The sequence below is a fragment of the Bombina bombina genome, chromosome 1 (genome assembly GCF_027579735.1).
Source record: "Bombina bombina isolate aBomBom1 chromosome 1, aBomBom1.pri, whole genome shotgun sequence".
Lineage (NCBI taxonomy): Eukaryota > Metazoa > Chordata > Amphibia > Anura > Bombinatoridae > Bombina > Bombina bombina.
This window is the reverse complement of record NC_069499.1, coordinates 76,234,175-76,378,353: the sequence shown is the minus strand read 5'-3', so window position 1 is coordinate 76,378,353 and position 144,179 is coordinate 76,234,175. Positions and strand designations below refer to the sequence as shown.

Genomic DNA, 144,179 nt, shown 5'->3' with positions numbered 1-144,179 from the left:
ACTTTACATCGCCATTGATCAATGAGATCGGTCTATAGCTGGTACACTGAGAAGGATCTTTGTTTGTCTTAGGGATGGGTAAGATTATTGCCTGTAGAAATTCCTTGTGAAATGAACCTGACTCTCGGGCTTCTGAAAAAACTCTGAGGAGGATCTTGTTTAGCTCTGTCCTGAAAAGTTTGTAGAAGACCACCGGATAACCATCCGGACCAGGAGCCTTATTATTTTGGGTATGTTTAATTCTAAGTTAAGTTCAGCCAAAGAAAATGGGGCCTTAAGCGCTTCCCTATCTCCTTCTGGCAGAGTTGGCAAGTTTAGGTTTCGTAGCCTTTACCAGCCATTGAGGGTTGAAGGTGATATAGTTCGGAATAGTAGGCCGCAAAAGTTTTGCCGATTTCCTTAGGCGAAGAGACAGATATAGTCCCCCTCTTGAGTGCCAGGATTCTAGCTGCCGCGGTTCTACCTCTCAATTTATGAGCTAGGAGTGTCGAGGCCTTGTTACTTTGACAGTACATTAGCTTCTTAAATCGTGTATAGGATTCCTTCACTCTCTCTAGCTCCCTGTCTTCCAATTGTGCTCTAAGTTTTTTAATTTTATCAGCTAGAGGTATGGTTGGAGAATTTTTATTTTCTTGTTCTATAGATCGTAGTTCAGCCATAAGAAGCCCTAAGGAAGTTCCTGCTTGACGTCTAAGCATTGCCTGTCTCCTAATGCATATCCCTCTCATGTATGCTTTCAGAGTAGCCCATACTGTTTGAGATGGCATATCTGGGGTTTCGTTTATTCTCAAGAACTCTGTTATGGAGTTCTGGAGGGAGGCCCTAAAAGCTTTATCTTGGAGCATTTGTTTCGGGAGTTTCCGGCTAGGTTTAGACATTGTGGTTAAATCAGTGGAGAGAGCGAACGTAAGGATATCGTGGTCTGACCATGGGCAAACCCTAATATGTGACGTTAAGACTCTGTCTAGTGACCACGAGTCTGTAAAAAAGTGATCAAGTCTCGAGTAAGAGTTATGGGGTCTGGAAAAGTAAGTATAGTCTCTGTCGTTATGATGGTGTGCCCTCCAGATATCATATAGATTGTGCTGAATTATGTACTGACGAAATTTATTGGCAGTATTTATGGTGTATGCATCAATTTTTTTCCCCCTTTGGACCCTCTTTTCAACTAGGGGATCCCACACCATATTGAAATTGCCACCCAGGACTATAGTTCCAATTTTGTGTTTCTCAGCTTTAGACAGTACCCCTTTCAGGAACTTGGATTGTAATTGGTTCGGGGTATATATGTTAACCAATGTAAATAAAATACCATTTAGTTTACAATTGAGCAGTAGAAACCTCCCTTGACTATCTTTCTCAACATGGATGTGTTCAAAGTGTATAGATTTATGTATGGCAATCGCTACTCCTCTAGACTTCTCAGAATGAGAGGCTAGAATCACTATGGGATAGTCTGGAGTTCTATATGGATTCTGAGTTGATGCTAGCCAATGAGTTTCTTGCAAAAAGATAACTTGTATTTTTAGAGTCTTCATAGTGTTAGTGAGCATACTTCTTTTTTCCTGTGAATTAAGTCCCTTAACATTTAATGTTGCAAAGGAGATATTATTGGGGATTGTCGCCATTATAGGCTTAGGGAGGGAAGGAAATAGAAAGAGGGCAAGAAAAGGAATAGGATTTAGGTATTCGACTCACCCCGCCTGGATCTGCGCACTTGACTGTGACTCACAGTGATCTTAGATCTATATGATCGTACCAATGGTCAAAAAGGCCACAGGGGACCAAGTCCCGAAAGATTTATGACTTTCACCTAAAAAAAGAATGAGCAAAATGAACATAAGAGTAAACTGTGCAATATAAAAGATATAATATATATCGTTAAATTTGAACCAAACGTATCAATTATTAACTAGGTAAGGCGTAAGTGCTTTAACAAATATGGTGAACTGCTGGATTACCAAAAGGAGAAGTCTATTTAGATATTAAACTGACTTCTCCAGTCCCCGTAAAAGGGGATAACACAAATAAAATTTGCGGAAGTGAGGGGGGGGGGGCGGTAGTATTTAAGAGGTAGAGGCAAGTGCTTCTGGGTAGGTTCACAGCCTCTTGCGAGAAGTCCCGAGTCCTTCCACTCCTTACATTAAACAGGCATCTGGACATATGAGAAATATATTAGCAAAACACATAAATACGCATATATTGTATGAAGAGATATTATCACATCATATTCAATCTAGTAAGAGGCAGGAGCTATTGATTTTCATGTAGTGGGCCTTTGTGACCTAGGAGTGAAATCTGGAGCTCCAGCTCGGATTTTTGCGGCTAGAGGGGTTTCCACTGCACTAGAGCGCTGTAGCAGTAGGGCCAAGCATGAGGCTTCAGAACAATTTTTAAGATGCATAGAGTCAGTTGTTGTTCGGGGCTTAGTCGAAGCTAGACCCCATTCTTTTAACAGGTCAAACCCTTCCTGGGGGGCCATAATTGTGTGAGTCTCTCCATTCTTTGAAACTATTAGCCTTGTCGGATACCCCCACCTATATCTAATATTTTCCGTTCTCAAAATTTGGGTGATGTTTCTGAAGGATCTTCTTCTTTGTAAGGTGTAGCTAGAAATATCCGGGAAGACAGTAATTTGTTGGAATTTATCTGGCAGTTGAGGTTTATTATCCAGCTCTCTCAGTATCTTCTCTTTATGGGTGAAGAAGTGAATCCTAGCTAGGACATCTCTAGGTTTGTCCTGTGAGACAGATCTAGGGCGAGCTACTCTATGGACTCTGTCGAGTAGAAGACCCGGTGGGTCTGTTGAAGGTAGCAAGGTATTGCAAAATTCCAAAACATAGGACTCAAGATCTTGGGAGCCAATCTCTTCAGATATTCCTTGAAACCTCAAATTATTCTGTCTGGAACGATCCTCCATGTCCACTAGTTTTAATTCCAGGTCAGATATCTGACTTGCCAGACTCTGGGAATAAGTTAACAGATGGGCTTGGTCCACAGCTAGATCTTCCTGCTTGCGTTCTAGTGTTTCGGTGCGTTCTCCTAATGTTGCAATCTCTCTATGAAGCTCTGCTGTGGAACCTTTAATTCCTTTACTTAGCGTGTCTTGATGGAGGTTCATATGTCTGGATAGAACATCAACAATATTCGTAGATAGAGCATCTGGTATAGGAGACTGGGAATCCATGCTGCTTTCAGATTCACTGCCTTCCAATGCAGAAGTAGATTCTCTGTACAGCTGAGATTTTCCAGGAGGTATGCCTTTAAAATGGTCTACCACTGTTTTTTTGGGTGGGTGAGACGGTTTTGATTTTCTCTTGGTAGTTTGGGACATGGTCTGTGCTATATCCTTGGTCAAACCAGTGAATATGATATGTGTTTAATGATAAATCACACTCGAATGCAGAGTAGCGATGGGAAAGGCAATGGTGGAGAGAGTTATAACATAGTCCCCCTGACGTCAATCCTGATTTAGGCAGCCATGCTCAACATCTTGCCTGCAGCCTGGGAAAAATATGTCAACATGACCTCCGGTAGTACCTGCTCCTGGTTAACCTTCCACAGAAACAAATAAAGTGAGAATCCTTGTATGCACCCTCTCCAGGGAAAGTGCCCTCACTGGGCCAAATCGGAAAAAGGAATGGGGGTATGACCTGCTGCACCTGTATGCAGCAGGAAAGGGGTGGAGAGAGTGCCAAAGAATGCAAAGTAATAGGCTTATAATTGCTGGCGCCTAATATATAGTGGAATGTCCAGGTCTATTTTCCTGTGGAGCAAAATACAGGTTAGGAAATAAACACTACATTCTGTTTGGCAGAATTACAGAGACACCTGAGCTGACGCAGCAGCTGGGGGAATATGTTAAATAATAGGTACACTCTGTCTCCTAAACCTTGTGGGGATAGACCCCAAATACTAGTATCTACTGATGCTGATCATAGATTTATGAGGAGCTGGTCAGAGGTTCCCAAGGAGCAATTATTATATAACATACAGGCAGATCATATAGATTGGGTAGCCCTACTCTATGACCTATTTATATACAGAAAAACATTTGCAATAATATCCCTGTAAAGAAAGGGTTAAAGTTAATTGGCAAAATTAACACTCCAATGTGGGCATATAGCCCAAATACATAAGCTGGCGCAGCAGCTGTTAGTGTAGAGGGTCCACAGATTGCAGTGAGAGTGAAAGCCTACAGTATGGACCGTTAATGTGAATAGCCCTCCAACAGCTTGAAATATATCAGGTTAAATGATACAGATTTAAAACAACACAAATAAACCCTTAAGGTAAAATTTGTTTGCAGAACTACTATAGCTGGTATTATGCTACTGGCCCTGCAGGGAAGAAGAAATGTTGTTAGGCAGACACTGTATATGCACAGAAAGAAAGGAAAAGAAAAGAAGAAGAAAGAGAAGGGAGAGAGAAAAGAAAAAAGGAAAAAGAAAAAAAAGAAAGATAAAAAAAAAGAATGACACTCCACTTTGGGCCCGAGGCTCAAAGACAATGACGCTGACGCAGCAGCTTTAGGCACAGTATCCTCTAAATAGTAGATTGGTCCTTTAAGTACACGTGCAGATTTATAGGCCTCAGTTAAAATTTACCACAGTTATGGGCTGAAAATCTCAGTGTTCACAGTCCTGTGTGTGAGGGTAGGCTGTTACACTGTGATAGACCTAGGAGATTACAAATCTGGTACTAAAACAATTGAGTTGGTAAGACTCCTGGTACTCTTTAGGTTGTGGCCTGAGCAAGTTCACTAAATCAAGCCGGACTGCCTCTGTCAGATTATTCAATAATGTAGCACTGGGAGTATATGTTTTAAAAGAGGCATAGTTAACCTATCCCAGCAAGTTGCACAATTTCAGTGCAGAATATGCCCTGTTATGTTGTGTGGGACCCTGTAACAGCCAACAGGCGTAGTAACTGTGTGGTTTATTTACCCAGGCCACGTGGATTAAGCAGAGCTAGAAGGGCCCTCTAGATATTAAACAGTACTCACTCCGGGTCGTCTGGTGTTCCAGATTTATCTTACTACACTCCGCTGGCCCCCTCAGAAAAACAGAGCCGAAACAAATTGGATCCCTTAACTCTAGTGCTGCTGCTGCAGTATGCAGGCCTCTAGGCACAGATGGGCACTGCGTGTAAAAGTGACAGGCGCGCAAGATGGCCGATGTTCGCGCCCTTTGTCGTCTTCACCTATATCCAGCAGGTAAACTGCTGCGTCTAGGCCCAAAACAGGTTATCCAGACCGGGTATTACCTCCAGGCTCCCGGGAAGTATAGCCGCCTCTGCCCCTTAGTGAGACCAGCTTTCGTATGGTCGCAAAGCTGCCCTGGTACTTCTCACCACCTCAGGCGCAGTTTCGTATCAGCTGTAAGCGCCGGTCACAGGATCTTCTTCTTGGGGCTGGAATTCTGTATGCCTTTCCCTCAACTGGCGGCTTGTAGCAGCTAGAGGCTCCGGAGCGGATCCCCGACCCTCCGGAGCTGATATAGTGAATAGCAGGCTGTAAAGTCGGAGCTGTTGCAGTAGGAAGGCTCAGGCAAAACCGGGGGTTTGTTGATACCGGATGAGTGGTGTCCTATTAGCGATCAGGCACAGGTCAACTAGGTAGTGGTCTTTTCTCTCAGCAACCGGCTACTAATAGAGAAAGTTTTTGTAGCCACCAGAGAGGAGCCCCGACCCTCTGGGAAACTGGCCTCCTTGAGTAGATCTGCAGCGTTGATCCGTATCAGTGTTAGTGGTGTAAGTTGCACCAGAAAATCTCTCCTGGACCGTTAGTCTGCTGTCTCTTATATCCAATTAAATATACAAGGTTTGGAGAGTATAAGCATTTACTTTTAAGAGTTTTTTATCTGCACTTTATATAGAATTAAGGCTATGGTTAGGAAGAGCAGCTAGCATGCACGTCCTGCTTCATCCGTGGCTGGCTCCGCCCCCCATGAAGATTTTTTTACATCTCTCTCTCATTCTGTCTGTCTCTCTCATTCTCTCTCTTATTCTCTCTCTCGTTCTCTCTCATTCTCTCTCTCTCATTCTCTTATTCTCTCTCTCTCTCATTCTCTCTCTCTCTCATTCTCTCTCTCTATCTCTCTCTCTCATTCTCTCTCTCTCTCATTCATTCTCATCCTCTCTCTCTCTCATTCATTCTCATCATCTCTCTCATATTTATATATATATATATATATATATATAAATAATCAAAATAACAAGAGTATTGCATTGAGCAATAATATTTTTTATTGGACTAACTATCGCCTAGATTTAGAGTTTTGCGGCCAAAGGGGTGCGTTAGCTACGCATGGTTTTTGTTATTTTTTTAGGGGGCTTAGAGTAGGTGTAATTAGTTTAAAATTCTTGTAATCTTTTTTTATTTTTTGTAATTTAGTGGGGGTTTTTTTGTAATTTAGTTTAGTTGATTTAATTGTAGAGAATTGTAGATGGTTTTTTAATTAATTTATTGATAGTGTAGTGTTAGGTTTAATTGTAACTTAGGTTAGGATTTATTTTACAGGTAATTTTTTAATTATTTTAACTAGGTAACTATTAAATAGTTATTAACTATTTAATAGCTATTGTACCTTGTTAAAATAAATACAAAGTTGCCTGTAAAATAAATATTAATCCTAAAATAGCTACAATATAATTATTATTTATATTGTAGCTATATTAGGGTTTATTTTACAGGGTAAGTATTTAGCTTTAAATAGGAATAATTTATTTAATAAGATTTATTTTATTTCGTTAGATTTAAATTATATTTAACTTAGGGGGGTGTTAGTGTTAGGGTTAGACTTAGCTTTAGGGGTTAATACATTTATTAGAGTAGCGGCGAGGTCCGGTCAGCAGATTAGGGGTTAATATTTGAAATTAGGTGTCGGCGATGTTAGGGAGGGCAGATTAGGGGTTAATACTATTTATTATAGGGTTTTTGAGGCGGGAGTGAGGTGGATTAGGGGTTAATACATTTATTATAGTAGCGGTGAGGTCCAGTCGGCAGATTAGGGGTTAATAATTGTAGGTAGGTAGCGGCGACATTGGGGGAGGGGCAGATTAGGGGGAAATAAATATTATGTAGGGGTCGGCGAAGTTAGGCGCAGCAGATTAGGGGTATATAGGGATAATGTAGGTTGCGGCGGTGTGCGGTCGGCAGATTAGGGGTTAAAAAAATGTAATAGAGTGGCGGCGATGTGGGGGGGCCTCGGTTTAGGGGTACATAGGTAGTTTATAAGTGTTAGTGTACTTTAGAGCACAGTAGTTAAGAGCTTTATGAACCGGCGTTAGCCCAGAAAGCTCTTAACTCCTGGCTTTTTTCTGCGGCTGGAGTCTTGTCGTTAGATTTCTAACGCTCACTTCAGCCAAGACTCTAAATACCGGTGTTAGAAAGATCCCAAGTAAGGGGATCTGCGGTATGGAAAAGTCGCGGCTGGAAAGTGAGCGTTAGACCCTTTCCTACAAGACTCTAAATACCAGCGGTAGGCCCAAACCAGCGTTAGGACCCCCTAACGCTGGTTTTGACGGCTAACGCAGAACTCTAAATCTAGGCGTATACATTTATATATATAGATTTCATTTATACTGCATAATGTTTAAATTTTAAGGGGAATACAAACAAACTGAGCTAATATTTAACACTGAGTGAACAGCAAGCAAAACACACTGCTAGCAGTCATAGTTAAGTTTGGAATGTGAAATATTTACAATAAATATATAGTTAAACATAGTTAAATATTGTATAAATATAATTTAAATTGTTTTTAACTACTTGAATGCAAAGGGCTCAAATGCACTTATATGTATAAGGATATAGAGAAGGCGCCACATAGCATAATTCCGTATATTATATCAGATTTAAGATTGTAGTTTAGAACCACTCACGTGTATAAAAGCACCAAGATGTGGTGCTGGCTAGGCAAACCGGAACCTCAGAGTTGTCCGGTAAACTCTCCTCTTAGGCAAAAGACTCCCAGAAGCCAAAAAATGGTGTTCACCAAACAGGCTAACAGTCAGGGAGGCAACGTCCCGCCTCCAGCAGAGATATAAAATGACTCCAAAAGAGTGTCCAAAGAGAAACAAAGTAGCAAGTTGTATTTATTAAAAGTGTTTATTGCAACACATTAAAAACACAGCAACGCGTTTCTCAGTATCATGTACTGTTTCATCAGTACATTCAGCCTGATGAAACAGTACATGATACTGAGAAACGCGTTGCTGTGTTTCTCTTTGGACACTCTTTTGGAGTGTTGACTTCAATGGGCAGGCAAATTTTTAAACCCACAGGGACTCTTTCTGGCCACAATAGTGATGGAAAAGTTGTTTCAAGGGGACTAACACCTGGACTGTGGCATGCCGGAGGGGGATCCATGGAAAAACTCCCATGGAAAATTACATAGTTGATGCAGAGTCTGGTTTTAAGCCACAAAGGGCATAAATCACCTAACATTCCTAAATTGTTTGGAATAACGTGCTTTAAAACATCAGATATGATGTTGTATCGATCAGGTAGTGTAAGGGTTACGCCCGCTTCACAATGACAGACCAAACTCCCCGTTTAAAGGGACAGCCTACACCTGAATTTTTATTGTTTTAAAAGATAGATAATCCCTTTATTACCCAGTTTTGCATAACTAACACATTTATAATAATATACTTTTAACCTCTGTGATTATCTTGTATGTAAGCCTCTGCAAACTGCCCCTTTTTTCAGTTCTTTTGACAGACTTGCAGTCTAGCCAATCAGTGCCTGCTCCCAGATAACTTCTCGTGCACGAGCACAGTGTTATCTATATGAAATATGTGAACTAACACCCTCTAGTGGTGAAAAACTGTTAAACTGCAATCTGAAAGAGGTGGGCTTCAAGGTCTAAGAAATTAGAATATGAAACTCCTAGGTTAAGCTTTCAACTAAGAATACCAAGAGAACAAAGCAAAATTGGTGATAAAAGTAAATTGGAAAATTGTTTAAAATTACATGCTCTATCTGAATCATGAACGTTTATTTTGGCCTAGACTGTCCCTTTAACGCACCGCAAACAACCGCAAACAGTCCATTTGAACAACCGCAAACTCCCCATTTGCACAAGGTTGGATACCAAGCTAGCCATGTCCCGTTCCTTGTCCTCACTGATGTCATTTTACGGTCTCTTCCTCCACCCAGCCACGTACAACACCAAGGGTCCCCGAAAGGTGACAACAAGCCCCCTGGGACGCCTGCTGTGTTTGGTCTTCCACCTCCTCAAAGCCACCTTCCTCCTCTGACTCCTCTTCTTCAGACTCCTCTCTCTGCGTTGCCTCTCTCTGCGTTATTATAAGGTGTGTTAATTAGTACTATTCCTATCAGTTTAATCCCTGTTACGTCCCCTGCTTGGTCGGTCCTCCTACTTCAAATTTGGGGCACTGCGCGTGCAATCTAATGTGCCACCAGATAGGAGTGGTGTGTTAAGTAGTACTATACCTATCAGTTTAATCCCTGTTATGTGCCTTTTTTATTGGTTTGGTTTTTGAAGCCACAGTGCTGCACCAGAGGCCAGAAAAATTAGGCATGTACACATGCCTGAAAAATTAGGTATTGATGTTTGTTTCCCAGGCAGAAAGTGCCCTAAAACATTGCGGCTTGAACCCTAGTTGGTGGCGGATAAGTCACGCAAGTCATCCGGCATTCGAAGATAAAATACAGCACCGTGTGGACCATTTTTAGCACAAGGCAGCTCATCTCATCAGGCCTTTTTTACTTGAATGTATCGCCCAATGTCAGTCCCTTCGGGATCCATCCCTCATTCAGCTTAATAAAGGTGAGGTAATCTAGACTTTTTTGACTTCTCTTCTCAGTGACAATACCTCCTGCTGCACTGAAGGTCCTTTCTGACAGGACACTTGAAGCGGGGCAGGCCAGAAGTTCTATTGCAAATTGGGATAGCTCAGGCCACATGTCAAGCCTGCACACCCAGTAGTCAAAGGGTTCATCGCTCCTCTGAGTGTCGAGATCTGCAGTTAAGGCGAGGTAGTCTGCTACCTGTCGGTCGAGTCGTTCTCTGAGGGTGGACCCCGAAGGGCTGTGGCGATGCATAGGAGTAAAAAAGCTCTGCATGTCCTCCATCAACAACACGTCTGTAAAGCGTCCTGTCCTTGCCGGCGTGGTCGTGGGAGTCGTAGGATTACTTTCACCTCTTCCCCTGTTAGATTCCCGTTGTGCTGTGACATCACCCTTATACGCTGTGTAAAGCATACTTTTTAATTTAGTTTGGAACTGCTGCATCCTTTCCGACTTGCAGTAATTCGGTAACATTTCAGGCACTTTATGCTTATACCGGGGGTCTAGTAGCGTGGACACCCAGTACAGGTCATTCTCCTTCAGCTTTTTTATACAAGGGTCACTCAACAGGCACCACAGCATGAAAGACCCCATTTGCACAAGGTTGGATGCTGAGCTACTCATGTCCCGTTCCTCGTCCTCAGTGCTCTCACTGAAGGTATCTTCTTCCCCCCAGCCACGTACAACACCACGGGTACCAGATAGGTGACAACGTGCACCCTGGGATGCCTGTTGTGGTTGGTCTTCCACCTCCTCCTCCTCCTCCTCAAAGCCACATTCCTCCTCTGACTCCTCTTCCTCACAATCCTCTTCCAGCGTTGGCGCTGGTCCAGCAAGCGATGCTGATAAGGCTGTTTCTGGTGGTGATGGTGACCACAACTCTTCCTCTTCCTCTTCACGCTCATCTATGGCCTGATCCAGCACTCTTCGCAGGGCACGCTCCAGGAAGTAAACAAATGGTATGATGTTGCTGATGGTGCCTTCGGTGCGACTGACTAGGTTTGTCATCTGGTGGCACTGGGCAAGTGGGCACAGTATACGCTGTGAGCCTGACACAAAAAAGCAGACTGATGTTTCACAGTCCAAAAAGTTTTTATTTTTTTAAATGTACACTTACACTACTATTAAACAAGATATGAGTGGTGGCACTGGGCAAGTGGGCACAGTATAAGCTGTGAGCCTGAAACAAAAAAGCAGACTGATGTTTCACAGTCCAAAAAGTTTTTTTTTTTTTTTAAATGTACACTTACACTACTATTAAACAAGATATGAGTGGTGGCACTGGGCAAGTGGGCACAGTATACGCTGTGAGCTTGGCACACACGCTGGCAGGCAGGCAACTGCAATTAGATTACACTAGCAGATTGATGTTTCACAGTCAAAAAAGTTTTATTTTTTTAAATTTACACTACTGTTACACCAGATATGAGTGGTGGCACTGGGAAGTGGGCCTGGCACACACGCTGGCAGGCAGGCAACTGCAATTAGATTACACTAGCAGACTGATGTTTCAAAGTCAAAAAAGTTGTTTTTTTTTAAATTTACACTACTGTTACACCAGATATGAGTGGGGGCACTGGGCAAGTGGGCACAGTATACGCTGTGAGCCTGGCACACACGCTGGCAGGCAGGCAACTGCAATTAGATTACACTAGAAGACTGAGTGGGGGCACTGGGCAAGTGGGCCTGGCACACACGCTGGCAGGCAGGCAACTACAATTAGATTACACTAGCAGACTGATGTTTCACAGTCAAAAAAGTTTTTTTTTTTTAAATTTACACTACTGTTACACCAGATATGAGTGGTGTGGCACTGGGCAAGTGGGTCTGGCACACACGCTGGCAGGCAGGCAACTGCAATTAGATTACACTAGCAGACTGATGTTTCACAGTCAAAAAAGTTTTAGTTTTTTTAAATTTACACTACTGTTACACCAGATATGAGTGGTGGCACTGGGCAAGTGGGCCTAGCACACACGATGCTAGGCAGGCAACTGCAATTAGATTACACTAGCAGACTGATGTTTCACAGTCAAAAAAGTTTTTTTTTTTAAATTTACACTACTGTTACACCAGATATGAGTGGTGGCACTGGGCAAGTGGCTTGGCAGGCAGGCAACTGCAATTAGATTACACAGGAAAAAAATAAAAATAAATAAAAAATGATGTTCTAGCCCTAAAAAGGGCTTTTTGGGGTGCTGTGCTTACAGCAGAGATCAGATGAGTCCTTCAGGACTGTAGTGGACACTGAATACACTAGCCTAGCTATCAATTTCCCTATTAAATCACCAGCAGCTACACTGTCCCTCCTCTCACTAACAATGCAGCTTCCGAATGAATCTAAAATGGCTCATGTTCAGGAGCTTGGAGGGTCTGGGAGGGAGTGTCTGCTGCTGATTGGCTGGAATGTGTCTGCAGACTGTGAGATACAGGGTCAAAGTTTACTCAATGATGACGAATAGGGGGCGGATTGAACATTGCATATGTTCGCCTGCAGCGGCGAACGCGAACATGCTATGTTCGCCGCGAACTATTCGCGACATCACTAGTGTATATATGTCTGTAAATACATATACAGTATACACATAAAAATACATATACAGTATACACATATAAATACATAAATACATCTGTAAACACATATAAATACATATACAGTATACACATATAAATACATATACAGTATACACATATAAATACATTTGTACACACATATAAATACATATACAGTATACACATATAAATACATCTGTACACACATATAAATACATATACAGTATACACATATAAATACATCTGTACACACAAATAAATACATATAAAGTATGCACATATAAATACATCTGTACACACATATAAAACTAAATTTATGCTTACCTGATAAATTACTTTCTTTTACGATATGACGAGTCCACGGATTTCATCCTTACTTGTGGGATATTAACCTCCTGCTAACAGTAAGTGGCAAAGAGCACCACAGCAGAGCTGTATATATAGCCCCTCCCCTTCCCCTCCACCCTCAGTCATTCGGCCGAAGGTATAGGGAAAAAGGAAAGGCTAAAAGGTGCAGAGGTGACTGAAGTTTACAAAAAATATAAAGAAAAACTGTCTTAAAAAGAACAGGTTGGGCCGTGGACTCGTCATATCGTAAAAGAAAGTAATTTATCAGGTAAGCATAAATTTAGTTTTCTTTTACAAAGATATGACGAGTCCACGGATTTCATCCTTACTTTTGGGAAACCAATACCAAAGCAATAGGACACGGATGAAAGGGAGGGACAAGACAAAAACCTTAACGGAAGGCACCACTGCTTGAAGAACCTTTCTCCCAAAGAAGAAGCAAAAGTATCAAATTTGTAAAATTTGGAAAAAGTGTGAAGGGACGACCAAGTCGCAGCCTTACAAATCTGTTCAACAGATGCATCGTTTTTAAAAGCCCATGTGGAAGCCACAGCCCTAGTAGAATGAGCCGTAATTCTTTCAGGAGCCTGCTGTCCAGCAGTCTCATATGCCAGGTGGATGATACTTCTCAGCCAAAAAGAAAGAGAGGTAGCCATAGCTTTTTGACCCCTACGCTTTCCGGAATAAACAATGAATAATGAAGATGATTGACCGAAATCCTTAGTTGCCTGTAAGTAAAACTTTAAGGCACGGACCACGTCCAAGTTATGTAACATATGCTCCTTCTTAGAAGAAGGATTAGGACACAAGGAAGGAACAACAATTTCCTGATTAATATTCTTATTCGAAACAAGCTTAGGAAGAAAACCAGGTTTGGTACGTAAAACCACCTTATCAGAATGAAATATGAGATAAGGCGAGTCACACTGTAACGCTGAAAGCTCAGAAACTCTTCGAGAAGAAGAAATAGCAACCAAAAACAAAACTTTCCAAGATAACAGTTTAATATCTGTGAAATGCATAGGTTCAAACGGAACCCCTTGAAGAACTCAAAGAACTAAATTCAAACTCCAGGGAGGAGTAATAGGTCTAAATACAGGCTTAATCCTAGATAGAGCCTGACAAAAAGACTGAACATCTGGTGCATTTGCCAAACGTTTGTGAAACAGAATTGACAAAGCTGAAATTTGTCCCTTTAAGGAACTCGCTGATAACCCTTTCTCCAATCCTTCTTGGAGAAAAGACAGAATCCTAGGAATCCTAACTTTACTCCATGAGTAACCCTTGGATTCACACCAATCAAGATATTTACGCCATATCTTATAATAGATTTTTCTAGTGACAGGCTTTCTAGCCTGTATCAAAGAATTGATAACTGAATCAGAGAATCAAGCGTTCAATCTCCACGCAGTCAGCTGCAGAGAAATTAGATTTGGATGTTGGAAAGGACCTTGAATAAAAAGGTCCTGTCTCAATGGAAGTTTCCACGGTGGCAGAGAGGACACGTCCACTAGATTCGCATACCAAGTCCTGCGTGGCCACGCAGGCGCTATCAGGATCACTGAAGCGCTCTCCTGTTTGATTTGAGCAATCACGCGTGGGAGGAGAGGAAACGGCGGAAACACATAAGCTAGGCTGAACAACCAAGGCACTGCCAAGGCATCTATCAGTTCGGCCTGAGGATCCCTTGACCGGGATCCGTATCTTGGAAGCTTGGCATTCTGTCGGGACGCCATCAAATCCAATTACGGTCTGCCCCATCTGAGAATCAATGAGGCAAATACCTCAGAGTGAAGTTCCCACTCCCCCCGGATGAAAAGTCTGTCGACTTAGAAAATCTGCTTCCCAGTTCTCTACTCCTGGGATGTAGATCGCTGACAGATGACAAGAATGGGCCTCTGCCCAACTGATTATCTTGGATACCTCTATCATCGCTAAGAAACTCCTTGTTCCCCCTTGATGATTGACATATGCCACAGTCGTGATGTTGTCCGACTGGAATCTGATGAATTTGGCCAAAGCCAACTGAGGCCATGCCTGAAGCGCATTGAATATTGCTCTCAATTCCAGAATATTGATTGGAAGAAGAGACTTCAATTTGAGTCCAAACACCCTGAGCCTTCAGGGAGTTCCAAACTGCACCCCAGCCCAGAAGGCTGGCATCTGTTGTCACTATTTCCCACGAGGGTCTGCGGAAACAAGTCCCTTGGGACAGATGATCCGGTGACAACCACCAAAGAAGAGAGTTTCTGGTCTCTTGATCCAGATTTATCTTAGGAGATAAATCCGCATAATCCCCATTCCACTGTCCGAGCATGCACAGTTGCAGTGGTCTGAGATGAAAGCGAGCAAACGGAACGATGTCCATTGCCGCTACCATTAATCCAATTACTTCCATACACTGAGCCACTGATGGCCGAGGAATGGACTGAAGTGCTCGGCAAGTATTTAGAATCTTTGATTTTCTGACCTCCGTCAGAAATATTTTCATGGCTACCGAGTCTATCAGATTTCCCAAGAAAGGAACCCTTGTCTGTGGGATAAGTGAACTCTTCTCTATGTTCACCTTCCAGCCGTGAGTTCTCAGAAAAGACAACACTGTGTCTGTGTGAGATTTTGTCAGATGATATGTTGACGCCTGAATCAGAATGTCATCCAGATAAGGTGCCACCGCTATTCCTCATGGTCTGAGAACCGCCAAAAGAGATCCTAGAACCTTTGTGAAGATTCTGGGTGCTGTGGCCAATCCGAATTGATAATGTTTGTCTAGAAAGGCAAACCTTAGAAACTGACGATGATCCTTGTGGATAGGAATATGTAGGTAAGCATCCTTCAAGTCCACGGTAGTCATATATTGACCCTCCTGGATCATTGGTAAAATTGTTCGTATTGTCTCCATCTTGAATGATGGAACTCTTAAAATTTTGTTTAGACACTTGAGATCTAAAATGGGTCTGAACGTTCCCTCCTTTTTGGGAACCACAAATAGCTTTGAGTAAAAACCCCTGTCCCTGTTCCAATTTTGGAACTGGACAAATTACTCCCATAATAGAAAGATCTTTTACACAGCGTAAGAACGCCTCTCTTTTTATCTGGTTTGCAGATAGCTTTGAAAGATGAAATCTCCCTCTTCGGAGAAAGTCCTTGAATTCCAATAGATAACCGTGGGTCACTAGTTCTAGTGCCCAGGGATCCTGAACATCTCTTGCCCAAGCCTGAGCAAAGAAAGAGAGCCTGCCCCCTACTAGATCCAGTCCCGGATCGGGGGCCGCCCCTTCATGCTGTCCTAGGAGCAGGAGCGGACTTTTGGGATTGTTTACCCTTATTCCAGTTCTGATTAGGTCTCCAGACCGACTTAGATTGGGTAAAATTCCCTTTCTGCTTTGAGGAAGAAGAAGCGGGGGGTCCTCCTTTAAAGTTCCGAAAGGAAAGAAAATTATTCTGTTTACCCCTCATTTTAACCGATTTATCCTGAGTTGGGTATGGCCTTTACCTCCTGTAATATCAGAAATGATTTCCTTCAATTCTGGCCCAAAAAGGGTCTTACCTTTAAAGGGAATAGCTAAAAGCTTATGTTTTGATGACACATCAGCAGACCAAGATTTGAGCCCCAATGCTCTACGTGCTAAAATAGTAAATCCTGCATTTTTTGCCACTAATTTAGCAATTTGAAAAGCGGCATCAGTAATAAAAGAATTAGCTAGCTTGAGAGCCTTAATTCTATCTAGGGTAGTTGACATAACTGCAGCCATCTCCTGCAGAGTAAAGGAATTAGACGCACTAGAAGTACTTGTCGTCGCTTGTGTAGGTGTTAAAGGTTGTGACACTTGGAGAGAATTGGATGGCATATCCTGATTCACTTCAGACTGAGAATCATCCTTAGGCACACTTACTTTATTTAAAATATGCTTTTTACATTGTAAAGCCCTTTCAGTACAAAAAGTTACACAATGTAAGAGGGGGTTGCACAATAGCTTCTAAATAGGGTTGCACCGATACCGATACTAGTATCGTATCGGTGCCGATACCAAGTATTTGCATGAGTACTTGTACTCGTGCAAATGCACCGATACTTAAACCGATACCTCCAATTCCTACCCATACACCATCTTGTGGCATTTTTCAAACTGCATGTTCCCATTTCATTTTAAGCTGGAGTGGAGACTTAACTAAAAATTGTTCTGCCAATACAAATTGCTGTTATTTTTATTATTGTACATCAGAGCAGCTTTCTAACCCATGCAGTAGTGTGAAAAGTGAAAGACTGTTCAGCTTAGCGTTAAATGTCCTTGCTGTTAGCAGAAACAGACTTATAGCTGAACATGCAGAGTGCTTCTGTTCCTTAATAAGAATTTTCCACTAACTTTTGAAAAAATATTCTAATTGCTAGATTGCCTGTTATACTGCTAGTTCTCCTCTTACACAATTATGCTCAAAACATACTGTACTCTGAGGAACATCCTTAGCCAGGGCTGGACTGGGAATAAAAAGCAGCCCTGGAAATTTATGAAGACCAGCCTATTTTCTGTTGAGTCAGTAGAATGCAAATGCCCCATTTTTCTCAAAGGGGATTACTGGGATACTCCTTCCCCAATATTATTTTCAGAATTAAATTATATTACTTTGTATTAAGTACAAATGTCAGATTGATGAGTTATATAGGCACCCTAAAACCCAATTGCATCCAGTAATCCACCCTTTAAAGTGTTGCTTTCCAGCCCTAGCTGCTGCAGCTGTTATTTATTGTTGTTATTATTGTTATTGTAATATTTTTATTTATAAACATGTTCTGTAAACTTTGTGACAACAAGCACATAAAACTGTTTTATTATTTCAAAATGTCTTTTGAGATACAGTTCATATTATAAAGAAGTGATCTTAAATCATTACTCTGTAATGTGCTAGGTAAACTGTCATGACATAAAAAAGAATCGGTAATTGGTATCGGTGAGTATTTGAAAAAAAGTATCGGTACTTGTACTCGGTCTTAAAAAAATGGTATCGGTGCAACCCTACTTCTAAACACATAGAACAATGAGAAACCTCAATGTCAGACATGTTGAACAGACTAGTAATACCACAAAAGTCATTTAAACACTTATTTATAGCATAAAATAAACATTAGAAAAAACGTGTACTGTGCCTTTAAGAAAAGAAAAAGTGAACAATTTTTCCAAAATGCACAAAAAACGTTAAATTATTCCCAAATTTAACTTAAATATTGTTGGTTAATCCAAAAATTACTGCACCCAGAAGCAAAGGCAGAAATAAGGCTTTAGAAGTACTTATATCAACATCTAGTCAAAAGATAGATAAAAATACCATCTACACCTACCTGCTCCCAGAGTACTTCGAATCAAGTTTCCAACCCTTCAGACCAGCTTCACAGTCCAGGAGCCACGAGTTACTGTTTGCTGCTGCTAAGCCTGAGGAAAATGCGCCAAAAATAGGCTCCGCCCCTTAAGGTCAAAAGTTGGAGTAGGCCCAAACAACACCGCATGGGAATGCAGTTTTGCACTAAAGTAGAAATACACACACAATACAACCCTCAAGCATAAAAACAATAAGTTTTAAGTGCCAAAAATAAAAAACATAAAACATCGTTTTTAACATTGTCTCCCATGTCACATATTGCCCAAATATCAACTAATGATAAATATAATATAGGGACTCCAGTAACACCCCTCTTATTAAAACAGGTTTTACTGCTTACCCCATCCCCATACAGGCAAATAATGCGAGCCAGTTCTGATACACCAAGTCTCCTCAGAAAAAAGGCTGCACATACCTTAATGCTACTTGTAGCATGAAACCGGTCTCCACACTGAAGATGTCTCATGATTACCTTCAGAAATCTTGTGGGAACCAGCGTGGATCTTAGTTACAAATGCTAAGATCATTAAACCTCAGGGCAGAAATCTTCTTCCATATCCCCTGAGGAAAATAGTACGCACCGGTACCATTTAAAATAAAAAACTTCTTGATTGAAGAAACTAAAACTAACACCTCACTTTACCATGTCTTCCTAGTATAACACAGGCAAAGAGAATGACTGGGGGTGGAGGGGAAGGGGAGGGGCTATATATACAGCTCTGCTGTGGTGCTCTTCGCCACTTCCTGTTAGCAGGAGGTTAATATCCCACAAGTAAGGATGAAATCCGTGGACTCGTCATATCTTTGTAAAAGAAATACATATACAATATACACATATAAACACATATACAGTATACACATAAATATATAAATACATCTGTACACACATATAAACACATATACAGTATACACATATAAACACATATACAGTATATACATATAAATACATAAATACATCTGTACACACATACAGATGTACAATGCACTTATATGTATGTCTATATTTGTTTACATATGCATTTATGTGTATATATGTCAGTAAATACATATACAGTATACACATATAAATACATATACAGTATACACATATAAATACAAACATACATCTGTACACACATATAAATACATATACAGTATACACATATAAATACATATACAGTATATAGATATACATACATCTGTACACACATATAAATACATATACAGTATACACATATAAATACATCTGTACACACAAATAAATACATATACAGTATACACATATAAACACATATACAGTATATACATATAAATACATAAATACATCTGTACACACATATAAACAAATTACATACTTAAGTACAGTATAGTTAAAACATAGCCAGCAGAGGACATTACACTCCTAGTAGGAGGTAGAATAGTACTGGGCTTTTGTTTACAGAGATGATATAAAGAAGCATCTGTATATAAAGTGATAGACTAAAGATATCCGATTACCAGCAAGCTCAAACCATTTTGATGGGTTGTGGTTTCAAAGAACAAAACCAGCTATTTCAAATATAAAAATAAACCAAAAAGATCAATTTCTCATAGATTTTGCATCTGGTATAACAAGTCATTGTAAGCCAATTAAAGTAAAGACAATTTTACAGTACACTGTTTCTTTAAACATGCAATAGACTTTCCTTAATGCTTTGTAAGAAATTAAATATTGTACGTGAAAGTTTAAAATGCATAAACGTTAAGTTTCAACAACAAATTTAGCTTAAAGAGATATTAAACAGTGCTTCTTTGGTAAAAAACAAATATGTTAAATCAAAGAACACCTTAAAAAAACACAGATTGTGTAAAAAAAACAAAAAAATAATACTGTATTATATACAATATTGAGGTAGCGCCACAACTAAGCCAATAATAAAGATCAATATGCAATGAAAACGGAGTTGCAGGTGAGCAGCACAAATGTACTCCAAAATCAGACAATAAAATAACGGTGATATTGTGCTGTTAAAAAGTTCAGTGAATCACATTGATATAGTCCCCTTTAAGCAAGGAAAAAAGTTATTTCAATATCAGAAAAGAGAAACATATATTCTTGACTTCCCTTTTAGAGAGTTCTTGTTTTGGTATGTGTGTTAGCCGTGCAGCTCCCTTCCAATCACTGGTGTGATCTCCGTGAGACGAGGATATGTAGGCAAAAATCTGTAGAAACAGAAAGGGGGATGGAGCGCAGCCAAGGGAAAACACACTGATCTAAGTGCAGATTAAAACAAATTTTCCACTTTTATTCACAACAATAAAACCATCAAGATGTACACTTACAGACTTCACCCTCAAACATATGAGGTATGTAATAGCACTTCGTTTAAGATGTTCAAATCAAGGCAAAACGATATGCTGTATTGTCCAAAAAACTGTTCGTATCCCACTGAGAGCAATACACTAAGCCCACTGTTAGTGTTAGACTGTCCAGGGTGTTTCTGTCCCTTTGTAGCTTATCAATTGCACATAAGGTTAAATCTCCAGTGTCACAAAATATATTAGTGCAAATACGGAATGGGCCATGATAAAACTCAGGGATATTGTTATCAAACGTAAGGAGGAGGTAAAATACCGTGGCAGCGGGGTTCTGTAATCAAAGCCGGCTATAAGAAACACCGCTGCACACAGCTCACCTAAACCTCGTCAATGAGATGGGCATGGCCTTACGCGTTTTGCTGGGCTCCTCCCAGCTTCGTCAGAGGCAATGTGTAAAAAAAACAGCAAACAACTTTTTTTCTTGCAAAATTAGCACTTAGAAAGTCTCAGTGTAGCACTGCCCCCCCCCATGTGATATGAGAGCTGACATCTTTGAAACTTCAAGTGAAAGTAAATCCTAGCGTTTTACAAACGCTAGGATTTACTTTTGAAACAAATAAAGGGGACTACATGAAGTATCTTATACTTCATGTCGAAAGCTCCTTTATTTGTTTCAAACGATTGCTGTTCTCAGCTGCTATAGCAGCCCACAGCTAAAAAAAATCCGGCTCCCATGGGCGCCAAGCCGGATTTACCGCACGGCTATTGGGTAAAAGGTGAAAACGTCACCTCTTAGGAAAACAAATTTTTTAGCCGTGGGCTGCTGTAGGAGCTAAGAACGGTGATTGATTGAAACAAATAAAGGAGCTTTCTACATGAAGTATCTTATACTTCATCATGAATGAAAGTCCCCTTTATTTGTTTCAATAGTCAATCCTAGCGTTTGTAAAATGCTAGGATTTACTTTCACTTTAAGTTACATTCTGACTGATCTAGGTATGAGCAAGTCTGACTCCCTGTTATCGAGTCTATTCACTTAAAGGGACAGTATACACCAATTTTCATATAACTGCACGTAATAGACACTACTATACAGAAGAATATGCACAGATACTGATCTAAACATCCAGTATAAAACCTTTTAAAAACTTACTTCGAAGCTCCCAGTTTAGCACTGTTGATGAGATAGTCTGGGACACCCACTGAAAGGGGCTGGGTAAACAAAAAGAGCAGACACTCCCCACCTCCCCCCTTCTCTACATATGAAAAGACAGACGGCTAGATTTGGAGTTTGGCGTTAGCCGTGAAAACCAGCGTTAGAGGCTCCTAACGCTGGTTTTAGGCTAACTCTGGTATTTGGAGTCACTCAAAAAAGGTTCTAACGCTCACTTTTCAGCCGCGACTTTTCCATACCGCAGATCCCCTTACGTCAATTGCGTATCCTATCTTTTCAATGGGATCTTTCTAACTCCGGTATTTAGAGTCGTGTCTGAAGTGAGCGTTAGAAATCTAACGACAAAACTCCAGCCGCAGAAAAAAGTCAGTAGTTAAGAGCTTTTTGGGCTAATGCCGGTTCATAAAGCTCTTAACTACTGTACTCTAAAGTACACTAACACCCATAAACTACCTATGTACCCCTAAACCGAGGCCCCTCCACATCGCCGCCACTCTATTAAATTTTTTTAACCCCTAATCTGCCGACCGCCACCTACGTTATACTTATGTACCCCTAATCTGCTGCCCCTAACACTGCCGACCCCTGTATTATATTTATTAACCCCTAATCTGCCCCCCACCACGTCGCCGCCAGCTACCTACAATAATTAACCCCTAATCTGCTGACCGCAAAGCGCCGCCACCTACATTATAGCTATGTACCCCTAATCTGCTGCCCCTAACACCGCCGACCCCTATATTATATTTATTAACCCCTAATCTGCACCCCTTAACATCGCCTCCACCTGCCTACACTTATTAACCCCTAATCTGCCGAGCGGACCGCACCGCTACTATAATAAAGTTATTAACCCCTAATCCGCCTCACTAACCCTATAATAAATAGTATTAACCCCTAATCTGCCCTCCCTAACATCGCCGACACCTAACTTCAATTATTAACCCCTAATCTGCCGACCGGAGCTCACCGCTATTCTAATAAATGTATTAACCCCTAAAGCTAAGTCTAACCCTAACACTAACACCTCCCTAAATTAAATATAATTTTAATCTAACAAAATAAATTAACTCTTATTAAATAAATTATTCCTATTTAAAGCTAAATACTTACCTGTAAAATAAATCCTAATATAGCTACAATATAAATTATAATTACATTGTACCTATTTTAGGATTAATATTTATTTTACAGGCAACTTTGTAATTATTTTAACCAGGTACAATAGCTATTAAATAGTTAAGAACTATTTAATAGCTACCTAGTTAAAATAATTACAAAATTACCTGTAAAATAAATCCTAACCTAAGTTACAATTAAACCTAACACTATACTATCATTAAATTAATTAAATAAAATACCTATAATTACCTGCAATTAAACCTAACACTACACTATCAATACATTAATTAAATACAATATCTACAAATAACTACAATGAAATAAACTAACTAAAGTACAAAAAATAAAAAAGAACTAAGTTACAAAAAATAAAAAAATATTTACAAACATAAGAAAAATATTACAACAATTTTAAACTAATTACACCTACTCTAAGCCCCCTAATAAAATAACAAAGACCCCCAAAATAAAAAATGCCCTACCCTATTCTAAATTACTAAAGTTCAAAGCTCTTTTACCTTACCAGCCCTGAACAGGGCCCTTTTCGGGGCATGCCCCAAGAAGTTCAGCTCTTTTGCCTGTAAAAAAAAAACATACAATACCCCCCCCAACATTACAAACCACCACCCACATACCCCTAATCTAACCCAAACCCCCCTTAAATAAACCTAACACTAAGCCCCTGAAGATCATCCTACCTTGTCTTCACTTCACCAGGTATCACCGATCCGTCCTGGCTCCAAAATCTTCATCCAACCCAAGCGGGGGCTTGCGATCCATCATCCGGTGGCTGAAAAGGTCCAGAAGAGGCTCCAAAGTCTTCATCCTATCCGGGAAGAAGAGGCGATCCGGACCGGCAACCATCTTGATCCAAGCGGCATCTTCTATCTTCATCCGATGACGACCGGCTCCATCCTGAAGACCTCCACCGCGGACCCATCTTCTTCCGGCGACGTCCAACTGAAGAATGACGGTTCCTTTAAGGGACCTCATCCAAGATGGCGTCCCTCGAATTCCGATTGGCTGATAGGATTCTATCAGCCAATCGGAATTAAGGTAGGAATATTCTGATATCAGCCAATCAGATTGAGCTTGCATTCTATTGGCTGATCGGAACAGCCAATAGAATGCCAGCTCAATCTGATTGGCTGATTGGATCAGCCAATCAGATTGAACTTGATTCTGATTGGCTGATTCCATCAGCCAATCAAAATATTCCTACCTTAATTCCAATTGGCTGATAGAATCCTATCAGCCAATCGGAATTCGAGGGACGCCATCTTGGATGACGTCCCTTAAAGGAACCGTCATTCTTCAGTTGGACATCGCCGGAAGAAGATGGGTCCGCGGTGGAGGTCTTCAGGATGGAGCCGGTCGTCATCGGATGAAGATAGAAGATGCCGCTTGGATCAAGATGGTTGCCGGTCCGGATCGCCTCTTCTTCCCGGATAGGATGAAGACTTTGCAGCCTCTTCTGGACCTCTTCAGCCACCGGATGATGGATCGCCAGCCCCCGCTTGGGTTGGATGAAGATTTTGGAGCCAGGACGGATCGGTGATACCTGGTGAGGTGAAGACAAGGTAGGATGATCTTCAGGGGCTTAGTGTTAGGTTTATTTAAGGGGGGTTTGGGTTAGATTAGGGGTATGTGGGTGGTGGTTTGTAATGTTGGGGGGGGTAGTGTATGTTTTTTTTACAGGCAAAAGAGCTGAACTTCTTGGGGCATGCCCTGCAAAGGGCCCTGTTCAGGGCTTGTAAGGTAAAAGAGCTTTGAACTTTAGTAATTTAGAATAGGGTAGGGAATTTTTTATTTTGGGGGTCTTTGTTATTTTATTAGGGGGCTTAGAGTAGGTGTAATTAGTTTAAAATTGTTGTAATATTTTTCTTATGTTTGTAAATATTTTTTTATTTTTTGTAACTTAGTTCTTTTTTATTTTTTGTACTTTAGTTAGTTTATTTCATTGTAGTTATTTGTAGGAATTGTATTTAATTTATTTATTGATAGTGTAGTGTTAGGTTTAATTGTAGGTAATTGTAGGTATTTTATTTAATTAATTTAATGATAGTATAGTGTTAGGTTTAATTCTAACTTAGGTTAGGATTTATTTTACAGGTAATTTTGTAATTATTTTAACTAGGTAACTATTAAATAGTTCTTAACTATTTAATAGCTATTGTACATGGTTAAAATAATTACAAAGTTGCCTGTAAAATAAATATTAATCCTAAAATAGCTACAATGTAATTATAATTTATATTGTAGCTATATTAGGATTTATTTTACAGGTAAGTATTTAGCTTTAAATAGGAATAATTTATTTAATAAGAGGTAATTAATTTCGTTAGATGTAAATTATATTTAACTTAGGGGGGTGTTAGTGTTAGGGTTAGACTTAGCTTTAGGGGTTAATACATTTATTAGAATAGCGGTGAGCTCCAGTCGGCAGATTAGGGGTTAATAATTGAAGTTAGGTGTCGGCGATGTTAGGGAGGGCAGATTAGGGGTTAATACTATTTATTATAGGGTTAGTGAGGCGGATTAGGGATTAATAACTTTATTATAGTAGCGCTCAGGTCCGCTCGGCAGATTAGGGGTTAATAAGTGTAGGCAGGTGGAGGCGACGTTGTGGGGGGCAGATTAGGGGTTAATAAATATAATATAGGGGTCGGCGATGTTAGGGCAGCAGATTAGGGGTACATAGGGATAATGTAAGTAGCGGCGGTTTACGGAGCGGCAGATTAGGGGTTAATAATAATATGCAGGGGTCAGCGATAGCCGGGGCGGCAGATTAGGGGTTAATAAGTGTAAGGTTAGGGGTGTTTAGACTCGGGGTACATGTTAGAGTGTTAGGTGCAGACGTAGGAAGTGTTTCCGCATTGCAAACAATGGGGCTGCGTTAGGAGCTGAATGCGGCTTTTTTGCAGGTGTTAGGGTTTTTTTCAGCTCAAACAGCCCCATTGTTTCCTATGGGGGAATCGTGCACAAGCACGTTTTTGAGGCTGGCCGCTTGCGTAAGCAACTCTGGTATAGAGAGTTGAAGCTGCGTTAAATATGCTCTACGCTCCTTTTTTGGAGCCTAACGCAGCCTTTATGTGGACTCTCAATACCAGAGTTATTTTTTTGGTGCGGCCAGAAAAAAGCCGGCGTTAGCTTTTCGGGTCGTTACCGACAAAACTCCAAATCTAGCCGAGATAACATAAACAGGAGCCTGCTGGAGTCTGTAAACACGTGTATGCATCTGACACTGTGGGGCTTGGTTAGGAGTCTAAAAATCAGCACAATGTTCTTAAAAAATAAGCAAAACTATACATTTTTATAAAAACACTACCAGATGGGCTATATAAATGAATAATCTACAAAACATTTATGCAAAAACAAAACTAGTGTACAATGTCCATTTAATAGTAACCAGCCTAGAAGTTTTATGACATCAAGCTAAGATAAACCTTCCTGCAGAGGCCCCTCCTCCTTGTAAGGCTGTGACTGGAAGTAAAGGACAAGCACAAATCTAGTTTAAAAAAAAAAAGTTAAAATCTATTTAAATAGAAGAACAAAAATATTGCAATTACTTCTATTAAGTATAAGACACAGCTTAGTGCTTTTTTTATTACAACAATGAAACAGACTCTTTAAAGGGACAGTCTAGTCAAAATTAAACTTTCATGCTTCAGATAGGGCATGGAATTTTAATCAATTATCCAATTTACTTTTATAATCAAATTTGCTTTGTTGTCTTATTATTCTTTGTTTAAAGCTAAACCTAGTTAGGCTCGTATGCCAATTTCTAAGTCCTTGAAGGCTGCCTCTTATCTCAGTGAATGTTTACACTTTTTCACAGCTAGATAGCTCTAGTTCATGTGTGCCATGTAAATAACTGTTCTCACGCCAGTGGAGTTACTTATGAGAGGGCACTGATTGACTATAATGCAAGTCTGTCAAAAGAACGGAGATAAGGGGGCAGTCTGCAGAGGCTAACATACTAATATAACAGTGTTGGTTATGCAGAACTGCGGTATGGGTAATAAATAGATGATCTATCTTTTTAAACAATAAAAATTCTATAGTAGACTATTCCTTTAACTCCCCCTTTAATAAAGCTACTATTTTGTCCATATTTACACAAAAAACAATGTATTTATGAGTTTAATCACAGCTATGTATCACTCTGCCCACAGTTTAACTCCTATGTAATGGGAAGAATGGAGCAGTTTTTTAAAGATCCCCTCACCTTTGATCCTGACAGATTCAGTCCAGATGCTCCCAAGTAAGTACCTGAATTTTCTGCAGTATTCCCATAATCGCTGATGGCTTCTAGTTTGTATTTTACTGGTGGCTTATTTACTTTTTATATTTTCTTTTCGCTGCACAGGCCATATTTTACTTATTTCCCATTTTCTTTGGGACCACGTTCCTGTATCGGTCAGGTGTTTGCTCAGGTAAGAAAGGATTTGGTTACAAACACATGTAAATGTTGTCAGGTTTGGCATAAATATTTATTTGGGAATTCACCAAGGAATTTAAACATTTAAACCTTTATGCCAAGGTTGTCCGATATTTTTTTACATAGAGAAGACCAGCTACTCATGGCCGAATTTACTACTGGCCGCATTACTTATTGCACATATTTATGCTAAAGATAAAGCCTCAAAACAAAATGACATTATAATCACATTTAATTCAAAATCATGTATACAATTTGTATAAATGTATTACAGTTAACATTCCAACTATTTATAGAATTATGTACAAATACACAAGCTCCTTGGATGGCCAGATCAGACCCACTAAAAGTAAACAGCAATGTTTCAGCAGTTTTCCAATAGATTAACATATCAACACTGTCTGAACATTAGTAGAAAAGATTAACACCTTATTTGCTGCAATTGTTTTTCAATAGTTAAACTCCACCCCCTGCTTTCCTTAGCTGGAGGAGCCAATCCGGACTTGCTTCTGGAGAAGACAGGGCTTGTCACTGTCATTGTGTTGTGACCATTGTTTGGCTTCAGAAGAAGTGATCAATAATGAACTGCAAATTAGGGACAGATATGTGGCAGGTTTAGCCTTGTGAAGCCTGCCATGTATATACATATGTATGTACAGAGGTATTTATACGTGTATATATGGCTGTAAATATATAAATACAATACATCTGTACACACATATATACTTATATAGACACTGGAGCCCTTTTCATTTAAAGGGACAGGAAACCCCAAAATGTTCTTACATTATTTGGATAGAACATACAATGTTAAACATCTTTCCAATTTATTTCTATTATCAAATTAACTTAATTCACTTATTATCCTTTGCTGAAGGAACAGCGTTGCACTACTGGCTAGTAGCTGAACACATCTAATTAGCCAGTCACAAGAGACAAATGTGTGCACCAATCAGCAGCTAGCTCCCACTAGTGTAGGATATGTGCGTATTCTTTTTCATAAGGAATACCAAGAGAACGAAGCACATTTGAAAATAGATGTGAATTTAAAAGTGTCTTAAAATGACATGCTCTATCTAAATCATGCAAGTTTAATTTTGACTTTTCTATTTTTTAAAAGGGACAGTCAAGTCCAAAATAAACTTTCATGATTCAAATAGGGCATGTCATTTTAAACTTTCCAATTTATTTTTATCACCAATTTTGCTTTGCTCTCTTGGTATTCTTAGTTGAAAGCTAAACCTAGGTAGGCTCATATGCTAATTTCTTAGACCTTGAAGGCTGCCTCTAATATGAATGCATTATACCAGTTTTTCACCACTAGAGGACATTAGTTCATGTGTGTCATATAGATAACATTGAGCTCATGCACATGAAGTTACCTAGGAGTCAGCACTGATTGACTAAAATGCAAGTCTGTCAAAAAAACTGAAATAAGGGGGCAGTTTGCAGAGGCTAAAATGCAAAGTAATTACAGAGGTAAAACGTGTATTATTATAACTGTGTTGGTTATGCAAAACTGGGGAATCGGTAATAAAGGGATTATCTATCTTTTTAAACAACAAGAATTCTGTTGTTGACTGTTCCTTTAAGCAGATGAAAACGTGTAAAAGCATATTAATGCAATATTCATATTTAATAAAGTGATATACTGTGTATTTACTGAAACATTTTCACATTCCCCTTTTTTTACATGAATTAAAGTTACCATTTCCTATTCTGTAGATGGAAGCCAAAGTGGTGATGACAAAACTTCTGCAGCGATTTGAGTTCCAGCTGGAGGAAGGACAGAACTTTAAGATATTAGATACAGGGTCCCTTAGACCCATGGACGGGGTAATGTGCCGACTGACACCACGGAGAAGCAATAGATGAAACACTGACCTTAAAACTGCTACATTGGTTCCCAGCCATTTTATTTTTACATTGGGACACCCTTGATGTTCATTAGACATTTGTATCAAACATTGACTTAATTTTAGATGCACAATAAACACAAGACAAATAAACAGAAATGAAAATACTGTGAACAAGCATATATAGGAAATGGTATACAGTGTATCTCAAAATTATAATTTGTTTTTGCTTAAAGAGACATTGGCCTCTAGTTATCAATGTCTGTCGGACCTGATCCAATAGTGCGGATCAGGTCTGACACACATCGCTGAATACGGTGAGCAATACGCTTGCCGTATTCAGCATTGCACCAGCAGCTGACAAGAGCTTCTGGTGCAACGCCGCTCCCTGCAGACTCGCGGCGATGTCTGTCTGCCTGCTCAGAGCAGGCGGACAGGTTATGGAGCAGCGGTCTTTGTGACCGCTGCTTCATAACTGCTGTTCCTGGCGAGTCTGAAGACTCGCCAGAAACACGGGGCATCAAGCTCCATTCGGAGCTTGATACATATTCCCCATTGTATTCAGTTTTATTTTTAGCTTTATATAAAAGGACATTTCTTTCATGTAATTAGCAAGAGTCCATGAGCTAGTGACGTATGGGATATACATTCCTACCAGGAGGGGCAAAGTTTCCCAAACCTCAAAATGCCTATAAATACACCCCTCACCACACCCACAAATCAGTTTAAATTACTTTCTTGGAAAGTTTTGTTCCTTTTGGCCATCTCTTCTGCTAGAAGAGTTTCTGAGTTATCTGCTCTTTCTTGTGAATCTCCTTTTCTGATTTTTCATCAGGATAAGGCGGTGTTGCGGACTTCATTTCAATTTTTACCTAAGGTTGTGAATTCTAACAACATTAGTAGAGAGATTGTTGTCCCTTCATTGTGTCCTAATCCTAAGAATTCAAAGGAGAGATCTTTACATTCTTTGGATGTAGTAAGAGCTTTGAAATATTATGTTGAAGCTACTAAAGATTTTAGAAAGACTTCTAGTCTATTTGTTATCTTTTCTGGTTCCAGGAAAGGTCAGAAAGCTTCTACCATTTCTTTGGCGTCTTGGTTAAAGTCTTTGATTCATCATGCTTATGTGGAGTCGGGTAAGTCCCCGCCTCAAAGGATTACGGCTCATTCTACTAGGTCAGTTTCTACTTCCTGGGCTTTTAGGAATGAAGCTTCTGTTGATCAGATTTGCAAAGCAGCAACTTGGTCTTCTTTGCATACTTTTACTAAATTCTACCATTTTGATGTTTTCTCTTCTTCTGAAGCAGTTTTTGGTAGAAAAGTACTTCAGGCAGCTGTTTCAGTTTGATTCTTCTGCTTATGATTTCAGTTTTTTTCATTATTAAGATTAAAACTTTTGATTTGGGTTGTGGATTATTTTTTCAGCGGAATTGGCTTTCTTTATTTTATCCCTCCCTCTCTAGTGACTCTTGCGTGGAAGTTCCACATCTTGGGTATCTGCTATCCCATACGTCACTAGCTCATGGACTCTTGCTAATTACATGAAAGAAAACATAATTTATGTAAGAACTTACCTGATGAATTAATTTCTTTCATATTAGCAAGAGTCCATGAGACCCACCCTTTTTGTGGTGGTTATGATTTTTTTGTATAAAGCACAATTATTCCAATTCCTTATTTTTGATGCTTTCGCTCCTTTCTTATCACCCCACTTCTTGGCTATTCGTTAAACTGAATTGTGGGTGTGGTGAGGGGTGTATTTATAGGCATTTTGAGGTTTGGGAAACTTTGCCCCTCCTGGTAGGAATGTATATCCCATACATCACTAGCTCATGGACTCTTGCTAATTTGAAAGAAATTAATTTATCAGGTAAGTTCTTACATAAATTATGTTTTTAAATTTGTTAGTGTTTTGCTTTTAGAAAAATATATTTCCCTGTCCAGAATTAATAAATGTCTCTCTACATCAATAGAGTTTTGGGGGTTGCCCATATCAACCAATGAGTATCTGCAGAAATTAAACCAATACTTCTGTATTTCTTTCTTTTTAAATATGTTTAAATGCTGCTCTTTTATATGCGCGATAGGTTATTTTTAATATAAAATCCATGTGAAGATCATAGGTTAAAAAAAAAACTGAACTACTATACAAACTGTTATATTTATTTCATAGTTGTTCTTTTTAATAAGGGATTAATCACAATTTATCATGTTAATGACTAGCGATGAGCCACTTTTGGTGTTGACACGCTCTCAAATCGCTTTTTTACTGTTAGCCAACATTTCTATCATTTCAGTAAAAAATGTCCCATTACTTAGTACGTTGTGTCCTGTTTTTAGATCACAGTCTAAATTCTTGATACTTAAAGGGACATGAAACCCAAAAATGTTCTTTCATGATTCAGATAGAGAATATAATTTTAAACAACTTTCTAATTTACTCCTATTGTCTAATTTGTTTCATTCTCTTGGTATCATTTGTTGAAGGAGCAGCAATGCACTAATGGTTTCTAATGGAACACATGGGTGAGCCAATGACAATAAGTATCTATATGCAGCCACCAATCAACAGCTAGAACCTAGGTTATCTGCTGCTCCTGAGCTTGCCTATATAAACCTTTTCAGCAAAGGATAACAAGAGAAGGAAGCAAATTAAATAATAGAAGTAAATTGGAAAGTTGTTTAAAATTGTATTCTCTATCTGAATCATGAAATAAACATTTTGGGTTTCAAGTCCCTTTAATTTCATATTAAAGTACCTTGTTAAAGTGATTAAATTCAACAGTTAAAATTACTTGATAAACCCCAGAGAGACAACACTTTTTAACTTACTACTGTCAACCCGAAAACCTTTTTGTATGTGATATTGGTTTTGCGCATGTTCAAAATACACTGATATGATCCCAGCCATAATGGATGACATATGGAACCTCACCAAACTGACACATAAGCCACCAGTTCAGCTGACAAATCGTATAATGAACACTTTTACATTAATAAAAATGTGTAAAATCAATAACACAACACACACACACACTGTACTGATAATGCTCCAATCAAATCCTTAGAAATACAAACACACATATCTCTATGGTTTTGAAACACAACAGGTTAATTGCACACATCCCCTGTTAGCAACACTACACACTATTGAATGAAATCAATCAACATATGCAGACAAAAGCCCTGAATGGTTCATCCAAATAGGGCAAATAGGTGAGTGGAGTTTGGCTATTGAAAAACAATTGCAGTAAAAAGGAAGTTAATTTGTTTTAAAAACTTGGCTGATTTGTTATTATAGAGCGCTGGTTTTTAAACCTGTCCTCAGACCTCCCTAACAGGCCAGATCTGAACTGGAGCACAGGTGAAATAATTAGCTGATTAGTAAACATGATTATTTTACCTGTTCTCTAGGGATGGGCGAATTTGTTTATATTTGAATTTGAATGCTAGAACGAATGTTATTGAAGAAATTCGATTTACATAATCGAATGTTGATAAGGATGAATATTCTTAAAAATTCTATAATCAAATGTTATTTACAGTTTTCGAATATCACTTTTGAATTTGAATGTTTATAATTAGATTGAATGTAACATTTAATTTCACAAATACTATTCAGAAGTTCAATAATTCATTTGGTAGGGAATTTAGTAAATTGATACATAATAGATACAAATATATCAATTTGAATGTTTCTGTTTTGAATATTGCAGAATTCGAATATTACATTTAAAGGGACAGTCTTCAATAGAATTTTTATTGTTTTAAAAGATAGATAATCCCTTTATTACCCATTCCCCAGTTTTGCATAAAAAACACAGTTATATTAATATATTTTTTTACCTCTGTGATTACCTTGTATCTAAGCCTCTTCTGACAGCCCCCTGATCACATGACTTTTTATTTATTATCTATTGACTTGCATTTAGTACTGTGTTGTGCTAAATCTTAAATAACTCCTCGGGTGAAATCGTAAATAACTCCTCGGGCGTGAACACAATGTTATCTATATGGCCTACATGAACTAGCAGTCTCCTGCTGTGAAAAGCAAATAAAAGAGCATGTGATAAGAGGCTGTCTATACTGGCTTAGAAACAGGCAGAAATTAAGAGTTTTAAATGTTATAAAGTATATTAATATAACAATATTGGTTATGCAAAGCTGGGGAATGGGTAGTAAAGGCGTTGTCTATCTTTTTAAACAATATAAATTTTAGTGTAGACTGTCCCTTTAAAGAATATAATGTATATATTTTCCCCTCAGGACCCTCTAATACTAATTATACACACTCCAATTGGAGAATAAACTCTGATCATATGACACAACTGAATTCTAGATCATTTTATCAACCTTACCAACGAAATTACCATAATCATCCAAATTATAAAATGCACTATCAAAACTTAGAGAGACATCACAATGGCAATAGGAACTATCATAATAGTAATAGATATTATAATAGTAATAGAAACTATAATTCACATCCAAATCCTTTTTTTAAGAGTTCATATACTAACTCATATTCAAATGAAAGACCCTATATAAATCAGCCATACAGACCAAGAGCAGATAGTTGGAAAATAGAGACTAATAATAGATTTTCACAATTTGATGAAATACATGATAATGGAAACAACTTCCCTAATCAAACAGAAAAAGATTTTTTAGAGATCAGCCCTCTGAGAGAGGGCAGTTCAAAAAATCTCTTAGCCTTAGACAGGAGAGAAAAATTCTACACTCCGCTAAATCAAAAGACAAGACAGCTAGAGGACAAAGAGGAGGACAAAATAGAAGGAGAGGCCAAAAGAGTGAGGTAGTGTTAGAACATACTGGTATCTTCAATCTAAGTAATACAGAATTTGAAGATGATGAGAAACGGCTTCTTTCTTTAGGTATGTCCTTTGCTCCAACAAAAATCCTCAACAAATTTGACACACATATACATATTAAACAATTTGTAAGAAAGCTTACACTTTATTTTACTCTATTTTATTAAGAATCCCATCGAGAAACAGTTAAATTTTTCTAAATTTGCAAAAGTAGAGACTGAATTGGATAAAAAAAATTGCACATACAAATTTAAGACCAAAATCAAAAAATGGTGCTTCGAGATCTGAGAGACTATGATCCTAAAAAACTCAAACCAAAATTTAATCTGACAAAAAAAGATAGAGATATCATCGAAAAATTACAGAAGAACAAACAAGTAGTCATAAAGCCAGCGGACAAAGGGGGAGAGGTTGTGAATATGAATAAGGTCGATTAAATTACTGAAGCAAACAGGATCCTTAGTGATTCAAAGACTTATAAAATATTGGAACTAAATACAACAAACAAAATTAGAAAGAATCTTTTGAATATTCTTGAGAAAGGAAAAGATAAGGGAATGTTGAATGAGAATGAATTTAAATTCTTATACCCAGATTTTCCCAGAATCCCTATCTTCTACTTTCTCCCCAAAGTTCATAAGAGACTTACAAATCCCCCGGGGAGACCTATAATTTCTGGAATTGGATCCATTACTTGTAATTTATCGAGATATGTAGATATTTTTCTTCAAAAATATGTAAGGAATCTGGGTACATATCTGTGGGATTCCACACAAGTACTATAACTAGTAGAAAATATTCAATGGGAAGAAAAACATAATTTATGTAAGAACTTTCCTGATAAATTCATTTCTTTCATATTGGCAAGAGTCCATGAGCTAGTGACGTATGGGATATACATTCCTACCAGGAGGGGCAAAGTTTCCCAAACCTCAAAATGCCTATAAATACACCCCCACCACAACCACAATTCAGTTTAACGAATAGCCAAGAAGTGGGGTGATAAGAAAGGAGCGAAAGCATCAACAAGGAATTGGAATAATTGTGCTTTATACAAAAAAATCATAACCACCACAAAAAGGGTGGGCCTCATGGACTCTTGCCAATATAAAAGAAATTAATTTATCAGGTAAGTTCTTACATAAATTATGTTTTCTTTCATGTAATTGGCAAGAGTCCATGAGCTAGTGAAGTATGGGATAGCAAATACCCAAGATGTGGAACTCCACGCAAGAGTCACTAGAGAGGGAGGGATAAAAATTTAGACAGCCAATTCCGCTGAAAAAAGAATCCACAACCCAAATCAAAAAGTTTTAATCTTATAATGAAAAAAACTGAAATTATAAGCAGAAGAATCAAACTGAAACAGCTGCCTGAAGAACTTTTCTACCAAAAACTGCTTCTGAAAAAGAAAAAACATAAAAATGGTAGAATTTAGTAAAAGTATGCAAAGAAGACCAAGTTGTTGCTTTGCAAATCTGATCAACAGAAGCTTCATTCTTAAAAGCCCAGGAAGTAGAAACTGACCTAGTAGAATGAGCCGTAATCCTCTGAGGCAGGGATTTACCCGACTCTACATAAGCATGATGAATCAAAAGTTTTAACCAAGAAGCCAAAGAAATAGCAGAAGCTTTCTGACCTTTCTTAGGACCAGAAAAGATAACAAATAGACTAGAAGTCTTTCTGAAATCTTTAGTAGCTTCAACATAATATTTCAAAGCTCTTACCACATCCAAAGAATGCAAAGATTTTTCCAAAGAATTCTTAGGATTAGGACACAACGAAGGGACAACAATTTCTCTACTAATGTTGTTGGAATTCACAACCCTATGTAAAAATTTAAATGAAGTCCGCAAAACCGCCTTATCCTGATGAAAAATTAGAAAAGGAGACTCACAAGAAAGAGCAGATAATTCAGAAACTCTTCTTGCAGAAGAGATAGCCAAAAGAAACAATACTTTCCAAGAAAGTAACTTAATATCCAGAGAATGCATAGGCTCAAACGGAGGAGCCTGTAAAGCTCTCAAAACCAAATTAAGACTCCAAGGATGAGAGATTGACTTAATGACAGGCTTGATACGAACCAAAGCCTGTACAAAACAACGAATGTCAGGAAAATTAGCAATTTTTCTGTGAAACAGAACAGAAAGAGCAGAGATTTGTCCTTTCAAGGAACTTGCAGACAAACCCTTATCCAAACCATCCTGAAGAAACTGTAAAATTCTAGGAATTCTAAAAGAATGCCAAGAGAACTTATGAGAAGAACACCACCAGCAGTACAAACGAACGTTCCATTATGATTTTGGAAATCACTCTTGGAAGAAGAACTACAGGGAGTGCAGAATTATTAGGCAAGTTGTATTTTTGAGGATTAATTTTATTATTGAACAACAACCATGTTCTCAATGAACCCAAAAAACTCATTAATATCAAAGCTGAATAGTTTTGGAAGTAGGTTTTAGTTTGTTTTTAGTTATAGCTATTTTAGGGGGATATCTGTGTGTGCAGGTGACTATTACTGTGCATAATTATTAGGCAACTTAACAAAAAACAAATATATACCCATTTCAATTATTTATTTTTACCAGTGAAACCAATATAACATCTCAACATTCACAAATATACATTTCTGACATTCAAAAACAAAACAAAAACAAATCAGTGACCAATATAGCCACCTTTCTTTGCAAGGACACTCAAAAGCCTGCCATCCATGGATTCTGTCAGTGTTTTGATCTGTTCACCATCAACATTGCGTGCAGCAGCAACCACAGCCTGTTCAGAGAGGTGTACTGTTTTCCCTCCTTGTAAATCTCACATTTGATGATGGACCACAGGTTCTCAATGGGGTTCAGATCAGGTGAACAAGGAGGCCATGTCATTAGATTTTCTTCTTTTATACCCTTTCTTGCCAGCCACGCTGTGGAGTACTTGGACGCGTGTGATGGAGCATTGTCCTGCATGAAAATCATGTTTTTCTTGAAGGATGCAGACGTCTTCCTGTTCCACTGCTTGAAGAAGGTGTCTTCCAGAAACTGGCAGTAGGACTGGGAGTTGAGCTTGACTCCATCCTCAACCTGAAAAAGCCCCACAAGCTCATCTTTGATGATACCAGCCCAAACCAGTACTCCACCTCCACCTTGCTGGCGTCTGAGTCGGACTGGAGCTCTCTGCCCTTTACCAATCCAGCCACGGGCCCATCCATCTGGCCCATCAAGACTCACTCTCATTTCATCAGTCCATAAAACCTTAGAAAAATCAGTCTTGAGATATTTCTTGGCCCAGTCTTGACGTTTCAGCTTGTGTGTCTTGTTCAGTGGTGGTCGTCTTTCAGCCTTTCTTACCTTGGCCATGTCTCTGAGTATTGCACACCTTGTGCTTTTGGGCACTCCAGTGATGTTGCAGCTCTGAAATATGGCCAAACTGGTGGCAAGTGGCATCTTGGCAGCTGCACGCTTGACTTTTCTCAGTTCATGGGCAGTTATTTTGCGCTTTGGTTTTTCCACACGCTTCTTGCGACCCTGTTGACTATTTTGAATGAAACTCTTGATTGTTCGATGATCACGCTTCAGAAGCTTTTTTAAGAGTGCTGCATCCCTCTGCAAGATATCTCACTATTTTTTACTTTTCTGAGCCTGTCAAGTCCTTCTTTTGACCCATTTTGCCAAAGGAAAGGAAGTTGCCTAATAATTATGCACACCTGATATAGGGTGTTGATGTCATTAGACCACACCCCTTCTCATTACAGAGATGCACATCACCTAATATGCTTAATTGGTAGTAGGCTTTCGAGACTATACAGCTTGGAGTAAGACAACATGCATAAAGAGGATGATGTGGTCAAAATACTCATTTGCCTAATAATTCTGCACACAGTGTAGAGGCAGAAAGATATAAGCAGGTTGATAATTCCAAGGAAGTGACAACGCATCCACTGCTTCCGCCTGAGAATCCCTGGATCTGGATAGATACCTGGGAAGTTTCCTGTTTAGATGAGAAGCCATCAGATCTATTTCTGGAAGCCCCCACATCTGAACAATCTGAAGAAACACATCTGGGTGAAGAGACCATTCTCCCGGATGTAAAGTCTGGCGACTGAGATAATCCGCTTCCCAATTGTCTATACCTGGGATATGAACCGCAGAGATTAGACAGGAGCTGGATTCCGCCCATGCAAGTATCCAAGATACTTCTTTCATAGCCTGAGGACTGTGAGTCCCACCTTGATGATTGACATACGCAATGGTTGTGACATTGTCTGTCTGAAAACAAATAAACGATTCTCTTTTCAGAAGAGGCCAGAACTGAAGAGCTCTAAAAAGTTCCAAAATATTGATTGGTAATCTCGCCTCTTGAGATTTCCAAACCCCCTGCGCTGTCAGAGATCCCCAGACAGCTCCCCAACCTGAAAGACTCGCATCTGTTGAAATCACAGTCCAGGTTGGATGAAGAAAAGAGGCCCCTTGAACTAAACGGTGGTGATTTAACCACCAAGTCAGAGATAGTTGAGTATTGGGATTTTTAAGGATATCAATTGTGATATCTTTGTATAATCCCTGCACCAAAGGTTCAGCATACAAAGCTGAAGAGGTCTCATGTGAAAACGAGCAAAGGGGATCGCGTCCGATGCTGCAGTCATGAGACCTAAAACTTGCATGCACATAGCTACTGAAGGGAATGATTGAGACTGAAGGTTCCGACAAGCTGAAACCAATTTCAGTCGTCTTTTGTCTGTTAGAGACAAAGTCATGGATACTGAATCTATTTGGAATCCCAAAAAGGTTACCCTTGTCTGAGGAATCAAGGAGCTTTTTGGTAAATTGATCCTCCAACCATGTTTTTGAAGAAACAACACAAGTTGATTCGTGTGAGAATGTTAAGACTGAGCAAGTACCAAGATATCATCCAAATAAGGAAACACCGCAATACCCCGCTCTCTGATTACAGAGAGAAGGGCACCGAGAACCTTTGAGAAGATACTTGGAGCTGTTGCAAGGCAAAAAGGAAGAGCAACAAATTGGTAATGCTTGTCTAGAAAAGAGAATCTCAGGAACTGATAGTGATCTGGATGAATTGGAATATAAAGATATGCATCCTGTAAGTCTATTGTGGACATATAATGCCCTTGCAGAACAAAAGGCAAAATAGTCCTTATAGTCACCATTTTAAATGTTGGAATTCTTACATAACGATTCAAAATTTTAAACTATCAAAAATGGCATCACAAATTAAATTATTAGCATGTTGAAGAAGCTTAACAATGCTATACACATTATGATCTGGTACTTGTTGCGCTAAAGCCTCCAGCCAAAAAGTTGCAGCTGCAGCAACATCAGCCAAAGAAATAGCAGGCCTAAGAAGATTACCTGAACATAAATAAGCCTTCCTTAGAAAAGATTAAAGCTTCCTATCTAAAGGATCTTTAAAAGAAGTACTATTTTTCCCGTAGGAATAGTAGTACGTTTAGCAAGAGTAGAGATAGCCCCATCAACTTTGGGGATTTTTTCCCAAAACTCCAATCTATCAGCCGGCAAAGGGTACAGTCTCTTAAACCTTAAAGAAGGAGTAAATGAAGTACCCAAACTATTCCATTCCCTAGAAATTACATCTGAAATAGCATCAGGAGCTGGAAAAACCTCTGGAATAACTACATGAGGTTTAAAAAACAAATGTAAACGTTTACTGATTTTAATATCAAGAGGACTAGACTCCTCCATATCTAATGCAATCAACACCTCTTTTACTAAAGAACGAATAAACTCCATCTTAAATAAATATGAAAACATTTTCAGTGTCAATATCTGAGGCAGAATCTTCTGAACCAGATAGATCCTCATCAGAGATAGATAAATCAGAATGTTGGCGGTCATTTAAAAATTCACCTAATTTATGAGAAGTTTTAAAGACCTTTTACGTTTATTAGAAGTAGGTATAACAGACAGGGCCTTCTGAATAGAATTAGAAACAAATTCTCTTACATTAACAGGAATATCCTGAACATTAGATGTTGAAGGAACAACAACAGGTAATGGACTACTACTAATGGAAATATTGTCTGCTTTTGAAAGTTTATCATGACAACTAACACAAACTACAGCCGGAGGAACAGTTACCACAAGTTTACAACAAATGCACTTAGCTTTGGTAGAACCGACATCAGGCAGCAGCATTCCAGAAGTAGATTCTGATACAGGGTCATATTGTGACATCTTGCAATATGTAATAGAAAAAACAACATATAAAGCAAAATTATCAAATTCCTTAAATGACAGTTTCAGGAATGGGAAAAAATGCAAACAGAATAAGCCTCTGGAAACCAGAAGCAAAAAGAAACAAAGACTTAAATAATGTCAAAAAAACTGGCGGCAAGTATGACGCCCACAATTGACAAATTTTTTGGCGCCAAAAACGTCTGCAACAAACACGAGCGTCATAGATGACGCAACTACGTGAAAACTCTCTGCGTCAACTACGATGCCGGAAATGACGTCATTAACGTCAACAAACGTAATTCTCACGCCAAAAAAGTCTTGCGCCAAAAATGACGCAATAAATTCTAGCATTTTTTGCATCCGCGAGCCTAACAGCCCGCAATTTAGAAAGAAAAGTCAAATTTGAAATGAAACTGACAGCCTGTAAGAAGGAGATATACTGATTAACCTGAATCATGGCAAATATAAGTATAAAACATATATTTAGAACTTTACATATAAAGTGCCAAACCATAGCTGAGCGTGTCATAAATAAAATAAGACATATTTACCAAAAGACACTCATCTACATATAGTAGATAGCCAAACCAGTACTGAAACAAGAATCAGCAGAGGAAATGGTATATAAGAGTATATCGTCGATCTGAAAAGGGAGGTAGGAGAAGAATCTCTACGACCTATAACAGAAAACCTATGAAATAGATCCCCTATAGGATGACCATAGCATTCAATAGGCAATACTCCCTTCACATCCCTCTGTCATTCACTGCACTCTGAGAGGAAAGCCGGGCTTCAGCATGTTGCGAAGCGCATATCAACGTAGAAATCTAGCACAAACTTACTTCACCACCTCCATAGGAGGCAAAGTTTGTAAAACTGAATTGTGGGTGTGGTGGGGGGGGTGTATTTATAGGCATTTTGAGGTTTGGGAAACTTTGCCCCTCCTGGTAGGAATGTTTATCCCATACGTCACTAGCTCATGGACTCTTGCCAATTACATGAAAGAAATCTTATCATAGAAACTAGTGATGTTACTTCATTGTATACGGTTATAGACCATACCAAGGGGCTACAGGCAGTAGAAAACATTTTATGTAAAGATGAGGAAGTGAACCCAGAAAAGGGCCAATTTATTTTGGAAAGTATTAAGTTCATTTTAGAGAACAACTATTTTGAGTTTAACAATAAATACTTTTTACAGTTAGAAGGTACATCGATGGGCACGAGGTTTGCGCCAAGCTAAGCAAATATTTTTATGGGGGACTGGGAAGACCAGTTCCTCAGTGTGCATGAGTTTGGTGCGGACCTTGTGCTCTTCAAAAGGTACATTGATGACATTTTGATAATCTGGAGAGGATCGGAAGACATAAAACATTTTTTTCAGGATATGAATGCTAATGATAGGGGCCTACACTTCACTTATGAGTATAGCAAAGAATCAATTTCGTTTCTAGATTTAGAAATATTTGTAGATAAAGGTAATCTTGCCACCAGGACCTTTTTTAAAAAGGTAGATTGCAATAATTATGTCCATAAAAAAAGTTGCCACCTTAAGAGATGGAAGGAAAATATACCTACCGGACAGTTCTTGAGAATTAGAAAGAACTGCTCAAGACAAACTGATTTTGAAACACAGATGCATATCCTACAAAAAAGGTTTAATGATAGGGGCTACACAGACCAGGAATTAGGAAGAGCTATTAATAGAGCATATGGGACAGAGAGAAGTTCTTTACTCCAATATAAGGACAACACCATATCCCCGACTCCAGAAAGTAGCAATGAATTTAATGTAGCCTTTATAACAGACTATAGTGAAAATCATATGGCCATTAAGAAAATAATTAATAGACATTGGCATATTTTAAAAGAAGACCCTCTGATAGGAGAGTCTCTAACATATAAACCAAAAATGATATTTAGAAAAGCAAAAAATCTGAAGCAAATATTGGCTCCCAGTGAACTTAAGAAAGAGGGTAAAACTAAGGTTGATAAAGACCTAAAGGGGCTGAATTTGAGTGTTTTTTTTTTCCCGTGCCACACATGTAGAGCTTGTAGATATAGTACAAAAAGCACATTGATACACTCACCAAGAACTGGGGGATAGTTTCAACATTAAAGACACTATTAGATGTTCACAAAAAGGAGTTGTATACTTAATAAAATGTTCATGCAATTTATTCTACATTGGCGAGACCACCAGGATGTTGAGAGATAGGATTAGAGAACATCTCTGTAATATAGAAAAAGGAAATCTCGATACCCATTTATACAAACATTTCAGAGAAATTCATAGCAACAATTTAAAACATTTTATATTCTGGGGTATATGTATAGTTAAGGGAAACTGGAGAGGGGGCAACTTTGAAAATAAGCTTTTGAGGAAAGAATCAGAGATAATATACAAACTAGATACCCTTTTTCCTAAAGGGTTAAACTCAGAAATTGATTTATCCCCCTTTTTGGGAGTGTAAAGCAACCTCTAAATAATTTATCTACATCTGTTTGTTTTAAATTGAAGGCCTCATTCCTGTTGTGTAATAAAACAACCTCTTTCCATACTCCTCCCCTTTATTTTAAAAGTGATGTAATAACTACATCTATACTAGAATTAGAAAAAAATCTGATTGCAATAGGGAATATAATCGTATCACAGGCTGGTGTAAATATAAGATATTTGTCTAATCCATTTGGATTTTTCATATTCGTATGGTTTACAAATTTTTTTTTCATATACAATATCAGGAAAAATGTGTTGAACACTGTCAGAGGTATGACATAATCCTTAAATGTTTCGACATGTTATTGATGTCCAAATATTTGCTACTTTATGTACAACACAGTTAGAAATTTGTTATGATAACATAAATAATTTTTATTTTTTTTGCCATATACCACCTTTTTATTAATATATTCCTACCTTAAAACTGTTTAGGAAAATTCAGGCTACATTTCTGCTGGTTCAAATTAACATTAATATAAACAATGTCGTCTTGGTCCAGAATATCACCTTAAAGAAATTTCCACCTTAAGAAATAATTAAGATGGAACTTAACCAATGGAATCTAAGCGGCAGGTTTTTAAACATGGTTCCAGGAACAGCTGCTATCTTGAAAAAGCCCTACATAACGGGAGAAATGCGTTGAAGGAAGCTGAGCTGTTTGTCCTGTTAAGAACAACACTTTCACACTAGGTACCTAGTTTAACCCGAGCGTGACACACGCTAAGTGCGGGCCGCCTACTTTTGGAACACGAACTATGTCACTGCAGGGATCCTGTCGGCATCTTCCACGCATAGGAACTGTGAGTAGTGATATAAATCACACGAGACGCCGACTTGACAAGACTGTGGCCCGGCAGTTTTGTGAATTTGAAATACAGATACACTAGCTGCTTTTTGAAAAGTGGGGTAAGTGCCATCATTCTGACTTCCCCTGAAGGTGAGCAGTGGTGTGATAAAATTACCGACCTGAAAGTAAAGGGATCCGGCGGGCTGTGTGTATTTCTGCACCAAGGCTGTTACATATTATTGATGCAACACAGTTAACACTAACAAGATTTGCCATTCGCTTCTACCTGCTTCTTAAGTTACCATCTGTTACATTGTTACATGTGGCCACAGTAACATTCAATTTTGTTGCCTCTAACCGTAGACACGGACTTGGTAATTTTCTTCTCTTCAGTTATGGAGAAGTATATTTTGCTCTTTGTTATATGCAATAGCATCACTTATGATTATTTGTAGGTGTTTTTTTGCGATATAAGGTGGTGTATTGGCGAATTATCTTTTATATTCTTTGCCATTGTATTTTTATTGTCTTTTATATTGTTTTTATGAATATGCAATATTGTATTACCTATTAACCCAGTATAAGGGGGATTTTTTATCCTTGATAATCTTTGATATTTAACTAGATGTTAATGGAATAAATGTGTTGGTTACTTCGAGCTTTTTAGCGCCCTCTCCTTATTTCATTTTTGTACTGCCTTTTGTGTCCATTTTAAGGGAAGTGGTCTGGTAGTGGTAAGTTGTAACCTTTAGGCTTAGCGCTGTATTTTTATCTTGTTGTGCTAAGTTACACTAACACCTAACACTACACTACAATTAAATAAATTAACTAAATTAAATACAATTAAATAAACTAAATTAAATTAGCTAAATTACAAAAAACCCCACTAAATTACAGAAAATAAAAAACAAATTGAGATCTTTAAACTAATTACACCTAATCTAATAGCCCTATAAAATAAAAAAAGCCCCCCCAAATAAAAAAAACCCTAGCCTAAACTAAATTATCAATAACCCATAAAAAGGCCTTTTGCGGGGCATTGCCCCAAAGTAATCAGCTCTTTTACCTGCAAAAAAAATACAAACAACCCCCCCAACAGTAAAACCCACCACCCACACAACCAACCCCCCAAATGAAATACTAACTAAAAAACCTAAGCTCCCCATTGCCCTGAAAAAGGCATTTGGATGGGCATTGCCCTTAAAAGGGAATTTAGCTCTTTTGCTGCCCAAAGCCCTAACCTAAAAAATAAACCCACCCAATACACCCTTAAAAAAATCCTAACACTAACCCCCGAAGATTCACTTACCGGGAGAAGTCTTCATCCAAGCAGCAATATGTCCTCAACGAAGCTGGCAGAAGTGGTCCTCCAGACGGGCAGAAGTCTTCATCCAGATGGCATCTTCTATCTTCATCCTTCCGACACGGAGCGGCTCCATCTTCAAGATATCCGACGCGGAGCACCCTCTTCAAACGACTGCTTCTTCGTAATAAATATCTCTTTAAGTGACGTCATCCAAGATGGCGTCCCTTAGATTCCAATTGGCTGATAGAATTCTATCAGCCAATCGGAATTAAGGTAGAAATAGGATTGAGCTGAAATTCTATTGGCTGTTCCAATCAGCCAATAGAATGCAAGCTCAATCCTATTGGCTGATTGGATCAGTCAATAGGATTGAAGTTCAATCCTATTGGCTGATTGCATCAGCCAATAGGATTTTTTCTAATTTAATTCCGATTGGCTGATCATCTTCTTGGTTTGACCTTGACCCTGACTGTGGACAGTAACTGGGCTTTCCAGACTTCACAAGCCACTCTCTATACAGGACCTGTCTCATTCCATCCCCCTCTTGCAGGAATGTAACATAGTAGATAAGGTTGAAAAAAAGACTGAAGTCCATCGAGTTCAACCTATACAAATCTAAAATACTTACAAAAAGCTCCAGTTAAGCTTAAATAACCCCATTAAAATGTGACCCATTTAATACTAGCAATCATATCCATGAATTTTGTTTGTATACAGAAACTTATCCAGACTATTTTTAAATGTATCTATGGTATTGGCATTCACTACCTCCTTTGGTAATGAGTTCCACAATTTTATTGCTCTCACAGTGAAAAAACGTTTCCGTTGCAGGAGATTAAATCTCCTTTCCTCCAACCTTAAATTATGACCTCTTGTCAGAAACAATTTTCTTGGAATAAACAGAGCTTCTGCCATCTCTGTATATGGGCCTTGAATATATTTATATAAAGTAATCATGTCACCTCTCAAGCGCCTTTTTTCTAAAGAAAACAGACCCAGTTTGGCTAGCCTCTCCTCATAGGTTAATTTCTCCAATCCCCTTATTAGCTTTGTGGCCCTTCTCTGAACTTTTTCTAGTTCTGCAATATCTTTTATAGCAATTGGTCCCCAGAACTGCACTCCAAACTCAAGGTGAGGTCTTACCAGGGCTTTATATAATGACAGAATTATGCTTTCCTCCCTTGAATCAATGCCTCTTTTAATACATGCTAGTATCTTATTAGCCTTTGAAGCCGCTGCCCTGCATTGTGCACCCATTTTTAGCTTGTTATCTATTACTACTCCCAAATCCCTTTCCTCCTGTGTTTGGCTAAGTCTTGTCCCATTTAAAAAATACGCAGCCTGCTTATTTTTACTTCCAAAATGTAGAACCTTGCATTTTTCCGTATTAAATCTCATTTTCCATTCACTTGCCCATAGTTCTAATTTTAGCAAATCCCTTTGTAAAGACAGTTCGTCCTGCTCTGACCTTATGACCTTACTTAACTTAGTATCATCTGCAAAAATAGAGATGTCGCTATTTAATCCTTGCTCCAAGTCATTTATAAAAATATTAAAAAGAACAGGGCCCAGTACTGATCCCTGGGGGACGCCACTGATTACCTTTGTCCAATCTGAGTATGATCCATTTACTACTACTCGTTGCTCCCTATCTTTTATCCAGTTATTTATCCATGCTCATGTACATAAGGATGAGCAGTTACCTGCATCTGGATTCCAGCCTCTCACAAATTTTTGAGATAAAACTTATTTTACTGCAGTAGCTTACAAATAATTATAATAAATACCCCCTTTAACATCAGAAGTGCAAGAGACCTCTAATCTCTAGTTTCTAAAAAAATAAATTATCTAAGTTAACTCCCCATGTGGCTCTAGATCTTCTAAGAACATTTTGTTTACAAAGGATCATAAAATGCAACTTATATTTACATTGTGCAACGTGCAATTTACTGCTCCAAGTACTATCTATGGTGACTCAGATCGGATAGGGGAGCCTATAAAAATCCATATCTACATAGATTTTAGCTTCTTTGAAGAAGTGGAAAAGTATAACACAATTATGACAAGATAACACTATATGTAATAAGAAAAATGTATCAATCTCCAAATGAAATCCTCTTCAGAGATACATATTCCATTCCCTCAAAAAATACAGCAAATTAATGTAGAACTATATTTTTTAACCAGTAGGACTTTTTTATTTATTAAAAGCACGGTAACTGTGCTAAATATAACAACGTGTTTCTTGGCATTTACAAACAAAATTTCTGCTAAATGTATAAAGGAACATGAATACCAGATTTCTTTCTTTTGTGATTAAGTGTAATTTACTTTGGTCTCTTAATATTTAATTTGTAAATTTACTTTGGTCTCTTAATACATTACTTTGGGGCAATGCCCCGCAAAAGGCCCTTTTAAGGGCTATTGGTAGTTTAGTTTAGGCAAGGGTTTTTTTTTTATTTTGGGGGGGCTTTTTTTTTTTATTTTGATAGGGCTATTATATTAGGTGTAATTAGTTTAAAGATCTGTAATTTGTTTTTTATTTTCTGTAATTTAGTGTTTGTTTTTTTTTGTACTTTAGCTAATTTAATTTATTTAATTGTATTTAATTTAGTTAATTTATTTAATTGTAGTGTAATGTTAGGTGTTAGTGTAACTTAGGTTAGGTTTTATTTTACAGGTAAATTTGTATTTATTTTATCTAGGTAGTTATTAAAAAGTTAATAACTATTTAATAACTATTCTACCTAGTTAAAATAAATACAAACTTGCCTGTAAAATAAAAATAAACCCTAAGGTGGCTACAATGTAACTATTAGTTATATTGTAGCTAGCTTTGGGTTTATTTTACAGGTAAGTATTTCGTTTTAAATAGGAATAATTTAGTTAATGATAGAAATTTTATTTAGATTTATTTTAATTATATTTCAATTAGGGGGTGTTAGGGTTAGACTTAGGTTTAGGGGTTAATACATTTAATATAGTGGCGGCGACATTGGGGATGGCAGATTAGGAGTTAATAAGTGTAGGTAGGTTGCGGCGACATTGGGGGCGGCAGGTTAGGGGTTAATAAATATAATGTAGGGTGCAGGAGACTTCCGTTGGGGGAGGAGCTGTGCAGATTACCTGCTGCACACAGGTGTTGTGAGAGAACACTAGTCTATCGTCTCCCCGCTCCTAGCCACTTGCCCGGGAGAGTTACCCGGGATTGCTGTGTGGCGCTCTGCGTGGCTACGGCCCGCCCGAGTTTGGAGTCTCCAATAGCTGATTCAGCTAAGCGATCTGTTCGCTGGAAATTTTAATGCTGAAAAAAGGACAATTACCCTTAAGTTGATTGGGAGGAAAAGGGAAAAGAAATGCTCACCTCCTTGAAAATGTCCATGCCCCGCTGGGGCTGAAGGCAGAGGATAAGCAGGGGATATCCTACCGGTCGCTCCCCGGGGATTGCAGACTGTGGTCGGAGAGTGAGGCAGTTGTGGTGTGGAAGCTTATTGGAACCAGGCGCAGACAAACGCGTGGCAGGGCATCTGGTCAGCTGTACGGCTGCACTGTGAAAGAGAAGCGGAGTAGCCTAGAATTGAGGCATCGGATCTACTGGAGGCGACGCTGTGACTTGTAGCAGCCGGAACCGGTCAAAAGCCTGCAAAGTGGCCGCTCAGGTGGGTGGCGGTGTCTGGCGGCAAGACTCAGTCAGTGGAGATTCAACCAATGCAGGTGTTTCCCGGGGCGTGATACAGGAGCTGCCCTAAAATCAGCAGTGCCCGGCTAAGGTGTAACAAGCAAGGAGGCCGGTTCATATCAAGGCACAAAGAAGATCTTTAAGGTAAAGGCTGGTCCCTACATTCCGAGACTTACCTTTTCCAAACAGCCCCGAATCTTCAGCAGCTTCAGATTTCTCGCTGTTTGCAGGGCTGGCCGTATGTAGCTGGAGATCTTCGGTGAGAGGAGAATATTCTGACATACAGCCAGGATAAGGGGGAACTGCAATTGGGACATTTGCACATTTTTTCCTGATAAATCCTGAGGCGGCAGTGGTAAGACTCAGGCTTAAAACCTGACATTGATAAGTACTCCCTTTAAGCTGATTTATTCTGCCCTCGCTGTGTGTGTTACTGCAGTGTTTTACATGTTGTCAGCCTCTCCCTGAGCTGCTGATTTTACAGATACTAGGATTCCCATTGATAGGAATTAAAGGTGTCCTTGTCTCTTCTCCAGGACAGCAAGGAAAGGAAGACAACAGAAAAAAAAAAAAAAAAAAAAAAAAACTGCTTGCTTGACACGTCATACTATTATAACGGGGGACTAACAGATAAAGAAAGCTCGTTATAGAGCCTCTTAAGAATACTTGCAGTCTAATCCCCTAAAAGGACAAAACAATAAATCCATGTATTATAATTCAAGCTATATATGTACCTAATTAATGAAAGAGAGAGTGTATTATGCTTTGTATTAGGTCAGGAGAAATGGTTTATTGTTACCTTCTGCAATAATTCTATCTGCTCTGGATAAGAGCTACAATCTAGGAATCTGTTTTGTGGTGTGAACTAGCATGTTGAATGTGTTGTCTCATTTAAACATACATACTCCTGGATCCTGGTGAGGTAGACGGGACTGCTATTCAGAACAAAACGTTATTTGGCACGTAACCCTACAGTTGTAAATAATTATCCCTGGGTGTTTTGATAAGTAGCTTTACGTGGCTAAAGGAACGGGGGGGGAGAGTAAAGAATTGAAAAAAAAAAGGAAAAAAAAATAAATGATTATCTAGGCAAAGTAAAGCGGGGAGCGTGAAAAGTTTGAAAATTAGCATTGAAATTAGCTGTTTTTTCTCCTACTGTTTGATCTTGGTCATATACTAGATATTAGTATCCTACACAGGAACTGGTCATTATAGTGGTCACAAAGCATTTTGATAACTGTGGTTTTTCTACTCTGTTTAGGGATATTAGAATTCCATGGAATATTTTTTTTCTCACTAAAGCAGAGATGTTATTTTTTGCCTGCCAGGTGTTATAGAGCTTATCTTGTTTATTCTAATCAGATATACCTTATTAAATAGGACACTAAAGCACCAACTCACCCTTTTTTTTTTTTTTTTTTTTTTTTCTCTTTTTCTTGTGTGTAGACACATATTTTCACATTTCACTCAAGGGAGCAGTATAATAGCCACTTTTACATCTCACACGCCTCTCTGTACACAGGAGAGCAGCGCATTTAAGCACTCTAATTTTTCACTAGACCAATCTAGGTCCCTTTTTTTTTTTTTTTTTTTTTTTTTTTTCTTTTTCTTTCTCTTCTTGTGTGTAGACACATATTTTCACATTTCACTCAAGGGAGTAGTATAATAGCCACTTTTACATCTCACACGCCTCTCTGTACACAGGAGAGCAGCGCATTTAAGCACTCTTATTTTTTCACTAGACCAATCTAGGTCCCTTTTTTTTTTTTTTTTTTTTTTTTTTTTTCTCTGTGTATTGTCACATATTTGCACATTTCACTACAGGAAGTAGTACAACTTCCACTTTCATATTTACATTGCTCTCCATAGCAAGGAGAGAAGCACATTCGAGCACGCCTATCTTTCACTAGATCCAAATCCAGGTCTTTTTCACTCTTTTTCTGTCGGGGTTTTCTTTTTTTTTTTTTTTTTTTTTTTCTTTCTTCCTCTCTTCTTTCACTTCACTCAATTTTGTTTGTTTATTAGACACGCCTAGGAGAATCAGGAGTGTAGGAAGTTAGATCGAAGATAGTAACTAGAAGACTTGGTGTGCCCCCTTATAGCTCCCCTCTCTTCACTATACATTTTCTATTACTTTCTTTTTTTTTATGGAAAGATTTGTCACTCAAGCTAAATCCTCTTCGCCCAGAATGCCTGTTAAAGGCAAAGACAAAAAAGCTAAGCTGGGTGATCCCAGTTTGAACAGCTCTAGTGAGACATTACCTAATATAAATGACACCCAGATGCTAATCACTCATCTAACTGATTTATTTACCCCACAGTTTGAGATAATAAAGGCTGAATTGGGCACGATTTCATCGGTAATTTCTAACCTTTCTGTAGAGGTCAAACAATTCTCCAATAGAATGCTAGAAATGGAGAATAGAGTTTCTGAGTTAGAAGATCAAGCCAATGTCCAAGATGACATTATAACTAAACAGAACTCCAAAATTGCCAATCTGCAACTGCGTCTGGACGACCTGGAAGATCGTTCCAGACGCAATAATATTCGAATTATCGGCCTCCCCGAGACCCAGGAATTCCAGGATTTATATCATTTTACATCTTACACATTGCCCCAGGCCCTAGGCTTCCCCCAGCAGAGGCTTCCCATTGTTATAGAGAGAGCCCACAGAACGGGCCCTAAAAATATTCAGTCAGAGGGATCTCGCCTAAATAGAATGTGCATTTTTAGAATTCTGAATTACCAAGACAAGGTAGAATATTTGAGATTATTCAAAAAAAGAAGTGAACCACTCCTGTTTGGAAATAATAGAATTTTATTATTCCAAGATTATTCGGTAGAAACCTCCTCAAAAAGAAAGATAATGGCACCGCTCTGCTCGCAACTTATTAATAAAGGCTTCAATGCATGGATGGTATATCCTGCTAGCATAATTGTTGAGCAGGACGGTGCCAGAAAAATCTATCGAGAAGCCGGGGAGGTAAAAAAATTTATAAATGATAAATAGTTGACTGCTCAGCTATTTAAGATTTACTTTTGTCCCCTATAAAATGAAGGGTGAGTTAGATCCTAAAGTCCTTTATCTCTTTTTTGAGGGATGTATGTTTAGAAGTGTTAGGGATTGCTGTTTTGATATTTTTCAAAGGTTTTTTTTTTTTTTTTTTTTTTTTTTTTTGTTGCTTTTTTCCCTGCTTATCCTCCTCCTCTTATTTCTCTGCTCTTTATCGATTTCCCCCCTCCGGGTCCGTAAGAGGAAACTTTTTTCTGATTGGTCCGCTAAGAGTCGGTAGTGGATATTAAATTCTTATCTTGGAATGTAGGAGGGATTGTCTCTCCTATGAAACGTAAGTTGATTATCAAGCTACTGGCGAAACAAAAACCAGATATTGTTTTTATTCAAGAGACTCATCTTACAGAACAGGAAGTCGCAAAACTTAAGATAAAATGGGTGGGAGAGGTAATTGCCTCTTCTTCAAGCAGGAGAAAATGTGGTGTGGCAATATTGATCAGCAAATCGCTGGATTATAAGATCATACAAGTGGAGACGGATACGACTGAAAGGTTTATTTTATTACAAATTATTATTAATAATACTAAATATGTTCTTTGTAATGTGTACGGCCCAAACAAATTCTGTAGGGATTTCTGGGAGAATGTTAAAGTTAAACTTTTTCCCTATATAAAAGAGAATCTCATATTAGGTGGAGATTTTAATATGGCCATGTGCCCAGAAGTAGATAGATTCTCACAGAAGAACCTTCCAGAGACTAGGAGAAGCTCCAAATATCTTACTAGATTTTGTCGTAAATTACATCTCACTGATATATGGCGATGCCTTAATCCGGATCTATTGAGCTTCACGTGTGAATCCAAAGCACACAGGACATTTGCCAGGATAGATCTATTTTTAATTGCCGAGTCACTCTCGATTACTAAAATAGAGGCTGGAATTGGGGAGATTGTGACCTCGGACCACTCAATCATATCTTTAACTTTGAGATGCCACGACAGCAGTAAATTTAAAAGACCTAGGACCTTTTATTACCCATCTTATCTTTATAATAATCCTAGATTTTGTCAATGGTTAAAACAGTCTTGGAAGGATTACAGTACACGCAACATTTCTTATTTTCATAAGATTGAAACTTTTTGGGAGGCTTCAAAAGCGGTTTTACGTGGTGAAATCATGGCATTTCTAGATATTAAAAATAAGAAACAACATGCCCGAGACCTGCAACTTACTAACCAGGTTAAAAAAGCCTATAAAAAATACTACGGAGATCGCTCCAATAGTAACTGGAATAAGTATGTAGCCCATAGAAAAGAGAGGGACATATTCCTGACTCAAAAACATCTAGAAGAAGAGGCTAAAACCAATCTATATTTCAGGAGCTTTCACGGTAGCTCAGCTAAAAATTTAGCTAGAGTGGTTAAAGCTAGGAAAAGGAAGAACCTTATCTCTAGTGTTAAAGAAGGAAATTTGCGATATACCAATACAGAAGAGATACGCGGAGTCTTCTTTAATTATTACAAGCAATTATATTCTAAACAGGAATGCAATTTTATTAACCAAGAAAATTTTTGGGAGAAAGTCACTCTACCTAAGATACAGAAGGAAGAATTAGATGCTCTGAATGCTCCGATCACTGCGGAAGAAATATTAAGAGCCATTAATGTTTCCAAATTGAACAAAACCGCGGGCCCTGATGGGTTTCCTGCGGAGTTTTATAAAAGTCTAGCAGTAGAAATAACTCCAATCTTAGAGAAATTGTTTAACAGTTACTATACTACCGACAAACCAATTTCAAGTCTTTTCGCTGCAGCAAACATATCACTAATACTGAAAAAAGGAAAGAACCCTGAAGATCCAGCCTCATACAGACCAATTTCAGTCCTTAACGCGGATTACAAGATCCTAACTTCTATCATTTCTTGTAGACTCGCAGGGTGCTTGGACAAACTTATACATCCCGATCAGGTCGGATTTATGACCACGCGAAATTCCGCCAAGAACATTAGGAGATTAACTACCTTGGTAGACTATATTTGGAATAGTGATCAGTTCAAAGATAGAACTAATTTTAATGACCATGCAGTTCTCACTTTGGATGCAGCCAAGGCTTTTGACAGCATTGCTTGGATTCATTTATTTAAAACCTTAGACAAATTTGGCTTTGCAGAAAATTTTTTACACTTTGTTCAGAAAATTCATTGGAAGCCAGAATCCTTTCTGCTGGTTAATCGGACGTTTTCTCCTAAGATAACTTTAGAGAGAGGAACAAGACAGGGTTGCCCCCTCTCACCTCTCTTGTTTAACATCGCTCTTGAACCGCTAGCAACCAGATTGAGAGAAATTCTGCCGGGGATACCAGATTTAGACCCAAACTTAAAAATCTTACTTTACGCGGATGATATTCTAATTTGTTTACAAAATACTAGAGATACAATCCCCAAGGTCATAAATACATTGGAGGAATTTAGCTCCTTTGCGGGATACAAGTCTAACTTAGATAAAAGTGAATTTATGTGGCTAGGCAAATATACTCACCGACAAACTAATTTAATGTTTCGCACGGTTTCAGCCATAAAATATCTGGGGCTGGAGATTCATAAAAATCCTAAACACTGGTATTCAGCTAATATTGATGCGCTCTTCCAGAAGATCAAAGAAGATCTTGACTTATGGAAGGCTTTTCCTTTATCCATATCTGCGTCTGTCAATTTGATCAAAACTATAATCTTTCCACGGATTCTATATCCTATACAAAATCTGCCATTAATTTTAACAAACAAAGATGTACGCAGACTGAATTCCTGGTTTTCCAAGTTCATTTGGAAAGCTAAAAAACCACGTATATCATTGGAAAAATTGTCACAAAAATTTTCTAATGCTGGTCTAGCTCTTCCTAATATCAGACTTTACAATATCGCAACACTACTTAAAATAGCTATAGATTGGTTAGCTCAATCGAATAGGGTTACCTCTTTTGATTTTGAATCTCGATTGACTAATCCATGGTCACTGAAGGCTCTTTTACACTGCCCGATACAAGAACTTCCACAAAAAGTTTCTATATTACAATCTTTCAAAAACCCGATTTACGCTTGGCAGAAGTTCTGTCCTATATTAGAATTGAATCCTTTTTTTTCAGACTTTCTACCCATTAGGGGTAACCCGCTTTTTATGCCTGGAATAGATCAAAAAGTATTCTTAGAGTGGCAGGACAGAGGCCTTAAGGATATTTATCAGTTATTGAATGATCAATCTCAGATTCTTTCTTGGGAAACTATTGTCTCAAAATATTCGCTAGGCACGGGGAATCAATTCGCCTATTTCCAGGTCCGTCATTATGTTAGCTCCCAAAGTTGGTATTCTTCAAGTAGGTCTGAGTGGTCCGAGGTCAAGATCTGTATCGAAAAGTTCATAGCTGGAGACATATCGATTTCTCTAATTTACGATATAATGCTCACCAAACAGGGCATATTATTGAGCGAAAATTTGGTTAATTCTTGGATAAATTGTATCTCTACAATGGATCAAGAGAAGATTTCTCGTAGCCTTGAGTTAATAGCTAACTACCCTATTTCGGTAAGCTGGAAAGAATCTCATCTTAAATTAATGAATAAATTTTATTTATCTCCATCCAGGTTAGCGAAATTTTATCCGCTTAAAAAGGCCGATTGCCCGCGGTGTTCATATGTCAAAGCAGACCTCATGCACATGTTATGGTACTGTCCTAAAATAAAACAACTTTGGCAGAAAGTCCAGTTCTGGTTTAATAGGCAATATAATGGGGCTTACTCGCTCTCTCTGGAAGATATAATATCCTTGATACTTAATCCCATGTCAGATTTAAAAATCCGGATTTTGAATACCATTATATTAATTGTTAGATACAATATTTTCAAATCCTGGATTGCTAAGACGCCTCCCAGCCTGGGGGTAATTCTTAAAGGGATACAATCCCAAATTATATACGAATCTTTTCATCTATTACAGGCTTCAGAGAAAAAAATCAAGACTTTTTTGTTAGAATGGGCACCCATTATTAAGACTTATTCATTACAACTCCAGCGACGGATCCTGTCTCCATTTGTCTCTTCTATCAGCTTTGCTGAGCTAGTCTTGCTACAAGTATTTCCCGACTCCTGGATAAGAAATTATAGAGATATTCCATAAAGTTATGAACTACCGCTCCTAAGGTCGAGCTTTACGGATCCGGAGGGCCCCCAAACTTTCTTTCTTTTTTTTTTTTTTTTTTCTCCTTCTCTCTCGCTGGCCCTTTTTTTTTTTTTTTTTTTTTCTTTTTCCCGCCCTCCCTTCTTTGGTTTTCTCCCCTCTTTTTTCTCTTTTTTAGGGTTAGAATGTCTGACTTTGTGATCTAGAAATGGCAATCCAAATTGGTTTGAAAATAATTTAGAGAGGTCTTTTTTCGCAACTAGACCATATGATTAGATAGGAGAGACACCTGCTAGTTGGGAACAAGAATCAATAGGTATCTGTGATGAAACATGGTATCAGAAATTATGTTGATTAAATACCGATATCCATATATGAAGTAATATATAAGTTGTTGGAGATGCTTTTTTTTTTTGGATGTCTTTTCTTTGATGGGTGTTAGTCCATATTATTTGATGATTTCTATAGATGATTTTAAGCATATTGACTAACGAAAAGTATAATTTTTGTGACATTTCGGCATGATTATGCTTTATTGAAAATTGAGTATGATTTTATGTTATTCTGCTAATTATGTTATATTACAGTATGAATATCTTGTACTGATATGAGTCACAATGTTTATGTGGATTGTCATTTATTTTTATGCTGAATAATAAAAAACTATTTAAAAAAAAAAAAAAAAAAAAAAAAATAAATATAATGTAAGTGTCGGCGATGTTGTGGGCAGCAGATTAGGGGTTAATAAGTATAATGTAGGTGGCGGCGATGTCGGGAGCGGCCGATAAGGGGTTAATAAGTATAATGTAGGTGTCGGCGATGTCGGGAGCAGAAGATTAGGGGTTAATAATTGTAAGATTTAGGGGTGTTTAGACTCGGGGTTCATGTTAGGGTGTAATGTGTGTAAACATGACTTTAGTTACCCCATAGGAATCAATGGGGCTGCGTTACTGAGTTTTACGCTGCTTTTTTGCAGGTGTTAGACTTTTTCTTAGCCGGCTCTCCCCATTGATGTCTATGGGGAAGTCTTGCACAAGCACGTACGACCAGCTCACCACTCACTTAAGCAGCGCTGGTATTGAAGTGGGGTAAGGAGCACAATTTTGCTCTACGCTCAATTCTTGCCTTTTAATGCCAGGTTTGTAAAAACCTGTAATACCAGCGCTGTAGGTGAGCGGTGAGAAAAAACTGCTCGCTAGCACCGCATAGCTCCTAACGCAAAACTCGTAATCTGGCCGATAGTTAGCAAAGGACATTTGTGCATAAATAACCTGCTCTAACGAATTAAAACATTTTATTTTTGCATTAATCCCATCTTTTGTCTCTAGCTACCACTTAGATTGTAAACTCTCTAGAGAGCTGGGTTTTCTAATTCTTCTGTTCCAGTCTGGCTGCCAGTCAGCACCACCATCTCTAACATGGGATTCCCTGACTGTTAGGTGTTGTTTTCAGGGGGGGGGAGTGTCAGTCAGGACTGGGCCTCGGGCACACCATACCAACTGGAAATTAGTATATTATTTGATAAGGATGAGAACAGCACTTCAGACCATGCAGCATTAAGTCTAAAACCATTCTCCTTTATTGAAAGACACACAACATGTCTTATAGGGAACAATTACAGCATACAGGGTTAACATGATGACACGTTATGACCGTGTCATTTTACACAGTGTTTGTCAGGAAAAATACTAGCTAGAAACAATATTTCTATAGTCGTAATAAGGAGGGCATCTAGTAGCAAAGCAAGGTTATGTGGGCATCTTATAGAGATAGCACTTTCCAGGCGTTGTGCCAGGAACATCTGCAAGGCCGCCTAGCTCTGCAAACTAATAACAAATATGTATTTCTACAGAATTATTGCTATAATAAATATTATTCAGACAAGATGGATGCCAAAGACAAAATGGCAGTTAAGAACAAGATGGCGCTAGTCATGCTAACAATTCCTAACACTGACATTCCTCTACTCACTGCTGTGCTAACTCTGCCCCACAGGTTATGCAGCACACATAGGCAATATGAAACTAATAAGGTATACCAAAGCGCCAACTATACGAAGGCTGGGTCTGGACCTAATGCAATATTATCAAACGATTACAATAAACAATTTATTTAGTACACAAATAAGTTAAAAACATGGATCCATGTATAAACAATCAAATTTATACAACAATAATAGCTAAATGAATAAACAAATAGTTATGTAACAGATATAGCATTTAAAATTGTGCAAACATTGCTCTTAAAAATATTCCTAAAAAATTCCAAATTTAGTATAAACTTACAAAGGATCATAAAATGCAACTTATATTTACATTGTGCAACATGCAATTTACTGCTCCAAGTACTATCTATGGTGACTCAGATCGGATAGGGGAGCCTATAAAAATCCATATCTACATAGATTTTAGCTTCTTTGAAGAAGTGGAAAAGTATAACACAATTATGACACTATATGTAAGAAGAAAAATGTATCAATCTCCAAATGAAATCCTCTTCAGAGATACATATTCCATTCCCTCAAAAAATACAGCAAATTAATGTAGAACCAGTAGGACTTTTTTATTTATTAAAAGCATGGTAACTGTGCTAAATATAACAATGCGTTTCTTGGCATTTACAAACAAAATTTCTGCTAAATGTATAAAGGAACATGAATACCAGATTTCTTTCTTTTGTGATTAAGTGTAAATTTACTTTGGTCTCTTAATATCCTTTGTTGAGGCAGGTAGGCTCAGGAGTGTACATGTGTGTGGACCACTACATAGTAGCAATTTTGCATGAATGTTATACATTTCATGTCCCTTTAACAACATCTCCATATTCCATAAATTGTTGCACACTGCAGATTTTGAGTAGAAAAACAGATAAACTCTCATTTGATGCAGATATCTAGTTTCTAGAAATATATTAAATAGCTAAGATATCTTAAAGGGATATGAAACCCAAAAATGTTCTTTCATAATTCAGACAGAGCATGCAATTTTAAACAACTTTCTAATCTATTACTATTATCAAATTTTCTTTGTTCTCTAGGTTAAAAGGGAGGGTTGTAAGCTCAGGAGCAGCAATTTTGTAAGAATGTTATACATTTGCAAGAGCACTAGATCGCAGCACTATTTCCTACCATGTATTGCTCCAGATGCCTACCTAGGTACCTCTTCAACAAAGAATTCCCTGGGAATGAAGCGAATATGATAGTAGAAGTAAATTGGATACTTTTTTTAAATGTTATGCTCTGTCTGAATCACAAAACACATTTTTTTGTGTTTCACATCCCATTAATTCCTTATGTTTTAATGATAAGACCAAAAGGTATGGACAAAATCTAGATGTAAGCAAGTGAAATATAATGCTTTACTCATAATTACCTTCTTAGATAACCGCTATAAAAAAGAAATGAATTGCAGGGGTAGTTTTGGAATTGTGTCTTCTTTTGAAAAATAAATACTAATTCAAAGTTTCCTATTTTTATAATAGATTTTATTGAGTTTATATAAACAACTTGTTTCAACAGAGATATGTAGAAAAAAATATAACATCAAGAGAGAATCAAACAACATTATTTGATCAGCTCAGTATCTGCAGGCTGATACACCACATTACATAGTATTATTATCATCATCAGGTATTGTAGAGCGCCAACAGATTCCGCAGTGCTACGAACAAACCAGTAGTTACAAAATAAACAGAACTGTGCAGTACCTATAAATATGAAGGATCACTTCATTTAAAGGGACAGTCAAGTCCAAAATAAACTTTCATGATTCAAATAGGGCATGTCATTTTAAACAACTTTCCAATTTACTTTTATCACCAATTTTGCTTTGTTCTCTTGTTATTCTTAGTTGAATGCTAAACCTAAGTAGGCTCATATGCTACTTTCTTAGACCTTGAAGGCCACCTCTAATCTAAATGCATTTTGACAGTTTTTCACCACTAGAAGGCGTTAGTTCATGTGTGTCATATAGATAACATTGAGCTCACGCACGTGAAGTTACCTTGGAGCCAGCACTGATAGGCTAAACTGTGTATTATTATAAGTGTGTTGGTTATGCAAAACTGGGGAATGGGTAATAAAGGGATTATCTATCTTTTTTAAACAACAAAAATTCTGGTGTTGACTGTCCCTTTAAGACCATCTAAAATATATATTATACCAGAATCAATGGACTGGATTCAATAAAAAATGGTTATGAAACAAAATTACGAGACCAAACTCGTAATGCCCATGGCTGGCCCTTGGAGACACCTTTTTTTCTATCCAACAAGATTACTTTACCGTGACAAAACAGACATGAAAATATTTGACAATCACAAACATTCACCTGAATCGTTTTGCCAGCTTGCCGTCTAAGAGCCAGATTACGAGTGGAGCGCAAACGTGGAGCGATAAGGGGTATATTGCGTGTGTTTGTGCTCTTTGGGTTTACCTTTTGTATTATGAGTTGAAAGTAAACATGATCGCTATGCTAAAATGATTACCGCGACTTCAGAGCTCTGTTTAACCATTTTGCAAAACTAAAAAACACATCAAAAATATATTACAAACAGGGGCGTATTTTGGCCTAGGCAAACAAGGTACTCAGCTAGGAAAGCAGATTGGGAGTGGGCAACACTTTTTTGTGGCTATATTTGTAAGAAGCTTAGATTTATTTTTTACATTTATTTTAGAACTATTATGCAGGGAGATATAGTGGGAGATTTTGCCCAAAGAGCTTACATTCTAGGGCAGTTACGGCAAACCTTGGTACTCCAGGTGTTTCAGAACTACATTTCCCATGGTGCTTAGGCCCTCTGCAGTGCAGTCGAGCATCATGGGGAATGTAGTTCTGAAACATCTGGAGTACAAAGGTTCACTTTCACTGTGCTAGGGAATATAATAAGAGACTGCCCATGGAGCTTACAGTTTAGAGGTAGCTCTGTACCTTTCTTTTATTCAGCTAGCTATTGCCTTTAGTTCTGTTGGCTTTCAGCAGTTAGTCATGTGTTTTGGGATGTATTTTATATATATATATATATATATATATATATATATATATCTGTGTGTGTGTGTGCATGTGTATGTGTATAACTCTGTGTGTGTATGCACAAAACCTAAATATGCCACTGATTACAAGGTATTGTTACACTCATAATAACACTATCTAATAAAAATTAATTAAAAAAAAATATTGCACACAAAAGTTATAAGGGCTCAAAGATATGAGATCTCAGGAAGGTAAAGGGCTTTAAAGGGACAGTACACTGTAAAATTGTTTTTATATTAATGTATTTTCAATGACTTGTTATACCAGCTGCAGGGTATAAAAACAGAATTTATGTTTACCTGATAAATTTCTTTCTCCTACGGTGTGTCCGGTCCACGGCTTCATCCTTACTTGTGGGATATTCTCATTCCCTACAGGAAATGGCAAAGAGAGCACACAGCAAAGCTTTCCATATAGCCCTCCCTCTGGCTCCGCCCCCCAGTCATTCGACCGACGGTTAGGAGAAAAAGGAGAAACCATAAGGTCCCGTGGTGACTGTAGTGTACAGAAAAATAAAAATTTTAAACCTGACTAAAAGCCAGGGCGGGCCGTGGACCGGACACACCGTAGGAGAAAGAAATTTATCAGGTAAACATAAATTCTGTTTTCTCCTACATTGGTGTGTCCGGTCCACGGCTTCATCCTTACTTGTGGGAACCAATACCAAAGCTTTAGGACACGGATGAAGGGAGGGAACAAGTCAGGTAACCTAAACGGAAGGCACCACAGCTTGCAAAACCTTTCTCCCAAAAACAGCCTCCGAAGAAGCATAAGTATCGAATTTGTAAAATTTGGCAAAAGTATGCAGAGAAGACCAAGTCACTGCCTTACAGATCTGTTCAACAGAAGCCTCATTCTTGAAAGCCCATGTGGAAGCCACAGCTCTAGTAGAGTGAGCTGTAATTCGTTCAGGAGGCTGCCGTCCGGCAGTCTCATAAGCCAATCGGATGATGCTTTTTAGCCAAAAGGAAAGAGAGGTAGCAGTAGCTTTCTGACCTCTCCTCTTACCAGAATGGACGACAAACAAAGAAGCTGTCTGTCTGAAATCCTTTGTTGCTTCTAAATAGAATTTTAAAGCACGAACTACATCTAAGTTATGTAACAAACGTTCCTTCTTCGAAACTGGATTCGGACACAGAGAAGGAACAACTATTTCTTGGTTAATATTCCTGTTGGAAACCACCTTTGGAAGAAAACCAGGCTTAGTACGTAAACTACCTTATCTGTATGGAATACCAGATAGGGTGAAGTACACTGCAAAGCAGACAATTCGGAAACTCTTCTAGCAGAAGAAATAGCAACCAAAAACAGAACTTTCCAAGATAGTAATTTAATATCTATGGAATGCAAAGGTTCAAACAGAATCCCTTGAAGAACTGAAAGAACTAAATTTAGACTCCATGGAGGAGTCATAGGTCTGTAGACAGGCTTGATTCTAACTAATGCCTGTACAAACGCCTGTACATCTGGCACGGCTGCCAAACGTTTATGCAACAAGACAGACAGAGCAGATATCTGTCCTTTTAGAGAACTAGCTGACAAATCTTTATCCAAACCCTCTTGGAGAAAGGAAAGTATCCTAGGAATTCTAATTTTACTCCAAGAGTAACCCTTGGATTCGCACCAACAGATATATTTTTGCCATATCTTATGGTAAATTTTCCTAGTTACCGGTTTTCTGGCCTGAACCAGAGTATCTATAACTGAATCTGAAAACCCACGCTTAGATAGAATCAAGTGTTCAATTTCCAAGCAGTCAGTTGCAGAGAAACTAGATTTGGATGTTCGAATGGACCTTGTACTAGAAGGTCCTGCCTCAAAGGTAGCTTCCATGGTGGAGCCGATGACATATTCACCAGGTCTGCATACCAAGTCCTGCGTGGCCATGCAGGAGCTATTAGAATCACCGAGGCCTTCTCCTGCTTGATCCTGGCTACAAGCCTGGGAAGGAGAGGGAACGGTGGAGACACATAAGCTAGATTGAACGACCAAAGCGCTACCAATGCATCTACTAGTGTCGCCTTGGGATCCCTGGATCTGGACCCGTAGCGAGGAACCTTGGAGTTCTGACGAGACGCCATCAGATCCATATCTGGAATGCCCCATAGTTGAGTTAACTGGGCAAAGACCTCTGGGTGAAGTTCCCACTCCCAATCCGCCTCCCAGTTGTCTACTCCTGGGATGTGAATTGCAGATAGATGGCAGGAGTGATCCTCCGCCCATTTGATGATCTTGGATACCTCTCTCATCGCCAGGGAACTCTTTGTTCCTCCCTGATGATTGATGTATGCTACAGTCATTATGTTGTCCGACTGAAATCTTATGAACCTGGCCTTCGCTAGTTGAGGCCAAGCCAGGAGCGCATTGAATATCGCTCTCAGTTCCAAAATGTTTATCAGGAGAAGAGACTCTTCCCGAGACCATAGACCCTGAGCTTTCAGGGAGCCCCAGACCGCGCCCCAGCCTAAGAGACTGGCGTCGGTTGTGACAATGATCCACTCTGGTCTGCGGAAACTCATTCCCTGAGACAGGTGATCCTGAGCCAACCACCAGAGGAGTGAGTCTCTGGTTATCTGGTCCACTTGAATCTGAGGAGACAAGTCTGCATAATCCCCATTCCACTGTTTGAGCATGCACAGTTGCAATGGTCTTAAATGAATTCGAGCAAAAGGAACCACGTCCATTGCCGCAACCATTAGTCCTATTACCTCCATGCACTGAGCTATGGAGGGCTGAGGAATAGATTGAAGAACTCGACAAGCGTTTAGAAGCTTTAACTTTCTGACCTCTGTCAGAAAAATCTTCATTTCTACAGAGTCTATTCTTGTTCCCAGAAAGGGAACCCTTGTGGACGGAAACAGGAAATTCTTTTCTATGTTCACCTTCCACCCGTGAGATCTGAGAAAGGCTAAAACAATGTCTGTATGAGCCCTTGCTTTGGGAAGGGACGACGCTTGAATTAGAATGTCGTCTAGGTAAGGTGCTACTGCAATGCCCCTCGGCCTTAGGACCGCTAGAAGGGACCCTAGCACCTTTGTGAAAATTCTGGGAGCAGTGGCTAAACCAAACGGAAGAGCCACGAACTGGTAATGTTTGTCCAGAAAGGCGAACCTCAGGAACTGATGATGATCTTTGTGGATAGGAATATGCAGGTATGCATCCTTTAGGTCCACGGTAGTCATGTATTAACCCTCCTGGATCGTTGGTAAAATCGTCCGAATGGTTTCCATTTTGAATGATGGAACTCTGAGGAATTTGTTAAGAATTTTTAAATCCAGAATTGGTCTGAAAGTTCCTTCTTTTTTGGGAACTACAAACATGTTTGAGTAAAAACCCAGACCTTGTTCCGCTGTTGGAACTGAGTGTATCACTCCCATCTTTAATAGGTCTCCTACGCAATGTAAGAATGGCTGTCTCTTTATCTGGTCTAAAGATAAGCGAGACATGTGGAACCTTCCCCTTGGAGGAAGTTCTTTGAACTCTAGAAGATACCCCTGAGAGACAATTTCTAGTGCCCAGGGGTCCGGAACATCTCTTGCCCAAGCCTGAGCAAAGAGAGAAAGTCTGCCCCCTACTAGATCCGGTCCTGGATCGGGGGCTACCCCTTCATGCTGTCTTGGTAGCAGCAGCAGGCTTCTTGGCCTGTTTTCCCTTGTTCCAGCCTTGCAATGGTTTCCATGCTGGTTTAGGCTGGGAAGTGTTACCCTCTTGTCTAGAGGCTGTAGAGTTAGAAGCCGGTCCGTTCCTGAAATTGCGAAAGGAACGAAAATTAGACTTATTCTTAGCTTTGAAAGGCCTATCCTGTGGGAGGGCATGGCCCTTTCCCCCAGTGATGTCTGAAATAATCTCCTTCAATTCTGGCCCGAAAAGGGTCTTACCTTTGAAAGGAATATTAAGCAATTTTGTTTTGGACGACACATCTGCCAACCAAGATTTTAGCCAAAGCGCCCTGCGCGCCACTATTGCAAAACCTGAATTTTTCGCCGCTAATTTAGCCAATTGAAAAGCGGCATCCAAAATAAAGGAATTAGCCAACTTAAGTGCGTGAATTCTGTCCAAGAACTCATCATATGGAGTCTCCTTTTGGAGCGAATTTTCTAGTTCATCGAACCAAAAAGACGCCGCCGTGGTGATAGGAATAATGCACGAAATTGGTTGAAGAAGGAAACCTTGCTGAACAAAAATCTTTTTAAGCAATCCTTCCAATTTTTTATCCATAGGATCTTTGAAAGCGCAACTGTCTTCTATAAGAATAGTTGTGCGCTTAGCTAATGTTGAAACTGCCCCCCTCTACCTTAGGGACCGTTTGCCATGCATCCCTTCTGGGGTCGACAATGGGGAACATTTTCTTAAAGATAGGAGAGGGAACAAAAGGTACGCCTGGCTTCTCCCACTCCTTAGTCACTATGTCCGCCACCCTCTTGGGTATCGGAAAAAGCGTCAGCATGCACTGGGACCTCTAGGAATTTGTCCATTTTGCACAACTTCTCTGGAATCACCAAAGTATCACAATCATCAAGGGTAGCTAGCACCTTCTTAAGTAGAGCGCGGAGATGTTCTAGCTTAAATTTAAATGCCACGATATCAGGTTCTGCCTACTGAGAAACTTTTCCTGAATCAGAAATTTCTCCCTCAGACAGACCCTCCCTCACTGCCAACTCAGATTGATGCGAGGGTATAGATAAATTATCGTCAGCGCCTACTTGCTCATCCTCTGTATGTAAAACTGAGCAATCACGCTTTCTAGGAAATGTTGGCAGTTTGGATAAAAGAGCTGCTAGAGAATTATCCATTACTGCTGTTAATTGCTGCATAGTAACAAGCATTGGCGTGCTAGATGTACTAGGTATCGCCTGCGCGGGCAAAGCTGGTGTTGACACAGAAGGAGAGGATGATGAACTATCCCCACTACCTTTATTTAAAGAATCATCTTGGGCAACATTATTAAATGTGACAGTACTGTCCTTACTCTGTTTGGACACCATGGCACAATTCGCACATACATTTAATGGGGGAACCACCTTGGCCTCTATACACACAGAACATAGGCTATCTGAAGGTACAGACATGTTAAACAGGTTTTTAATGCAATAAAAACAATTTTAAACAAAACCGTTACTGTCTCTTTAAATAATAAAAAGAGCACACTTTATTTCTGCATGATCGAAAAAACATGAAGGAAATATCCGATCTTTATGAAATTTATACCCCAGTGTCTTAATGCTTTAAAAGGATTGCACACCAAATTTCAAGTCTCTTAACCCTTAAATGACCAAACCGGAGCTAATAATCCCAATTTACTGGTTAAAATACACTACAGTCCCTGCCACAGACTTTGCTGCGGCTTTTACCTTCCTTAGGGGTTATTAACAACAGAAATAAGCCTCTCTGAGTCCTTTTCTAAGCCACTGGACCTCCTCACGTGAAGCTGCATGCACTGCCTGGAGAAAGTAACTGCACAACTGAGGCGCGAAAATGAGGCCTCCTCCCTCTGCATTCCAGAGTGAAGGGGCCTTTCTGACAAGAGTAGGCGTCTAAACAACTGCCAGGCGAAAATAAACGTCCCCAAAAGTGTTTCAAAGTTTGTCAAACACTCCAAATGTCAAATAAACATGATAAAAAACAATCGATTTAGCCCACAAAAGTGTCAACCAGCATAGAGCCCAAGATATAAGCCTTAATTCTGTAACTAAGTCTAAGAAAATGGCTTACCTATCCCATAAGGGAAAACTGACAGTCTTCTAGCAGTACTAGGTCTTGTTAGAAAAGTGACTGATCATACCTGAAGCAGATAAGCCTGCAAACTGTTCCCCCCAACTGAAGTTCTCTGGTTTCAACAGTCCTGCGTGGGAACAGCAATGGATTTTAGTTACTGGTGCTAAAATCATACTCCTCTTTTAACAGAAATCTTCATCACTTTCTGTTGTAGAGTAAATAGTACAAACCGGCACTATTTTAAAATAACAAACTCTTGATAGAAGAATAAAAACTACAACTAACACCACATACTCTTTACCATCCCCGTGGAGATGCTACTTGTTCAGAGCGGCAAAGAGAATGACTGGGGGGCGGAGCCAGAGGGGGGGCTATATGGACAGCTTTGCTGTGTGCTCTCTTTGCCATTTCCTGTAGGGAATGAGAATATCCCACAAGTAAGGATGAAGCCGTGGACCGGACACACCAATGTAGGAGAAATGAATAAGAAATTGCAATTTCAGGTTTATTTGTGTATATGAAGTTGGTTTTGTGCTTTTAAACCACAGCCTACTACAATGGGTTGAGCTTCAGGTAATATCAGATCTCATTGTGTTATCACTTTGTGTACACACACTAGTTCCCTTATCTTATATTTTTCTGGAAAACTAAAGCTCAATACATAGAGAGAACAATGGAAAATTATCATTTTATTACTTAACTATCCTGCACCCCACTGAGAGTGTGATTTCTTCTGCTGGCTGTGTTTACTTAGGCTATTCAATAGCTGAGACTCCAGTATCAAAACGTTTAGTATAGGTTGGGAAACCACAGGCTAAATCAGCTATTTCAAAGGGCAAAATATGGGTAAAGGAGCTACTTGTAAACAATTTAATACATTCCAGCAAGTAAAATGGAACATTGTGAACAATTGAAATGGGAGAACATTTTTGGGTGAACTGTCTCTAACATTGAGATACATACATATACTTGTCTAAATATGTATATTTATGTATATATAAATGTCTATATATGTGTAACTATGTATTTATATGTGTATATATGTATTACAGGCATATATACACATATAAACACATAAATACACATGTATACATATATAGACATATAGTTAAAGTGAATTTGAGCTCTTTGCAGTTAAGTAGATGAAAACATGAAAAAACATATTTCTTTCATGTAATTGGCAAGAGTCCATGAGCTAGTGACGTATGGGATATACAATCCTACCAGGAGGGGCAAAGTTTCCCAAACCTCAAAATGCCTATAAATACACCCCTCACCACACCCACAATTCAGTTTTACAAACTTTGCCTCCTATGGAGGTGGTGAAGTAAGTTTGTGCTAAGATTTCTACGTTGAAATGCGCTTCTCAGCATTGTTGAAGCCCGATTCCTCTCAGAGTACAGCGAATGTCAGAGGGACATGAAGGGAGTATCACTTATTGAATACGATGATTTCCCTAATGGGGGTCTATTTCATAGGTTCTCTGTTATCGGTCGAGATTCATCTCCTACCTCCCTTTTCAGATCGACGATATACTCTCAATTTACCATTACCTCTACTGATAACTGTTTCAGTACTGGTTTGGCTATCTGCTATATGTGGATGGGTGTCTTTTGGTAAGTATGTTTTTTATTACTTAAGACACCTCAGCTATGGTTTGGCACTTTATGCATTTATATAAAGTTCTAAATATATGTATTGTACTTATATTTGCCATGAGTCAGGTTCATGTATTTCCTTCTGCAGACTGTCAGTTTCATATTTGGAGAAAATAAACATTTTTTAAGAATTTTTTTTTTTCCTTACCTGGGGTTTAGTCTTTTTTTCAATTGACCACTTTCTTGCAAATTGCGGGCAGTATTAGGCCCACGGGTGCGCCAAATGCTAGACTTTATTGCGTCATTCTTGGCGCGAGAATTTTTTTGGAGCGAAAAATACGTCTATGACGCAACTTTGTCATTTCCGGCTTCATAGTTGACGCCGAAGCCTTACACACGGTTGCGTCATTAGTGAAGCGAGTGTGTCATTTCCGGTTATTATTGGCACCAAACTTTTTCATTATTTTAATACCCCATTGATGTTTGCCTCTTGCCCTTTTCTCTATCAGAGGGCTATGCTATTTGCATTTTTTTCCCATTCCTGAAACTGTCATATAAGGAAATTGATAATTTTGCTTTATATGTTGTTTTTTCTTTTACATTTTGCAAGATGTCTCAATCTGATCCTGCATCAGAAGTTTTTGCTGGAACATTGCGGCCTGACATCGGTTCTACCAAAGCTAAGTGCATTTGTTGTAAGATTGTGGAAATTATTTTGCCGAATGTCATTTGTAATAGTTGTCATGATAAATTTTTACATGCAGATAGTGTGTCCATCAGTAATAGTACATTGCCCGTTGCAGTTCCTTCAACTTCTAATGTACATGATATACCTATGAATTTTAAAGAATTTGTTTCTGATTCTATCCAGAAGGCTTTGTCTGCATTTCCACCTTCTAATAAACGTAAAAGGTCTTTTAAAACTTCTCATTCAGTTGATGAAATTTCAAATGACCAACAACATAATAATTTATCCTCCTCTGATGAGGATCTATCTGATACAGAAGATCCTTCCTCAGACATTGACACTGACAAATATACTTATTTATTTAAAATAGAGTATATGCGTTCTTTATTAAAAGAAGTGTTAATTACTTTGGATATTGAGGTAACCAGTCCTCTTGACGTTAAGTCTAATAAAGGTTTAAATGCTGTTTTTAAACCTCCTGTGGTTTCTCCAGGGGTTTTTCCTATTCCTGAGGCTATTTCTGATATGATTTCTAAGGAATGGAATAAGCCAGGTACTTCTTTTATTCCTTCTTCAAGGTTTAAAAAATTGTATCCTTTACCAGCAAATTCTATAGATTTTTGGGACAAAATCCCCAAAGTTGATGGGGCTATTTCTACTCTTGCTAAACGTACCACTATTCCTATGGAAGATAGTACTTCCTTTAAGGATCCTTTAGATAGGAAGCTTGAATCTTATCTAAGGAAAGCCTATTTATATTCAATTCATCTTCTCAGACCTGCAATTTCTTTGGCTGATGTTGCGGCTGCATCAACTTTCTGGTTGGAGAATTTAGCGCAACAAGAATTGGATTCTGACATATCTAGCATTATTCGTTTACTGCAATATGCAAATCATTTTATTTGTGATGCCATTTTTGATATTATCAAAATTGATGTTAGATCCATGTCTTTAGCTATATTAGCTAGAAGAGTTTTGTGGCTTAAATCTTGGAATGCTGATATGACATCCAAATCTAGATTACTATCTCTTTCTTTCCAAGGTAATAATTTATTTGGTTCTCAGTTGGATTCTATTATTTCAACTGTTACTGGGGGAAAGGGAGTTTTTCTGCCTCAGGATAAAAAACCTAAGGGTAAATCTAAGGCTTCTAACCGTTTTCGTTCCTTTCGTCAAAATAAGGAACAAAAACTCAATCCTTCCTCCAAGGAATCTGTTTCCAATTGGAAGCCTTCCTCAAATTGGAATAAATCCAAGCCATTTAAGAAACCAATGTCAGCCCCTAATTCCGCATGAAGGTGCGGCCCTCATTCCAGCTCAGCTGGTAGGGGGCAGATTAAGGTTTTTCAAGGATATTTGGATAAATTCTGTCCAAAATCAATGGATTCAGAGCATTGTCTCTCAAGGGTATTGAATAGGATTCAGAGTAAGACCTCCTGTGAGAAGATTTTTTCTCTCGCGTATCCCAGCAAATCCAGTAAAAGCTCAGGCTTTCCTGAAGTGTGTTTCAGACCTGGAGTCTTCAGGGGTAATCATGCCAGTTCCTTTTCAGTAACAAGGTTTGAGGTTTTATTCAAATCTATTCATTGTCCCAAAGAAGGAAAATTTATTCAGACCAGTTTCACATGAGACCTCTACAGCTTTGTATGCTGAACTAATGGTGCAGGGATTATTCAAAGATATCACAATTAATATCCTTAAATCCCAATGTTCGACACTCTCTGACGTGGTGGATAGATCACCATTGTTTAGTTCAAGGTGCTTCTTTTGTTCAGCCAACCTGGACTGTGATCACAACAGATGCAGGTCTTTCAGGTTGGGGAGCTGTTTGGGGATCTCTGACAGCACAAGGGGTTTGGAAATCTCAAGAGGCGAGATTACCAATAAATATTTTAGAACTCCGGGCAATTCTCAGAGCTCTTCAGTTTTGGCCTCTGTTAAAGAGAGAACCGTTCATTTGTTTTCAGACAGACAATATCACAACAGTAGCATATGTCAATCATCAGGGTGGGACTCACAGTCCCCAAGCTATGAAAGAAGTATCTCGGATACTTGCTTGGGCGGAATCCAGCTCCTGTCTAATCTCTGCAGTGCATATCCCAGGTGTAGACAATTGGGAGGCAGATTATCTCAGCCGTCAGACTTTACATCCAGGGGAGTGGTCTCTCCATCCATATGTGTTTTCTCAGATTGTTCAGATGTGGGGTCTTCCAGAGATAGATCTCATAGCCTCTCATCTAAACAAGAAACTTCACAGAAACCTGTCCAGGTCCAGGGATGTTCAGGTGGAAGCAGTGGATGCGCTGACACTTCCTTGTTGTTATCATCCTGCTTACATTTTCCCGCCTCTAGTTCTTCTTCCAAGAGTGATCTCCAAAATCATCATGGAACAATCATTTGTGTTGCTGGTGGCTCCAGCATGGCCACACAAGTTTTGGTATGCGGATCTGGTTCGGAATGTTCAGTTGCCAACCTTGGCCACTTCCGTTAAGGCCGGACCTACTGTCTCAAGGTCCGTTTTTCCATACTGATCTCAAATCATTCAATTTGAAGGTATGGAAATTGAACGCTTAGTGCTAAGTCATAGAGGTTTCTCTGACTCAGTGATTAATACTATGTTACAAGCTCGTAAATCTGTCTCTAGAAAGATTTATTATAGAGTTTGGAAGACTTACATTTCATGGTGTTCTTCTCATAAATTCTCTTGGCATTCTTTTAGAATTCCTAGAATTTTACAGTTTCTTCAGGATGGTTTGGATAAGGGTTTGTCTGCAAGTTCCTTGAAGGGACAAATCTCTGCTCTTTCTGTTTTATTTCACAGAAAGATTGCTATACTTCCTGATATTCACTGTTTTAAGGGCTTTACAGGCTCCTCCATTTGAGTCTATGCACTCTTTGGACCTTAAACTGCTTTCTTGGAAAGTGTTGTTCCTTTTGGCCATCTCTTCTGCTAGAAGAGTTTCTGAGCTATCTGCTCTTTCTTGTGAGTCTCCTTTTCTGATTTTTCCTCAGGATAAGGCAGTTTTGCAGACTTCTTTTCGATTTTTACCTAAGGTTGTGAATTCTAACAACATTAGTAGAGAAATTGTTGTCCCTTCCTTGTGTCCTAATCCTAAGAATTCTTTGGAAAGATCCTTACATTCTTTGGATGTGGTAAGAGCTTTGAAATATTATGTGGAAGCTACTAAAGATTTCAGGAAGACTTCCAGTCTATTTGTTTTATTTTCTGGTCCTAGCAAAGGTCAGAAGGCTTCTGCTAGTTCCTTGGCTTCTTGGTTAAAACTTTTGATTCATCAAGCTTATTTGGAGTCGGGTCAGCTCATTCTACTAGATCAGTCTCCACTTCGTGGGCCTTTAAGAATGAAGCTTCAGTTGATCAGATTTGCAAAGCGGCAACTTGGTCCTCATTGCATACATTTACTAAATTCTACCGTTTTGATGTATTTGCTTCTTCAGAAGCAGTTTTTGGTAGAAAAGTTCTTCAGGCAGCTTTTTCAGTTTTTGATTTAAGTTTTTTTCTTTCATTTATGAGAATAAACTTATTTTTATGGGTTGTGGATTAATTTTTTCAGCGGAAAATGGCTGTTTTAATTTTTATACCTCCCTCTCTAGTGACTCTTGCGTGGAGTTCCACATCTTGGGTATTGCTATTCCATATGTCACTAGCTCATGGACTCTTGCCAATTACCTGAAAGAAAACATAATTTATGTAAGAACTTACCTGATAAATTAATTTCTTTCATATTTGCAAGAGTCCATGAGGCCCACCCTTTATGGTGGTTATGATTTTTTGTATAAAGCACAATTATTTCCAAATTTCTTTTGTTGATGCTTTCTACTCCTTTCTTTATCACCCCACTGCTTGGCTATTCGTTTAACTGAATTGTGGGTGTGGTGAGGAGTGTATTTATAGGCATTTTGAGGTTTGGGAAACTTTGCCCCTCCTGGTAGGATTGTATATCCCATACGTCACTAGCTCACGGACTCTTGCCAATATGAAAGAAATGAATTTATCAGGTATGTTCTTACATAAATTATGTTTTATGCAATATTCATATTTAATAAAGATTTTAACTATGTATTTACTGAAAATATTTCACATGATCATGTTCTGTACAAAGCAAAATATACCTATATATCATCATGTGTGTGTGTATATATATATATATATATATATATATATATATATATATCTCAAAATATCATTTTATATATATATATATATATATATATATATATATATATATATATATATATATATATATATGAATAAATAAAATATTCTGTTATGTGAAGAACATTGGAATGTGAGCTATTCATATTTTCATGTCAGGTTAGCGCACTTGAGACTATGAGATTGGGTTTGCGCAAGAGTGGGGTGTTTTCTTTCCCACTTTTTTCTCTCCATTGACTTCTATGGGAGAAGACATGAATGCGCGCATGATATTCTAAGTTCGGTTTCTTGCGCTCGTCGGGTTAGCCCGTGAGTGAAAATAGCTAAGCTTACTTCTAGCGCAATTAACGCTCGAGCGGGAGCATTAATTAGCGCTCCACTTGTAATCTGGCCCTAAGTGCTGCGGTTGTAACTATTGCTATTCCTTGTTGCTAGCAAATTGCTTAGATGTGTGGGAGATCATGTATTGTGCACATCAAACAACTACAGGAAAAACCCACTAACAAAACTGTGAAAATGTAGTTAAAGGCTGCTCAACGAATTTCAGACATCTCTGGGTCAAGAAATCTGTTTTATTCTTCTCATTTTATGCAAAATGCTATATTCTGAAATTTCACAAAATATTTTTTTTTATTTAAAATGACTTATTACTATAGAAAAATAGCATATTATTCTCAGTTTCTCCTTAAAGGGACATAAAACAAGTTGGGATAGAGACAAAATAATATAATATGTAATATAAATACTGCAGTGCCTCGTCATTAACCCTTTCTTTTTAGTTTCTGAATGGTAGAGCTCTAACTCCCCACACACATTTCCTTTTATGGCTGTAGCTATAACCACCTTTGTTTTGGTAAAATGCAGAAGTGAATATGGATAATCTGCTGGAGCATGCCTAGAAGCTGTGAACTCAGTTGAAATACAATGCCTGTGTCTAAACACTGAAAAGGGGGGTGGAGTTAGCTGCTCCAGACAGCACAGCTTTGTAACTAATTTTAATTTTTTTAAATTATTTTAAAATACTTGCCAGCAATTTTTAAACAATTTTTTTATGCAAACTATTTTTACTTAATTAGCCCTATTAAGATATGCACAGATCGCAACCTGTTTTATGGCACTTTAATTTAGAAGTTTACTTAATACAGTTATAGAACCAAAAATAATAAAACCCACACACTATTATTTACTTACTAAAATCTTAATAAACGTACATACTTTTGTTTTAGCCCTTATATATAAATAATATTTTAAATCTGTTGATTCTGCACTTTTCAAAAGGATACGATTATATGTCATTGGGGCCTTCTCAGTTTTAATTGAAAATGTATTGCTCCTCGCTAAAAGCCCTATTTATACTATCGGCTAAGATCTCGGCAAATCACAATCCATTCTTGAGAGACTTTAACACTTTTTTTTACTTTTCAAATTCGATACCTCAAGGCACCTGATAAAGCCCCTGGATGGATTTTAGGACAACTTTGCAACTATTCTAACACTAGCTGGAAACATTCTATTACCTTACACATGTGCACAACACTTGGCCATAGGAGACATTTTACAGGTTTATTAACATACATTGTATTGATTCATTAAAGCTATATTCTGCATATCTTATAGGCTGTATGCAGTGGTCAGGGCACACAATTACATATATATATAGGTTCATATACATACATAAATGTGTTGAGTATGTGATATCCTGTACAGCTAAGGGGATCTGTAGGACAAGTCACATTGGAACACCAACATCTACAAATGGGGTGTAGCTATTTATTTTGGTTAATATTTGTTTCTAAGTGACACTTGCACTGTTGTGATAGTCACTAACAGTACTGGCCTCTTCATAACTGGGCTTTCAAACGGGTTTACACAATTGTAATTGAGTTCCAAAGGAAATCCTTCCTCACCACTGCTTAACCATCTGAATGCCAATTGTATGTTGGCATTATAGGCATACTGGCACATCTACTCAATTTCTGTATTGTCACTTTGAATATTTGACACGTTTTGCTCTTTTTTTTTAAACAATATTCATATTTATTGTTTGAAAATGCACCGTTTCTGTTGTCAAATATTTAAAGTGATAACCAGCAAACAATATGGTTAAGTAGTGGTGATAGGCTTCACTGTAACCTTAGGAGGTGAGAAAGGGCTATTGTATCTGTCAGTTTTAGATCATCTCTCTATTTCTATCCTGAAAATAAGTACTTAACACACAAAAAGGCCTTTTGGGGAACTTTTCTATTGAAAAGGTGTTCACGACTGCAGGCTTTTAATGCATCAATTAATTTTGCATTGTGATCACTTGAGAAACTCAACATCCAATTTTTGTGGAAAGCAGCAAAAACCATTTCATAAGGAAGTTGCCAACATACTGTGTTCAATTCCATTGTGTGTTCAGGTTGAGGGGCTAATGCCACTGATATACATGAAACTGAGACAAATGAATGTTTGTATATTTCTATATAGTTCCTTTATTGCTTGTACGAGGCCTCAGTCTGCAGATCACACCATCCATGGGTCTAATTGTTCCTGTATCCAAAAGATTAAAGCTCTGTCCTTCGGCCAGCTGGAAGTCATACCTCTGAAGAAGTTTTGCCATAACAACTTTGGCTTCCATCTGATAAAAGAGAGAGAGAGAGCGGGGAGAAAGAGAAAATTATGAGAGAAAGAGGGCCAGAGAAATAGAAAAAAAGAGTGAGAAACACAAAGAGAAACAGAGAGAGAGAGGGTGAGAGAAACAAAAAGAAAAAAAGAAAGAGGGTGAGAGAAACAAAAAGAAAGAGGGTGAGAGAAACAAAAAGAAAAAAAAAGAAAGAGGGTGAGAGAAACAAAAAGAACAAAAGAAAGAGGGTGAGAGAAACAAAAAGAAAAAAAAGAAAGAGGGTGAGAGAAACAAAAAGAAAAAAAGAAAGAGGGTGAGAGAAACAAAAAGAACAAAAGAAAGAGGGTGAGAGAAACAAAAAGAAAAAAAGAAAGAGGGTGAGAGAAACAAAAAGAAAAAAAGAAAGAGGGTGAGAGAAACAAAAAGAAAAAAAGAAAGAGGGTGAGAGAAACAAAAAGAAAGAGGGTGAGAGAAACGAAAAGAAAAAAAGAAAGAGGGTGAGAGAAACAAAAAGAACAAAAGAAAGAGGGTGAGAGAAACAAAAAGAACAAAAGAAAGAGGGTGGGAGAAACAAAAAGAAAAAAAGAAAGAGGGTGAGAGAAACAAAAAGAAAAAAAGAAAGAGGGTGAGAGAAACAAAAAGAAAAAAAGAAAGAGGGTGAGAGAAACAAAAAGAAAAAAAGAAAGAGGGTGAGAGAAACAAAAAGAAAAAAAGAAAGAGGGTGAGAGAAAGAAAGAGGGTGAGAGAAAGAAAAAGAAAAAAAGAAAGAGGGTGAGAGAAACAGAAAAAAAAGCAAGTGAGAGTGAGTGAGTGAGAGAGAGAGAGAGAGAGAGAGTGAGAGAGAGAGTGAGAGTGAGAGTGAGAGAACAAGAAGGAGAGAAGGAGAGAGAGAGAGAGAGAGAGAGAGAGAGAGAGAGAGAGAGAGAGAACAAGAAGTAGAGAGAAGGAAAGAAATCTACTTCAGTGGAAAATAAATCTACTTCAGTGGAAATATTTGTGAACCCAAGTTTTTATTTGATTTAATAAAGCACATTCACACAAGCACTTTGCAGCATTACAAGAATCCTTAAAGGGACACTAAACCCAACATTTTTCTTTCATGGTTCAGGTAGAGAATACAATTTTAAACATTCCAATTTAGTTCTATTATCTAATTTGCTTCATTCTTTAGATATCCTTTGCTGAAGAAATACCAATCACACGAGGCATCTATGTGCAGCCACCAATCAGCAGCTACTAAGCCTATCTAGATATGCTTTCCAGCAAAGGATATCAAAAGAATGAAGCAAAATAGATAATAGAAGTAAATTAGAAAGTTAATTAAAATTGCATGCTCTTTACAAATCACGAAAGAAAAAAATTGTGTTTCATGTCCCTTTAACAGCTCACTAGACAGTAGGATAACTTGTTTGCTTGTGGTATGATATGCAGCTCTGTAATTGCATCTGTATATGGAGTGTGATTAATAACAACTTATGTCCTTTTTATGTGCACAAAATATTTACATTATTTTGTACTTATGCTTCATACTTGTAGCTTAACAGATATTTCACAACATTAAATTAAATTAAATTGTCTTCAACTAACTATTGGTAATTATTCCTTCTGTAAAGAGCTTTGGGGACCTGTACTAAAACCAAGGTCGCTATTTATTACTTTATTTAAGGTTGTTATTGTGTCACCTTCATCAGCTAACAGTTTCCCAAACTAATATCTTCTCACCTGTGCAAACACTTGTCCAATGCAGGAGCGGGGACCCAGAGAAAATGGGAAATAGGTGTAAAAAGGTCTGTTGTGGGAAAGAAACATACACTTTAGTAAATATAGCTCTCATGCAGCAGCCTCCAGCAAGGGCATTTAGAGTAGGGAATATAAACACTCACTTGGGGGCATCTGGACTGAATCTTTCTGGGTCAAAGGTGAATGGGTCCTTGTAAAACTTCTCCATTCTTCCCATTGTGTATGAGTTAAACTGCAGACCGAGTGATAAGAAGAGGAGAATAACAGTGACATACATTGTATCTTAGCTGCTATATCAATGTTTATCCCCACGTTCTGAAGGGGTTCACTTTCAAAATACTGAACAAATCCATTAAAACAGATCATAAAAATACTACTGATTGTTAAAGAACGAGACTGACCAACTTATTACAAATACTGAATGTTAAAGGACCTTTATATACAGTATAATTGCATAATTAACAAGTGCATAATAAAAAAATAATGCAATAGAACTTACTCTGAATTTTAAATGAGCAGAAGTTTTTGTTCTAACAAATTTCATTTTTGTTGCCAGCCCCTTGCATCATGACAGCCGTCAGCCAATCACAGACTCATACCGTATATGTTTTATCTGTGAACTCTGCTCAGTGTAGCTTGTGCCTCAGAAAGTGTGCATATAAAGAGACTGTGCACACTTGCATGTAAATTGGAAAGTCTTTTAACTGTATGCTCTACCTGAATGAAAGTTTAATTTTGACTTTAGTGTTCCTATAAGCCACTTTCAGCATTTGTTTTTGTAAAAACATTTAAACATTAAAGGGACATGAAACCCAACATTTTTCTTTCATGATACAGATAGAGAATACAATTTTAAACAACATTTCGATTTACTTCTACTATCTAATTTACTTCACTCCTCAGATATCCTTTGTTGAAGAAATAGCAATGAACATAGGTGAGCCAATCACATGAGGAATCTATGTGCAGCCACCAATCAGCAGCTACTGAGCATATTTAGATGTGGTTTTCAACAAAGGATATCAAGATAAGGAATCAAATTAGATAAAAGAAGTCAATTTAAAGTGGTTAAAAATGACATCATGAAAGAAAAAAAGAATTGGGTTTCATGTCCCTTTAAGGGCTAGATTACGAGTGGAGCACTATTTATTGCGCCCGCTCGCACTAACTGCGCTAGAAGTAAGCTTTTTGCGAGCATCAAGTAGCACTCTTGTTACAAGTTGAAAATATAAATGTTTTGCTCGCTTGCTAAGCAGAAGCACGCAAAAAGACAAACTTACAATATCGCACACGTATTTCTCCATAGAATTCAAAGGAGCAAAAAAGGGGGGGAAAACTAGCACTCTTCTCGCACGCAAACCCTATCACATATTCTCAAGTGTGATAACCCGACATGAAAATATGAATATTTCACGTTCCAATGTTCTTCACATAGCAGAATATGTTCTATTTATTCATAAATACATATTTCTATATATATCTGATCATATTTTAGTACAATATCTATCTATATGATTATATATAGGTGTAGATATCGCCGATCCCACGCCTGCAGCTCCTCTGTACTTCGTCGTCAGCAATGGCGAAGTCAGCTCTCTCCAATCACGGCGTCCCCCCAGGAGCGTTCATCTGGTGAGGTCATGCCGCGATTGGAGGAAGCCGGTTTCGTCATTGCTGTGTTAGTACAGCAGGAAGATGCAGGCAGGGCCATTGGAGATCCGGTGTTTCAAGAGAAGAAGGTAAATATTTGTAAAATCCGGTGCAATGTAAACTTTCATGAATGAAAGTGCCCCTGTTTTTAATAGTTTTTTTTTTAAAAACAGGCACTGATTCATGAAAGTTGACATTCACTTTAATCGTTTCCATTTAACTCTAAAAATTGCAGTGTTTCCATGTCTTCAAGAGAGGCTAAAGTGTATTATGTGGAATACAGAACTCTGACACTCCGTCATGCTTAATATGCTTAATAGTGATTAGTAGCTTGTTGATATTTATCATTTACTGGACACAGTAAAAGAGTACGATACACAACAATTAAGAGATTTTTCAAGAGGTGTGTCACAGGAGTGCAAAACAATGCATATTTTTCTAAGAAATCATTTATTTTCTATGCAGTTCTGTTTAAATGCGCTAAAAATGTCTAAATCAATAAAAACATTACTTTAATATACCTTTAATCAAAGACTCCAGTAACCTAAGACAATAAATTATATTTTGTCTTGGTTTTCACATAATCACATTTCATTTACTGTCTTAGAGTTAAAGGGATGTGAAACCCTCAAAAAGATTTTGTGATTCAGAGATATCATACAATTAAAAAAAGCTTCCAGTTTTACTTCTATTATCAAACTTTGCTTTGTTCCCATGGTATTCTTTGTTGAAGAGATACCTAGGGAGATGTCTGCAGAACTATATGGCAGGAAATAGTGGCGCCCTCTAGCGTTCTTGTAAATGGATAACATTCTTGAAAAACGGCTGTCATGTAGGGCTTCACGTCTAGTGGGCAGCATTTATCATTGCACACTACAGCTAGTGTGCAACGCCACTCCCTGATTGCGCGCATGAGCTGTCATTCTCCCCGGTCAGAAAAGTTAATTGAAATATGCCACATAACCCTTGGCGAAGTGAGTTAAGAAACAGCGGTCTGATAACTGCTGCTTCTTAAATCTCAGCTACAGATTTGCTTATGTCTGGCCCCTTGATAAACCTGGCCCATGGTGCTCTAAACACGTGCACTCTTATGAGCTTAGGTCCCTGTTTTTAAACAAAAGATAATAAGAGAATGAAGAAAATTTGATAATAGAAGTAAATTAGAAAGTTGTTTTTCCTGTCTACTTCAGAACCCTGACACTGCTACATGCTACACGGTACAGAAGCTTATTTTTATCTGTCCCTAAATTAAAAAAGGCCCTGAACTGTTAAACAATCCGATGTTTGTTAGAAAAGGAAATTTGTTAGTGCTTGCAGATCGTCTTGATATTATTTACATATTTGTACAACTGATTTTATTAATTGATAAATATTATGAATTGATTTAAGTATTTAAAGAGACAGTACACTTTTTTACATTATTGTGCAGTATGTGCACAATTTAAAGTGTATTCATAAACTCACCTTTTATAGAGCTAATTTCCAATAGATTTTGTCCCCCCGAAAATGTTCCCGATTCCCCTCTTATAGCCTGCCTGTTAGCCACAGCTCTTTATTACTATTATTATTTTTTTATTTGCAAATCAAAACCTGATTGAATGCATAATGCACTTTACTGTAGCGTTTTCCCACACTGGATGAATCAGCCAATAGTTTTATTCAGCACAAGAGTGCACTAAAGTAAAGTAAATGGTGCTATTAATCAGATTGTGAATTGCAAATAGCCCTAATAATAATAATAATAAAAATAAATAAAAAATGCAGCAGGTGACAGACAGGCTATGAAGGGGACAAAATTTATTGAAAATTGAAAGGTTCGGAATACCCTTTTTTGTGCACATATTGCACAATAATGAAAACACAAATATTGTCCCTTTAAGAAAAATATAATTGACAATTAAAATCTCATATTGGTCACAATATTTGCCAACTTACCACTAAGGTAACATCAGGTGGAATCCTTACACCTTCAACGACAATTTCCTTTTTCAGTGCTCGAGATGTGCCAGGTGCTGTGGGGTATAACCGTAAGGTTTCTTTCAGGACCTGTAGAGAGAGTCACACTTCACTGATTAAAATTTGTTATATAAGTTTTGCCTTATTATTAAGTTTTAAAGGGATATTATAGCCAAACATTTTTTTCTATGCCTGCTGCAATCACAGTGAAATCTGTGATTATTCAGAAGCATCATGTGAGTTCAGCACTAAATGACCGTGTGCTCATTAATCTGCATATATACCGGACTTGACCGGTGCATTTTCTGTGTGACCAGCACAATACACCAGATTTAAATATCTATGCTCATTCGTTGGTCTGTTTTTACTTAAGGGGACAGTAAACCCCTTGGGATTTTATTAAAAAAAAGACATTGTTATGTGTAATGAAACAACTTTGCAATATATTTTCATTATTTATTTTGCCCCATATTTATGAAATTAAGCTCTGAAAATTGAACAATTTCTAATTCTCAGAAATTAAAAATACACCCTGATGACGTATCAAGGCTAACACTGCTACATATATTTTGCTAATTGGCTTTAACTGATTACAGCTGCAAGTTAATGTACTTTACACTAACAATATGAGCGCGGCTACCGTTGTTGTCTGCAGTCTCAAGCCCTGATAGGCAGATGCTGGATGGCGCTTTGTTTTGCTATTAAACACATTGCCATAAAAGGGAGGTTAATTTGTTTGAGTCTTGGCAGATATATTATCCTACTGCAACACAACAGAAATTTCTTATAATTACAAGCTGTTTACTGTCCCTTTAATGAAAAAAGACACAATAGGATCTGAACTGCAGACCGAGCAAATACTCAGACGAGCGGATTCTGGTTTTAAAGAAAATTACATTCATTATTAATTTGTTTTTCACAGCTGTATCAGAGATACAGGAGCAGTTAGGCTGAGTAGCATGACCCTTTATATTAAAGGGACAATGAACCTAATTTTTTTCTTTCATGATTCAGATAGAGCATGCAACTTTCTAATTTACTCCAGTTATCAATTTTTTCCATTCTCTTGCTATCTTTATTTGAAAAGCAAGAATGTAAGTTTAGAAGCCGTCCCATGTTTGATTCACAACCTGGATTGTGCTTGCTGATTGGTGGCTAAATGCAATAAACCAATAAACAAGTGCTGTCCAGTGTTCTAAACCAAAAAGTGGCTGGCTCCTTGGCTTAGATGCCTTCTTTTTCAAATAAAGATAGCAAGAGAATTATGAAGAATTGATAATAGGAGTAAATTAGAAAGTTGCTTAATATTGCATGCTCTGTCCGAATCAGGAAAGAAAAAAAAATTGGGTTTAGGATCCCTTTAAGCTAGGTTTCATGCAAGTATGAGATTCCCCTAAAAAACATTTTTATAGGATTACCTGAGACAAATACTGCAGCTTCCCAAGATCCTCATACTCAATGTCTCTCTTAGAACCAATAACTTCATCCACTTCAGCCTGGACCCTGCAATAGATGTGTTTGATTCTGATTTTATGAAAGACATTTCTATGTGTTAATCTACTCATCAACAGTAAGATCGCACCCCTCCCAGGATCCAAAATTCCCTTGTTCAATGCAAAACTCTTTGGCTGTGTAGAGTAAAAGGTTAAAAAAACGTCAGCTAATAAGCTCTCTCATATAATATATATACATTCTAGGTAATGACGTATGGGAACGCTGGTCTGCTAACCGAAATAGGGCATAAAGATGAGACTAGAAAGTAAAGAATGTAGAAAAGTTCTTCCAGTTCACTAGATTTGTGTATTTTTGTTATACCTCATAATATGTGGAGCAAATATTGGAGACTTTGTACAATCAGCCACCCAGAAGAGCTCAGTTACTTTAAAGGGACAGGAAACACAAAACTATATTTTATTATTTAGACAGAGCATACATTTTTAAACAACTTTCCAATGTACGTCAATTAGCAATTTTGCTTTATTATCTTGGTATCCTCACTACTGGGAGCTAGCTGAACACATTGGTAAGCTAATGACAAGAGGCATATATGTGCAGCCACCAATAAGCAGCTAGTTCCCAGCTCCTGAGCCTACCCAAGTATGCTTTCCAACAAATTATATCAAAAGAACAAAGCAAATATCTCTCTAAATCATGAAAGAAAAATGTTGTGTTTCATGTCGCTTAAACCATGGTACTATCATATAATGCAACCTTTGCCACAAGTCAGTTTGTGAAATTTCTGCCCCCGTAAGTGATATTATTGTAAATTAGAAGAATCTAGGAGCAGCAAAGTGGTAAATCATGCAAACACACGTGCAACGCTGTTGAGTGCTGAAGCACATAAAATATCACCTTTTGCACCGCTCACTACAGAGTGCCAAACTGCCTCCGGAAGCAACATCAGCACAAGAACTGTGCATCGCGAGCTTCATGAAATGGGTTTCTATGGCCGAACACCTTAACATGTGCAATGCCAAGCTAGGGCTGGATTAGTATAAAGTTCACCACCACTGGACTCTGGAGCAGTGGAAACGTGTTCTCTGGAGTGATGAATTATGCTTCATTATCTGGCAGTCTGATGGAAGAATCTAATTGTGGCGGATGTCAAGAGAACACTACCTACCGGAATGCATAGTGCCTACTGTAAAGTTTAGTGGGATAATGGTCAGGGGATGTCTTTCAGGGGTAGGTAAGGGTCATCTTTAAGGGACATGAAACTTAAAGGGATACTAAAGCCATTTTTTTTTCTTTCATGATTCAGCTAGAGCATGAGATTTTAAGCACCTTTCTAATTTACTCCTATTATAAATTTTTCTTTGTTCTCATGCTATCTTGATTTGAAAAAGCAGTACTGTAAGCTTTAGAGCCGGACCATTTTTTGTTCAGCACCTGGGTAGCACTTGCTGATTTGTGGCTAAATGTAGCAAACCAATCAGCAAGCTCTACCAAGGTACTGAACTAAAAATGGGCCGGCTCCTGACCTTTTATTACTGCCTTTTCAAATCAAGATAACACGAGAACAAAGAAAAATTGATAATAGGAGTAAATTAGAAAGTTGCTTAAAATTGCATGCTCTATCTGAATCATGAAATAAAAATGTAGGGTTAGTATCCCTTTAAAAGTTTTCTCTTTTATGATTCAGATAGAGCATGCAATTTTAAACAACTTTCCAATGTACTTATATTATTAAATTTGCTTCATTCTCTTGGTGTCATTTGCTCAAGGAGCAGCAATACACTACTGAGAGCTAGATGAACACATCTAGTGAGCCAATTACAAGAGATAGATGCGTGCATGCACCAATCACCAGCTAGCACCCATTAGTGTAGGATATGTACATATTATTTCTTAACAACAGATACCAAGAGAACAGAGTACATTTGAAAAAAAGAAGTGAATTTAAAAGTGCCTTAAAATGACACGCTCTATCAGATGTATGCAAGTTTATTATTGTCTCTCCTATCCCTTTAATGCTACAGGATACAAAGACATTTTAGACAATTGGGTGCTTCTAACTTTGTGGCAAAAGTTTGGGGAAGATCGTTTCTTGTTCCTGCATGACTGCGCCCCTTTGCATGACTGCGCCCCTTTGCACAAAGCGAGGTCCATAAAAACATAATTTATGCTTACCTGATAAATTCCTTTCTTCTGTAGTGTGATCAGTCCACGGGTCATCATTACTTCTGGGATATTACTCCTCCCCAACAGGAAGTGCAAGAGGATTCACCCAGCAGAGCTGCATATAGCTCCTCCCCTCTACGTCACTCCCAGTCATTCGACCAAGGACCAACGAGAAAGGAAAAGCCAAGGGTGAAGTGGTGACTGGAGTATAAATTAAAAAATATTTACCTGCCTTAAAAACAGGGCGGGCCGTGGACTGATCACACTACAGAAGAAAGGAAATTATCAGGTAAGCATAAATTATGTTTTATTCTGTTAAGTGTGATCAGTCCACGGGTCATCATTACTTCTGGGATACCAATACCAAAGCAAAAGTACACGGATGACGGGAGGGATAGGCAGGCTCTTTATACAGAAGGAACCACTGCCTGAAGAACCTTTCTCCCAAAAATAGCCTCCGATGAAGCAAAAGTGTCAAATTTGGAAAATTTGGAAAAAGTATGAAGCGAAGACCAAGTTGCAGCCTTGCAAATCTGTTCAACAGAGGCCTCATTCTTGAAGGCCCAAGTGGAAGCCACAGCTCTAGTAGAATGAGCTGTAATTCTTTCAGGAGGCTGCTGTCCAGCAGTCTCATAAGCTAAACGAATTATGCTACGAAGCCAAAAAGAAAGAGAGGTAGCGGAAGCTTTTTGACCTCTCCTCTGCCCAGAGTAAATGACAAACAGAGAAGACGTTTGTCGAAATTCCTTAGTTGCCTGTAAGTAAAATTTTAGAGCACGGACTACATCCAGGTTGTGCAGTAGACGTTCCTTCTTTGAAGAAGGATTTGGGCATAAAGAAGGAACAACAATCTCTTGATTGATATTCCTGTTAGTAACTACCTTAGGTAAGAACCCAGGTTTAGTACGCAGGACTACCTTATCCGAATGAAAAATCAAATAAGGAGAATCACAATGTAAGGCTGATAATTCAGAGACTCTTCGAGCCGAGGAAATAGCCATTAAAAATAGAACTTTCCAAGATAACAACTTTATATCAATGGAATGAAGGGGTTCAAACGGAACGCCCTGTAAAACATTAAGAACAAGGTTTAAACTCCATGGTGGAGCAACAGTTTTAAACACAGGCTTAATCCTGGCCAAAGCCTGACAAAAAGCCTGGACGTCAGGAACTTCTGACAGACGTTTGTGTAACAGAATGGACAGAGCTGAGATCTGTCCCTTTAATGAACTAGCAGATAAACCCTTTTCTAAACCTTCTTGTAGAAAAGACAATATCCTAGGAATCCTAACCTTACTCCAAGAGTAACCTTTGGATTCACACCAATATAGGTATTTACGCCATATCTTATGGTAAATCTTTCTGGTAACAGGTTTCCTAGCCTGTATTAAGGTATCAATAACTGACTCAGAAAACCCACGTCTTGATAAAATCAAGCGTTCAATTTCCAAGCAGTCAGCTTCAGAGAAGTTAGATTTTGATGTTTGAAGGGACCCTGTATCAGAAGGTCCTGTTTCAGAGGTAGAGACCAAGGTGGACAGGATGACATGTCCACCAGGTCTGCATACCAAGTCCTGCGTGGCCACGCAGGTGCTATTAGAATCACTGATGCTCTCTCTTGTTTGATTCTGGCAATCAATCGAGGAAGCAACGGGAAGGGTGGAAACACGTAAGCCATCCTGAAGTCCCAAGGTGCTGTCAGAGCATCTATCAGGACTGCTCCTGGATCCCTGGATCTGGACCCGTAACGAGGAAGCTTGGCGTTCTGTCGAGACGCCATGAGATCTATCTCTGGTTTGCCCCAACGTCGAAGTATTTGGGCAAAGACCTCCGGATGAAGTTCCCACTCCCCCGGATGAAAAGTCTGACGACTTAAGAAATCCGCCTCCCAGTTCTCCACTCCCGGGATGTGGATTGCTGACAGGTGGCAAGAGTGAGACTCTGCCCAGCGAATTATCTTTGATACTTCCATCATAGCTAGGGAGCTTCTTGTCCCTCCCTGATGGTTGATGTAAGCTACAGTCGTGATGTTGTCCGACTGAAACCTGATGAACCCCCGAGTTGTCAACTGGGGCCAAGCCAGGAGGGCATTGAGAACTGCTCTCAATTCCAGAATGTTTATTGGCAGGAGACTCTCCTCCTGACTCCATTGTCCCTGAGCCTTCAGAGAATTCCAGACGGCACCCCAACCTAGAAGGCTGGCGTCTGTTGTTACAATTGTCCAGTCTGGTCTGCTGAATGGCATCCCCCTGGACAGATGTGGCCGAGAAAGCCACCATAGAAGAGAATTTCTGGTCTCTTGATCCAGATTCAGAGAAGGGGATAAGTCTGAGTAATCCCCATTCCACTGACTTAGCATGCACAGTTGCAGTGGTCTGAGGTGTAAGCGTGCAAAGGGTACTATGTCCATTGCCGCTACCATTAAGCCGATTACCTCCATGCATTGAGCCACTGACAGGTGTTGAATGGAATGAAGGGTGCGGCAAGCACTTTGAAGTCTTGTTAGCCTGTCCTCTGTCAGGTAAATCTTCATTTCTACAGAATCTATAAGAGTCCCCAGGAAGGGAACTCTTGTGAGTGGAACGAGTGAACTTTTCTTTTCGTTCACCTTCCATCCATGTGACCTTAGAAATGCCAGCACTAACTCTGTATGAGACTTGGCAGTTTGAAAGCTTGAAGCTTGTATCAGAATGTCGTCTAGGTATGGAGCTACCGAGATTCCCCGCGGTCTTAGTACCGCCAGAAGAGCACCCAGAACCTTTGTGAAGATTCTTGGAGCTGTAGCCAATCCGAATGGAAGAGCCACAAACTGGTAATGCCTGTCTAGGAAGGCAAACCTTAGGTACCGATAATGATCTTTGTGAATCGGTATGTGAAGGTAAGCATCTTTTAAATCTACAGTGGTCATGTACTGACCTTCTTGGATCATAGGTAAAATTGTCCGAATAGTCTCCATCTTGAACGATGGAACTCTTAGGAATTTGTTTAGGATCTTTAAGTCCAGGATTGGTCTGAAAGTTCCCTCTTTTTTGGGAACCACAAACAGATTTGAGTAAAACCCCTGTCCCTGTTCCGATCGTGGAACTGGATGGATTACTCCCATTAACAAGAGCTTTTGTACGCAGCGTAGAAACGCCTCTTTCTTTGTCTGGATTGTTGACAATCTTGACAGATGAAATCTCTCTCTTGGAGGAGAGTATTTGAAGTCCAGAAGGTATCCCTGAGATATTATCTCTAGCGCCCAGGGATCCTGAACATCTCTTGCCCAAGCCTGGGCGAAGAGAGAAAGTCTGCCCCCCACTAGATCCGATCCCGGATCGGGGGCCCTCAATTCATGCTGTTTTAGGGGCAGCAGCAGGTTTCCTAGTCTGCTTGCCCTTGTTCCAGGACTGGTTAGGTTTCCAGCCTTGTCTGTAGCGAGCAACAGCTCCTTCCTGTTTTGGTGCAGAGGAAGTTGATGCTGCTCCTGCTTTGAAATTACGAAAGGAACGAAAATTAGACTGTCTAGTCTTGGCTTTGGCTTTGTCCTGAGGCAGGGCATGGCCTTTACCTCCTGTAATGTCAGCGATAATCTCTTTCAACCCGGGCCCGAATAAGGTCTGCCCTTTGAAAGGTATATTAAGCAATTTAGACTTAGAAGTAACATCAGCTGACCAGGATTTTAGCCACAGCGCCCTGCGTGCCTGAATGGCGAATCCTGAATTCTTCGCCGTAAGTTTAGTAAGATGTACTACGGCCTCCGAAATGAATTAGCTAGTTTAAGGACTCTAAGCCTGTCCGTAATGTCGTCCAGAGTAGCTGAACCAATGTTCTCTTCCAGAGACTCAATCCAGAATGCCGCTGCAGCCGTGATCGGCGCAATGCATGCAAGGGGTTGCAATATAAAACCTTGTTGAACAAACATTTTCTTAAGGTAACCCTCTAATTTTTTATCCATTGGATCTGAAAAAGCACAGCTATCCTCCACCTTAGGGACCGTTTGCCATAAGTCCCTTGTGGTGGCGTCTATTGGAAACATTTTTCTAAATATCGGAGGGGGTGAGAACGGCACACCGGGTCTATCCCGCTCCTTAGTAACAATTTCAGTAAGTCTCTTAGGTATAGGAAAAACCTCAGTACTCGTCGGTACCGCAAAATATTTATCCAACCTACACATTTTCTCTGGTATTGCAACTGTGTTACAATCATTCAGAGCCGCTAACACCTCCCCTAGTAATACACGGAGGTTTTCCAGTTTAAATTTGGATCAGAACCGTCACCCACAGAATGAAGTTCTCCGTCCTCATGTTCTGCCACCTGTGACGCAGTGTCTGACATGGCCCTAATATTATCAGCGCACTCTGTTCTCACCCCAGAGTGATCACGCTTACCTCTTAGTTCTGGTAATTTAGCCAAAACCTCAGTCATAACAGTAGCCATATCCTGTAATGTGATTTGTAATGGCCGCCCAGATGTACTCGGCGCTACAATATCACGCACCTCCCTCTGAGCGGGAGATGTAGGTACTGACACGTGAGGCGAGTTAGTCGGCATAACTCTCCCCTCGTTGTTTGGTGAAATTTGTTCAATTTGTACAGATTGACTTTTATTTAAAGTAGCATCAATACAGTTAGTACATAAATTTCTATTGGGCTCCACTTTGGCATTGCAACAAATGACACAGGTATCATCCTCTGAATCAGACATGTTTAACACACTAGCAAATAAACTTGTAACTTGGAAATACAATTCAATTAGAATAATATTAAAACGTACTGTGCCTTTAAGAAGCACAGAAGATCTATGACAGTTGAAAATTAATAAATTGAAACAGTTATAGCCTCAATCCTTGTAAATAACACAACTTTAGCAAAGATTTAATCCCATTAGCAAAGATAACAAATTCTGAAAGCAGGAAACAAATTACAGAATAAACGTTTTTTATCTCAGTCAAACTATAATTCTCACAGCTCTGCTGAGAGAAATTACCTCCCTCAAAATAAGTTTTGAAGACCCCTGAGCTCTGTAGAGATGAACCGGATCATGCAGGGAATACAATGAGTTGCTGACTGAAATATTTGATGCGTAGTAAAAGCGCCAAAAAACGTCCCCTCCCCCTCACACACAGCAGTGAGGGAGAACAGAAACTGTCAGAAAACAGATTAAGCAACTGCCAAGTGGAAAAATAGTGCCCAAACATTTATTCACTCAGTACCTCAGTAAATGAAAACGATTTTACATTCCAGCAAAAACGTTAAACATAATCTCTAGTTATTAAACAGCTTTATGTATTTCTTACAGTGTAATTCTAGTGAAGTACCATTCCCCAGAATACTGAAGTGTAAAGTATACATACATGACATTATATCGGTATGGCAGGATTTTCTCATCAATTCCATTGTCAGAAAATAAAAACTGCTACATACCTCTATGCAGATTCATCTGCCCGCTGTCCCCTGATCTGAAGTTTACCTCTCCTCAGATGGCCGAGAAACAGCAATATGATCTTAACTACTCCGGCTAAAATCATAACAAAAACTCTGGTAGATTCTTCTTCAAACTCTGCCAGAGAGATAATAACACACTCCGGTGCTATTTTAAAATAACAAACTTTTGATTGAAGATATAAAACTAAGTATAATCACCATAGTCCTCTCACACATCCTATCTAGTCGTTGGGTGCAAGAGAATGACTGGGAGTGACGTAGAGGGGAGGAGCTATATGCAGCTCTGCTGGGTGAATCCTCTTGCACTTCCTGTTGGGGAGGAGTAATATCCCAGAAGTAATGATGACCCGTGGACTGATCACACTTAACAGAAGAAAAGATGGTTTGGTGTAGAGGAACTTTCCCTCAACCCCACGTTAATAGAACGCTGATTGCAAACCAGATCTTCTTGTCCAACATCAATGCCTGACCTCACAAATGCTCTTCTGGCTGAATGGGCACAAATGACCACAGGCACACTCCAAAATCTTGTGGAAAGTCTTCTCAGAACAGCTGTTATAGTTGCAAAGAGGGGTAGACTCCTCATTAAAGCCCATCATTTTAGATAGGATATCACACAAGTTCATATGGGTGTAATGGTCAGGTATCCACATACTTTTAGCCATATACAAATAACCAATAATAATAATAATAAATAATAATAATAATAATAATAATATAGTGTATCTTTCCCTAATTGGTTCCAGCAGAGATTATCGGAAAACAAATTGTAATTGTTGATTGCAGTAAACAAGGTTTGCTATACATACACTCACATAGTATGTTATCTTATCACAAGACTGCAGAAAAGTATTGTAATTGCAAGGTGTTTACGGTTCCTTTATCTGCAAGCAAAACTACTGGAAAAGCATAAGAGTTTTCTGAGTTAAAGGGACAGTCTACTCCTTAGTCATCTTAAAGTCTTATTTTAGTTTAAGCTGCAAATAGCCTCCTGCACCACTTTCTTTATTAGGCAGCAGTAACAGTAAAAAAGTTATTTTAAAATGACTATTGTTTTTGAACACTTTAAAATGGCTGCCAAGCTCCGCCCACTGATGACATCATGATCTGGGCTGCATTAAAGGCTTCACCAGTTACAAAAGACTCACTAATTGGATTCAACAGACAGCCAAGATCATGATGTCATCAGTGGGCAGAGACTGGCAGCCAGAAGTGACCAGAAACAATATTCAATTTAAAATAACCTTTTTATAGTTACTGATGCATGATATAGAAAGGGACGCTGAAGGATAGTTTCAGTTTAATCTAAAGTAAGACTTTAAGATGACTAAGGTGTAGACTGTCCATTTAAATGAGTGTAGAGTGTCCCTTTAAATTAGTTCTCTAATGTTTTTGAATTTGAAAACCCAACAAAAAGTTGTCAAACAAACTCCATGGTTCTTTAAACAGAACTTTCAATCTCATTAAAGGGACATGAAACCCAAAAAATGTATTTTATGATTCAGATAGAGAACACAATTTTAAGCAACTTTCTAAATTTACTCCTATTATCTAATTTGTTTTATTCTCTTGTTATAATTTGTTGAAAGAGCTGCAATGTACTAATGGTTTCTAACTGAACACATGAGTGAGCCAATCACAATCAATATATATTTGCAGCCAGCAATCAACAGCTAGAACCTAGATTCTCTGCTGCTCCTGAGCTTGCCTTGATAAACCTTTCAGCAAAGGATAACAAGAGAAGAAAGCAAATTAAATAAATAGAAGTAAATTGGAAAGTTGTTTAAAATTGTATTCTATATCTGAATCATGAAAGAAATGTTTTGGGTATCATGTCTCTTTAATTATAACAGGATTCATTTCAGTCTGTTTACTGCATATAACAGTGTTGATCACAAACTCTAGAAACAGCAATTTATAAATGCAGATTTCAGAATCATTTTCTGTTTTGCTGAAACCTAAAAGATTTGAGGTCATTTTACATAACTATTTCCTAGCACTTTTTCTAAGGTGAGATCTCATATTCACAGTATCTTTTGCACAAATCTTAATAAAAAGCAGGGAGCGGCTGAGAGTTAACAATAAGTGCATACACTATGGAATGTTCTGATCTCACGCATGTATTGCTCTCACAGACATATGGCTTATGTATGACATTATTCAGTTTTTGCTGACTCACTTTTCTAGTATCTCTGGATGCCGTGAGAGTTCCATCACTGCAAATGATAACTGGTTGGCTGTGGTTTCTTGGCCTGAAACATAAATCATTTGCAAACAAAACTGAAATGTTTTTTTTTTCCTTTCCTTAAATTAGCAATTCTTTGTGAGCCCTTTATAAGCCCCAGACACAAAAAAATGGAAGAATACAGAAATGTTCACTAACCAGCAATGAAGAACGTGACAAAGTTATCTAATAAACTCTCAAAGTCACAATTATCTTCCGAAGCTGCAAAAAATAAACAAAAATATAAGAAATTAGCAAAACAAAAAAAACAAAAACTATAGAACAGAGGCTATCGCCAAATAAATACTGAAAGAATAAATTGAGGTCCAGTTTTTAAAAGTGCACCTTTATAATTGAAACTTTTTATAAAGCAGGAAAATATACATCTGTGGCTGGCACTGCACAGTATATTCAATAGTCAAACACAAAAACACTAGTACACAATATATACTGCTCCATATAATTCTCCGTTCTGTATTTAGCATTAGTAAACATCTGCAAGTATCTTGAAAATCATTGGAGCCCTTTTTTTAAAAAAATGCTATTCAATATATGCTAAAAATGCCTATTTTACCAGTTCCTTTAAAGGGACACTCAATCAAAATTAAACTTTCATTATTCAGATAGAGCATGCCATTTTAAACAACTTTCCAATGTACTTCCATTAAAAAAATTTGCACAATATTTTTATATTTAAACTTTTTGAGTCACCAGGTCCTACTGAGCATGTGCAAGAATAAGTGTGTATGCATTTGTGAATGGCTGATGGCTGTCACATGGTATGTGTATGCATTTGTGATTGGCTGATGGCTGTCACATGGTACAGGGGGAGTGGAAAAAGACATAACTTTTAAAATTGTCAGAATAAAATCTACTACTCATTTGAAATGTAGACTAAGTGCTATTGCATTGTGTTGTTATCTTGCATTTGTTGATTATGCAAATCTACTTTGTTGACTGGTCCTTTAAGGGGTTATAAAACCAACATATCTGATGTTTGTGGTTTAAAGGAACATTAAATGCAGTAGAATTGCATAATAAAAAACAATGTTTTTGTAGATGTTTCCTATGACAAATTTCAAAATTTACTTCAATTTGCTGGCCCCTTGTATCATCTGACAGCCATCAGCCAATCACAGACTCATTTACATATACGCTGAAAACTCTTGCACATGCTAAGCAGGAGCTGGTGCCTCAAAAAGTGTGCACATAAAAAGACTGTGTACAATTTGATAATGGAAGTAAACTGAAAAGTTATTTGCTCTCTCTGAATCATGAAAGTTTAATTTTGACTTAAAGGGACACAACACCTGTCTTCTAAATATCCCTAAAACCTACTTTTTCTTATTAATACAAATAAAATAATCACTGCTGTCTACTTTATCTGTTCATCTTACCCCAAACTGTTGAAGGAGATTGTTTTGAAGTACAGTAATAGGTAAGTATTGTGCATATGGCTGGTGCACGGCATAGCAGGAAAGGGTGCTGCCATCTAGTGCACTTGCACATGTATGACGTTCTTGCAAAACTGCTGCTATATAGTTCTGCAGACACGTGCACGATCTTAAGCCTACTTACCTGCTTTTCAACAAAGGATACCAAGAGAACAAAGAAAATTTGATTATAGCAATAAATTAGAAATTTGTGTAAAATTGCATGTTCTATCTGAATCATGAAAGAAACAAACATTCTGGGTTTCATGTTGCTTGAAATAATGATTTGCAGTATATTTTTGTAACTGCCTAAGGAAAGGGTTAAATAGTGCCAGGGGTAATTCGTAAGAGCATGTCATTTTAAGACTAGTAGTGACCCTGCACTACTGTGTGTTTAACCCCCCCCCCCCCGCTAAGGGGTTAAAACAAACAGTAGAAGTACCCACACTAATCCAATCAGCAGTGGTTTCCGCTCTGGATAAGCAGTTCTCTCCGTGGTTACCTTTGCTGGGGTTAAACACACAGTAGTGCAGGGTCGCTAGTATTAAATTTCCATGTACTTACGAATAAGAGCATGTCATTTTTCAACTATTATGGCCCTTTAAAATGACATGAAATCAGACAGAGGCTTGTTGAGTGCTGATCTGAAAGAAAATTCCTTGAAAACAATTTTCAGATGGTACTTGACACCATTAAGAACTTCACACCTATCAACAGGGCAGCAGACTGTGATATAGAGGACGGGGAGAAGTTGCCACATACACATGTGGTGGGATTGTAATGAGGTACAGAATATCTGGAGAAACCGGTCTTCTCTAATTAGTCAATTGCTAAATGACGATTTCCAACTCGCTATACAACAAGCTTTACTTCATGAGCATTTGGAATGATATAATAAACACATAAACACTTTTGTTAAAATTCTATGCACGGTCACTAGAACCTGTATAGCGAAATATTGGAAAACAAGCACACCCTCATGAACAGAGATCCGAAACGAAATACAACCCACTTACAAGATGTACGAATCAGCTTCTGAGATATTAAATAATAGGGATTCAGTTAATAAAATTTGGTATTACTGGATTGTTGGAGAAGGTTCTCTAACTTGAGAAATAAACCCCTCTTTACTTATGGGTGAATCTGATTATATGGTAGGACAAAGAATTCTCTATATGATATCTCTAGGATATCAGACATAATGGCAATTAGTTATCGATAAGATTGGAATTGTGTATTTAATTCTTTTTTTCCTTTAATTTTTATTTATTTAGTTATTTATTTTCATTTAATGATATTGTTTTTATGGAATTATTTTCACTTAGAACTTTTGATGAATCTTAAGTTTTATACAACTCCCACCCCAAGCTACCATAATCTTATAATTAGAAGGGATGAGGTCTATGGGAAACTTGAGTTTAATTATGCACAATATCCTGACACCTCATTCCCTAGAATCCATTACCTGGATAAATATCGGGGAGAAAAAAGTGAAAAGAGATAATGTACACCCAATGCAAAAATATTTTAATATTGTTTCTTGCATTGTTGTTTTTATATATGCATGGTAAGAAAAAAATTATTAATATTCTAATAAAAATAATTTAAACATAAAATGACCTGAAATTTAAAATTAAACTTTCATGGTTCAAATAGGGTATGATGCAATATTAAGGTGCATTTTAATTTACTTTATTATTATAAATGTGTCTTCATTCTTTTAGTATCCTTTGTTGAAAACCATACCTAGGTAGGCTCAGGAGCAGCAATGCTAGCTAGTGATATGTGGCTAATCACATGTGCCTCTTGTCATTTGGTCACAAGATGTGTTCAGCTAGCTCCCAGTAGTGCTGTTCTGGAGAAGCTGACTTTAATAATGCGCTTAACCCCTTTAACACATAGTTATCTGCAAACAAAATAGTGCAAAAATAAAACACCCATTTACCTATTGCATTTTCTGTCTATATCTGCAGATTACCTGCTCCCTTGAGGATCTGTGTCAGGATATCCACTGGAATTTCTTCTCCCTCTTTCATTGCTCTTTGCCTTTTCTCAATACATTGTCGGCCTGTCTGCCGGAGAAGCCTTGCACTTTCCTGAATCTCTCTGATCAGAGCTCGCTTCCCTGGAATAAACTAATACAGAAAAGATCCTCAGTAGACAGAGTGCACTGTGCATAGCCTTTCCTTAGGATTATTATGCAATATAGAAGTGTATAGAACTACTGAGACTGAGGGAATTCATGGAAAATATATGGAACCCATTTAAAATATGGCCCTGTTCCAATCCATCAGTATAACAAGACATTGGTACTCAAACCAATCAGAAATCTCAAGAAGCTTTTCACTGAAGAGGAACCCAGAACTTCTCTTTCATGATTTAGATAGAGCATATGATTTTAAACAACTTTTCCATTTACTTCGATATCGAATTTGTTTCATCCTCTTGGTATTAATTTTGTTGAAGTAGCAGCAGTGCACTACTGGGAGATAGCTGAACACATCTGGTGAGCCAATGATAAGAAGCATATATGTGCAGCCACCAATCAGTAGCTAGCTCCAAGTAGTACATTGCTGCTCCTGAGCCAATGTAAGTATGCTTTTCTACAAAGGATACTAAGAAACTGAAGCAAATTAGTTAAGAGAAGAAATTTGGAAAAAAAATTAAAATTGCATTTTATTTCTAAATAATGAAAGTTTAATTTTGACTTCACTGTCCCTTTAAGCACTTTTAATCAGCTTAAAGCAGAATATCTACCATTTTATTGCAATGATAAAGTTTTTGTCCATGCTTATTTTACGTTAATAACGCAGTCTTTTTTCATTTAATAAGATAAAGACATTGTAGGAAAGGGGCTATTTACTGTTCTCTTTAATACATATCCATTATCAGAAACACAACAGACATCTATAAAGCAGACAATGGAGAGGTAGAATCCTTTGTGCCTATTGTAGATCAAAACCTAAGTATGCCAATGATCTACATTGTATATGGTGTTAGTAGTACTATCAATACGTTCAGTCAAGCAAATTCTCCTAGGGTTTTTTTATATCTTTATACAAACCCGAGCTAAAGGGTTTCGTGCTTCAGATAAGCCTTTCATAACCATGGAGATGGCTCGTGGGAAGGGCGTCTGGTCATCATGCAGTGAGTTCAGTTCCATCCCGAAAGCAACCTGTAAGTCAAATAAGTAAATATGTTCTGCTTATGAACCTAGGTCCTGTGAAAGGGTTAATCATTTGTATAGTAATGTTATAGTAATGTTTACTCTGCTAGAACACTTTGCAGAAATTTAACAGATAAAAAAAGACTTAAAAAGGGACATTGAACACTAGATTTTTCTTTGCATAAATATTTTCTAGATGATCTATTTATATAGCCCATCTGGGAGTGTTTTTGTAACAATGTATAGTTTTGCTTATTTTTTTAAATAACATTGTGCCGATTTTCAGACACCTAACCAAGCCTCAAAGTGACAGATGTATACATGTGTTTACAGACTCCAGCAGGCTCCTGTTTATGTTGTCTGTCTTTTCATATGCAGGCGGGGGGGGGGGTCTGCTTTTCCTGCTTTTCCAGCCCTTTCCAGTGGGTGTCCCAGACTAACCTCATTAACAGTGCTAAACTGTGAGCTTCTAAGTAAGTTTTTAAAAGGTTTTATGTTAAAAAAATAAATAAATATATATATATATATTTATTTATTTACTATCAGTATCTGTGCATATTCTTCTTTATAGTAGTGTCTATTACATGCAGTTATATGAAAATTGTAGTATACTGTCCCTTTAATGTATATAAATGTATTCCCCCGCTCCTAAAAGCACTTTATATCTTTGGTAATATGGATGGTTTCTAGATTTCATGATTCAGACAGAGCGTGCAATTTAAAACAACTTTTCTTCTTTTATCAAATCTGCTTTGTGTCTTGGTATCTTTTGTCGAAGAGCATGACTAGTTAGGCACGGAGTAGAAATGTAATGCTGGGAGCAAGAACACAGCATGCTCTATCTGAATCATGAAAGTTTAATTATGACATTACTGTCTCTTTAAAGGCTAGTAATAGTTAATCGTATCATTTTTCCACATCTCATTTATATAAACATTTAGCGAGAAAGCAAGAAAACAGATATTTCTATTTGCAATGTGCAACACAAAACACCAAACCTTTAACTTAAAAAAAATCATAACATGACAATTTATCAAACACTGAATTGGCTACTTCCTCAAATTTGTTCATGTGGCTTCAATATGTAGAAAACATCTTACATCATCTGCATATAAGGATCAGGTGGCCGGTGAGGTCAGGCTTGAGAAATTTTCAAGACCTAAACACAGTTTAGGCCTTGAAAAAGCTGATAGAGAGAGACATGTAACTGAAAAAACTAAGCATCCTCAAGCCAGTCTGGTAAGTTGAGGGACATAAAAGAGAACTTGGGATAGCAGATACTGACTTAGGGGAAGAGGATGTGCCCCGAATTTGGGCAGAGTTTTCTAGCTGTGAATCTTGTCCAGCTGCTACATGAAAAATGAAACCTAATGTGTGCAATTAAAATGAGATGTAAGATGTAAGTTTCTCTTCATGCCTATACAAAGGTCTAGTTCTTAATCATACAGAGAAATCTTGACGTGTTAGAAGATCTACTGGAGTGCACCAGTTAGTAGCAAGGATATAAAATAAAAAATATGGATGGATAAAATATCTTGAGGGCCACAATAAAATGCCATTCTTAAACAGGACATGGCCAGTAACTGAAGGCTATATAGATATGCCACTCTTTATCAGTCCACCAAATATGGCCTTGTTTCCATTGAGGTGGTAAAGTTTAGAAACTGGTGGTAACATTAAAATTATTCATAGACCTTAATGGAGATAAAATGTTTTTACGAACAGTTTCCAAACTTTACCACCTCAATGGAAACTAGGCCTATAAAAGCAGAAATGCATAGCAGCTCCTAATTGTCCTGACAAACAAGGGGTTGAATTTAAAGTTAAGCACTCATGGAAATCATCAAAACATGCTTTCCCTATTACCTTTTAAGAAATAAACATTCCTTGAACAAAAACGGCAAAGTATTTTTGTTCCCTAGGTTTTTAGGATTGAAGACCTGGTGATCTAAAGCTCGCCGATCAGGTGAGATGATCTAAGAGTCGTCACGGTGAAGCCATTAAAAAATTTAGAAACACAGATTTTATCTTGAGAAATGCTTATGTTGCTATATAAATGTTCCTTATGTGAAACAGAGACTTCTACATTACAATTCAAGGTCTAAAAAAAATTCCAAAGATTTTGTTTGATTTTATGTGCAAGGTAATGATCATCAGGTCCTCAGTGAGAACTTCCCCGTTGGCAATAATGAAAGTTGTGCTTTTCTTTATTTTACCCATAAATGTAGTTAAATTATGCGTGTTAATATGGGCTCAAAGAACCTACACCTAGATTACGAGTTTTGCGTTAACAGGGGTGCGGTGCTAACGAGCAGTTTAAGCTCACCGCTCACTTGCAGACAACGCTGGTATTACGGGTTTTTAGAAACCCAGCGTTAACCGCAAAAAAGTGAGCGAAGAGCAAAATTTAGCTCCACATCTCACCTCAATAGCAGCGCTGCTTACGGTAGCAGTAAGCAGGTAAAACGTGCTCGTGCACAATTTCCCCATAGGATTCAATGGGGGAGAGCCGGCTGAAAAAACAACAACCTAACACCTGCAAAAAAGCAGCGTTCAGCTTCTAACGCAGCCCCATTGATTCCTATGGGGAAACACTTTTTATGTCTACACCTAACACCCTAACATGAACCCCAAGTCTAAACACCCCTAATCTTACACTTATTAACCTGCCTCCGACATTAAATAAATTAACATCTGCCACCCCAACATTAAATTAATTACCTAAACTAAATACAATTAATTACAATTTAAAAAAAATATCTAAAGTACGAAAAAAACCCCCACTAAATTACAGAAAATAATAAAATAATTACAAGATTTTTAAACTAATTACACCTACTCTAATCCCCCTAACAAAATAAAAAAGCCCCCCAAAATAAAAAAAAGCCCTACCCTACACTAAATTACAAATAGCCCTTAAAAGTGCCTTTTGCGGGGCATTGCCCCAAAGTAATCAGCTCTTTTACCTGTAAAAAAAAAAAAAAGTACAATCCCCCCAACATTAAAACCCACCACCCACACAACCAACCCTACTCTAAAACCCACCCAATCCCCCCTTAAAGAAACCTAACACTAACCCCTTGAAGATCACCCTACGTGAGACGTCTTCACCCAACCGGGCAGAAGTGGTCCTCCAGACGGGCAGAAGAGGTCCTCCAGACGGTCAGAAGTCTTCATCCAGACGGCATCTTCTATCTTCATCCATCCGGCGCGGAGCGGGTCCATCTTCAAGACATCCGACGCGGAGCATCCTCTTCTTTCTTCGTCCGACGACTGAATGAAAGTTCCTTTAAATGACGTCATCCAAGATGGCGTCCCTTCAATTCCGATTGGCTGATAGAATTCTATCAGCCAATCGGAATTAAGATAGAAAAAATCCTATTGGCTGATGCAATCAGCCAATAGGATTGAACTTCAATCCTATTGGCTGATCCAATCAGCCAATAGGATTGAGCTTGCATTCTATTGGATGATTGGAACAGCCGATAGAATGCCAGCTCAATCCTATTGGCTGATTGCATCAGCCAATAGGATTGAGCTGGCATTCTATCGGCTGTTCCAATCAGCCAATAGAATGCAAGCTCAATCCTATTGGCTGATTGCATCAGCCAATAGGATTTTTTCTACCTTAATACCGATTGGCTGATAGAATTCTATCAGCCAATTGAAATTGAAGGGACGTCATCTTGGATGACGTCATTTAAAGGAACCTTCATTCAGTCGTCGGACGAAGAAAGAAGAGGATGCTCCGCGTCGGATGTCTTGAAGATGGACCCGCTCCGCGCCGGATGGATGAAGATAGAAGATGCCGTCTGGATGAAGACTTCTGCCCGTCTGGAGGACCTCTTCTGCCCGTCTGGAGGACCACTTCTGCCCGATTGGGTGAAGATGTCTCACGGTAGGGTGTTCTTCAAGGGGTTAGTGTTAGGTTTTTTTAAGGGGGGATTGGGTGGGTTTTAGAGTAGGGTTGGTCGTTTGGGTGGTGGGTTATTGTACATTTTTTTTTACAGGTAAAAGAGCTGATTACTTTGGGGCAATGCCCCGCAAAAAGCCCTTTTAAGGGCTATTTGTAATTTAGTGTAGGGTAGGGCTTTATTTAATTTTGGGGGGCTTTTTTATTTTGTTAGGGGGATTAGAGTAGGAGTAATTAGTTTAAAAATCTTGTAATTATTTTATTATCTTCTGTAATTTAGTGGGGGGGGTTTCGTGCTTTAGATATTTTTTTTAAATTGTAATTAATTGTATTTAGTTTAGGTAATTAATTTAATTATAGTGTAGTGTTAGGTGTAATTGTAACTTAGGTTAGGTTTTATTTTAACTATGTAGTTAGTAAATAGTTAATAACTATTAAGTAACTATTCTACCTAGCTAAAATAAATACAACGTTGCCTGTAAAATAAAAATAAACCCTAAGATAGCTACAATGTAACTATTAGTTATATTGTAGCTACTTTAGGGTTTATTTTATCGGTAAGTATTTAGTTTTAAATAGGAATTATTTAGTTAATTGTAGTAATTTTATTTAGATTTATTGTAATTATATTTAAGTTAGTGGGGGTTAGGGTTAGATTAGGGGTTAATAAATGTAGGTAGGTGTCGGCGATGCTAGGGCCGGCAGATTAGAGGTTAATAATATTTAACTAGTGTTTGCGATGCGGGAGTGCGGCGGTTTAGGGGTTAATATATTTATTATAGTGGCGGCGATGTCCGGTTCGGCAGATTAGGGGTTAAAAATTTTATTTTAGTGTTTGCGATGTGGGAGGGCCTCAGTTTAGGGGTTAATAGGTAGTTTATGGGTGTTAATGTACTTTTTAGCACTTTAGTTAAGAGTTTTATGCTACGGCGTTGTAGTGTAAAACTCTTAACTACTGACTTTAAAATGCGGTACCAGGCTTGACAGGAGAGGGTCTACCGCTCACTTTTGGTTAGACTCGTAATACCGGCGATATGCAAGTCCCATTGAAAATATAGGATACGCAATTGATGTAAGTGGATTTGCGGTATTTCCGAGTCTGGCCAAAAAAGTGAGCAGTGAGCCTGTCATTTCAAGACTCGTAATACAAGCGGGCGTTAAAAAGCAGCGTTGGGACCTCTCAACGCTGCTTTTTAACCTAACGAACAACTCGTAATCTAGCCACTAGTTTCTGTTTTATTAAACAAATATTTTATAGAAATAAATATATTTATTTAAAACCACACTGTTATAAATTGTATTTGTATTTATTTTGAAGCTAAACTACTTGTTTTCATTACAAAGTCACATTAAAGGGACACTAAACCCAAAATGTTTCTGTCATGATTCCGGTAGAGAATACAATTTTAAACATCATTCCAATTTACTTCTATTAGCTAATTTGCTTCATTCTCTAGATATCCTTTGCTGAAGATATAGTAATGCACATGGGTGAACCAATAACACGAAGCATCTATGTGCAGCAACCAATCAGCAGCTACTGATGCTATCTAGATATGCTTTTCAGCAAAGGATATCAAGAGAATGAAGCAAATTAGATAATAGAAGTAAATTAGAAAATTGTTTAAAATCACATTCTCTTTCTGAATCATGAAAGAAAAAATGTGGGTTTCATGTCCCTTTAACAACTTCAATTTTGGTGTTAAAGGTACAGTGAACACCAAAATAGTTATTGTTTAAAAAGATAGATAATGCCTTTCCCCAGCTTTGCACAACCAACCAAAGATAGATAACTACCCATTCCCCAGCTTTGCACAGCCAACATTGTTATATTAATATACTTTATAACATTTAAATCTCTACATTTATGCCTGTTACTAAGCCACTACAGACAGCTTCTTATCACATGCTTTTTTATTAGCTTTTTACAACAAGAGACTGCTAGTTCATGTGGGCCTTTAGATAACATTGTGCTCACTCCCGGAGTTGTGCACAACACGGCACTAATTGGCTAAAATGCAAGTCAATAGATAATAAATAAAAAGTCATGTGATCAGGGGGCTGTCAGAAGAGGCTTAGTTACAAGGTAATCACAGAGGTAAAAAGTATATTAATATAGCTGTGTTGGCTGGGTAATGGGTAATAAAGGGATTATCTATATTTTTAAACAATACAAATTTTGGAAGGGACTGTCCTTTTAACAATATATAGGAATACCCCACTAATACAGCAGGTAAGGGACCGGAGCGCCACTGTAAAGCGAAAACTGAAGGTTTTTGCTTTCTTTCACTTGCTAGTTTGTTTGAAGTAACATATATTAGGTGTGCAATAGCACTAAGTTTAGTTTAACACCTGTAAAATAGAGACAATTACTGTAGTAAAATTTGCCAGACTATGACAGTGAAACACGGAGTGCACTGCAATGCTGTAAACGGATCGAACTGCGCATAACAAAATGGTGCCAGTCGCCTTTCCCGCAATCTCGCGATAAGTACAGTGATGTTTCAAAATCCTTAGAAGTTGGACTTCAGCTCCGTATTAGCGAAGCGCTGTAAAGCGAGGTATTCCTGTATATATATTTGCATTGCTTAACAAACAATACATAGTTGTGGCTTTCTGAATAAATATTCTAACAGGTATCTCCTACAGAGCTCGATGCCCCATGTTTCCGGCAATCTGGAAACAGAAGTTCTGAAGCAGCGGTTAAAAGACTGCTGCTCCATAACTTGTCTGCCTGCTCTGAGGCTGCGGACAAAAATTAACACGATCGAATACAATCGGGTTGATTGACACCCCCTGCTAGCGGCCGCAAATCTGTAGGGGGTGGCATTGCACCAGCAGTTCACAAGAACTGCTGGTGCAATTATAAATGCCGACAGCGTATGCTGTCAGCATTTATCGATGTGCGGCGGACACGATACGCTACATCACATCATGTCCGCTCACACATTAATAAATAGGCCCCAAACAGTGCTCAGAGAATCCCACACTGGCATGCAGAGATTTACTTGACATCTATAAAAGTGCATTTATATCTCAGTTTTATTTACATAGTAGATTTACCTTGGCGATTACATCCAGAGTCACTTTGGCCATCATATCATGCATACTAAACTCACTTTTCCCGTCTGCTTTTTCTGCAAGTTTTTCCATCAGTTCCTCAGCTTTTTCGTTGAATGTTCCCATCAATCCTATCAAATACCTCCACAAAAATGTAGTTATTTGTAGCAGTTATTTAAAACAAAGCATTGCATGCCGAATATGAATCTTGTAGAAAATCTAAACTATTCACGTGCAAATCAAGGCCAATTCTCTTTATGTCTTATGTTATCCAACATTATGCTTAATCACATCAAAGTTTTTTTTAAGACTTAAAGGGATACTGAATCCAAATTTTGCCTTTCATGATTCGGATAGAGCAGGCAATTTTAATCAACTTTCTAATTTATTCCTATTATCATTTTTTATTCGTTCTCTAGGTATCTTTATTTGAAAAAGCAGAAATGTAAAAAGACGAGCCAGACCATTTTTGGTTCATCACCCTTGATAGCGCTTGCTGACTGGTGGTTACATTTAGCCACCAACCAGCAAGCACTACCCAGGTGCTGAACCAAAAATGGGCTGGTTAATAAGCTTTACATTCCTGCTTTTTCGAATAAAGATACCAAGAGAACAAAGAAAAATTGATAATAGGAGTAAATTAGAAAGTTGATTAAAATTGCTGCTCTACCTGAATCATGAAATAAAAAAAATTGGGTTGACTATCTCTTTAATCATATTAAAGTTTATACAACCCTTTAAAAGTAAGAATGTATCAAACACCTCAAGTGGCTATTTTAAAGTGTATTCAATACTTCAATTTTTTTTTTTTTTTAAATACTGTAATAAAAAAAAAAAAAAAAAGACAAACAAAAATAAAACTGTGTACTAATTTTGAGCGGTTCTACTAATCTGTAAATGGTGGCTTTTCTAATTATTATAATGTTTTAGAAAGAGAAGGAAAAAAAATACTGGATGTACCATATATGTTTGCTAGGGAATTCTCAACATCTGGAAAAGAGCTTTGGTTGCTATGGAGATCTTAGTTTATATTTGATAGTTGAAGATATATTTTGTAAAGCAAAGCCGAAGCTGCCTGCATTAAGGGGGTACTTTCAAAAATGTTTTGATCTTGTGATTAAATTGCTGTGGATCTGCATTTAATTATATTGCAAAGCATGTACAAGACTGGTTGTTCACTTTGTTTGAATTTCAAATGAGTAGTAGATTTCTTTCTGACAAATTTTAAAGTTAGTTTAATTTTCCCTCCCACTGCATCATGTGACAGCCATAAGCCAATCACAAAATGTATATACGTATAGTCTATGAATCTTGCACATGCTCAGTCGGCATGCTCAGTTGTGCCTCAGAAAGTGTTCATATAAAAAGATTGTGCACATTTAGATAATGGAAGTGAATTGGAAAGTTGTTTAAAATTATGTGCTCCATGTGAATAATGAAAGTTTTATTTTGACGTGAGTCCCTTTATAGTGACCTAAAACCCCAATTTTTTTCTTTCAGGATTCAGATAGAGCATACAATTTTAAACAACTTTCCAATTTATATTTATTATCACATTTTCTTTGTTTTATTGTTAGCAAAAATACTAGTTGGCAGCACTAGTTCCTGTCATGTTCTGCTCCAGAAATGTGCACACTACTTATCTAGATATATCTTCAACAGAAAATAACAAGAGAACAAAGCAAATTTGATAATAGAAGTAAATTGTAAACTTAAAGGGACACTGTACCCAATTTTTTTCTTTAATGATTCAGATAGAGCATGCAAATTTAAGCAACTTTCTAATTTACTCCTATTATCATTTTTTCTTTGTTCTCTTTCTTTCTTTATTTGAAAAATAAGGCATCTAAGCTATTTTTGTGGTTCAGGACCATGGAAAGCACTTGTTTATTGGTGGATGTATTTATCCACCAATCAGCAAGAACAACCCAGGTTGTTCTCCAAAAATGGGCCGGCATCTAAACTTACATTGTTGCATTTCAAATAAAGATACAGAGAGAATGAAAAATTTGGAGTTTCATGTTCCTTTAATATTGTAATATAAAATGTTTAATTCTGCATAGTAAAACAACTTTCTATTATACTTTTATTATATATTTTGCTCCCTTTTCCTTTAATTTAAATCTGAAAATTCCCAAACATAACACTGCCACATATCTGTCCATAATTGGCTTCAGAAGATATGAGTGCAAAACAAAGGAGAGTTTGTTAACAAAATGAACGTGGCTAGCTGTGTCTACCCCAGTAACAAGTCTGGATTGGCTCTTCAAAATAAGGCGAGTAGTGGGTGGAGTTTGGCTATTGAAAACAACTGCAGCAAACACGTGTGTTAATGCTTTAGATAAATGTTCTCACATTTATTAAAGGGCCAGATTACAAGTGGAGTGTAAAATAGCGCTTACGTGAATTTGGCAGTTTATGGGTGCGCAATAAATTAGCGCTCCACTTTTTATGTGAAATGCACTAAAAACTTACGTTCTGCTGAAAGCGGGATCCATAATTCTCCTCTGCTTATGCCAATGGTCGTAGTCCCAATCAGTCAATAAACCATTTCCAAAGAACCTGGGATACACATCCAGAAATGAAACATATAGACATTTAATTTAGCTTAGAAATATGAAATAGACTTTGTTTGACAGCAGTTAAAGAGCTCAACCTACCTTACACCAAACAAATTAAAGGCACGTTTATAGGTGACATCTTTTGTGTAGTTTGGTGACATAAGAATCTCCTGCAAAAAAGCAATTAACAAAAGCGTGAAAACATTTCTTCTTCTTCATGAATAGCCAAGGAGCAAATGACTAGGAGTATAATAATTATTTAAGCTTTGTTTCTTATTCTTGCTTACTTATGTGAATAGTCATCAATCTTGTTTGGATACATTAAAGGGATATTCCGATCAAAATTTAAATGCACATAGATAAATTATATCTATGAATAAAAACATATTTGCAATATACATGTACTGGCAAAAATGCTTCTAGTACAAGTAGTTAACACTATTTTAGTGTTCGCATTTTCTCTGCACGTGCATGTGAAGCATAGCTAGATATTCTCAGTGCACCCGCATTTTAAATACTGCAGCTGCTCAGAGCGCCAGTGGGGCTTGTATCATGTCAGCAATTAACAAATTGAGCCATTAACAGATGAAACAAACACAATAGACTCTTTGAGCAAGGGCTTTGTTAAAAATGCTGGTGCACTTAAATAAATACACTTTTGAAACAGCTATAGCTTTTAAAAACTACACATACAAATATGTATGATACAAATGTGGGATAAAAAAAAGATGTCAGTCACATGCACAAATTCTAGGAGTGTGGAATTTACATAGCCCAATGACCGAGAACTGCAGAGTTTGGGGAATGGTCTGCAGTGTTTTCATTTTTTTAGCCTTAAAGGGACACTAAACCCAATTTTTTTCTTTCATGGTTCAGATAGAGCATGCAGTTTTAAGCAACTTTCTAATTTACTCCTATTATCAAATTTTCTTCGTTCTCTTGCTATCTTTATTTGAAAAAGAAGTCATTTAAGCTAAGGAGCCAACACATTGTTGGTGTTTATTGGTGCTGTCCAATCGGCAAGGACAACCCGTTTTGGGAACAAAAAATGGGCAGGCTTCTAAACTTACATTCTTGCTTTTCAAATAAAGATAGCAAGAGAATGAAAAAAAATTGATAATAGGAGTAAATTAGAAAGTTGCTTGAAATTGCATGCTCTATCTGAATCACGAAATAAATTTTTTTAGGTTTAGTGTCCCTTTAATTACAAGCATCTTCAGTGCTTTATTTGTGTCTTAGTGCAGTGTTTCTCCATTCTAGTACTCAGGGCCCCAAACAGGTCAGATTTTCATGATACCTGAACTAGAGCGCAAGTGAAATAATTAGCTAATCAGTAACGATGGTTTTTAAAGTGAAGGTAAAGTTAAACTGTATTGAAGGCGACCGAGCATATATCATATTAACCTTAATCTAGTCGCTAGGTTATTTTAGCAATTACTCCCATATTTTACCAAAATTTTTTAATTTTAAATTCCCTACCGTTTTGGCTCCTGACTCCTCCCAAGCCCTTCTTCCGTGTTAAAGTTGTGAACGCGCATATGAGAGACGTGGAGAGCGGGTGGGACCGCTCTCCATGTCTCTCATATGCGCGTTCACGATTAAATAATTCAGTTGCGCATGCCCTACTCGAGATGGTTATGCGCTACTTGAGTTAGTTCTTTCCACTGCGCATGCGATAATCGGCGAGCCTGCTTTTTTTTCTGCGCATGCGCTAATTTTAAGTATTGAAATCCTTCTCATGTGCATTGTTCTCAATGTGCGGATGACGTCGGCTGACGGCCGCCTAACGGCCAGAATATCAATTCGTCTAGAAAAAAAACGTGACCTAGTGTGAATTTTTTTCTTTTTTTTCGGGCTGAATTTGGGAACGCATCTAACTAACTTTAGAAAGGTAATAACTCTATTTTTACACAAAGATATAGAAAGTGATGAATGAAACTTACATTTTATTAGCACACATAATGCTATAGTTTATAGAGATTATGCTAACGTTACCTTCACTTTAACCTGCTCTCACCAGCTGATTATTTCACCTGCGCTCTAGTTCATATATCATAAAAAATTAGGGATGTACATTTGTGAACTTCGGGCTGATTTGAATGCTGAAGATGTTTATTCTTGTGAAAGTGTAACCCAATAAGATCTGTGAAAATCCAGGTTGCACTTTCACAAGAATAAATCAGGCTTTGAAAATTGCTTATTGCAGCTTGCGACAGACGTCTTCAGCATTTGGATCAGCCCGAAGTTCACTAAGGCACATCCCTAATGAAAATCTGGCTTATTAGGTGTCTAGAGGACTGGAGTTAAGAAACACTGTACAAGTGGAGGTAAAGGACCCTTTTGTTTCTGGGGACATTTGTTTTTATACACATAAACCAGAAGAAGCAAAACCTGCATCATATTTAAAGGGACAGTGATGTCAAAATTTAACTTTTATCATTCAGACAGAGCATGCAATTTTAAACACCTTTCCCATTTATTATCTAATTTGCTTCATTCTCTTGGTTTTCTTTTTTTGAAAACTATATCTAGGTAAACCCAGGAGCAGCACTATACTACTGGGAGCTAGCTGCTGATTGGTGGCTACACGTACATATCTCTTGTGATTGGCTCAGCCAATGTGCTCAGCTACTTCCCAGTACAGCAAGAGAATACAGCAAATTTGATAATTGAACTAGATTGAAAAGTTTTTTAAATGTATGCTTTATTAGAATTATGAAAGATTAAAGGGATAGTCAACACCAAAAATGTTATTATTTAAAAAGATAGATAATCCCTTTATTACCCATTCCCCAGTTTTGCATAACCAACACTGTTATATTAATATACTTTTTACCTCTGTAATTACCTTATATCTAAGCTTCTGCAGACTGACCCCTTATCTCAGATCTTTAGACAGACTTGCATTTTAGCCAATCAGTGCAGACTCTTAAATAGTTTCACATGCGTGAGCTCAATGTTATTTATATGAAACACATGAACTAACACCCTCTAGCTGTGAAAAACTTTGAAATGCATTCAAATTAGAGGTGGCCTTCAAGGGCTTAGAAATTAGCATATGAGCCTACCTAGTATAAGCCTTCAACTAAGAATAACAAGAGAACAAAGCACATTTTATGATAAAAGTAAATTAGAAAGTTGTTTAAGCTTACATGCCCTATCTGAATCATGAAAGTTTAATTTGGACTTTACTCTCCCCTTAATTTTGACTTGGACTGTCCCTTTAATTGACGGCTAGTTCAACTGTTGTTATTCCATACTGATCCTTCTGGATACGATGACTCATGGTAGCATTCAGGAACCTGTAAGGTAGGATGGACTCCAGAGTTGTGAGATTTCAAGTACATTTTACACAACTCTCTGATGGGTTGAAAAATCACCTTTCAGTGAGAACGACACAAGCTGTTTATCACAGTCAGGAGGAATCTTGTTAATCTCATTATGGAAACTACGTGGAGAGAAATATATGGGGATTGCTTCCAATCTCTTTGATTTTTTTTTTGATATTGGAAAAACAGGAACGGACGTTTTTTTTCCATTAAAGGGACACTAAACCCCAATTTTTTTCTTTTATGATTCAGATAGAGCATGCAATTTTAAGCAACTTTCTAATTTACTCCTATTATCAATTTTTCTTCATTCTCTTGCTATCTTTATTTAAAAAGCAGGAATGTAAAGCTTAGGAGCTGGACCATTTATGGTTCAGAACCTGGGTTATGATTGCTTATTGGTGGCTAAATGTATCTACCAATAAGCAAGTGCTATCCAGGGTTCTGAACCTAAAATAGGCCGGCTCCTAAGCCTTACATTACTTTTTGGAGAATGAAGAAAAATTGATAATAGGAGTAAATTAGAAAGTTGCTTTAAGGGACACTGAACCCAATTCTTTTCTTTCATGATAGAGCATGCAATTTTAAGCAACTTTCTAATTTACCCCTATTATCAAATTTTCTTCATTCTTTTGGTATCTTTATTTGAAAAAGCAAGAATGTAAGTTTAGAAGCCGGCCCATTTTTGGTGAACAGCCTGGGTTGTTCTTGCTGATTGGTGGATAAATGCACCCACCAATTTAACAAGTGCTGTCCAAAAATTGTCTGGCTCCTTAGCTTAGATGCCTTCTTTTTTCAAATAAAGATAGCAAGAGAACAAAGAAAAATTTATAACAGGAGTAAATGAGAAAGTTGCTTAAAATTGCATGCTCTATCTGAATCATGAAAGAAAAAATTAGGTTTAGTATCCCTTTAACAAAGCAATCAAAATCTAAGCAAGATAATTGCTACGAGATTTGATGTGTGGAGTCCATCTGTATATTGAATAGTGGTGTTTATGATAAGTGTTAATACTATGATTGACATTTGTATATGGGCATGATGGGTATACTGACAATGTTTGCTCAACAATGTTCTTAAAACGTTTGTATTTTTTTATCCATTGAGAAAAAATCCTCTTTGAATACTCTCAAAGATTTCAAAAAGGCCTTTGATTGTTGAACTTGTGTCAATTTTGTTGTTAATTCAAATTTCAAAACTCGTGGTCGGGTGGATTGTGATCACCAATTTTAAGGGCCCTATTTAACAAAGCCTGGGCTGACAGGGTTCAGCAACCTGGGTAGCGCTTGCTGATTAGTGGTTAAATGTAGCCACCAATCAGCAAGCTCTACCCAGGTGCTGAACAAAAAAAAAAAATATGGGTCGGCTCCGAAGCTTACATTCCTGCTTTTTCAAATAAAGATACCTAGAGAATGAAGAAATTTGATAATAGGAGTCAATTAGAATGTTGCTTAAAATGGCATGCTTTATCTGAATCATGAAATAAAAAAAATGTGTTTCATATCACTTTAACTATCGGCTGCAGCGAAGGGTCTCCAAAGCGGCATACGCAGCTCGATAAATGGAGCCCTATAACTTAATCATATGAGAATGTCTTACTTTGCCGAATGCTACCCAGTTTATGGGGCGTTTAGATTAGGAATTGTTATTAAGTATGTTTTTATATATACAAATAGATTTTGAATGTTGCATATTGTATTTTAAATCATGATTTTTAAATAAATTATTAGTGAATACAGTGGTCTGTAATATTTTACGCAGTTGTACAGTGGTTGGGGGCACAGTCATGTCTGCAGCCCCCCTGGAAATGCTTTGTAACGTAGTGTTACTAGCACAAGACAAGCATCTACTAATCTGCCTCTCCTCACACAGTATAAGCAATCCTGCTTAGTGTTAGTGATTGGCTGGGTGTGCTGCACATCAAACCCTCTAGAATAGGGTATCCATACTGGGGGGGGTCATCTAGTATAGAAATGTAGACAGGGGGTATATATATAGTATTTTCTGCCCAGGAACTTTCCCACCCTTATGTACATGCCCAGAAGCTCTCCCGCCCTTATGCAATCCCCCCCCCCCCCCCGGGAATACTCCCACCCTTATGCAGACACTCGGGAATACTCCTTTACCTGTTAACACATGCCCAGGAGTTCTCAACCTCTTATGCACATGCCCAGGTGTCTTCCGCCCTTATGCACATGCCCAAGTGTCTTCCACCCTTATGCACATGCCCAAGTGTCTTCCACCCTTATGCACATGCCCAGGTGTCTTCCACCCTTATGCACATGCTCAGGTGTCTTCCACCCTTATGCACATGCCCAGGAGTTCTCCCACCCTTATGCACATGCCCAGGTGTCTTCCACCCTTATGTGTTTGTATCCTGGGAGGTACATTACTTAAAATATTTCAAAACATAATAAACATATTTTTTATAAAAGATACTTAGCATTTCTCATTAGAGATTAAACACGTCCATCACTCTCCATACCTTTACTCCTTCAGGACTGGTGACTATTACATATGTAGTTTTTAATCCATTAACGCGCACTACTGGACCATACTTCTGTACCCTGAAAATCAATAACATGAGACAGTGCTGTTACCACCTATGTCATGTTTAGGACTATCCATAGAGCTGAAATACAACACACACTTCTAACTACTTTTAGATTGTAATATAAATCTTATCATTAAAAGGTAGTAAAGAAAAACAATAAAAAAGCAGTGTTACAAAGTTAGATATTTCACCCCAAATTATCATTAATGTTTTGTCATAAAAAGTTGTGGCTTCTGGGCCAGTGGTTCCTCTAAGGTCAGTTTTGTGAGCGGCCCACAAGTGAAACAGTTAATAAGAGAACCATAGCGTGCAGTCTGCATTGTGCAGTTTCCTAAAGAACTGTTTCACTGCTAGCACTAAGCGGGAACGCTGCTTCCGGTATATCCAAAGTCCGGTCATCCTATATAATAAAAGACAAGTGTTTGTCTGAAGCCGTCATGCGCAGTTCAGACAAACACTTGGCCTTAGACAGCAGCTGATCGCACGCGCACCCACCCGACTTCGCACGCGCCACCCCCTGCAGATGAAACCAGCAGCGCGAGGACCGGGCAAAGAGCACAGCTGATCGCACGCGCACGAGAGAGAGAGAGAGAGAGAGAGAGAGAGAGAGAGAGAGAGAGTGAGAGAGAGTGAGAGAGAGTGAGAGAGAGTGAGAGAGAGTGAGAGAGAGTGAGAGAGAGTGAGAGAGAGTGAGAGAGAGTGAGAGAGAGAGTGAGAGAGAATTAAATATAACACAACACGGCCCGTGTGAACGGGCTTTAGGACTAGTATATAATAAATAAGAAAACAAGCCTTGTTTAACATTCCATCCAAAGACTTCAGATATAATCCACCTAAATAAAAATTTTTTCTATAATTCTACGTTCCGTGTAATGCTCCCAAGCAAGAAAGTGTGGGTCGTGAGCTGTAATTCTACTGTGTTTTTAACCTCTTTGCGGGGGTTAAACACAAAGTAGTGTAGGGTTCATAAGCCATTTCCCAACTGGGTGATAAGATGGATTTGAGCTTTTTTTTCCCAATCCCCAACACTTATACCGTTGATTAGGCGATTACCTTTCCAACGGTGGGTTTTGGGGGACTGTAGCTGCTTAGATGCCTGAGATACAGGCTTCTAAGCAGCATGCCCCCATTTCCCTATATTGTCCATTGTTCATTTTAAATAAAGTTGCACGGTGACGTCATCACGTCATTGTGCGTGACGTCACCGCGCAAATTGTGAAGCCCCGGCAATGCCTCTCACTATTCAGGCCAGATCGCTGGGGTGGGAGTAGGTTGGAGCCCCCAGATTGCCCTCAAGGTGAGTGAGTACTAGCGACAGCTCTGACCCATCGTCAGCACCTGACTGGGACAATTTGCGATGGCTCAGAGCCGTCGTTAGCACTCAAAGGGTTAAAACTACATGCTCTAACAAATTAGAGCAAGTTATTTTTCAACTATTATGGCCCTTTAAAAAAGGGACATTATACACTAGATTTTCTTTGCATAAATATTTTGTAGATGATCCATTTATAAAGCCCATACAGGGTTTTTTTTTGTTTTTTAATGTATAGTTTTGCTTATTTTTAAATAACATTGCGCTGAGAGGGGAAAGAGCAAAAGAGAGGGGGGAGAGAGAGCAAAAGAGAGGGGGAAGAGCAAAAGAGAGGGAAGAGAGAGTAAAAGAGAGGGGGGAGAGAGAGAAGAGAGAAGAGAGAGAAGAGAGAGAAAGAGAGAGAGAAGAGAGAGAAAGAGAAAGAGAGAGAGAACGCAAAAGAGAGGGGGAGAGAGAGCGCAAAAGAGAGAGAGAGCGCAAAAGAGAGAGAGAGCGCAAAAGAGAGAGAGAGCGCAAAAGAGAGAGAGAGCGCAAAAGAGAGACAGAGAGAGAGAGAAAACGCAAAAGAGAGGTGGAGCGAGAGAGAGAGAGCGAGAGCAAAAGAGAGAGAGAGAGCAAAAGAGAGAGAGAGAGAGCAAAAGAGAGAGAGAGAGAGCAAAAGAGAGAGAGAGAGAGAGCAAAAGAGAGAGAGAGAGCAAAAGAGAGAGAGAGAGCAAAAGAGAGAGAGAGCAAAAGAGAGAGAGAGAGCAAAAGAGAGAGAGAGAGAGAGAGAGAGAGCAAAAGAGAGAGAGAGAGAGAGAGAGAGCAAAAGAGAGAGAGAGAGAGAGAGAGAGAGAACAAAAGAGAGAGAGAAAGCAAAAGAGAGAGAGAGCAAAAGAGAGAGATAGCAAAAGAGAGAGAGAGAGCAAAAGAGAGAGAGAGCAAAAGAGAGAGAGAGCAAAAGAGAGAGAGAGCAAAAGAGAGAGAGAGCAAAAGAGAGGTGGAGCGAGAGAGAGCGCAAAACAGGGGGAGAGAGAGAGAGCAAGGGGTGGGACCACTGTAATGCAAAAAAAACGCCCGTGTAAAAGGGCTTTAGAACTAGTAGATAATAAATAGTCACAGTCATGTGATCAGGGGGCTGTCAGAAGATGTTTAGATACAAGGTAATCACAGAGGTAAAATGTATATTAATATAACTATGTTGGTTATGCAAAACTGGGGGATGTGTAATAAAGGGATTATCTATCTTTTTAAACAATAACAATTCTGGTGTAGACTATCCCTTTAACATGGGCTTGCAAGTCACATTCACTATGAGATTCAGAAAAAAATGTGACTTCATCTCATCCAATCACTATGCAGCAAGTAAGAGTGTAAGGGTTTTGCACTCCTCAGAATGCACTACAGCCTCTCTGGTGGGAGAGAAAATGCTTCACATATATTAGTTACAGGTAAAAGAGGTAAATATATAATGAAACTGCATTCCAATGTTCCAATGCCTAATTAAAAAGTTTTAGGGGAATTAATTTTTTTATTGTTCAAAGCTGACTGAAAGTTAATGGGGATTATACACAGCACAAATAAAAAATATAAAATTAAGTTTAAGATTAATAATATGGCATTGCCTGTAAATATCTGTGAATAAATACCAACAGCATTAATGTACAAACATAAAGAGCACATTTGAACCTTTGGGAACATATTTATGGTTAACTTACCAACCCAGAAACAAATCATGTATTAGTCCTTTATTCTTCAATATGGAGGGCAGATGTCCAAAGAGAAAACTGCAACAGACAAAAATATTATTTTAACAGAAGTCATCAGTTTTTTATGATTAAAGGAACCCAAATAATTTATTTATAAAATATTTTACCAGGAAGGATACATTGAGATTTCTCTCGTTTTCAAGTATGTCCTGGGACCACAAAACATTGCATTGATACAATAGGGTACAAATAAAATACAAAAACAATAATAATACACAATATATGCAAAAATTTAACATAGAACAGGTACGAAATATTTAATCAACCATGACAGGTGCATTCTGTTTTGAGATATGTATAGAGGGATCTCTTAAGGGATTTTAGGCTTGGGGAAGTTTTTAAAGTGTGAGGGAGGTAATTCCATAATTGTGGTGCTCTGTAGGAAAAGGAGGATCGAGCTGCTTTCTTTTTGTATTGAGGCAAGCTAAATAATGTGCTGTTATTGGATCGGAGGTTATAGGAGGAGGGAATAGCAGGTAGAGTGGGAGCTTCCCAGAAAGGCTCTTAAACACAAGGCAGGAAAGATGGAGGGTGCGTCTGGATTCCAGCGACAGCCAGTTTAGTTCTTTTAGCATGTCACAATGGTGGGTCCTGTAGTTACATTGTAGCACAAAGCGGCAGAACGAGTTATACAATGTATTTAGTTTATTAAGGTGAGTTTGCGGAGCAGGTGCATATAATATGTCCCCGTAATCCAAGATAGGCATCAGCATTTGTTGTACAATCTTTTCCTTTACTGTAGGGCTGAGGCAGGATTTGTTTCTGTATAGGGCACCTAGTTTTGGATAAAGTTTAGAGACAAGTTTTTCTATGTAGAGGCCAAAAGATAGATTGGGGTCTAACAACATACCCAAGTATTTAAAAGAGTGGACTGCGGTCAGCGTGCAATTGGATTTTGTTTTGATGCGAAGATGGGAATTTTGTAATTTTTGTAATTTAGGTCCCGTTCCAAAGATCATTGTGACTGTTTTGTCAGTGTTTAAATAAAAAATATATAATAATAAATAATATAAATAATAATAATAATAGTGTTTACTTAAAGGAACAGAAAATTAAAAAATAAACTTCCATGATTCAGATAGAGCATGCAATTTTAAACATCTATCCAATTTACTTCATTCTCTTTGTATCCTTTGTTGAAAGGCATACCAAGGTAGGCTCAGAAGCATCAATGCACTACTGTGAGCTAGCACGGATTGGTTCTGCACATATATGTCTCTTGTAACTTGCTCACCAAGCTCCAAGTGGTACATAGTTGCTCCATCAAAAAAGGATATCAAGAGAATGAAACAAATGTGATAATAGAAGCAAATTAGAAAGTTGTTTAAAATTGTATGTTCTATCTGAATCTTGAAAGAAAATGCTTGGGCTTCATGTCCCTTTAAATAACTTTTTAGCACCTAGTATGGATTTGCCCATCCTTTTTCTGCACAGCAGACAAGATTATGCACCACACACCACAATAACTTTCTCTTACCCTATAAACAGTGAAATGTGTATAAAAATGTGCTTTGTTTACAGTCTATTGGGTGACACAGCAAATAATTTAAAGGGACAGTCTACTCCAAATTGTTATTGTTTAAAAAGATAGATAATCCCTTAATTACCCACTCCCCAGTTTTGCACAACCGACAGTTGTATTATTACACTTTTTACCTCTGTGATTACTTTGTATCTAAGCCTCTTCTGACAGCCCCCTGATCACTACTTTTTATTTGTTATCTATTGACCTGCATTTTATCCAATTAGTGATGTTATCTATACGACTCACATGGACTAGCAGTCCCCTGTTGTGAAAAGCTAATACAAAAGCATGTGATAAGCAGCTGTCTATAGTGGCTTTGAAACAGACAGATATTTAGAGGTTTAAATGTTATAAAGTATATTAATATAACAATGTTGGTTATGTAAAGCTGGGGAATGGGTAGTAAAGACGTTATCTATCTTTTTAAACAATAACAATTCTGGTGTAGACTGTCCCTTTAAGATTACAAGCCCCTTGCTCTTGAAGAAACTGCTGAGTATAGTTGAGGATGGACAGGTTAGGAAGCATGCAGCCTGCAACAAGGATGGGGATCTATAGTCTTGTACATGGGGAGAAGCAGGGAGGGAAAAGTGAGAAATAAATAAATAAAAGTTTCATTGTTTATGGGAAAGAAAATAAAGAGATAATTTTGTATAAACTGTTACTACTGATGTTAAACATACAAGTAGCAACCTACGAGCTACCTCCCCAAACCCATTACTCCTCATGCAATGCATCCTTTTTTTATACAAATACCCCTGCCAGCCCCACACATAATGCAGATCTTGGTACATCAGGGGTTAACCCCTTGTGTCTCACCTGTCTCTGGGGGGCCCCGGGATGTGGTCATATCTCATGTGTATATAGTACACGTATGAGCAGTAGAGGAGGAAGCAGATCACAGCCAGGGCCAGGAGCAGCGCAGACCCCCATGAAAGCGCAGCCCACAGCCCCATAGTCACTTAGGGATTAAGATCTCACTGTGACCTTCTCCTGACAAGCTGGAGACCCTTCCGGTACTAGGGCTGAGGCGGTGCAGAAAATACAGAAGGGAGGGTTTAAGCTGTCACGCTATGGTATAAACAAAACAGCAGCATGTGACTGACTACGTTACGCCTCCTTCCCCAGTCTGACCTCCTTCCCCAGCCTCAGCCTGACCTCCTTCCCCAGCCCTCAGCCTGACCTCTTTCCCATACACTGCCTGTACATTCACCAGAGGCGGGGCACAGTGCTGCTTTATGCACGATCTGTTTTCTAGGAAGTTACATAAACGCGCCTGGGAATACATTTATTACCACAGTAACTTCCCCTGTCTGAACCTCAAGCTCAGAAGTAATCCTTTGTAAACTATACATTGTGTCTCCTGGATTGTGCAGGCTCAGCATTTCTGCAAACTAATAACAACCCTGGCTGTATTATAGCATCAACTCCTTGGGTGTCAGAGCAGATAGTATCTCATTCAGGAGAATAAAGGGTTATTAAAAATAAATAAATGATAGATTCATGATGTATTCAAAGCAAAAAAAAAATAGCCTGAGGATAATATGTACATGTACTGTATATATATATATATATATATATATATATATATATATATATATATATATATATATTATATATATATATATATATAGATATAGATATAGATATAGAGAGAGAGAGAGAGAGAGAGAGAGAGAGAGAGAGAAAAACACACAGATGTCCGGACGGATTTCTCAAAACAGGTTCCTTTATTGAAGAATATAACATGTAAAAGCTTGCACACAGCGGCTCTGCAGGTAACTATGAAGAGTTAGCTTGTAAAATGGTAACTTGCAGGCATAGAAAGTAACATGGCCAGATGGATAAGGGCTGTTAGGTGCACAGATAGTGGGCTATGTCTTACGCGTTTCAGCTCCTATAGAGCCTTACTCATAGACTGCATAATGCCCACTACTAACATGCAGCTTTAAATAGGCTAACCTAACTTATTATTGGTTGTGATATTATATATATATATATAAATAATTAATAATTTCATAATAATATTTAATATTGTCTTTTACTGTATATTTACTGTACATATTTAACATTCCAATGTTTGTCAAATACAGGTGAAAGTTATTTTTATTGTAAATACATATGTCTATAGTAATAGAAACACATAAAGACTAGGTAAATACATATGTCTATAGTAATAGAAACACATAAAGACTAGGTAAATACATATGTCTATAGTAATAGAAACACATAAAGACTAGGTAAATGCATTGCTTCTTAGAATTAATACAGTGATGTATCATTTAGGGGAGGCTAGTGATTAATGTCAGTGGTTTGTAACTATTTTAAACAAAGTAATTGCAACTACCTTTAAAATGTGTAGTCCTTTTTACTTAATTTTTTTTTCAATGAATTATTCCTCTTGAATTATATTCACAATTATGAGTAACTGCAACTAAGTACGTAACAAATAATAAGTTTAGTAAAGCTTAAAGGGGCAGTCAAGTCAAAATTAAAAGGACAGGAAAACCAACATTTTTCTGATTCAGATAGAACATACAATTTTAAACAACTTTCCAATTTACTTCTATTAGCAAATTTGCTTCATTCTCTTGATATCCTTTCCTGAGGGAACAGCATTGCACTACTGGCAGCTAGATGAACTCATCTAGTTAGCCAATCACAAGAGACAAATGTGTGTAGGCTCCAATTAGCAGCAGCTCCCACTAGTGTAGGATATGTGCGTATTCATTTTCAACAAGGGATTCCAAGAGAATAAAGCACATTTGAAAATAGAAGTGAATTTAAGTGTCTTAAAATTACATGCTCTATCTGAATCATGTAAGTTTAATTTTGACTTTCCTATCCCTTTAAACTTTCATGATTCAGATAGGTGCATGCAATTTTAAACAACTTTCCAATTTACTTTTATCATCAAATTTGCTTTATTCTCTTGGTATTCTTTGTTGAAGGCTAAACCAAGATAGGCTCATATGCTAATTTATAAGCCCTTAAAGGCTGCCTCTTATCTTGGTTCATTCTGACAGTTTTTCACAGTTAGACAGCGCTTGTTCATGTGTGCCATATAGAGTTACCTATGAGTCAGCACTAATTGGCTAAAATGCAAGTCTGTCAAAAGAACTGAAATATGGGGGCAGTCTGCAGAGGCTTAGATACAAGGTAATCACAGAGGGGAAAAGTATATTTTTATAATAGTGTTGATTGTGCAAAACTGGTGAATGAACAATAAATGGATTATCTATCTTTTTAATTCTTTCACTACCGGGACTTTTAGAGAAAATCTTGCCCAAAATACCAGATAATTTTTTAGCATTGTTGCTATCATTCCATTTAAACAGAAATAGAGCCTTGTTTTTTTTTATTTACCTGTCAAAACTATATATATATATTTTAAGTAGACAACCCAAGGTATTGATCTAGGCTCACTTTGGTATGTTTCAAGCCACCATTTCACTGCCAAATGCAATCAAATAAAAAAAAAATTTGTTAACTTTTTCACAAACTTTTGGTTTCTCACTGAAATTGTTTACATACCGCTTGTGCAATCATGGCACAAATGGTTGTAAAGGCTTCTCTTGGATCCCCTTTGTTCAGAAATAGCTGACATATTTGGCTTTACCATTGCTTTTTGGTAATTAGAAGGCCGCTAATTGCAGCTGCGCACCACACTTCTATTTATCCCGGCAGTGAAGGGGTTGATTAGGTAGCTTGTAAGGTTAATTTTAGCTTTAGTGTAGAGAGTACCATCCCCCCTGAAACTTGCCACCCACGATCCCTACCTGATCCCACCCAAACAGCTCTCTTCCCCCCCTCACCCCCATCTTAGGTACTGGCAAACAGTTTGCCAGTATTAAAATTCAAGGCATTTTTTATTAAATATTTTTTATTTTATTTTTATATTTTCTGCAGTGTAGGGTCCCCCTTTACCCTCCAACCTTCCTGATCCCACCAAACAGCATTCTCTAACCCTCCCCCCTCTAACTAGTGCCGCCATCTTAGGTACTGGCAGCTGTCTGTATTATTTTATTTAATTATTTTCTTTTACTATTTTCTGTAGTTCCCCTACCTCCCCCCCTCTCGTGATCATTAGTTAAAGGGACACTAAACCCAAATTTTTTCTTTCATGATTCAGATAAAGCATGCAATTTTAAGCAACGTTCTAATTTACTCCTATTATCAAATTTTCTTCGTTCTCTTGCTATATTTATTTAAAAAGCAGGAATATGATGCATAGGAACCGGCCCATTTTTGGTTGAGAACCTGGGTTATGCTTACTTATTGGAGGGTAAATGAAAGCATCAAATAAGCAAGCGCTATCCATGGTTCTGAACCTAAAATGGACTGGCTGCTAAGATTTACATTCCTGCTTTTAAAATAAAGATAGCAAGAGAACGAAGAAAAATTGATAATAGGAGTAAATTATAAAGTTGCGTAAAATTTCAGGCTCTATCTGAATCATGAAAGAAAAAAATTGGGTTCAGTGTCCCTTTAAAGCCAACCCCACCATTTTTCTGTAGCTTAGCTCCCTTTATTTTGTAAAGGGCGATCCCCCCTTCGCTGCCAGGCTGCCCACCTGCCTCCCCTACCGCACCTCCCGCCGGCACCAGCAGATGATCGTTACTGACGGTGACACACAGTGTCACAGTGTGTAGCGATCTGGCATCTACACTCATATGGAACCAGAGCACCAATCGTGCTCCGGTTCCATATGCGGACAGATGCCTGGAGTTCAGGAGTTCAGGAATTCCAGCTCTCGGCAGTAACTTAACAGCCAAGACTGCTGGATCTTCCTGAAGCTCAGATTAATATATACATCATGCAGTACTATAGGCAAAGTACCACATGACATATATATATATATATATATATGTCTTTTTGGGTGAAGGGGTTAAACAATAACATTATTGGAGTAGACTGTCCCTTTAAGTTTCTCCCCAATTCCCACTATTTTCCCTTGTTCCCTATAATAGTTTGTTAATTAATTAAATGACCACTCAATGCAGTAGAATTGTATAATTAACAAGTCCATAATAAAAAGACAATGCAATAACACTTACTCTGAATTTCAAATAAGCAGTAGAATTTTTTTTTTTTTTACATTTATTTTTTATCACATTTTCTGTCCCCCTTTATCATGTGACTGCCATCAGCCAATCACAAACTAGTATACGTATACCCTGTGAGCTTGTGCACATGCTCAGTAGGATCTTGTTTCCTGCAAAGTGTGAATATAAATTGGAAAGTGTCTTAAAACTGCATGTTCTTTCTGAATCATAAACGTTTGTTTTGACCTTAGTGTCCCTTTAAATTAAACTATTATCAGAATTGCATATTTCTTAAAGTGAAACAAATGGAGAGCAGTTAAAAATAGCCAAAAACCCCAATATTTTTAACTGATCTCCATTTGTTTAGATTGAAATAGTTTTTATTATTGTTGTACATTGTTAACAATACATAGGTCAGTTTGATGGAAAAAAAACAGTTGACAAATTTCAAACAAATATAAGCCATTTAACAGACTCTAATGGTCCACCGCTTCCTCCTTTTTAATGAGTTCTGTTAGTCACTCTTTACCATGTGTCATCAATCATAGCTCCTATTGAAGCCAACAAATATTTATTAAATTTTCCGTATCTAAACATATATAACAATCAACATATTTAACTAATGTAACCCCTATGCCAGTCAACTGCATAAATCATATTAATAAATTAACAATAAACGTTTTTTAACAGAACATCGTACCTTATGAACCTTCAGAGCGCACCTTCCAATCCCTCCCATCTTCTCCTATACTCATATCTTTGTCTCCCTCTGTCTCTCCTGTTATCTCGTCTTTATATTTGCTTCTCATTTAGTATCCAATAGAACCAAACTTGGTTGAAGACTTCAACTGTATCTTGTATGTAAGCAGCTGTCTGACACATGTCAAACATGTTCCTAATCCTTCCAAGTATCTCCCCCCTCTCTGGCGCTCCTAGTTTCCAGTGTTTTGCTATAGCTGTGCGGGTCACTGTACATAAGATTCTAATTAAAGGGACACTGTACCCAAATTTTTTCTTTTTTAATTCAGAAAGAGCATGCAATTTTAAGCAACTTTCTAATTTACTCCTATTATCAATTTTTCTTCGTTCTCTTGCTATCATTATTTGAAAAAGAAGGCATCTAAACTTTTTTTTGGTTTCAGTACTCTGGACAGCACTTTTTTATTGGTGGATAAATGTATCCACCAATCAGCAAGGACAACCCAGGTTGTTCACCAAAAATGGGCCGGCATCTAAACTTACATTCTTGAATTTCAAATAAAGATACAAAGAGAATGAAGAAAACTTGATAATAGGAGTAAATTAGAAAGTTGCTTAAAATTTCATGCTCAATCTGAATCACGAAAGAAAAATTTTGGGTACAGTGTCCCTTTAACTTATTTATTGGTGTGTTAAACCTCAAGTCATCGACGTTCAATAATGCCTGCATAGGTGTCAATATAACTTGATCCTCTAGTATGGTGGTTAACATCCTAGACAGGTCTAGCCAAACCCTCTGAATATTAGGGCATTCCCACCACATATGAAAATATGTACCTAATTGTGTGCAACCTCTATAACACTGTGTGGTGCCTCCCTTGACCATGTGCGCTGTTTTTAGAGGTGTCAAATACCAGCGAAAAGTTGTCTTTATATTGTTTTCCCTCAGATCCGCTCCCAGTAAGCCTCTAGCTGAGTTTAAAAAAATCTGGTTCCATGTTGTTAAGTCAAATGTTCTCTCTAAGTCCGCTTCCCATCGAAGAATGATAGGAGATTTTGTTGTTGTGTGTGATTCTTGGATGTGTAAATATAAATGTGATACCGCACTTCTCTGTCTAAACTCCGCACTGCACAACCTCTCAAAGATGGTTGTGCCTTTGGTCTCTATTCCAAACCTAAGATATGATGTAACAGCCAAAGCTATCTGTAAGTATAAAAACCAGGGAAGGCGTATCATTCCAAGTTTATCTTGGAGCTGTTGATACGTTATAATTTTCTTGTTGACCAAGAAGTCTGCTATTCTATATAAATCTTTGTGTGCCCATTTATCTATGAGGCGACTAGATTCTCTGGAAACTATATATTTTATGGGTCTTATTAAAGAATTAGCCGGTAAAAATGCATATTGTTTGTTGTATATTTCTAGTTGTTTGATCGTCGTCTTGGTAATTAGGTTCTGAGAAATCTTAAGTCTCTCATCAGTATTTTTACCCCATAGTATATCTCCAGGGTCATTATAGCCCCCTACGAGTGCTTCTAATTTAGGCCATAGTATGTCCTCCTGTCTTCTCCCTAAGAGAGAGTTTTGGGCCAGTCTAGCTGCCGAGTAGTAGTCCCTCAGATTTGGGAGTCCCACTCCCCCCAACTGTCTATGTCTAGTGAGTGTGTCGTGGGGTATCCTTGCGTGTCTAGACCCTCTAAGATATTTATGAAGGTCTGTTTGGAGAGCTTTCAGGTCAGATTTATCTATGCTTATGGGTAAGGTACGGAACAAATACAGGAGTCTCGGGAGTACCGTCATCTTAATTGACGAGAGCCTCCCATACCAGGAGAAGTTATAACTCTTCCATTTCTGCAAATCAGCTCTAATCGACTTAAACATGGGTATATAGTTAGCTTTATATAGGTGAGAAGAGTGTGTCGTTAACTTTATCCCCAAATATTTCAAATCACTTTTCACCCAGTCAAAATCAAAATTTGTGTCAATCAATTTAATGGTCTGCTTTGGTAAGTTTAATGGGAGTGCTTCGCATTTGTCTAGATTTAATTTGTATCCCGAAACGTCCGAAAATTGTTGTATGATGTCATATATGTGAGGGAGAGAAATGAGTGGTTTTGTTACTGTCAGCAGCACATCGTCCGCAAATAGTGCAATTTTGTGCTGGGACTGCTGTATTTGCAAGCCAGTAATGATTGGGGAGTTTCTTATGTTTGCAGCTAATGGCTCGATGCAGAGCGCAAAAAGGAGGGGTGAAAGTGGGCAACCCTGTCTTGTGTCATTGAGAATTTTAAAAGTTGCAGATTGGTGTCCTATTGCTCTGATATATGCTGTTGGTGTTGAATATAAGCTTTTCATTGCTTTCATGAAAGACCCCGTAAATCCCATCTTTATCAGTACCGTGTTCATGTATACCCAGTCCACTCTATCGAACGCCTTCTCCGCATCCAATGACAGGATCAGAGAAGGTGTCCGCTCGCGCTGTAAGTAGTCTATAACCGTAATCATTCGTCTGATCTTGTCTGGAGCCTCTCTATTTTTTACAAAGTTACAAAGCCAACCTGATCTGGATGTATGATAGAGGGTAAGATATGTTTCAGGCGATTGGCAAGTATTTTGGTCAAGATTTTCATATCCTGGTTTATTAAAGATATGGGTCTATAATTTGAGCACAGCGAAGCATTTCTACCTTTTTTGGGTATTACAATTATCTTGGCTTGTAGGAGGTCAGCGGGTATAGGCTGGCCCTCCAGTACATGGTTGGCAAATTTAACTATGTGGGGGGTCAATAGCTGTTTAAAAAGCCTATAGTATTCCCCCGGGAATCCATCCGGCCCCGGGGCTTTGCCTGGTTTGAGCTCCTTTATGGCCAACACCACTTCAGCATGTGTAACAGCTGAGTTTAACTGGTCTCGATCTTCCTCAGTTAATTGTGGTAGCTTCGCGGAGTTCAAAAACCTCTCGAGAATAGTCTGTGTTTGGGTGCTGTGTTGGACTTTCTCCCCATCATATAGCTTTTTATAGTAGTCTGCAAAAGTGTTCACAATTTCTTGTGGGTGAGATGTGATATTGCCTGATGTGTTCTGTATATGTGGAATGGACATTGACTGGTACTCCTCTCTAATTTTTTTAGCTAAATACCTATCAGGCTTATTTGCATAGATAAAATAATTAGCTTTAAGTCTCTGGGCTGCCCTAATAGAATTATCGTTTAATAATGTTAGTAGATCTGCCTTCTTTTGGTTTAGGGAGTTCAATATATTTTGGGAGCCAGTCTGTTTATGTTCCTTTTCTAAAAGATTAATGTCTTGTTGGAGCTGCAGATAGCGAATGTTAGCCTGTTTTTTGTAATTTGTTTTTTCTTTTATTAATAGTCCTCTGAATACTGATTTGTGGGCTGCCCACACTGAGATAGGGTTTGTTGTGGAGTCTGTATTGATTCTCCAGTAGTCACTCATGTCTTTTAGTAATCTGTCTTTTGTGGTAGGGTGTTTCAGGCAGGTCGGGTCGAAAGTCCAAGTTTTGGTTCCGTTTGGTTTTGTTCCGTTTGGTTTTTTTCAATGAATTATTCCTCTTGAATTATATTCACAATTATGAGTAACTGCAACTAAGTACGTAACAAATAATAAGTTTAGTAAAGCTTAAAGGGGCAGTCAAGTCAAAATTAAAAGGACAGGAAAACCAACATTTTTCTGATTCAGATAGAACATACAATTTTAAACAACTTTCCAATTTACTTCTATTAGCAAATTTGCTTCATTCTCTTGATATCCTTTCCTGAGGGAACAGCATTGCACTACTGGCAGCTAGATGAACTCATCTAGTTAGCCAATCACAAGAGACAAATGTGTGCAGGCTCCAATTAGCAGCAGCTCCCACTAGTGTAGGATATGTGCGTATTCATTTTCAACAAGGGATTCCAAGAGAATAAAGCACATTTGAAAATAGAAGTGAATTTAAGTGTCTTAAAATTACATGCTCTATCTGAATCATGTAAGTTTAATTTTGACTTTCCTATCCCTTTAAACTTTCATGATTCAGATAGGTGCATGCAATTTTAAACAACTTTCCAATTTACTTTTATCATCAAATTTGCTTTATTCTCTTGGTATTCTTTGTTGAAGGCTAAACCAAGATAGGCTCATATGCTAATTTATAAGCCCTTAAAGGCTGCCTCTTATCTTGGTTCATTCTGACAGTTTTTCACAGTTAGACAGCGCTTGTTCATGTGTGCCATATAGAGTTACCTATGAGTCAGCACTAATTGGCTAAAATGCAAGTCTGTCAAAAGAACTGAAATATGGGGGCAGTCTGCAGAGGCTTAGATACAAGGTAATCACAGAGGGGAAAAGTATATTTTTATAATAGTGTTGATTGTGCAAAACTGGTGAATGAACAATAAATGGATTATCTATCTTTTTAATTCTTTCACTACCGGGACTTTTAGAGAAAATCTTGCCCAAAATACCAGATAATTTTTTAGCATTGTTGCTATCATTCCATTTAAACAGAAATAGAGCCTTGTTTTTTTTTATTTACCTGTCAAAACTATATATATATATTTTAAGTAGACAACCCAAGGTATTGATCTAGGCTCACTTTGGTATGTTTCAAGCCACCATTTCACTGCCAAATGCAATCAAATAAAAAAAAAATTTGTTAACTTTTTCACAAACTTTTGGTTTCTCACTGAAATTGTTTACATACCGCTTGTGCAATCATGGCACAAATGGTTGTAAAGGCTTCTCTTGGATCCCCTTTGTTCAGAAATAGCTGACATATTTGGCTTTACCATTGCTTTTTGGTAATTAGAAGGCCGCTAATTGCAGCTGCGCACTACACTTCTATTTATCCCGGCAGTGAAGGGGTTGATTAGGTAGCTTGTAAGGTTAATTTTAGCTTTAGTGTAGAGAGTACCATCCCCCCTGAAACTTGCCACCCACCGATCCCTACCTGATCCCACCCAAACAGCTCTCTTCCCCCCCTCACCCCCATCTTAGGTACTGGCAAACAGTTTGCCAGTATTAAAATTCAAGGCATTTTTTATTAAATATTTTTTATTTTATTTTTATATTTTCTGCAGTGTAGGGTCCCCCTTTACCCTCCAACCTTCCTGATCCCACCAAACAGCATTCTCTAACCCTCCCCCCTCTAACTAGTGCCGCCATCTTAGGTACTGGCAGCTGTCTGCCAGTACCTATAAAATGTGTGTGTGTATATATATATATATATATATATTATTTTATTTAATTATTTTCTTTTACTATTTTCTGTAGTTCCCCTACCTCCCCCCCTCTCGTGATCATTAGTTAAAGGGACACTAAACCCACATTTTTTCTTTCATGATTCAGATAAAGCATGCAATTTTAAGCAACGTTCTAATTTACTCCTATTATCAAATTGTCTTCGTTCTCTTGCTATATTTATTTAAAAAGCAGGAATATGATGCATAGGAACCGGCCCATTTTTGGTTGAGAACCTGGGTTATGCTTACTTATTGGAGGGTAAATGAAAGCATCAAATAAGCAAGCGCTATCCATGGTTCTGAACCTAAAATAGACTGGCTGCTAAGATTTACATTCCTGCTTTTAAAATAAAGATAGCAAGAGAACGAAGAAAAATTGATAATAGGAGTAAATTATAAAGTTGCGTAAAATTTCAGGCTCTATCTGAATCATGAAAGAAAAAAATTGGGTTCAGTGTCCCATTAAAGCCAACCCCACCATTTTTCTGTAGCTTAGCTCCCTTTATTTTGTAAAGGGCGATCCCCCCTTCGCTGCCAGGCTGCCCACCTGCCTCCCCTACCGCACCTCCCGCCGGCACCAGCAGATGATCGTTACTGACGGTGACACACAGTGTCACAGTGTGTAGCGATCTGGCATCTACACTCATATGGAACCAGAGCACCAATCGTGCTCCGGTTCCATATGCGGACAGATGCCTGGAGTTCAGGAGTTCAGGAATTCCAGCTCTCGGCAGTAACTTAACAGCCGAGACTGCTGGATCTTCCTGAAGCTCAGATTAATATATACATCATGCAGTACTATAGGCAAAGTACCACATGACATATATATATATATATGTCTTTTTGGGTGAAGGGGTTAAACAATAACATTATTGGAGTAGACTGTCCCTTTAAGTTTCTCCCCAATTCCCACTATTTTCCCTTGTTCCCTATAATAGTTTGTTAATTAATTAAATGACCACTCAATGCAGTAGAATTGTATAATTAACAAGTCCATAATAAAAAGACAATGCAATAACACTCTGAATTTCAAATAAGCAGTAGAATTTTTTTTTTTTTGACATTTATTTTTTATCACATTTTCTGTCCCCCTTTATCATGTGACTGCCATCAGCCAATCACAAACTAGTATAGTATACCCTGTGAGCTTGTGCACATGCTCAGTAGGATCTTGTTTCCCGCAAAGTGTGAATATAAATTGGAAAGTGTCTTAAAACTGCATGTTCTTTCTGAATCATAAACGTTTGTTTTGACCTTAGTGTCCCTTTAAATTAAACTATTATCAGAATTGCATATTTCTTAAAGTGAAACAAATGGAGAGCAGTTAAAAATAGCCAAAAACCCCAATATTTTTAACTGATCTCCATTTGTTTAGATTGAAATAGTTTTTATTATTGTTGTACATTGTTAACAATACATAGGTCAGTTTGATGGAAAAAAAACAGTTGACAAATTTCAAACAAATATAAGCCATTTAACAGACTCTAATGGTCCACCGCTTCCTCCTTTTTAATGAGTTCTGTTAGTCACTCTTTACCATGTGTCATCAATCATAGCTCCTATTGAAGCCAACAAATATTTATTAAATTTTCCGTATCTAAACATATATAACAATCAACATATTTAACTAATGTAACCCCTATGCCAGTCAACTGCATAAATCATATTAATAAATTAACAATAAACGTTTTTTAACAGAACATCGTACCTTATGAACCTTCAGAGCGCACCTTCCAATCCCTCCCATCTTCTCCTATACTCATATCTTTGTCTCCCTCTGTCTCTCCTGTTATCTCGTCTTTATATTTGCTTCTCATTTAGTATCCAATAGAACCAAACTTGGTTGAAGACTTCAACTGTATCTTGTATGTAAGCAGCTGTCTGACACATGTCAAACATGTTCCTAATCCTTCCAAGTATCTCCCCCCTCTCTGGCGCTCCTAGTTTCCAGTGTTTTGCTATAGCTGTGCGGGTCACTGTACATAAGATTCTAATTAAAGGGACACTGTACCCAAATTTTTTCTTTTTTAATTCAGAAAGAGCATGCAATTTTAAGCAACTTTCTAATTTACTCCTATTATCAATTTTTCTTCGTTCTCTTGCTATCATTATTTGAAAAAGAAGGCATCTAAACTTTTTTTTGGTTTCAGTACTCTGGACAGCACTTTTTTATTGGTGGATGAATGTATCCACCAATCAGCAAGGACAACCCAGGTTGTTCACCAAAAATGGGCCGGCATCTAAACTTACATTCTTGAATTTCAAATAAAGATACAAAGAGAATGAAGAAAACTTGATAATAGGAGTAAATTAGAAAGTTGCTTAAAATTTCATGCTCAATCTGAATCACGAAAGAAAAATTTTGGGTACAGTGTCCCTTTAACTTATTTATTGGTGTGTTAAACCTCAAGTCATCGACGTTCAATAATGCCTGCATAGGTGTCAATATAACTTGATCCTCTAGTATGGTGGTTAACATCCTAGACTGTTTTTAGAGGGGTCAAATACCAGCGAAAAGTTGTCTTTATATTGTTTTCCCTCAGATCCGCTCCCAGTAAGCCTCTAGCTGAGTTTAAAAAAATCTGGTTCCATGTTGTTAAGTCAAATGTTCTTTCTAAGTCCGCTTCCCATCGAAGAATGATAGGAGATTTTGTTGTTGTGTGTGATTCTTGGATGTGTAAATATAAATGTGATACCGCACTTCTCTGTCTAAACTCCGCACTGCACAACCTCTCAAAGATGGTTGTGCCTTTGGTCTCTATTACAAACCTAAGATATGATGTAACAGCCGAAGCTATCTGTAAGTATAAAAACCAGGGAAGGCGTATCATTCCAAGTTTATCTTGGAGCTGTTGATACGTTATAATTTTCTTGTTGACCAAGAAGTCTGCTATTCTATATAAATCTTTGTGTGCCCATTTATCTATGAGGCGACTAGATTCTCTGGAAACTATATATTTTATGGGTCTTATTAAAGAATTAGCCGGTAAAAATGCATATTGTTTGTTGTATATTTCTAGTTGTTTGATCGTCGTCTTGGTAATTAGGTTCTGAGAAATCTTAAGTCTCTCATCAGTATTTTTACCCCATAGTATATCTCCAGGGTCATTATAGCCCCCTACGAGTGCTTCTAATTTAGGCCATAGTATGTCCTCCTGTCTTCTCCCTAAGAGAGAGTTTTGGGCCAGTCTAGCTGCCGAGTAGTAGTCCCTCAGATTTGGGAGTCCCACTCCCCCCAACTGTCTATGTCTAGTGAGTGTGTCGTGGGGTATCCTTGCGTGTCTAGACCCTCTAAGATATTTATGAAGGTCTGTTTGGAGAGCTTTCAGGTCAGATTTATCTATGCTTATGGGTAAGGTACGGAACAAATACAGGAGTCTCGGGAGTACCGTCATCTTAATTGACGAGAGCCTCCCATACCAGGAGAAGTTATAACTCTTCCATTTCTGCAAATCAGCTCTAATCGACTTAAACATGGGTATATAGTTAGCTTTATATAGGTGAGAAGAGTGTGTCGTTAACTTTATCCCCAAATATTTCAAATCACTTTTCACCCAGTCAAAATCAAAATTTGTATCAATCAATTTAATGGTCTGCTTTGGTAAGTTTAATGGGAGTGCTTCGCATTTGTCTAGATTTAATTTGTATCCCGAAACGTCCGAAAATTGTTGTATGATGTCATATATGTGAGGGAGAGAAATGAGTGGTTTTGTTACTGTCAGCAGCACATCGTCCGCAAATAGTGCAATTTTGTGCTGGGACTGCTGTATTTGCAAGCCAGTAATGATTGGGGAGTTTCTTATGTTTGCAGCTAATGGCTCGATGCAGAGCGCAAAAAGGAGGGGTGAAAGTGGGCAACCCTGTCTTGTGCCATTGAGAATTTTAAAAGTTGCAGATTGGTGTCCTATTGCTCTGATATATGCTGTTGGTGTTGAATATAAGCTTTTCATTGCTTTCATGAAAGACCCCGTAAATCCCATCTTTATCAGTACCGTGTTCATGTATACCCAGTCCACTCTATCGAACGCCTTCTCCGCATCCAATGACAGGATCAGAGAAGGTGTCCGCTCGCGCTGTAAGTAGTCTATAACTGTAATCATTCGTCTGATGTTGTCTGGAGCCTCTCTATTTTTTACAAAGCCAACCTGATCTGGATGTATGATAGAGGGTAAGATATGTTTCAGGCGATTGGCAAGTATTTTGGTCAAGATTTTCATATCCTGGTTTATTAAAGATATGGGTCTATAATTTGAGCACAGCGAAGCATTTCTACCTTTTTTGGGAATTACAATTATCTTGGCTTGTAGGAGGTCAGCGGGTATAGGCTGGCCCTCCAGTACATGGTTGGCAAATTTAACTATGTGGGGGGTCAATAGCTGTTTAAAAAGCCTATAGTATTCCCCCGGGAATCCATCCGGCCCCGGGGCTTTGCCTGGTTTGAGCTCCTTTATGGCCAACACCACTTCAGCATGTGTAACAGCTGAGTTTAACTGGTCTCGATCTTCCTCAGTTAATTGTGGTAGCTTCGCGGAGTTCAAAAACCTCTCGAGAATAGTCTGTGTTTGGGTGCTGTGTTGGACTTTCTCCCCATCATATAACTTTTTATAGTAGTCTGCAAAAGTGTTGGTGAGATGTGATATTGCCTGATGTGTTCTGTATATGTGGAATGGACATTGACTGGTACTCCTCTCTAATTTTTTTAGCTAAATACCTATCAGGCTTATTTGCATAGATAAAATAATTAGCTTTAAGTCTCTGGGCTGCCCTAATAGAATTATCGTTTAATAATGTTAGTAGATCTGCCTTCTTTTGGTTTAGGGAGTTCAATATATTTTGGGAGCCAGTCTGTTTATGTTCCTTTTCTAAAAGATTAATGTCTTGTTGGAGCTGCAGATAGCGAATGTTAGCCTGTTTTTTTGTAATTTGTTTTTTCTTTTATTAATAGTCCTCTGAATACTGATTTGTGGGCTGCCCACACCGAGATAGGGTTTGTTGTGGAGTCTGTATTGATTCTCCAGTAGTCACTCATGTCTTTTAGTAATCTGTCTTTTGTGGTAGGGTGTTTCAGGCAGGTCGGGTCGAAAGTCCAAGTTTTGGTTCCGTTTGGTTCCATAAGGGATCCCAGGAGAAGCTGTTTAATAGAATGGTCCGACCAAACACAAGTGTGTATGTGTGCCTCGCGTAGTGTAGGTTGCAATATTTGACTTGTGAAAACATAATCAATTTTCGTGTAGCATTTATGCGCTGAGGAGTAATAAGTTGTATCAGTAGTATCGCCGTACAGTGTGACCCATGTATCTTGTAACCCGTGTGGCCGGAATAGTTCACCAACCTTCCTAGCTATGCTTTGTTGTCTTATTTTCTTTTTTGAAATGTTCCCTGTCGTCGCGCTCCCTAATGCTACAAGGTCTATATTGAAATCCCCCGCCAATATGATTCTCGATCTGGACCAGTTGGTAAGCAAATTAGTTATACATCTAAAGAATGGTTCTTGTTGCTCATTGGGTGCATAGATATTGCATAGGAGTACTTCAGTCCCCTGTATATTCCCCCTCACTATTAGATAGCAGCCCTCATTATCTTTCACTGTGTCTTTGTGTTCAAAACCCAAGGATGAGTGAATCAATATAGAGACTCCCCTAGTTTTAGTGTTAGCGGTAGAATGAAAGTGCTGCGAATATTCTTTGGACCAATATTTGGGTATTTGTGTTTTCAGAAAGTGAGTCTCCTGTAAGAATAAGATATTTGCTTGAAGCTTTCTATATTGTGTTAGTGCAGTCCTCCTTTTTATGTCTGAATTAAGGCCTCTCACATTATGTGAAATCAAGTTTACTCCAGGAAAGTGTAGTTTTTCAGCCATAACAATGTTTCAGTAAAATAAAGCATACATCAGTATATAACCATCTCTTCTCATTATTTAGGTAACCTGAAGTGTCAGATTCTGTGCTATTCTGTAAGTCCATTCCTACAGTCCCTGTATTTTTAACCTCGGTATAGCGCCCCAAAAAGGTGTTAACGAAGATGCAGTTGACTTGGCACAAAACAAACCAATTAAATAACATAACAAAACTTACATAATCCTGTAATAAAAAACAGTAATAACAATACAAAATTTCCCTAATTTGCATTGGTATAACATATAAACAGTGATACTTTGTAGCTCATAATATTACCCTTGTTTACCATAGGTGGTAGTGGATGAAGAATAATAAAATTGAAGAGCAGTGTTAGGTTAACAAAATAATCTATGTATATAGAGTAAGTTCTAGTGGTTTCAGCTCACCATCCACGACAGTCTAAGTATATTGCATATAATTTTCAAAATACATCTCTGATAGTGTTTTAGAAAAGAGTCTCACCAATCTCCTAAATTCGATCTGCCACCAATAAAGTTCCAGTCAGATAAGGAATCATATCTTGGATCGTTTATTATTCACTTTAATCCAACTGGATCTCTTGAGAGGATGTGTTGAGATTTGTGTCCCTCTCTTCTCTCCGAGATCGGGGTCAGGCGGTATGTCCGGTGCTTCGATACCTAGGGTCCTACAAGCCCCAGGAATCTCCTGTATTGTCTTGATTGAAGTTATCTTACCATCTTTAAGTATGTTAAGGGCAAATGGAAAACCCCAGCGATATGTGATCTGGCGTTTTCTGAGCAATGAGGTTAGTGGTCGAAGTTTGCTTCGTCGTTGTAGTGTTTTCACACACAGATCCTGAAAGAATTGCACCACGTTCCCCTGGTATTTAAATGTAGGGTTCTTCCGAGATGCATTCAAGATTTTCTCTTTATCAAGAAACCTGAGGAATTTGATGATCACATCCCTTGGTGGCATATCTTTCTGCGGTCTGGCCCTGAGTGCTCTGTGGGCCCTCTCGATATGGTATTCTGTGTCATCTGTAGCCACTGTGATAGCTTTAAAGAGGCCTTGCAAATAAGACAAAAGGTCAGCTGGTCCAATCGATTCCGGTATACCCTTTATCCGGAGGTTCGACCTCCTAGTGCGATTCTCAATGTCCTCCATTTTGTCTTGGAGGTCATCTATTTGTTGTTGTTGGAGGGAGATTGTTTGCGACATAACAGCTACATTTTCCTCAATATCTTCCTTGTCATTTTCTAGGGCTTCCACCCTGTTTCCCATTTCAAGCATTTCGTTTTTGATATCTGTTAGACTGGAAATCACTGTAGTATGTAGACTATCAATTTTATCCCAGAGCTTTTCAAAATTTGATGCAATGTCCTGCTTTGACACTAGCATACTGAGGTCTGCTTTGGTTACCGGTGTTTGATCGTCTGTAGGCTTGCTTTGTTCAGATTCTAAATCAGAATCCTCTTCTGCCTCCATTGTGGTAGTTTCTAGCTGTTTATGGGCTGCATTGGATCTAAGAAATGTATCCATAGATGTAAGCTTATTGAGTTTGTCAGTTTTTTGAAACCTTCTGGTAAACATTATGAATCAGGCCAGGAGCGCAGGCAGCCTTGCTCGTTTCTGTGCAGAATGATGAATATATATATCTTTTTGTACCCTCAGACGCTACTGCCAAGAGACAGTGTCCCATTTATTGTGAGTAAATTTGTGGATTAGTTCTCCTTTGCATAAACACCAGTGAGGTTTATCATAGCTGCCAGCTGTGTTTCTGTTCAGGTATTTCCTTGATAGTTTACTTTCTGCCGATGTGTGTGGTTCTTGCAGCTTGCTTTCTATATCATCACTATCGCATCTACATAGTTTGTAATCTTTTCATTGAGGTATTCTAGCCATGGTGTGCAAAATCAAGAATATAGGTCTCAATGATCATCAGAGACTAAGCTCGCCAGCCTGAGAGATGTTTATGTGCGTATCTTGGCGCTCTTTCTGTAGTGCTTCACCATTATTTTTTGTATCCCCCTCTTGTGGTTTGTGTTCCCTTTAAACCCGGTTACCTCTTGTACGGATTTTGCATCCTGATGTCATATCGAGCAGTGGAATCAGAACCACCAACAGTCATTCCTTTTCTACTTCGAGAGAGATAATAGTTAGCTGCGCGTGGCCTCCAAGATGGCGTCCGCTGTATATATTCGTGCCGTGTAAAGTTGCTATCGGGCGGTTTTCTTCACTTTTTCTTAGAGATTTTCCCTCCGGATTGTAACCGGGAACTGTACCACCAACCGCAGTGCCTTGTTAGCCTCTTGATGTGAAGTTATACGGCATTATTCACCTATTTTGCTGTATCACATACCTGAGCTCAGCTCTCACACATCCATCCGTGTGTGCTGCTAGGCTCCGCCGATCTCCATTTGTTTAAAGGGACACTCAAGTCAAAATTAAACTTTCATGATTCAATAAGAGCATGTAATTTTAAACAACTTTCCAATTTACTTCCATTAACAAAATGTGCACAGTCTTTTTATATTTACACTTTTTTAATCACCAGCTCCTTCTGAGCATGTGCAAGAATTCACATAATATAGGTATATGCATTTGTGATTGGCTGATGGCTGTCACATGATACAGGGGGAGTGGAAATAGAAATAACAGAAAAAAATCTATTATTCATTTGAAGTTCAGACTAAGTCCTATTGTATTGTCTTTTTACCATGCATCTGTTGATTATGCAAATCTACTATATTTTCTGGTCCTTTAACTATAAGAAATATGCAATTCTAATAATAGTTATCATGCTGAAAAATAAATCCATTTCCAATCAGGCGCTTTCCAGAAGGAATGGCATGATGAATTTAAACCTGTATGTACTTTTCAGCATTCATGATCCCCTAAAATTTGGACAATATCGCCAACACCGCTGGCAGAAATGCAGCCCCAAACCAGGACAGACCCTCCACCATGTTTCACTGAAGGCCACAAGCACTCATTCTTCCATCTCTCTCCAACTCTTCTTCTCACATATTGGCAATGATTGGACCCAAAATTTTCAAACTTGGATTCGTCACTCCATAATACTCTTTTCCACTGATCTTTATTACAATCTTTGTGAGCTTTAACATATCTTAGCCTTTTCACCCTGTTCCCCTTCCGAAAAAGTGGTTTCTTGGCTGCTACCCTCACACAAAGACCATTCCTGATCAAGCTTCTTCGGACTGTAGAAGGGTAAACTTTGCATCCAGATAACGCTGCCAGATGCTAAGCCAGGTCCTTGCTGGACTTCTTCTGGTCTCTCAAAGAAGAAACTCTGAAAAACTTCTCATCAGATTATGAAAATTTTCTTGGCCTTCCAATCCTTTATTTGTCCTTGACATCTCCTGATTTTTTAAATTTATTTATAACAGCTTACATACCACATCTTGAGTATCCAGTTTGTTTGCTGATTTCGCTTTGAGAGTGACCTTCAAGAGGCAAAATATAAAATTCTGTGATCTTTGGCATTTTGAATGAAATTAGGTGATATAAAGTTGGTCTTATTTGCAAGCTTCCAATAAATTAAACTCATGCCATATGTCTATGTTAGGCTCAAGCATGTCTTGCACAAACCTGTGTAATAGACCTTTTTCATAGCAGTCATTTTGACATTTCAATAGCGCGACTTAAGACAATTAAGTTTTCATGTGCGCAAACCAGACACTGCTTAATCAAGAAACACGAATAGTGTTACACACATTTATAGGTATATATATATATATATATATATATATATATATATATATATATAGAGAGAGAGAGAGAGAGAGAGAGAGACAATAAAAAATAACATTTCCCTGTATCTGAAGAACATTGGAATGTGAAATATTAATAACTTCTGTCAGGTTAGCGTGCGAGCGATAAGTGTTAGTTGTTTTCTTCTACGCTCTCCTTTGAAGTCTGAGGGGTGAATGCTTTAGAGCAGCCGTGATATTCAAAGTCCAGAAGTTAGTGCTCGCAAAAAGCTTACTAGCCCATCATGGGGGAGAGAAAAGATCTGCCACTGTGCTGCATTTCTGCTGCAAAACAAAATCAGGAGATTTTATTGTTATATCATAATATTAATAGCCTTTAAATAATTTTAATGCATCAAATTTATCATATCAAATGTATAATAGCATGCATTGGAAAGGAAGAATAATCCATAAAATGACATATAAAGCAGGTAAAATACCATTTGTAGCCTGTAAATTACTTATTTTAATGCAACAATACAATGCAGTGTATAAAACTACTTAAAATCTGTGCTATGTGGTTTAGATATTAAGTTAGTGTATTACATTTCACAAGCTAATTCCCCCCAAACTAAAATAATCAAATAAAATAAAATCCTGATTATTAACCTCTTCACAAAAGTTCATAGAAGCAGAAAACTTAAGAAGCAGAAATAATAATATCACATTTCAGTGTTAGTCGAACAGGAAAAGTTTCTTAAAATAATCAGAAAATCTTATACAAACCAAGAATTATCAATGCTATAAAATGAATAAGCATTTTTTTTCTTGTGATCCATAAACCATTTAACCTATGGCATGTGGGACTTTAAACTTTTGCACGCAATGCTCTTATGTAATTCACTACCTGATGAAATATGTCATTCACTGTCTGCAATGCATTGAAATTTTTTTTTTTTTGCATTAGCCACATGTACCATGCTTTTTATAAAAAAAACAAACAGGTTTATATTAAAGGGATATAAAAACTGAAATAAAATGCTAGACGCGCACGCTGTCTAATCACAGAGCACCCTATTGCGCTATTGAACTAAATTCAGCTCGCTCCTACTCTGGGTAAAGCTTTACCCAGAGTGGCAGTGAACTACATTTAGTTCAATAGTGCTTTTGAAAAGAAGACCGGATCCGAAGAGGCAGATGAGGAAAGCAAGGTAAGAATATTTTTGGGGGCTAAAATCTTGCAAATCTTTTTTTTCCAAGTGTCGCTAAGATGATGTTACATTTTTGCACAGAATTATGTAACATTATTTTTATGTTTACTGTCCTTTTAAAGCACACACATATATATATATATATAATATATATATACTGATATATATATATCCTATAATATAAAAGGCCAAGTGTGTTTGTCCGAAGCTGTCATACGCAGTAGAGACAGCACGATGACAAACACACCTGGCCTTACCTGACATGCTGTTTGCGGTGAAAGTGGGCGTGGCCGGACGGGGACGTGGGCACGACCGGGCATGGTCGGGGCGTGGTCGGGTGTGCCGGGGCGTGGCCGGGCGCGAGAGAGAAAGGGGAGAGAAATAGAAAGAGAGGGGGAGAGACAAAAAGAGATAGGAAAGAGCAGAAGAGGGGGAGAGAGAGCAAAAGAGTGGGGAAAGAGCAAAATAGAGGGACGTGAGAGAAAAAGAGAGGGGGAGAGAGAGCAAAAGAGAGCGGGGAGAGAGAGCAATAGAGAGGGGGAGAGAGAGAGCAATAGAGAGGGGGAGAGAGAGAGCAATAGAGAGGGGGGAGAGAGAGAAAAAGAGAGGGGGAGAGAGAGAAAAAGAGAGGGGGAGAGAGAGAAAAAGAGAGGGGGAGAGAGAAAAAAGAGAGGGGGGAGAGAGAGAGCAAAAGAGAGGGATGGAGAGGGAGAGCAAAAGAGAGGGGAGAGAGACAGAGCAAAAGAGAGGGGGAGAGAGAGAGCAAAAGAGGGGAGAGAGAGCAAAAGAGAGGGATGGAGAGAGAGCAAAAGAGAGGGATGGAGAGCGAGAGCAAAAGAGAGGGGAGAGAGACAGAGCAAAAGAGAGGGGAGAGAGACAGAGCAAAAGCGAGGGATGGAGAGAGAGCAAAAGAGAGGGATGGAGAGAAAGCAAAAAAAAAAGGAGAAAGAGAAGGGGGAGAGAGTGCAAAAGAGAGGGAGGGGGAGAGAGAGCGCAAAAGAGAGGGGGAGAGAGAGAGCGGAAAAGAGGGGGAGAAGAGAGAGAGCGGAAAAGAGGGGGAGAAGAGAGAGAGCGCAAAAGAGGGGGGGAAGAGAGAGAGCGCAAAAGAGAGAGAGAATACAAAAGAGAGGGGGAGAGAGAGAGCATAAAAGAGAGGGGGAGAGAGAGCGCAAAAGAGAAGGGGAGAGAGAGCAAAAGAGAGGGGGGAGAGAAAGCAAAAGAGAGGGGGGAGAGAGGGAGCAAAAGAGAGGTGGGGCAAGAGAGAGAGCGCAAAAGAGAGGGGGAGAGAGCGCAAAAGAGAGGGGGAGAGAGCACAAAAGAGAGGGGAGAGAGCACAAAAGAGAGGGGGAGAGAGCACAAAAGAGAGGGGGGAGAGAGCACAAAAGAGAGGGGGGAGAGAGCACAAAAGAGAGGGGGAGAGAGATTAAAAGAGAGGGGGGAGAGAGATTAAAAGAGAGGGGGGAGAGAGAGAGCAAGAGAGGTGGAGCGAGAGAGAGAGCGCAAAAGAGAGGGGGGAGAGAGAGAGCAAAAGAGAGGGGGGAGAGAGAGAGCAAAAGAGAGGGGGGAGAGAGAGAGCAAAAGAGAGGGGGGAGAGAGAGAGCAACAGAGACGTGGAGAGAGAGAGAGCGCAAAAGAGAGGTGGAGCGAGAGAGAGCGCAAAAGAGAGGGGGAGAGAGCGCAAAAGAGAGGGGGATAGAGCGCAAAAGAGAGGAGGAGAGAGAGAGCAAGGGGTGGGACTGCTGTACTGCAAAAAATGGCCCATGTGAACTGTCTTTAGGAATAGTATATATATAAATCCCAGGAATGCCCACTAACAGAATTCTGGAAAAAATAGGTAAAGCAAGCCTTAATGAATTTCGAACATGATGAAAGGGACTTGAGACCCAAACAGTTTCTTTTATGATACAGATACAGCATGCAGTTTTAAACAACTTTCTAATTTACTTCTATTATCACATTTTGTTCTCTTAGTATCTTTTGTTTAAAAACAGGGACCTAAGCACAGTAGAGTGCACGTGTTTGGAGCACTATGGGCTAGATTTAACAAGGGGTCTGTTTCATGTATAGAAATAAAGACACTACAAGCTGTTAGTGTGAGGAATCATATTGAACTAAAAGAACTACATCCAGGTCAGAGGTAGGAACAGGAAACAGGAAATATAAGGCAATGCAATATTACCATAAACAAACAGAGTTACATTATTTGCATAATAACTCCATAACATCTTCCCTTTTTACATTCAATCCAAAATTTGCTAACAATTTACCTAAAACAGATCCTGATCAGTCTTAAACATAACATACTACATTACTGGTAGATACACTACAGATTGAGTCTATCTGGTGGTCTTGAAACTCGACCACTACGCAAGGCCACAGGGATTTTGCCTGGGTAAAGTTGTTCAGCTCCAGAAGGTGTTAAGGAGCTGCCCTCTTTCCCTGCTGGTGTGTTTGGCATGGAAGAACTTGCTGGTATAAGAGGCTGCATTATGGCATCCTCATTGTATCCTTCTGATATGACAGCAGTATTGTCTATGCCTGTCTTATGTGGTCTAGTAGGACTAGGTGCATTGAGAGCCTCAGAATTCTCAAGTGCCGGATGCTTATAGGCTTGTGTGGTGAGATGTTCTGCCACTCGCAGGTCCACTCGGTTGCGGCGGTAGAGACTGCCTTCCACATCCACAAGATATGAGCGAGGAGCAACCCTCTGAACACAGGTACCCAGTCTCCCGCGACCAGTCCTGTCACCAGGGAGCGGCTTCATACGGATTGGCTCTCCAATGCTTAGTTCAGGTAAGTCTTTGACAGACACATCGTATGTCAGTTTGGAGATCTGTTTCCTCCGTCGCAGCTTCTCCAGTACCCCTGTGTAAGGAGACTCCTCTAGGACCAGGACCCTCTTGTTCTCCTCTGCTTCAGGACTCTGGTATCTACCCTGCAAAGTGTTTTCAAGTACTTGGAGAGCCGTTCAGAGAACACACAAGAATATGTTTGTTGAACAGCTCTAATTTTATTATTCAGGATAGCGAGCTTAAATACATTTCAGAATACATTGAAATCTGTAGTCATTAGCTCATTTCTAAGATGAGGAAAAACATCTGGCATCCTGTAAGTTGTACATCACATTTGTCAGATATCCTTGAAGATATTAAGTAAATTTATGACTGACAGGAAAAAAGGAGTAATGTAGGATCTCAAAATATTTCAATCTGATGTATAGCTACCTTTGACCTAACTAAAATTCCTTACATCAGCAGTGTTTTCTCACACATAGCCCAATGGTTCAAAAGTACATGTAAAATGTGTGTATAAAGGTCACTATGTGTCTAGCTACAATTGAATATTAAAGGGATACAGAAAAGATACATTAAGATACATTACAATTAAACATAACATATAAAAATGATACAATGTACATATATGCTCCCTAGATATTATAATATTCTTACAATAAGAGTTACAGCATATAGGTTTAACAAGTGACGTATTCATAATTACATCATTTCACATGGTATTTCTATAAGAACAAATAAACTCATAGAAAATATAATTGGAATAAAAGGAGTGTTAGGGAGTCATTTCTACAGGAATACACAGTAACTGGGCCTCCTAGCCCAGCACAAATCACAGCCGTTTGACATCTTGTAGAGATAGCAATGCACATCGACAGGGTCATTCTCAGGGCTATTATATCTATGCAAGTCTCCCTAACATCAGCATATCTCTTACTACATAATAAACCACTATAATAAAAGTTTAATCATTACAAAATGGATGCTAATCATCACAAGATGGCTGCGGGGAACAAGATGGCTGCCGTCAGGTTCATATTACCCCTAACACCCTGTTACCACACATGGTTCAAGTAATTTATTTGCCACTGGCAATGAAGTCTTCAGCCTCCTTGACATCAAGCGCTGTGCAGGACTGCTGTCCATGCCTTCAGTTGGGGTGTTCCTCCAATGTAGAATGGCTTTCCATGGGTCATTACCTTCATACTTTACAGCTGATTCCGCTTTGCCATTAGCTTGAGGGTGCCGCGGGGAAGAGGTAAGATGTTCAAACCCCCAATCTGTAGAGAACCGTCTGAATTGCTCACATGCAAACTGAGGTCCATTATCTGAGATTACCCTGTCTGGCTGTCCATGACGTGCAAACTGTGCTTTACAACGCTTGATTGTAGTTTCAGCAGACAGGTCGGGAAGAAGCTCAATCTCCCAAAAGTCAGAATAGTGATCAACGATTAGTAGAAAATCTTGCCCAGCATAATTCAGTAAATCCATGCTTACAATTTGCCAAGGCCGTTTGGGCAGCACATGTGACATCATGGGTTCTTTCTGTTGTGCCTGCGCATATTCATTGCATGCTGAACAACGGCTAACAAAGTCTCTAATCTCATTTTGCATGTTAGGCCAATATAGGGTATCTCGTGCCTGTCTATAGCTTGCTTCACCACCAATGTGACTGGCATGAATACGCGCCAGCATCTCCGATCTTAATGATTTAGGAATGATGACCCTTGACCCCTTGTACAGTACACAATCCTGAATGCCGATTTTGTCTCGGAAAGTCCAATATTCTCTTACATTTAATGGCACCTCTGCCTTTGAATCTGGCCATTCAGAACAACATACTTAAGTGCTTGCAAACTCTCGTCAATTTCTGTGTGCTGTCTTATCTGAAGCAATCGTTGGTCTGTGACGTTTAAATAGTCTGAATGATTAATCTGGGACAGGACATCCAGGTCCTGTTGAACACTGCAAACTGTGTGTTGTGCACTCTCAGGTGAACTACTTGCTGCTGTAGCTCTACTAAGAGTGTCACTAATGTACATTTCAGGTCCAGGTTTATAGACAACATTTAGGCAATAATTTTGTAATGTGAGCAACATGCTCTGTAGACGTTTTGGTGCACACAAAAGTGGTTTCTTGAAAATAGATATCAGAGGCTTATGGTTAGTTTCTGCGGTGATCTCGTCACGACCATAGAGGTAGTGATGAAAGCGCTGGCAGGCAAACACAATACTCAGACATTCCTTTTCGATTTGTGCATAGTTTTGCTCAGTAAGGGTCAGTGCCCTTGAAGCAAAAGCGATAGGCTGGTCAGCTTGCAATAGGCAACACCCTAGTCCACTTTTGCTTGCATCACTTTGAATAGTTACAGGTTTTGTCACATCATAGTACTTCAGGACAGGTGTATCTGTGACCAAACGTTTGATGTCCTGCACTGCATTATCATGCTTAGGAAGCCAATGCCAAACTGCATCCTTGTCCAGAAGCCTTCTCAACGGCTCGCAAACCTCTGAGAGGTGTGGTAGGAATTTTGATAGGTAGGTAACAAATCCTATGAAGCGCTGCAGGGATTTCACATTCGCCGGCTGTGGCATATCCAGTATAGCTCTGATTTTTTCTGGGTCAGCCTTCAAACCCTCAAAGGATAGAATGTGCCCATGGAAGCAGACCTCTTTGACCTTGAATTGCAGTTTTTTCATGCCAAGTCTTAGTTTCACCTGCCTACAACGATTCATTAGTTCTAATAATTTGCCATTGTGATCTTGCTCTGCTTCACTATCTGTGTCCCCACAACCAACCACAAGGATGTCATCAGCTATTGGTTCAATACCACTGAGTCCAGCCAATAGTTCATGTTGTTTACGTTGATACACCTCTGGTGCAACTGATACTCCAAAAGGCAACTTGAGCCATCTTTTTCTGCCCCAGGGAGTCCAGAAGGTTGTCATGTAGCTACTTGCATTATCCAACTTACATTGTAAAAATGCATCACGGGCATCAACAAGCGTGAACAGACGTGCCTTAGGCAGCTTGTACAAAACATCCTCGAGAGTTGGCATGATGTAGTAAGATCGCCTCAGTGCCTGATTCAAGAATTTGGGATCTATGCATATTCTTAACTTCTCAGGC

At 38.4% G+C, this 144,179-nt stretch overlaps 2 protein-coding genes across 3 annotated transcripts in view; one reads left to right on the top strand and one right to left on the bottom strand.

Annotated features, from left to right (window-relative positions):
* Window positions 1-29,129, top strand: part of LOC128644856 (cholesterol 24-hydroxylase) — a 156,544-nt gene extending 127,415 nt beyond the window's left edge. Inside the window, exons 13-15 of the mRNA XM_053697477.1 lie at window positions 26,840-26,928; window positions 27,034-27,100; window positions 28,831-29,129. Coding sequence (XP_053553452.1) covers window positions 26,840-26,928; window positions 27,034-27,100; window positions 28,831-28,980 — 306 coding nt within the window. The 3' untranslated portion in view covers window positions 28,981-29,129. The remainder of the gene's footprint in view (window positions 1-26,839; window positions 26,929-27,033; window positions 27,101-28,830) is intronic.
* A 44,092-nt stretch (window positions 29,130-73,221) lies between these two features.
* Window positions 73,222-122,358, bottom strand: LOC128644855 (cholesterol 24-hydroxylase). 2 transcript variants are annotated; one of them, XM_053697476.1, is made up of 15 exons: window positions 122,238-122,358; window positions 114,917-114,985; window positions 111,839-111,920; window positions 106,124-106,194; window positions 105,939-106,025; window positions 103,467-103,605; window positions 96,389-96,499; window positions 95,303-95,459; window positions 92,051-92,113; window positions 91,847-91,919; window positions 82,039-82,123; window positions 80,600-80,710; window positions 77,158-77,246; window positions 76,997-77,063; window positions 73,222-75,289 (listed from the first exon to the last, which is right to left on the bottom strand). In XM_053697476.1, exons 4-15 carry the CDS (start codon window positions 106,183-106,185, stop codon window positions 75,131-75,133), a joined length of 1,203 nt encoding a protein of 400 aa, XP_053553451.1. In that variant the 5' UTR covers window positions 106,186-106,194; window positions 111,839-111,920; window positions 114,917-114,985; window positions 122,238-122,358; the 3' UTR covers window positions 73,222-75,130. The 2 variants fall into 2 exon arrangements, with proteins under 2 accessions (XP_053553451.1, XP_053553449.1); XM_053697474.1 differs by lacking the exon at window positions 122,238-122,358 and adding an exon at window positions 117,312-117,589.
* Between the last annotated feature and the right edge of the window lie 21,821 nt (window positions 122,359-144,179).

Bases quoted from the DNA above. Each gene is read 5' to 3' on its own strand.
- LOC128644855 (XM_053697474.1), bottom strand. From the start codon at position 117,448: ATGGGGCTGTGGGCTGCGCTTTCATGGGGGTCTGCGCTGCTCCTGGCC. The intron at 114,986-117,311 runs GTGAGACACAAG...TGTCTGTTGCAG, and splicing joins CCGGGGCCCCCCAGAGACAG to TTTTCTCTTTGGACATCTGC. The intron at 103,606-105,938 runs GTAAGTTTTTAG...ATTTTTGTGGAG, and splicing joins GATCCCGCTTTCAGCAGAAC to GTATTTGATAGGATTGATGG.